Source organism: Hyperoodon ampullatus (assembly GCF_949752795.1).
Source record: "Hyperoodon ampullatus genome assembly, chromosome: 15".
In the NCBI taxonomy this organism is placed as follows: domain Eukaryota; kingdom Metazoa; phylum Chordata; class Mammalia; order Artiodactyla; family Ziphiidae; genus Hyperoodon; species Hyperoodon ampullatus.
This window is the reverse complement of record NC_136928.1, coordinates 20,542,081-20,686,259: the sequence shown is the minus strand read 5'-3', so window position 1 is coordinate 20,686,259 and position 144,179 is coordinate 20,542,081. Positions and strand designations below refer to the sequence as shown.

Genomic DNA, 144,179 nt, shown 5'->3' with positions numbered 1-144,179 from the left:
TTAATCTATTTAGAGGATGCTTGGCAATGTCTAACACATTTAAAACTGTGTTATCTCTGACTTTCTAAGGCTTCACCTACAGCTCTCCTAACACATGCCTGCAAAATGGATTTACAAGGGTGATCTTGGCAACATTGTTTATACAGCAGAAGACAGAGGAAGCAACTTAAATTGTGTTCATCAAGAGAAGCATTGTCAGGCAAAAGATGGGACCTCCAAACAATGAAACAATATACAGCTTTTAAAAACTTTGTAGATATGGAAAGATCTCCGAAGAACCTCTTGTGTTAAAAAAGCAAGTTGTAAAACATCATGTATACTATGGACACATGTGTTAAAGTAAATATGTTAAAGACAAAAGAGTGGATAAAAGAAAGGCGTATATAACATCTATGCTTATATACATACGTGGACATTTTCTTAAAGGATCCACGAGAAACTCTCAGTTGGTTTTGCCTCTGGATAGTGAAATAGGTTTGGAGCAGGAAAGAAAACTTTCATTGTAAATCCTATTTAGTGTTTTTAAAACACATATTGTAATACTTTTCCAATTAAATTTAAAAAATAAAAGGATTTTACATTGCATATGTTTGTAAGCTGAATACCCAACATTTATCTTTTACTGAAGGAAATACCTGCAATAATTGGTAAAAGAAGAATAGTCAAATTCTTTAAGCAAAGCTAGATTATTGCAAAAACCATAATAACCATAAGTACTTCATATTATGTATATAAATTAAGTTTTATAACCTATATAATGTTTACTGACAGGAAACTCCACGTTGGAGATTCCTGTCCAAAACTGGGAATCAGAGAAGTTAAGTGATTGGAACATCAGAACCAGCGAAAGTGGCTCGAGAATTTTCATGAGCTTTGCAGATTCCTAATCAGACTGCTAATCCCCTTTTTGTCCCAAGACAGGACTGATCTGAGTCAGCAACTTCATTTTCTCCCAAAGATTCAATACAAACTAAACTAGGATAAATTGTGTTGCTTCCCTCAATATTGATGAACTGATGTTCACATAGCTTCGTAAAGAAACCTGCCAGTAATCCACCTGAAAGAATTGACCCCTTTATGGACCCGTGCCTCAACAGATTAATAAACGTCAAGAAATTTTATACTCAAAACTCTGTTTTATGAATTCAATAAAATTCTTGATTGTCAAATCAGTGATTAATTTTGAATTCTAAAGTACTGGGAGTACATGTTATTATTACATATACAAAGTTTTAGAAGGCAGATTTTGAAAACTATATTTAAGAATATTTAGTGAGTTGAATGTGAAGAAAGAGAAAATTCAATCCCCCATCTTGATTTTGTGTTTAAGTAGTTACATTAAGAACAAGCAATGCTTGAATTTTTTCAGACTAAAATTAATAGAATAAGTTATCGAATGAATAAAATAGCTACATTTATCCTTCTTGATAACAACAACTAACCATGATAGGGGCAATCCATCTAGAAAAAAAAGGGGGGGGACTCAAATGGCTTTGGTGACAACATATTCTTCCTAAGCCTCTACATGTAGTTTTAAAATGTGGTACTAAATAGTTTAATAATGTTTAGAAATATTTTTGAGCTTTATTTTACATGTAGCCAGTTCTAACGCATTCAAAGTTAAAAATACTTTAAAAACGTGTGCAATGTCATTTTTGTCAAATGCCTTTTTATTAGCAATTCATGCTTTAAAATACACCTGGAACATCTTACTAGGTTCTCGTGCTCCATTATATAGGTTCCCATGCTCCACTAGATTGATCGGAAGCTCTATTTTAAGAAATTAATCTACATTGGTGTCCAATCATTTTATATGGCACCAGAAACAGAAAAAATAAACAAGCAAAAACACTGGTATTCCACAAACTGTAGGCTAGCAGTAATGATCTGCCCATATAGTAGATTTATGTGCATTTTAAAATAAAACCTCTTCTAATTCTCAACTACCCCAAAAAGTGCTTTCCTATCAAGTGTTTTAATTTCTGAATTTGTGTGAATATTTTTCCCCTGGATACTCAAGATCACTAAGCTATAGCACTGACCTTCCTGCTGCCAGTCCCTGCAAGCTGTTTTATATTTTGATCAATACTGTAAACATGCACAGACCTAGGGATTTGCATTTCTATATGAGGCCTTTATCCAGGGTTGCCAGATTTCACAAATAATATACTGGGTGCCAGCTAAATTTGTATCACAGTTAAACAATGAATAATTGTTTTGTGAGAGTATGTCTCGATTGTTTATCTGGAATTCAAGTTAAACTGGGCCCTGAGGAGTAATTTAAGGAAAAGTCCTATGAAACTTTGTATTAATATATTGTTGAGGACATTGTTTATTCTATTGTGTAGCTTCTTTTTCACAGAGACCAAACATAAGGTTTTTGTTTGTTTGTTTGTTTGTGTTTTTTTTTCTCCTGGTCTTAATACCAGGAAGCCTTGGTTGTCTTCTGTGAAACTATTTGTTTTTATTTTAGAAGGTCTGCGCAGGAACCCTTGATCAGTCTACTGTTTTCACCCTGGCTGCTGGAAGTCTTAGAGCCACATTTGTGGCCCATACACGTGTAAGAGAGCACGTGGGTACCATGTTTATGCATATTTTTAGCTTCTTTTCTGGCTCCATTTTCTGGCCCCATCTTGAGTTTCCTTTCTTCTGTTGCTTCTACTTTGTTATTGTTATTTTTTCAGTTTTTGTATCATTTTTAGCACTCTTCAAATGTCTTGGGGACAGGGTGTGTGAAGAAAAATAAATAGACTAAACCTGCAGTCTTATTACAAAAATAGTTTGATAATTTGACATGGAATTCTTTATTTTGAATTGCATCTAAAATGGTTTTGTGACTAAAGATTTACTTAATTGCTATGAGGAGGTTGACAGCCTTGGTCCATTTTGAAGGTGGTCCCACAGCTGAAGCCCCAAAGTTGGCCATGGAGTAAAGATCCAGTGTGTTTCCATTCTCCATTCAGGAAATAAAATGTTTGAATTATTCACCTTGTGTTTTGTAGACTCTTTCCTTCATTACCACCTCTAAAATCATCATTTTGTTCAAATAACATTTGTATTAATATCACTTTTCCAGCCAAATAAATACCCTACCTCCTGTTTCTTTCTTTAACCTCTAAGTTATCAGTGCGCAGATAAACCATTTTATTCCTCCTTGTTCATGGGGAAACAGGACAGCTGTCCATATGGGATGCTTTGTGTGTAGTCCCATCTGAAAGTCGAGTTAATTGGGCAGAAAATTAAGGGATTCAGTCAGTGTAAAAGTTAAAATTGGAGTACTTAGTTTAGAGCCAGAGTTCAAGTTAACTCTTGGCTGACTGATCTCCCACAGCAAAGTGTTTATGATTTGCATTCCCATTTTTACTTCTTTCAGTGGCTTAAAGTGTCTTACATTTAATTTCTTTTAAAATATTTACATATATGGAATGTAAAAAAAAAAAAAGGTGCTGATGAACCTAGTGGCGGGGCAGGAATAAAGACGTAGACACGGAGAATGGACTTGAGGACACGGCGGCAGGGGGAGGGGAAGCTGGGGCGAAGTGAGAGTAGCATCAACATATATACACTACCGAATGTAAAATAGCTAGTGGGAAGCAGCTGCATAGCACAGGGAAATCAGCTCCGTGCTTTGTGACCACCTAGAGGGTTGGGATAGGGCGTGGGAGGGAGATGAAAGAGGGAATGGATATGGAGATATATGTATGCATATGACTGATTCACTTTGTTGTACAACAGAAACTAACACAGTATTGTGAAGCAAATATACTCCAATAAAAATGAATTAAAAATAAATAAATAGGGCTTCCCTGGTGGCACAGTGGTTGAGAGTCCGCCTGCCGATGCAGGGGACATGGGTTCATGCCCCGGTCCGGGAAGATCCCAACATGCCGCGGAGCGGCTGGGCCCGTGAGCCATGGCCGCTGAGCCTGCGCGTCCGGAGCCTGTGCTCTGCAACGGGAGAGGCCACAACAGTGAGAGGCCCGCGCACTGCAAAAAAATAATAATAATAATAAATAATAAATAAATATTTATTATTTATTTATTTATTTTATTGAAGTATAGTTGATTTATAATGTGCTAATTTCTGCTGCACAGCAAAGTGATTCAGTTATACATATATATACATTCTTTTTCATATTCTTTTCCGCTATGGTTTATCACAGGATTATAGATTATAGATCCCTGTGCTATGCAGTAGGATCTTGTGGTTTATCCATTCTATATATAATAGTCTGTATCTGCTAATCCCAAACTCCCAATCCATTCCTCCCTCCCCCCTCCCCCCCTTGGCAACCACAAGTCTGTTCTCTATGTCTGTGAGTCTGTTTCTGTTTCGTAGATAAGTTCATTTGTGTCGTATTTCAGATTCCACATATAAGTGATATCATGTTTGCCCTTCTCTTTCTGACTTACTTCACTTAGTATGATAATCTCTAGGTCCATCTCTGTTGCTGCAAATGGCATTATTTCGTTTCTTTTTATGGCTGAGTAGTATTCCATTGTATATATGTACCACATCGTCTTTATCCATTCATCTGTCGATGGACATTTAGGTCGTTTCCATGTTTTGGTTTGTATTGAATTTCTTAAATGGCTTATAAAAGCTATCACATTGACCATGTCATGGGAGGCTGTCTCTTCCATTTCCGTTTTCTCTTGGTTGACATCAAGTAATAGGAATATGTGGGAAGTTAGGGGGAGTTGGAGATGTGGAATTGGATGCATGGCTCCACGCATCAGTACACAAACAATGAGAACAAATAAAAATTAAAAGAATAGTTTTTTAAAACTACTCTAAAGCACCGTGACTTTAAAAAAATGTGGCATGGAGTTTTTAAACTTCCTTAACTAGAATACCTTGGGTAGCTCATAAAAAACCAACTCACAGTATGAAATATTTAATTCTTTAAATGACAAAAAACTAGCAAAATCATTTGAAAGAGTGAAGTTAAGCTCGTGCCTCTGGAACATGGCCACGGAGAGACAAAATCAGACAAGCTGTTAAGAAAAATGCTGGGCTGGGCTGCAGAGCACAGTGCCAGTCTCCCCTTTTGCCTTAAGCTCGTTCACCTCTGATAGCATTTCCGTCTGAGACTGGAAAGAGCTCACATTTCAACCTCCGTGAGTTTCTCTCACTGCACTTTCTGGTTTCATCAAGAGAGGTCACTGTGGCACTACTACTAATAACAGTCTCTTCAGCTCCCAAAACAATAGAAAAGTGCAGTCAATCAGTCATTCAACAACCATGTATTGGATGGAATCAGGCACTATGGCCAGGCAGTAGGGGTAAAGAGGTGGGTAAAGGATGTGGTCTGGATCGCATGGGAATGTCGGGAAGGAGGAAAAGTGGATACAGTTAAACAGGCTAAACCAATGAATTCGGACCAGATCACTGGCAAAAGCACAAATATCCTCTTTGCCTTTGGTAGGCACTGTGTTTAACAGCTTCATGTAACATCTCAAACAGGAAGATCTACTTTTTAAAAGACTTGATTAAGTCTCATCATTTTAATCCTGTCTATATTCCAAAATACCTTGGAGGCATTTCTTCAAAACAAGCAAGTAAACAGACCAAATAATCCTCATGAATCTCTTCCTTTGAGAAATAAGCTCATATTTTATTATCCATCTTTTATGAATGGAGGCCCCTACATCAGGGAACAGTCAACCCATATCCGTTATCCATGCCCTGGCCCCCCCAGAGTGCTGAGGGGTTCTCAACCTTGGTTGAGGGTCTTTTAGAAATCCCTAGGCCAGTTACATCAGAACCATGAGGGTGAGGTTGGGGGCATTAGTATCTTTTACAGCCCCCGGGAGAGTCCGGTGCACAGCCAGGGTAGACAGCTTCTGCCCAAGGATGGCTTCAGCTGTGGTCATCAAATTGTGTTGTCGTCCAACACTGAAAATGATATTTTATAAATGATTTAAGAAAAAGCCCACTTCACAGAAATGGAGGAAAAGGTGGGGTTGTGATCTAGTACCCTTTCGAAGGCTGCCAACCACTCTCTGGGTCACATGAAATGAGATTTATGTCAGTAGAGTAGAAGCTGTGTTTTCTGTGTGGTTAAGTATTTTCGCCTAGTTAAATAAGCAAACAAACGTGGGGCAGGGAAAAGACGGAAAGGAGCCCATTTTGATTGGCTTTGTGTCACTAGACAAGAGGGTTCCCTTTCCCTTCGTTTGGTCTCAAACAGAAACTGGGCCTCCTGCTCTGTAATTGATTACAAAGAGACCTTTCTACCCAGCATATTCACTGGTTCTCATCCCAACAGTGAAAGGTACACAACTTTATTTTTACTTCTTCCTTAAGTGAAATGACTACTCTTTTCATTAACGTGAGCTCTAAGCTATGTGAACACGAAGTGCATGAAGAGAATCGGTTTTAGTTAAAAAGGTTGTGTGAAAATGTAGTTTATTGATATCTGTAGAGATTATTTTTAATGCATAAAAATTGCAAAACATTTTCCACTACATTATGGACAAAGTATGGGAAAGTAAAGAAAAGAGTGTAAGTCAATTGAAAATTGTTCAACTTCGTTTATAGTAGAAGACCTCAAATGAAAGCAATAATGAAGTTACAGTATGAAATTATTTAAAAAATTATAGTGTGTAGTACTGGTAAAGATGTAAATGGAACTGGTATATCTGTCCATTGCTGGAGACCACATAAAGTGGCAGAAAACATTTGAAAAATAATTTGAACATACTTTTTTAAGAGCTTTAAACATTCATATCCTAAGTAATAATAACCAAGTAATATTAATATAATACATGATATATGTAATATTATGTTTAAACACTATGAAAGAAAACTAAAGTTTTAAAAATTACAGAACCATATGTAAATGCAGAGGAAACCCACAAAAACAGTACCTTTTCTTAAAATTAAAATCAGAAAATAGAACAAGAGTATACATTTATTTAAATACTCACAAATAAAAATATTTGGAAAATAAATCAATATAAATATCTAACAATACATTATGTAAGTAATTATAAATCTACATACAAGATATTATTGATATGCTGAATATGTTAAAGCCATTAGTTTCATAATTTAAAAATTACCTGTGAAGCAACATAAAAAATGGTCATGCCATTCATATATATGATCACGAATGAGTCCACTCCAAGCTCAAGGTACAAAGATGCATTGCTTAAGATCTGGATAAGGATGAGAAAAATCAAGTGGTATGCGCTCTTTGCTATAACAGAGGGGATCATTATTACAGGACTTGAGATGGAGAGACAATCATTTACATTGCGGGATTTAGTAAGGCTTTAGAATGAAGACGGGAGCATCTGAAATAAAACTGAAAAGGACAGTACCAGCAAGCAGATATTTGTGTAAAGTAGGTTAACCACCTATAGAATGCCAATCAAGCAGAGGGAGAAATACACGAATGCAGAAGGCATGGTGGGGAAGTGAAAATAAATCATTTTGTTGAGAAAAAAATTCATACCTTTTTACCCAGTAATTCATTCGTTCATTCAATCAGCCAACATCTATTGAGAAGCTACTTAGACCAGACACTTCCTGGTGTACGTTATAGTGGTGAGGAAGACACCATCCCTGCATTCCGGGGGCACATATTCCAAAGCATGAGACAGAAAAGAAGCGTTAGATTAACAGAAGTGCAACACACTGGTGTTGGGTGGTTATGCTTCCGAATAGTTATTATTAGATTTACTGACAATAATAAACTTATGAATTGGAAATTCTGTGTCAGGCCTCTGTAGTTTGGCAAAAGGGTAACAATGTAGACATCAACACTCAAACTAAAATTGCACTCTTGCAAGTAAATTTCCAACCAGAGTGTAAGGACCAGCAGGAAGAGGGGATTACAACATTTTTTTTTTTTTTTTTTTTTGCGGTACGTGGGCCTCTCACTGTTGTGGCCTCTCCCATTGCGGAGCACAGGCTCCGGACGCGCAGGCACAGCGGCCATGGCTCACGGGCCCAGCCGCTCCGCGGCATGTGGGATCCTCCCGGACCGGGGCATGAACCCGTGTCCCCTGCATCAGCAGGCGGACTCTCAACCACTGCGCCACCAGGGAAGCCCTTACAAGATTTTTGAATGTGCGTGTAAGCCAGTAGCCTTTCACTCATGAGACTTTCTCCCCTTCCCATTTCTGTCCTTTAGGATTCTACCTGGGTTTTGAGATTTAGTATAAAATCCCACCTTCCTTATTTAAGAAAAGCCATTTCGTTTAGTGAAGAAATAGTTGCTTGATACTTATTCTATGTTGGACATCCTCTTAGGCCCTGGGGACACAGTCAAGAAAGTCTTGCTCTCTGTCTCGTGGAGGAGACCAAGGATGGGGTGATCAGTGCAAACAGGAGTGCACTCCAAAATCAGATGGGGGAATCAGGGCCAGATTCCTGAGGGAGGTGTGATTTAAGCAGGGTTTTGAAGGGTTAGTAAGAGTTAGTCAAGTTAAGAGAAAGTGTGGAATGGTAGAAAATATTAAATAAGGAAGGATACTGTGACAATAGAGATCTTATTATTTATTAAGCTCTTATACTGGATGTCATACATTTTATGTGCATTCATCAAATTTTAGAATAACCTTATGAAGTAGGTATTACTACATCAACATCATTTCTATGTTATAGACAAAGATACTGAGGCACAAAGATATGAAGAAGTGTGCCTCTAGATCCTGATTTTTCTCACTAGAGACTAAGTAGATGATTCTACCTCTCACAGTGCTGGGTCCTTCTCCCCAGCTACAATGCATGCTATTGGCTGTGCCATGCCTGGTTATTTTCTGTTCATGAATGTGTTTGATCTCCCATCTATGCTGGATGTTCCAGAGAGCTGCACACCATGCTTCTTGTTATAACATTGACATTTACTTTACAGGAGAGCTGAGGCTTCATTCCACCTGTTCGTTGAAGAAGAAATGTCTGTTTTCAGCAAACCAGTGATTTTTTTTTTTAAGTAAAGAAAAAAGAAATCCTCTTGGGAGAGATGATACAGGTCTCTCTCGAATGTTAGAGAAGAGTCTGAACATACTTAATTTTCCTTAAGTATTTCGTCATGTTTGCAACATGCATAAATGTCTCTAGAATGTTCCTAAAATCTTGTACATGATTTATTTGCTGATAATAAGTTGTCTATATTTAATCCATCATTTGTCAGGTAATACATTTATCTTCCTAAAACTATCTTTCTCAAACTGTGATAGGACATTTTCTTTAGGAGTCAAGGCCAGGTGGTGTTGCTCTTACCCATATGTTTTTTCAGTGATTCTAAACTAAGAGGCTGGCACTCCACCGTCCCCATGGTACCAACCAGTTCTGCCCTTCTGAGTCTGGGGTCTTACTGTGGAATTTTCGACTTTCCAGATGAACAGGTGCTAACCTATTTATTCTGCTTCATATGAAAACTTCTGTACCATTTTAATCTTATAAGGTCCAGGCCCAGGGATTCTATGCATGGAGCACGGAGCTTGGTGGCCGAGGGCAATGGGCAGAGCACGCAAGGGGAGAAGGAAGGGCTGTGGGAGTCCCACACACAGCGAAGGCCAGGAGAAAGGGTGGGCTCCATGGCCCTGCAGGTTAATGACACCCTCTGATTTACCCAAGAGAGGACACTGTGTGTATTTCTCAAAATGCAGATGCCTGGGCCCCAGCACAGACCTAATGGGTCATTTCAGGGGAGATGGGAGTGAGAGTATGCAGATACCTGTGCTTTGGACACATTCCCCAGGTGACTCTCATGCACAATAAAGTTTGAGAATCATTAAGATAAATTGTTGGTATGACAAGCATTATTTTTACATGTAATTACCCTTGTTCTTAAGAAAATATTTCCTGGGTCCAAAGTCCAGAAAATGACCTTTAAACTTTCACCTTGTCCAATTGCCTCTATTGAAAGACCTCCCCCAAAAAAAGGCAGTTTAAAATTGTGTGGCAAAACAATTTCATTTTCTTTTCTTTTCATATTTTCATATCTTTTCAACTAAGCTTAAAGAGACACTCATAAGTGCTTTCTAGTTTTTATTGCAATAAATTGGGTTTAAAGTGGTTACTTCAAGTCAGTTCAGTTCAAATGATCTGATTCAGATCACTGCTTTGGTTTGGGTTTGTATCCAGATCTGAGCATATCACATTTCTTTCTAAGAAGCTGTTTTTAGAGTGAGAAGGAAGTCCCTCTTTCCCTCAAAAACCCCTTTCAACATTTTTTTTTTTTTTAGCCACACCATGCGGCACACAGGATCTTAGTTCCCTGACCAAGGATCAAACCTGTGCCCCTTGAATTGGGAATGTGGAGTCTTAACCACTGGACTACCAGGGATGTCCCTGTTCTCAACCACTTTGATGCCTGAAATTCATTTTTCTCAAGCGAGGCTCAAATGCTAGGGCTCTGAGACATCTAACACACCAAAATGGAAGGTGCACATTCAGAGCCTTCCTGAGAAGGGAATATTTAGATAAAGTGAAGGGGGCAGGGTGAAGCCCAGAAGAGGGAGGGACCTGCACCGCAACAACGGGCTGGACCGCTTTAGACAAAATTGCCCCCTTTATTTTCCCCGGGGGCCAGCCCTGCTGGTTTCCACTTCTTTCTCCCAAAGGGAAGGGACCAGCCATTTGAAGGTGATGTCTGGGAGTACCAGAAGCACAGCTACTGGAGCTAAAGGAACCACTAACTCCAAGTCTGGCCTGGTCTGAAAGGAACAGAGGAAAGATTGTTTCCCTTTACCCAGATAATAGATCAAACTGGGGAGAACTGATTAATCCATGAAAGCCTTTCAGCCAGACTATATTTGCCATACAGAAAAAGAGAGGCATTCTCTTTTAGCTCCTCTGGGCCTCCTCCCCAAGCTGAGCTAATTAAGGGTCACTTCAGGATCTTCTGAGTTTTCTTTGGTGGCTTCAGAGGGGAAAGATAGGAGGTGGCTTTGAACAAACAGGAACCTCACCCATAAAGCCAATCTCAAATTTCAACCTCAGTTCTTTTGCCAGCTAAAGCATCCACATAGAGAAGGGAGTGGGCCATTATGCAGGGAATTCACCCTTAGGGAAAGACAAAACCCCAACAAGCACGGAATAACAAAAGGTAATCTCAGAAACACACTCGAAACCTTAATCCCTTATCATTGAAGATAACAAGACCAAACATTGGGTCCCTCTGGTGGAAGGGTACAGCACGTACTTAGGCATACGAGTTGGTGTTCTCCACATTAAAATCAGAGTTCATCTGAAGTCTCTTGAAAACTTTCCAGTGTTTCCCAAAGCCTCCTCTGGTTCCCTTCAGCTTAGAGCCTGGCAGTGCTGACCCCTGGTAGCTCTTCGTGGTCTTGGGATGTCACCGGGTGATTCTGTCCTCAGCTGCACACAGCCATCCTTAAGCCTGAAGGCGTTTTCTAGGAGGATTTGAAGAACAGCCAAATGGAAAGCCAAACAGGCAGAAAGCATAGCAGGAGATTAGTTCATATTAAATATGTGTGTTTGGTGCCCTGCAGGGCAGCATTGTACATGCAAACGCTATTTGGAGGTTTACTTTGCTTTTCAAAAGTTGATAATAAATTTACTAAAGTTACACATTTCAAATTCAAAGTTATTTCTCTAAACATTTAAGGTTGGCCCTCATCTGATGAATCAGACTTATAATTATTGAGAAACTTCAATCCTCTTTTTTTTTTTAAACCCATTAGATTTTTTTTTTAATTTAATTTATTTTTGGCTGGGTTGGGTCTTCGTTGCTGCGCGCGGGCTTTCTCTAGTTGCGGCGAGCGGGGGCTACTCTTCGTTGCGGTGCCTGGGCTTCTCACTGCGGTGGCTTCTCTTGTTGCAGAGCACGGGCTCTAGGCGTGTGGGCTTCAGTAGTTGCGGCACGTGGGCTCAGTAGTTGTGGCTTGCGGGCTCTAGAGAGCAGTCTCAGTAGTTGTGGTGCACGGGCTTAGTTGCTCTGCGGCATGTGGGATCTTTCCGGACCAGGGCTCGAACCCGTGTCCCCTGCATTGGCAGGAGGATTCTTAACCACTGAGTCACCAGGGAAGTCCGAGAACCTTCAATCCTTTTAAACTTTCCATTGCTATTTGTAGTCTTGCTAAGATGCCTATTTAAAAATCATGGGACCGTTTCAAGTGCTCAAGTATTCATTTTATATTGGAATTTAAGGCCAATCTGTTGTCTCTATCAAATCAAAATCTCAAACCATACAAATATATAGTCGCAAACATGCACAGTTTCCTTAATTCAAACTATCAATATCACAGATTAGATCTCACAAATATTTTCTATATTTACTGTTAAGCTTTCCCACCATTGAAAGATATTTATCCATTAAGGAAAAAATTATGGCATTTCACACAATTTGGGGTCACTTTCTTATACAATTTTAGGGATGCCTTCTCAACTTGGTGAGTTTCTTAATGACCAGAGATTTCATTCAGGACATCACTGATCCTTGTCCCTGATGTTAATGGATTATACCTGACCCTACATGCGGTGGCTGGGTCCATGAATCCAATATTCAAAGGAAGTAATCAGATAGTCCCAGACTTACAATTAATTATATAAGGACTAACCATTTGGGAAAGACCCTCAGAAGTTGCACCATAATGCAAAGTTTTAATTGGATCTTAAGATACATAATATTTTTTCATTTAACTCTGAAGCTCTTTAGACCTGATGGAATCCCCATTTTTTTCAAATACTTCCTCTCTCTTACTGATATCAAATAATACCTGCTTGAATTTTGACACTCCTCTCATGACTCGTTTGAATACTTGATCACAGTTTTCACAGTTGTTCTGTTAACATTGAGATCAAGTTGAGAGCAGCGTTGAGAGCCTGGCTGGAGAGCTATTTCAGGCTCATTCACTGGAACATATGTGGATGACAAACTAGAGGGCTCCTTTGCTAAGAGATGAACAAATTTTCCATGCTATCTTTTTTTTTTTTTGGAAATATAGTTGATTTACAGTGTTGTGTTAGTTTCAGGTGTGCAGCAAAGTGATTTAGTTCTACATAAACAGTAAGTCCCCCACATACGAAACTTCAAATTGTGAACTTTCAAAGATGTGAATGACCTACTACCCAGACATCATTGGATTGTTTTTCCAAGAGGGTAGGTAGACTTGAATCCAGCAAGGAACCAAAACCTGTGCCATCAATGTCAGGCATGAGTGAAATTGCAGCTTGCCCTCCATCTCCTGTTGCTGATGATCGTTCAGCTCTACCATCTCCCACCTCCTCTCCCTCCTCCCGTCAGTAGCTCTTCTTGCCTGTTCACTCTATGCCAGGCCCTGGATGCCAGCTGTTGTACTGTACCACTGTACTTTTCAAGACACTGTACTGTGAGATTAAAAATGTTTTATTTTTTGTGTTTGTTTTTTATGTATTATTTGTGTGAAAAGTATTATAAACCTATTATAGTACAGTACTATATAGCCAATTGTGTTAGTTGGGTACCTAGGCTAACTTTGCTGGACTTACGAACAAATTGGACTTACGGACACGCTCTCGGAATGGAACATGTTAGTATGTAAGGGACTTACTGTATGTGTGTGTGTGTGTATTCTTTTTCAGATTCTTTTCCATTATAGTGTCCAGGTACAGACCCACACATATGTACATAGTGATTTTTGATTTATCTATTCAAGTTCAGGTAGGTCAATGTGGAATCTGTATGGCTGGACTTACAAATTTAAAGCTACAGAGTTTCGGTAGCTGTACCCAAACTGCAATCACTGGAGGTTGGTAGGTGTGCAAATGTTTTAGTGACAAGCAACTCTGTCTTTACATGTGATGGATGGAAGATAGGGAGCCAAGAAAAGCCAAGGTTTTCTGAGTTTGTTCAACAGAGGACTCCTTCCCTAGCTCAGTATACCACAACTTTCACTGGAAGTGGTTCTATAATTCTCCTGGATAAAAGGGGTCAATTGCATTCTAGTTTAGATTAAAGTGTACTTTTAAAAATGACAATGTGCTAGTTTATCAGTATTATTGACAGGCCGAAGGAAGTTTGAAGGAGGTTCATATTTTGTTTGAAAATAATCATAGCAATTAACATGGATTGAGAGTTATTATTGATGAATATCTTGAATGCTTTCCAAGAAGTGTATTAATTTCCCAACTCACATGACCACTATCATCATTTTTGAGATGAGAAAAACAAAGATTACTTGCCCAACATTATAAAACCAATCAATATAAAAGCTTATATAAAAAACCAGGTATTCAGGCTCCAGAGCTACCCTCTTAATTAACCATTGGTATCAACTCCCCCAAAATAAACACTTTGACGCCTCCTTTTCTTGGTATTTTTCCCCACATTTGATCTTTGCAATTCTTGTTTCATTCCCCACTCGGCATACTACTTTAAAATAAGCCTTAGCAGCCATGAGGTATATGTATTTGAGGAAGCTTTCATAAAATTCTACCAAACGTCCTCTCCATTTGTATTCTACAAAGGTTATGTGTAATTGGATTATTTGCAAAATACTGACGCACAAGTGCCCTAAACATCACATTCATATCAAAAACACCAGTCTCGTTTTTTTCCAATCTCCTTTGACAAACATTTCCCCACCCTGTGCTCAACCTGTTTTCCTTGTTACCAGTCTGTGCAGGGATGAATTGCTACATTTTCTGAGTATGATTCCTTACCTCTCTTTCTGAGTCATATTTACCATTTTTATTTCTTGGTTTCCATATTGTCCTTTGTATGAGATGTCTAAGTTTCAGGGAAACTCAGGCTCATTTCCTTATCTTGTATCAAACCAAACACTCTTTCAGAAAACTTACAAAAGTCTTGTATTTAAACAACACTGCTGAAGTAAGAACTTGGTATGTGTGACTCCTTTATCTGAGTTTGTTTAATGTAGAAGTGAAAATCGTTTTGCTAAATGTGTTAGGTACCATACTAGACTTTGAAGAAATAAAGATAAAGAAAACCTGGTAATTGCCCTCAAGCAGCTAATGAATGATTCAGTGGCAGACTGATTCATAGACTCCTGTGTGGGATTAGAGAAAGGCTAGAGAAGAAAACCAAGTCTGACTTCCAGACTGAGACCCTATGACTGCAGAAACCACATCTCCATATATGATCAAATGAATTGGTCATTTGTTAAAAAAAAGCAGTTGAATGCCTACCATGTGGCAGACATCGTTTTAGGATCTTTAGCTGGAATTTGAAAAACTCTTCACAATCTTAGAAAGTAGATATTAACTATTATTACCCCCATTTTATAGATAAAGAGAATGAGCCACAGAAAAGTAGAGTAACTTGCTCAGGGTCACCCTGCTGGAGGAGGTGAAACCATATTTTCAATTAAAAATATTCTGACTACAGAATCTGTATTTTTATCACCAATATCACATGTTTTCACTAACTGGGTAGTCTCAGACAAGTTATTTTCCTAAAAGTAAAATGATAGTATTTGTTCTACTTCAAAAGAATAATTACCATTAATCGAGTACCTGCTATATTTCAAACACTAACTTTAGACTCTAGAAAAAACAGTAGTAAACCTTGAACTCATTGGTGTGCATCATAGCAGGCCATATGTCAAGAAGCCTAACTAGATGGTATTTATTCATTTATTTCTTAAATCATTTAATAACTATTTCCTGAGTATTTATTATGGCTTAGACTCTGTCCTAGCCAGGGCTAGGAGATACGTTCATGAACATGATACTCCTAGGACTCATGAAACTTACACTATAGACAGAAGAAACAAACAATAATTACATAAATAAGCAAATAAATTAAGCCCATTTATTTTGGTGTACCTACGCTGCTTTTTTATAACTATCACCGTCTTGTGACTTACTTGGATGACCTTTGGATTTTTACTGAATGAAGTACCCATGTTCTTACACATATATGTCTTAGCAAGACATTAATACTCCTTGCTATTTCCTGGTCACCTAACCTTATCAGAATGTCATCAATATGGTGGACAAGGATGTCCTCTGGGATGGTAAAATAACCAAAGTTCTTACAGTCTAATTTATGGAATAGAACTGAAGTTATTATAACCTAAAACAAAATGGTGCAAGTATACTATTACACCTTCCAAGTAAAAGAAAGCTGCTGCTGGTGTTCCCTATTTATTGGAATAGAGAAGAAAGGCATTTTTGAATTAAATAACTGCATACTAAATATCAGGGCTTCTGTTAATTTCTTCTGGTAAATCTACCAGATCTGAAACAGCAGCTGCAATTTAAGACACAACACGATTAAGCCTGTAATAATCCACTGTTACTTTCCCAGATCCATTTTCTTATGTCAGGTTCCTCAGGAAACAATCTCTGAGACGGAGCTTTGTGTGCAGAAAATTTTTTGGAGAGCGGTGTCTGGAGAAACAGGTGGAGGCCATTTTGGGCACAGAGAGAAGTTAAATTCAATGTAGTTGCAACAGAGTTTCAGCTGATTTCACAGGGTGTTCAGATGCTGAAAAATTCAGAAAGGTCCTGAATTATGTAGGAGGGATGGCCTTTTTGTCTCCATACAGATGAGTCACTGGATGCAGTCAGCCCCTATGGAGGGGGAGAAAACTTTCACAAGGCAGCTCTCTTCACCTGAGGATAGTTTCTGGGGGAGGACTCAGCCATCAACGAGCAACACCCCTGAAAGCTGGCAGTATGAGTACAAAATTTTGAAGGGGGATCTGGGCAGTTTACTACAGGATCCAATATAGTCCACCCTTAGCACCACTTGAATCCACTTGCCTTGTAAAATAAGTTGCCGCTATCTGGGGACAGCAAATTCAGGATTCCAAGGGAATCTTAAAAGAGGAAGGTTAGTAGGATGAACTGTGGGCCTCAACCCTCTAGCTGGTCTTGGGGCTGTAACTAATACCCTCATCTTCCTCCTGCCTTATTCATTCTGGACTCCCCTCACTGTCATCTATCATTTCTGCTCATCTAGGTGGCTTTTCTGGTGGGATGGCTCATATCACATCCCTGATGGCTTTGAGTTACTACTCACCATGCCCTTCTAAGGCTGTGGCTGCCTCACTTTTCTGTTTACTGTAAACATTGGTAAAGTTATTGACATATTTTTAGACAGGGGAAAGCTGGCTCTTTGTAGTGAGAGGACAGAGACTGCTTCTGTTATTAATGGATGCAGAAGATGCTCTGCAGCTTCAAGTTCTCAGATTCATTTTTGTCTACCCAGATTTTGCCATCTCAGGTCTCAGGTTTCTACACTTGTCCTGTTTTTAGCATAAGTGACCTGATAGGGTTGAGCATTTAACTGGAGTTTCAACTCTGCAACACTACAATCAGGCTGGCCCAGGGCTTCATCATAATAGTTACCCTGGGAGGTGGAGGTAACATATGCTGCATTTGTAAGTGCTTCTCTGATATATTTATCTGATGATTCACAAAACTGCCAAATTTGAGTGAGGCACAGAGAAACAGAAGGCTCTCCAGATAATTAAGGTTATAAAACAAGCAGCTCTTCTTCTTGACCCTTATGCTATCACAGATTCAATGATGCTTAAAATATTATGAAAGATCAGAGCCCTTTAAAGCCTGTGGCAAGTCCTAGTAGAAAAATCATAGGAGAACCCCCTAAGAGTTTGGAGTTAAGCCATGCAAATAACTTTTAAGCAAGTAACTGCATTTCTTTTGAGAGTGCCTGTTTATGGAACACCAGGTGGCCATGCTGTCTGAGTTGCCCATCATAAATGGGGTTTTACCTGAACCACCAAGCCAAACAGCACTCAACCATCAAATAGAACTAGAACATAGAGTGTATCAGTTTTCAACTGCTGCGTAACAAATTACCACAATTATAGCAACTTAAAACAATACAAGTTTATTATCTCACAATTTTTGAGGTCAGAAGTATGATGGTTAATTTTATGTATCATCTTGACTGGACCATAGGATGCCCAGATATCTGGCTAAACATTATTTCTGGGTGTGTTTGTGGTGTTGTTTCTGGAAGACATTTGCATTTGAATTGGTGGACTGAGTAAAACAGATGGCCCTCCCCACCGTGCATGGACATCATCCAAGCCATTGATGGCTTGAACAGAACTGAAAGGCAGAGAAAAGTTGGATTCTCTTTCTCTTTGTCTGACAGCTTGAGCTGAGATATTGATTTTCTTTTGCCCTTGGATTGAGACTTACATCATCAGCATTCTTAGTTCTTAGGCCTTTGGACTCAGACTGGAACTGTACCATTGGCTTTCCTGGGTGTCCAGTTTGTGGATGGCAAATATATATATATATATATATATATATATATATATATATATATATATACACACATGCTAAGTTGAGTTCTCATCTAGAGCATCTGGTGAAAAATTTGCATTCAAGCCCACTATTATCATTTTTTATTATTATTATTTTTCAGAATCCAGATCCTTGCCATTGTAGGATGGAGGTCCATGTTTCCCTGCTAGCTGTCAGCCAGGGGCCACTCTCAGCTTCTGGACCTCAACATTTTCTTCACCCCATGGCCCCTTCATCATCAAGGCAGCAATGGAGAATTTCGCCCTAGTTGAATGCCTCTCTCTTGCATCCTTCCTGTGACCAGCCTGAGAAAACTCTCTGCTTTCAAAGATGATTAGATAAGCCCCACCCAGATAATCTCCTAAAGTCAATTGTGTCATATAACATAACCAAATCCCAGAAGTAAAATCTAACCTATTCACAGTCCCATGGATTATGCAGGGTATTATACTAATAGGAAATGTTAGGGATTGAATTACTTTACTATTGCTGCTGTAACAAAGTATCTCACATGTAGTGACTTAAAACAACAGGAATTTATTCTCTTATAGTATCAATACGTGAGGTGATAAATCTGAAATATGTCTTATGAGGCTAAAGTCAAGGTGTCAGCAGGGCTGGTTCCTTCCGGAGGCTCCAGGGGAGAATCTGTTCCTTGTTTTTTCTGCCTTCTAGAGGCCTCTGGCATTCCTTAGTTCATGACCATATCACTCTAATCTCTACATCCTTCATCACAGCATCTTCTCATCTGCCTTCTGATCCTGCTGCCTCCTTTTATAATGACTCTTGTGATTACATTGGACCCTCCCAGGTAACCCAGGATCACCTCTACATCTCCAGATCCTTAAGCTAATATACCTGCAAAATCCCTTTTGTCCTATAAGGTAACACCTTTACAGGTTCCTAGAATTAGCATATAGACATCTTTTAGGGGTCACAATCCAGCCAGCCTAGCACAGGAGCTACCTTAGAATGCTACCTACCACATTAATATTGGGCTTTACAAGACCTAAAGGTCTTATTTATAATGAAAAGTCTGCCATATTACCATATTTAAGTATTAAATAATTAGGAATTGATTTTTATGTAGGATGAAAGAGGGCAATTCAATTTTTTTTTTTCTGATGGAAGCCAGTTTTCTCATGAACATTTATTGATAATATGTTTACATAGATGGGTGAGTCCATTTCTAGAGTCTTCAGCATTGCTCTATTTGTCAATGTATTTACCCCTTCACCAAGACTGTGCTGTCTTAATTACTGTAGATTTATAAAAAGACTTGAGATCTAATTTAACTAGTCCTCCAAATCTTCTTCCTCTTCCTTTCCCCCTCTTCTCTCTCCCCCCTCCTCTTCCTCCGTCTTCTTCTTCTGTGCCTTGCCTATTCTTGAGACTTTGCACTTTCATTTAAATTTTAATTTCAAAGTCTCCTTTTACTCTTAAAATTTTTAAATATTGACAAATCCTGTATTAAACATGTTCATATTTCTATTTAGATTTCATTAAATATACAGACACATTCGGGGAGAATTACTATATTTATTATGTTGAGTCTTCCAATCCATCCTCTCACTTGAACTGGGTCCTCATTAATATCATCTCAAAAAATTTTATAATTTTCTCCAAAATAGTCTGTACACTATTTTTTTAGAGGAAAAAAATGTTCAGTAATACCAAAGAATGGTATAAATACAAAATAACAAGAACATTTAAAACACCTTTGGTGGTGGTGTAAGTTGGTACACTATTTGGCAACATCTTTAAATTTTACCGTTAACGTACTCTGTCATTTAACAATTGTATTTTTAGGAGCTTTTCCTAGAGAATGTTTGATAGGTTTTATATATAGTGGGCATACCATAGTATATTTTCACAATGGAAAATTATGCATCAGTAACAATGAATGTGGCTGGCTACAATAATTTAGAGGACTCAGAAATCTAATACATAGTTAAGAAATGTCAGTTTCAAAAGAGTATAATATGCTATACCACAACTTTATAGTTTAAAAATGAACAATTACTTTACTATTGCTGCTGCAACAAAGTATCTCACAAGTAGTGACTTCAAGCAACACAAATTTATTCTCTTACAACACTTGAGGTGATAAGCCTGAAATATGTCTTATGAGGCTAAAACCAAGGTGTCAGCATGGCAAACGTCTGGGATAAAACCACAAACAGAAAAATAAATGTAAAATTTAGAAAATTGGTCACCACAGGACAGAGTGGAGAGGCAGGGACTGGGATAAAGAAAGAACATATGTAATGACATCCGGATTGTTCTAACTCTTCAAGTTCTAGCTTGATGCTGAGATGCCGAGTGTGGTTCCCAGGGAAGGAACTTGGTGGTCCTGAGGTGCTCCGGGTGCACCCTGCCTCTGTAATGGGATCGCTGCAAAACCAACGCTGAAAGCTGTTTTCACTTAATGGCTTTTTTCATAAAAGCAAAAATCCTCTTCAGATTTCTTCCAGTTAGTGAGAACAGGCCCTAATAAAACAGGACCTGTTTAAAACAGGACCTAATAAAACAGGTCTTTCATAAAAGCAAAATGGCGTAAACTTTCTAAAAGCAAGGGATAGCTGTAATCTGAATGATGTTTATCCCCTTTGCCAGAGAAACAGGAACTTTCTGGGTTATAGTATTTCCCGTCGGTTTTTAGCAAATGGGAATTTAAATTCACAACATTAGAGTACAAAAAAAGGCCACTTTCTCTTATTTCTAGATTAACTTTAATCAGCTAATATGTGCTGTTGTTTTAGTCTTTCAGCTAATTACAGCCCTATAAATTGTAGAAAACTAATAGCATTGCAAGTATTCTTTGCCCATAGACAGGCAAGTGGATTCCATCAGGGGGAGAGACAATTGATTTCTCTTCCTCTGTGCTAAAAGCTTATTTTGCATCTATCAGTAATTTCTTTTTAGCATTTCTGATTGCCTATAAATGAGGAGTGTTTTGAATTTTCCTTTGATACACCGTATTGGTTCCCTCATTAATTAACAAGTTAAATATAATCTTTAACAAATTATTCTTCTTTTTTCTGAGAGTCATGATCTTACCTTAAAAAAAAAAAAATCTTACCCTTTCACAGGGTCTAGCAGTTTGACTCCATTTGCCCACCCCTAATTGCAAAAATATACTAACACCTTCACTGTAGTAATAGGCAAAGTTTACTGTGCACTAAGTAGATCACAATAGCTCTGCTAACAGCTTGAAAATGTTAAAACAAGTTGTCTAAGTAAAGTTTTACAAAGCCACAAAAAAGGATTCAAATTCAGGTCTGCTTTACTCCTGGGCTCCAGCTGTTAACCGCTGTGTTATATTTATTCCTGAAGTACTTTCATAACCACAGAAATTTTCTGCTTGCTCAAGACTGATGCAGGCTCTATACTTCAGAGTTTGCTAATCTCTTGGCCTCATTCCGAAGTCACAAGCCCTTCAGAGCGTAGGGAGAGTAGATGTCGTCACCCTCAATTTACCTACATGGAGTAACTCGTGAGGTTCAAGGACTCGGTTAACATCTCACAAACTCCAAGTGATGGAGCTACTTCTCCAACCCAGACCTTCTGATTCTGAATTCTTCCATACTGCTCCATTGGAAGAGGAGGTTGTGGGGTCACCCCCAGACAGGCCAGGGAGGAGGAGTTTACCGCCGGGTGCCCACACTCAGTGACATCCTGGACAGAGTTCCGAAGCTCTGCAAGAACTGACCATAGACTGCTAAGCCAGGCTTGGACCAATTCTCTAAGACACTTAGATCTTAGGACTATTTTTTTTTCCTTTTTTTAAATTAAAGTATAATTTTAAAGTATAATTAATTTACAATGTTGTATTAGTTTCAAGTGTACAGCAAAGTGATTCAGATATATATATATATATATATATATATATATATATATATATATATATATATATATATATATTCAGGTTCCTTTCCATTATAGGTTATTATAAGATATTGAGTATAGTTCCCTGTGCTATACATTAGGTCCTTGTTGGTTATCTATTTTATATATAGTAGTGTGTATATGTTAATCCCAAACTCCTAATTTATCTCCCCCCTTATCTCCTTAGGTAACCAGAAGTTTGTTTTCAATGTCTGTGAGTCTATTCCTATTCTGTAAATAAGTTCATTTGTATCATTGTTTAGATTCCACATATAAGTGATATCATATGATATTTGTCTTTCTCTGTCTGACTTACTTCACTTAATATGATAATCTCTAGGTCCATCCATGTTGCTGCAAATTGCATTATTTCAGTCTTTTTTACGATAGAGTAATAGCCCATTGTATGTATATACCACATCTTTATCCATTCTTCTGTTGATGGACATTTAGATTGCTTCCATGTCTTGGCCATGAAAAGATGCTCAATATCACTAATTATCAGAGAAATGCAAATCAAAACTACAATGAGGTACCACCTCACACAGGTCAGAATGGCCATCATTAAAATTCTACAAATAATAAATGCTGGAGAGGGTGTGGAGAAAAAGGAACCTTCGTACACTTTTGGTGGGAATGTAAATTGGTGCAGCCACTATGGAGAACAGTATGGAGGTTCCTTAAAAAACTAAAACTAGAACTACCATATCATCCAACAATCCCACTCCTGGGCATATATATACCGTGAGAAAACCATAATTCAAAAAGAGTCATGTACCACAATGTTCATTGCAGCACTATTTACAATAGTCAGGACATGGAAGCAACCTAAATGTCATCAACAGAGGAATGGATAAAGATTTTAGGACTTATTAGGACATTAATGCAGCAACATTTCCCCAGGGCTTGCTTTATATCCGGCATTCAAAGAGTTTATAACCTAAAAGCAGACAGTGGGCAGCATCCCTGGCCTCGAAGATAATTTATCAAATGTGAAACTCTCTTTCTGGGTATGAAGTTTTCCTGAGCCTACCCTAAGCAGGAGGAAGACTCTAATGAGATGTAATCCCAATTACACATTTTCTCCTCCAACAAATTCATCCTCCTTCCTCAAGTCATTCTGGGATTCCTAACCCCCATCTGTGAGGTCCTCTTCAAAGAGCTTATTTTCTCTCACTCTACCTGGAAGAATTACCTCAATTCACCATAGATATATCTTACTTTGCAAATATTCATTTTCATTCTTGTAATGAATGAGATGTAATGAATATTCTTTCCAGACTTTTTTTCCCAGTGTTTTCAAGTTTGACAAGTTGTTATTCACCAACCTAATCAGTCTTTTTTAAAATTCTTTTTCAAATTCTTTTCCCTTTAGGTTGTTACATAATATTGAGCAGAGTTTCCTGAGCTATATGGTAGGTTCTTGTTGGTTATCCATTTTAAATATAGCAGTGTGTCCATGTCAATCCCAAACTCCCCAATCTTTCTAGATATTTTTAACAGAGAGCTGCCTGAAGCCCCGTGTGTGTGGTGCAGTGAGACTGCAGGAATTCCAGCGGTATTGTCTACATTCAGAACTTGAAATTCAGCTCCGGGGGTGTGGGTGGAGAACAGCAAGCATTGTTTGCTAAACCCCATGCTCTTCAGACTGCTGGCTTGTACTGCCCTGCTCTGTGTGACTTTCCCGTGGGTGGGTCCCTGGCTGAGGACCTGTCCTTTTGTCCTCTTGTTTTAAGAATATCCCCTTTTTGGAGGACAGCATTTTTCCCTCCTTTCTTCTTTCTGATTCGTTGTGTTTTTTTTTAACTTCTGCATTTATAACTCTGGCGACACCCCCCTCCCCATACACACAACCCCTTTGGAAGATAGCATGGTAAGATAACAGGGCTGCTTCCTGAACCAGGTCCAGGACAAGCACAAGCTCAGAACAAGGACAGCCTTCACCCGTGAAACAGTACACCAGCGAAACCCAGAATCCGAGTTTCACTTGCGCTTAGTTACCCAGAAAAATTCCTGTGAGGAAACAAAATAAATGAAACCCTGTGAGGCCTTCCTTCCTTTTAAACTGGTCCAGGGCCATGGTGCTAGGTGACCCCTTATTTTTAAAGTTTCTAACTGGCTCTCTTTCTAGTGTTTCCATTAGTTCAAAGATAATATGCCAATAGGGATAAAAATATTGAAATAAAAAATTTCTTAAAGGATAATTCACGTTTCCACTTCACTGTACTGAATCCAAGATGCAGACTCCCGAATCAATAATTTGGCCACAGCCACTGTCAGCTTCAGTTAGCACTTCAGCATCATGTAAGACAGAAAGGAACATTGGGGAAGTGGCAGTAGCCCATAAACAAGACCAAAACTATTACCTGATTTCGTGAAGTGATCTTAAGAATTCATACGGTGGTGGCAGAAGTCATATTCATCTTTTCAGGTTACTCAGTGTATTCTTTGCAACAGCTAGGAGGCTGTTACTACAGCTTAGTGGATGGAGGGAGGGCTCTGGAGCCAGACAGCTCTCAACTTAGATATACCGCCATTTGTGTGTCTTTGATGAAAACCTGGACCAGCTCTGTGTCTTGGTGAAAGCTATTCTGAGACTCAGTGTCTTCTCTGCAAAGTGGGGATAACAATCATAATAACTACTTCTAAAGATTGTTTTAAGAATTAAATGTTTTAAAATGTGTATGTACTGTTCTTAGGGAAAAGCAGGGCACAAAGTATGCTTTCAATACATGGTACAGTTACCAAGATTATGTTCCTCTTTAAATATTATACAGTCAAAGTCATTCTCCCTGCCCTCTTCCATCCTTTCAGTGGGTTGTCGGATTATATTTCCATCATAAGTAAATAGCATAGTGCAGTGGTTCAGAGCCGCCCAGGGCTGTGGAGATTGTCTGGTTGGGGACCTCATTTGGGAAGCAAAAACAAAGGTCTTTGGAAACAACATACAATGGCTATTCAAGAGACTCAGTTTAAAATCACTCACAAAACATTTTATTTGTCTTCAGAAAATAATCTTAATGACACAAATGATCAATCTTGCTTGTCATCTGATTTTTAGATCATCTATTAAGTTTGTAAAAACAGATTCAAAATCACATCATCTTCCACTGTATTTATTTCCATTCTAAAGCAAAGTTCTTTTCTGGCAGGGTGGAGTTTCTGTTTCTTCCCATTGGATCCTTCCCAAGTGAGAAATATAACGATGTGCGGATTTGAGACACTCATCAATTCTTCTCAGGGAGAAAGTTTACGTCAATGACTATAAGCAAGACAGACCTGGTTTCCAAGGTCTTCCTTGGAAGCAGGGAAACCTTGGACAAATTACTGCATCTCTCTAAACCTGTATCCTTTCATTTAAGATGGGCTGATGCTGGGAATTCCCTGGGGGTCCAGTGGTTAGGATTCCAAGCTTCCACTGCAGGGGGCACGGGTTCGATCCCTAGTCAAGGAACTAAGGTCCTGCCAGCCACGCGGTGCACCCCAAAAACAAACAACAGCAACACAACAAAGACGGGGTGATGCTGCATCTACGTATAAAAAGCATTTTGAATAGTGCCCGACATGTAGTAAGCGCTCTGTAAATGCTGCCTATTATGACTGTTCTAGTCAAGCCTGATTTCTTAGCACACGGAGTATGTACCTTGATTTTAGGACCACCCATTTTGATTCGTGATCTGTATTACTCGGCCTGGAAACAGAGTAGTGACCCTCTTGGTTCATTTTACAACATGGTTCCAGTTACCTTGTTGAGTAAGAAGCCTGGGGGGCGGAAATTGTGGCTTCTCACCTGTCATACTTCTTGAGCATCCCTGGCTTGGAAGCTGGTTAGAGTCTCAGAAAGAAAAAGAATTTATTAAATCAAATACTGTGGCCAGATGAAACAACATATCCCTTGCTAATTAGAGGAGTAGCTAGCACTGAGGCAGGCATCTCTTTTATTCCCCTTGGCTTATGGCCCAATTAACAATTAAGAGTGACTGATGTTCTAACAGGGGAGCTTTCTGTCTGCATGGCTGGGTTTTCTCAGGAAGAGTTAGAAATAAGACACTTGACAGAGTTTAGTCAGGAAAGAACAATTAAAAACTACAAGAAACCACCCGTATTATTCATGGATAAAATATACTTGCAAAAACTTTAGACAACATCAATACGTTCGCTGATTTTATTTATTAAAAACGAACTTTTCCTAATTTTAGAAAGTTATGACTAGAAGCTATTTTTTTCCCCGTGCTTAAAATTCTTAAACATCTATCTCTCTAGTTAATATTTATAAGGTAAGGGAATCACTTTTCTGGAGGACCAATCTCCGTATAGGAAAGATTCTAAGTTGAAGAATGAAAGCCCGTTGATGATTCCCTAAAAATGAGGAGTTTTCCCTTTCTCACTGGGTGCCTATCGTAATACGCAGAGACAGGGCTTCTCAACTCACTGAGTTCTGAGAATCAACCATGATTAGAATTGGACACCAGGGTAACTGTCTCCAAAGCAAGAAAATGCAGTACTTTTGAGGTAATGACACAAACATAAATGAGCTTTGCTTGGAAAACATGAATCCATATCCAGACCTTATTTCTGGTTTTGCTGTTGGTTGATGGATGGCTGGAGACTCGACTGGGTAGAGTTGTGATGATGGTTTTCAATGCTCTCTAATTCTGTCACATCTTCTCCCAGTGCCCCAAAGTATCCTTTGTTATGTCAACCAAACTGCCTCTCAGAAGGGTCTCAGGTGTCTGTTATCACTGTTCATGTGATTAAAGCAATGTATGTCCTCTCTCATGAACACATATATTTTAGCCTAAATAATTATAGCTGTTAATGATCAAGCACGAAGCTAAGCATTATATATATATTATCTTATTTAATCCTCACGATCATTCTGGGAGGTAGATAAAATTATTACCTTATTTTATCAATTGGCAAATTTCAGCTTAGGGAAGATAATTAAGTTGCCCAGGGTCCCACAGCTAAAAGTGGTCTGACTTCAGAGCCAGAGCTCTGAACTAACGATATGGATTTAAAAAGCCAAATCATTTGAGTGGCAGGCACCCGAGTAGGTGAAGAGTATTCTGCAAGCCTCCCTGCAGGCTGAAGACCTGAGCTTTGCCACACACCTGTCACAGCACTTGCCCCCTATGTAGGAAGGGTCATTCTAATCACTGAACTCAGGTGGTCGTTACAGCTCTACCTCCTGTGACCCTGTATCTTCTCCCAAGAAGAGAAGCACAGAAGTGTATGGCTGTTATGAGAGAGAGAAAAGCATGAAGGAAGAACAATAAAGTATCCAGAATCTCATCTGCACTTTGTCATGGCGGACTCCCTTCTACAGCCTATGTTTCTCTTTCACCAGGTTGATTAAAGACAGAAGAGCTCCCATGGCATCACATCAGGTCTGGGGAGGATAAATAAGGGCATTTACCACATCCCAAACACCAGAAAACATTGGAATCCCTTTTAAGGTGGAAAGCCTCTGCATAGGATGAATACAAGGAAATGCCTCTTTACCCAACTTCAGAATTCACTGAAATCCAAGACCATTCAGGCGAGCAATAGAAATAGGTTTGTCCAATTTTTTTTTTGAGCTGTAGGATTTTTTTTTTAACATTTTCCTTTTTTTGAAATTTAATTTAATTTTACGTTAGAGTATATTTGATTTACAATGTTGTGTTAGTTTCAGGTGTACAGCTAAGTGATTCAGTTATTCATATACATGTATCTATTCTTTTTCAGATTCTTTTTCATATAGGTTATTACAGAGTATTGAGTAGAGTCCCCTGTGCTATACTGTAGGTCCTTGCTGGTTATCTATTTTATATATAGTAGTGTGTATATGTTAATCCCAAACTCCTAATTTATCCCTCCCCACCACGCTCCCCTTTGGTAACCATAAGTTTGTTACATGTGTCTGATTTTTTGAGGTTAAAGATAAAATAACAAATTCTGCCCTTGGTGGGTGAGGTGCGCTGCTCAGCAAGCCAGTGGCCAGGCCCAGGAGACCCCCAGGGGTTTCTTCCCCTTCCTGAGCTGAGTAGGGAGCAAGAACCAGATCTTTCTCAACACTCAGGAGGAAATCTTCTCTGCTGCACTGCTTGGTGCCAGTGGGAAAAACTCATCATGCGAAACTGATACCCCAGAGCACTCCCGGGGTACCTACTACACTCTCTACCAATCCCCAGAGTGGGCTGGGGATCCTCTTTGTCTTTCAGACCACGGTCGACCCACATGCACACGTATAAGTGTAATTCCCAGATAAGTCCTGTGACCTATGCAAAGTGGCATGGGCTCTCCTAGGAGGAAGAGGATCACTTGATCGCTTCTGATTAAGGGGATCAAGTCAGGTCTGGGGACTCCTGGGATGCACTAGATGGTTGCCTTTAAATAGGCATAGGATTAAATCAATTGGGGATGGTTATAGATATCAAAAGTGACGATGATAAAAGATACTTTGGCTAACTGATTAGTGCAGATTAGTTAGTTGGCACAATCAATAGCTCTTGTAAACTCTTGTTAACCTATGGGTGGGTGGCCAGAAGAGAGAGAAGAGAAAGAGACTGGAAGGAGGGTGGAAAGGTAAAGTTAGGAAGCAAAGTTGGTGAGCTGGAGTGTGAAGTTCAAGGTCAAGTTTGGGGATGATGAGGATTGAAAATTAAATTGGAAATTAGCTGCAAACCCTAGGGGAAAATGTCACACCCTACAAACGCACATTTAATAAATACCCATTGTTTGTGTCATTGCTATTAAAGCGTGTTTATGGCCGTTTTGTTTCCAATATCCTTATTTTTCAAAGAAGCACTCCAAGTACAAAAATGACTACAAGCCCACAGTTGACAGATTAATTCTATATTCTGTAGCACATCTATTATTGTTACTGATTAAATATAGCAATGTTATGACCAATTTTACCTCTCCACAGACATATAACTTATTGCATAGTGCATATCAAAATCAAAATTGAATGCATTCTCTTGGGAGGGAGGACAATCAGCTTGTGAAGGCAGCAACTCACCACGTGATCTGGGCAAGGTGTGCTTATTTGTGAACACAGGGAGCTGAGCCAGGCCGTTTCCAAAGTCCCTCCTGGTTCTGACCTGACTAGAAGTTGCCCGTGCATAGAGTCAAGGGGAATTATTGACCAATCATGTTTGTATCACAATAAATTACATGAATGACACATTTAGTGAATAACTCCTGGGGTGACTGACGTCTGTCTCTCACAGGGAATTCGTCTACAAAGCACACCTAAACACAGCTAAGAATGTGGAAGAGCCTGCGAGTCTGCTCCCAGTCCTCTGAAAAATCTCCTTGCCTCTTAGAGAGTCACAATAGCTTCCAAAAACCAGAAACAAACACAAAACTCAAGGGACTTCCCTGGCAGTCCAGTGGTTAAGACTTTGCCTTCCAATGCAGGGGGTGCGGGTTTGATCCCTGGTCAGGGAGCTAAGATCCCACATGTGGCCAAAAAACCAAACTATATATAAAAAGTAAAACAATATTTATTGTAACAAATTCAATAAAGACTTTAAAAATGGTCCACATCAAAAAAATAAAAATAAACAAGAACAAAACTCAGTTGTTCTCTTCAGAACTCTGAACATCCTTCTTTCACAATCATCGGAACATGGACTCTGGAAAAACCCAACACAATCCTGTGGACCATGACATTACTTTCTTTGGAGCAAAGGACTATGGGATCTGTGGAGGTCCCTGCCGGGTCTGTGCTCCGCTGACCATCGGGACCGAATGGCTGAGGCCTCTTCCTCACTCTCCTCCTCAGATTCGAACTCCTCATCTACTGCGTGGAAGAGCGGTTTGGGCCTCAAAACCACCCTTCGGCCCCCGCCCAGTTGTTCTTCTTGGGTCCTATTTCTTTGATACCCCAAGTGGGGTGGCTTCCCTCCTCTGTGTAAGCTCTTCATCGGGATTATTTCTTGTGTCCGTCGTCCTTCCTGAAGTGACCCCGTTGGAGAGTGTGTGTTGAACATGATGGAGGGGACTTCTGCGTCACTGCCGTCGTGATCTGGGAAAGGATGATCGAAGGAGGAAAGAAGAGGACTTAAGATCAGAGACTGGAGACTTCATATCCAGGCGAGAGAACTCAGAGGGAAGCAGAGTCCTCCTGCTGTTCCAGCTCCTACACTCACCTTTCTCATCCGCACGGTTTTCCCTTTCCGAGGTTGCTACCCCAAGGTGGGGTGGAGTAGAAGCTATAGACACGGTGTGAGAAATAAACAGAAATGCATGGAAATCTGCGCGTCCGGCTAGTCTCTCCCAGGGAAGTGAGGGAGTGTTTCTCACAAAATCAGATCCATTAGCCATAAAGCACAAAAAGATGCTTTGTGTTGTCAAAGACCAATGCTAAACGGAAGGTTCCAAGGTACTAGGATATGAAAAGGGTGGATTTTATCTAGGTTTGTTTGTGTTTTTTTGGTTTTTTTTTTTTTTTCATTTTTTAACTCTAGGTCTGTTTTTTAATCAGTGGCTACCAGAAATCATTATATCTGAGTTTCATCCTTTTGACCTTGAAATAGCTAATCTTAAAGAAACAGGGATGGGAAAGGATCACAGCAGAGTCATGAGTAGCAAAAGAGCCGTGATGCCTTCCTTTCAGAGGAGGTGAGGAGTGGACAGGGTGCGTCTGGCCCACGACGACAATGAGAAGGATGGGAACGTCCACTTACTGAGAACTTACTCTGAGCTGTCACGGTGCTGATCTCTTTACATCTTATGCCATTTAATCCTCACAAGAGCACTATGAGAGGAGGAAAATTGTCAGCCTCATTTCACAGGTGAGGAGGCTGAGGTTTTTAAGAGGTTAAGTGACTTTCAGTATCACACAGTGAGGATGGGGCTGCAGTTTGAGCAGAGCCTGTCTGAGAAGCTGGCATCTGCTCCTCCCCAGGCTGTCCCTGTCTCCTTTATAAAAGCTGTGTGTGGGTCAGGACAGCTCCATCAAGAATGCAGGGCAGGGGCTTCCCTGGTGGCGCAGTGGTTGAGAGTCCGCCTGCCAATGCAGGGGACACGGGTTCGTGCCCCGGTCTGGGAAGATCCCGCATGCCGCGGAGTGGCTGGGCCTGTGAGCCATGACAGCTGAGCCTGCACGTCCGGAGCCTGTGCCTCGCAACGGGAGAGGCCACAGCAGTGAGAGGCCCGCGTACAGCAAAAAAAAAAAGAACAAAAAACAAAAAAGCAGAATGCAGAGTAGCCATTGGGTACCTATGTCATGTCCCCTCCAAATACCTAAACCATGTCTGGGACATTGGCTTTCCCTCCTTCACTGTGCACATGCCTTCAAGGGATTATTTTTCTAGAAATCTCATTTCTTCTCATTTCTTCAAGTTCTCACCTTATACATTTATTTTCCCTTTAAATATTCTCCTGAAAACTTAGGTATTTTAAGACATCTATATTTAAATTTGAAATAGGGTTCTTTCTCCCACTCTCTACTTCCTTCTAAAAAACAAAACAAAAACTTCACAGCTAGAACTAATATGTACACAGGTTTATACTTGACAAAATGTGTTTGGAATGTGGGACATCAGAAAAACTTAAAATATCCTGTTCAATACTATTTTTCCAAAATGTGACCAAATTATCCTGAGAAGGTTGTCTGGAAGTTCAGGAGGGGGTGGGAGGTGGGAGGAGGGGAATCAGCTGCTTTGAATTAAAAAAAAAGTGAGTTAAAATATTTGCCCATTTTTTCAGGACTTCCCTTTAATTTGTGCTTTACGATCTGGTTTGGAACCAGAGTTCCTCTTGATGCTTTGGCGCTTGGAACACTAACTAAGAAAACAACAGCTGGTCCTTCTGCCCCCGAGGCTGTTCCTTCCTCTCTCTCCCCTCAGCCCCCCTCCTGGTTTCCAACCACCCTTCTGAGCTATGGCCCCCCTCAGAGGACACATTCTAGCTGCATCTCCTGACCACCTTCTGATTACTGAAAAGTGGGGTCCTAGAACAAGGGAGAGGCTTGGGCAGGTGACTTGCAAGCTTCCAATCAACTTAAGTCACTAGATCCGTCCAAAATGGGAGGAAGGAGTTGCTTGGAAAGTGGAAGGCGGAAGGAGGAAGGGTGGGGACTCTCCTATTTGCACAGTCCTCCTCCAGGTTGGCGCCAGGCAGCGCAGTTCCAGGGAGAGATCAATGGAAACCTTTGCAGCAAAATCTGAGTGTCCGTTCCTCTACCTTCCACCTGGCTGAGAGCTTTAACCTCTGGACACGGGCACCGGGGGGTGGGTGAAGGAGAGACAGGGAAAGGGTTTCTGCTCAGGGCAGGGCTGAGCCTAACCCACACCTGATACACAAAGGCTGTTTAGAGACCCAGACCTTGCCCTCCCCATGGTCTTGTTTTTTTTCGTTTTAACTGTGGTAAAATACACTAAACATAACATTTCCCATTTAATGATTTTGAAGTGTACAGTTCTGTGGCATTAGATACATTCACATAGTAGGGCAACCATCACCACACTCCACCCACAGAAGTTGCTCACCTTCCCCAGTGCTCCTGGGTTCTAGGAGGGTTGTCCAGGCAGGACCTCTCTACTTACAACACCAAGGGGGCCCCAAAGGCAAAGGAGCTTGGAAGAGTGTGTGGAGCCTGCAGTCCAGCAGGGAACACCCAAAAGTCTAGAGAAGGGGTGTCCTAACACAGGAGGACGAGGGGAGAGCGAAGAGGCACGGTGCTCTGCACGTCACAGCTTGGTTAGTTGCGGGGGACATCAGGGGGCCGCCTGACGGATGCCACACCTCCCTCTATGTCCTCCCCTAGGGCCCCTCCAGCCATTCCCTGACCGTGTCCTGGTGCGTAAAGGCCTCAGATTTGGAGAGAAGGTGGATGCAAATAATTGTGCCCAGATACCCATGGAGGACTATCTCAGTCTAATCCTGATTATTATTATACTTCTTTAAAACTTAAGAATAACTGATAAAATAAGTCCCACTTCATTACTTTTCCTTCACAGATTTCTAGGTTACCCACTCTTTTTCCTCACCTAATGAAATTTACAACCAGTTGAGCACATCTGAAAGAAAAAAAAATTCATTGGGACTAAGATTCCATTCCACGTCTAGATTAACTCATGTAGAACTGACATTTCTAAAGTACCGTCTTCTTTTCAAGAACACCCCTATCTACCCAAGTCAAGTCTTCTTCGATACCCCTCACTAGTAATAAAATTAATAATGGCTAATATTTCTTGCCCACTTACTTGGTTGCAGGCACTGTTCTAAGAGTCTTACCTGCACCAAATTTGGTGCCCTGACTTTCACTCAGGGCAACTCTTTTGTATGTGGGAGGTACCAACATTCTCCTCTTTACAGAGAGGAAATGAAGCATGGAAAAGGAGAGTTTTATGTTGTCTTCATATAAGTCCTATATATGTTTTCCTAGGGTTTTATGATTTTTATTGAAAGCATGAGTGAGATGTGCTTTAGGGCATCTATTGAAAGGATGCTTTGACCTATTAATCTGGTGAATAATGTAAATGCATTTCCAAATGTTAAACAACCCCACCTCTGGGATAAGTCCTACTTTGTAAGGTGTAGTATTCTTTTACTATTCTGCTGTATTTTATTTATAACGTGTTTGTACATTAGTGTTCAGCGAAGGCTGCTGTGTGGTTATTTTTTGCTACCGTAGCTTGTGATATTGACATTCATCTCAAGAAGTGACTGTGAGGCTTTCGTGTTTTCTATCACTCAAGCAACATAAATAGCACCAGCTGCTTGTACCAGGAAGAGTTTTAAAAGTTAATCTATTATACACCCTATACTTGGTGTTCTTTTGCTTTGTTTGTTTGCTTTTGTTTCTGTTATAGCTCTTTTTAACATAAAATAATATTACTTAGAAGAGTGTGACCTAGGAATAGATGACTAGATCGACGAAACAGAATTAAGTGTCCAAACTCTCTAGTTTAGGGGTAAATGACTAGTACAACAAAATTGGAAAAGGAGGTGCTGGCGCAGGAGCATGGCCATTTGAAAACAATTTGAAATGTGTCTCTGTCTTAACCTACACAAAGATAAATATCTTTATATTTATTATCAAAATAACTATTAGCCATTTGGCTTGAAATTGAAAAAATTAAGCTATGAAAGTTCTAGATTTTAAATTACTAGGTGAATCATTTTTCTAATTTTTCTGTGGAAGATTGAGCAGATTTGATGAATCAGAATACAAAATTTGAAGACAAGTATATCTAAAAACTAAATGATAAATGTGAAACTTTAGGAAAAATTACTGGCAGCAAATATGAAACAATGGGTGATATTCGTATTATACAGTGTTCTTCAAATTCGTTTTAAGAAAAAAAAAGCAGAAAAAATGGGCAACGGCAGAAACAAATACTTCCTTGAAATATGGTTGCCTCTAAAAATATGAAAAGATGTTCAACCTCACTGAAAATCAAAGACTCAGATGAAAATTAACTGTGGCATATAGATTTTATCCTGTCATATAGTAGACTACTCAAACGTTAACTCAAAATAGTCCCGTGATGCTGATGACATTCAGAAATTACCTTTCTCACAACCGTTGACTTGAAGGTAAATTTAAATATACGTAATTTTTGATCTAAAAATTTTGCTTCCAGGAAAATATACTAAGGGAGTCATTGGTTATTTGAGCAAAAATAAATCACAAGTAATCCAAAGAAATTATTAGATATCTTTTCTTATATTCATTAAATATTGGAAGCATCTTAAATATTTGTTAATAAGGATTTTGCTAAATAAGCTAGGGGGCTTTCATATAATTGACTATTATTAAGTCATGAAATGATTACTAGGTTCATATCTATTGATACTAAAATATGTCCACAACATATGGTTGAGTGAACTAGACAATTTATAAATATTGAAAAACAATGACTGTATTATGAGTTTATGTATAATACCTTGCTGTGTGTTTGTGATTTTTTGTTTGTTTGTTTGTCTCAGGTCCAGGTAGGGTAGAGATCAGGATGATATATAGATAGAATTATAGAAGGATGCTTACCAAAATGTTCTATAGTGATTATCGTGGGTGTTGGAGTTTCGAGTGCTTTTAAATTTTTTTTTTATGCTTTTCTCCAATGGCTGACTTTGATTTTATATCAAGCATGTTTTTATATCAGAAAAAACTAAAGTTTCATTGTAAGGAATAATTATATTCCCTCTTCAAAGATTTAATTCTCAAATCCTATGTGTTTAGTTGATTCAAATTTCCAATGTGATTCCAAGTCTTAAAAATTTAGGAATATTAAACTAGAGAACATGGCATATCATATATATTATATGCCACTTTATGCTAATAGAAAATCATTTTATATACACGTTTAAAAAATAATAGCTTTTATGAGCACAATAGCCAGTTTCAATAACTCTAAGAATTCTATTTAAGTAATAGGTATTAAATGGGAAACATCCAATCAGTAAATTTGGTGAAGCTATTTTAGTAAAATTTAGCCAACTTTGGAGAATTCTGCTAATTTATAAAACACAGGAGAATCCCACCACTTCAAAGAAGTGCCCATTTTATGTTTCCCTAAGACAGGGGTCAGCAATTGATGGCCCCCAGGTGTATCTCTCTGATGCATCTTTTGGTATGGCCCCTGAGCTAAGAATGGTTGTTACACTTTTAACTGGTTGAAAAAAAAATTTTTTAAAGAATACTTCCTGTTAAGTAAAAATTATATGAATTTCAAATTTCAGTGTTCATCACTATAGTTCTGAATTCAACTAATAAAATACTTGTGTTCTCTTTTTCTTGTCATATATGTACTTACATAATATTCTTGATTTTGCCTTTTGGCCCACAAGCCTGAACCTGTTTACCATCTGAACTTTTCCAGAAAAGAGAAGCAGCCAGGAATGCAGGTTACCTGTGAATTCAGCCACCCTCACATCTCTGCCTGCTGGCTGAAGATGGCTATAAGGAAAGGAGAGGTAGCGGATGTTTTTGGTACCAGCCTGTGGGTAACAAAGAGAAATAAAAAGCAGAGTTAGCCACGCAACTGACAGCTTCACACTACAAACAAAGGGAGAGATACAGACCCACTCTGGAGCATCGTGTTTGGATCACTGCCTTTCAGTTACTTCAGTTTAAGGAAAACAAAATGTCTCCACCTTCAATATACGTCTTTTCCCTCTCATGATAAAATAGACCATGATAAACCTCTCAAAGTTTCTCCTGCAGCCCCACTGACATTAGGGTAGAGATTAGGGGCTACTCCAGACCCAACCTCCATTCAGAGTCCCAGTAAGATTGCTTGGATATGGCCTCAGATGGAGTAGTTCAGATGCACAGTGGTTGCCATGAAGATAGGGCCCAAGAGACGTGGGGAGAACAAATTCCTCCCTGTATCTCCCTGGGGGAGAAGTAAGCTTCCTAGAGCCAGGGTCCCCATCCACGGAAGGTCCCCTGGAATGTCCAGTCCCTGGCCACCGTGGGAGCTAGTCTAGCCTCACAGCCCAGGGAGTGTGTTCCAGTCACTGACCCATCCTGGAGGGCAGTTTGCTGCCACATACCCCGTGGACCGATGCCTTGGGCTCCAAAGGGCCCAGGCCCAGAGAAGGGGGTGTCTGGTGTCCTGTACCCCCTTAGTTTTGTCTTTTTCTGGCAACGAGGTAGTGGTTTTGTTTGTTTGTTTAAATACTGAGGTAGTCACCAGATAAGGCCCTGCTCCAGACCTGCCCAGCTCAGGTGAGTCAGTGTCCCCGCCTTACCGGCTTTCCCCAGGGCAGGCTGTGACCTTTCCTCGTGCTCTCCCTGAAGGTGTTCTGGCGGCGGATCAGAATTTCTTTCGCCTGCTTCTCACTCGTTTGGGGTCTGAGGTTGTATTTGTTGTAGGACAGGGTCTGTAGAATGAAGGGGATGTCAAACATGTACAGACATCTCAACACAACTTCCAGCCTCAGGAGACCATGGAAAAACCAAGAACAAAGACTAGTAGAGCGAGAAGGTGGTGCTCAGGGCCTCTGAGCATTTGCCTCAATTACACAGGCGCAAGCTGTGGCCCCGGAGGAAAGGTCTGTGCTCGGGGCTAGCCCATCAGGACCAAGCTGCGGTGGGAGCCTTGCCTCTGGCTCCCAGGGTAGTGCCCCCCATCTGTGCTGTCCCCCTGTTACCCTCCCACAGTGATCACCCCCGAGGTACCCGCAGACTTCGGTGCCCCCCCAGCCAACACACACTCTCTTTCCCAGGTCATGTTTGTTATGCTAGGCCAGCGGTTACTGAGTGTTTGGGGATCAGGGGAATTTACAAACGACTTTGGCAATTTCTAGAAGGTTGCTATTTTAAAATGTTGCCAATCAAAGATAACGCGCAAAAAATCAGCCCATTAGTATCACCACCATCAGTTCAAAAAGGAAAAACTCTTTTAACCAAAGTAGAAGGACGGGCATGATCTTAGATACAGAACAGTTTTTCAAATTGAATCAGTTTAGTTTTATGAAAAATGTCTTCCTTATCCTCACCGAGGCCAGTGAAAATTTGTCTTGAACCACAGACCAGCATGGTCCTCAGATGTTTACAAAGTGCTTAACGGGAATCTCTTTCACCCAAGCTAGAGGACTACAGATGTCACCTTTTGTGACAAGCCTCAAAACTCTAGACCTCCCACTAGCAACAAAGCAGACAGACAGTTGTCCTGGATTGCATCTTTGGTTTTTCCTTCAAGAGAGCAAGAGGACCATGGCAGAGGAGAGGAGTCATATGAACTACGTAAAGACAGGATGATAACCAACAAGGACCTACTGTGTAGCACAGGGAACTCTGCTCAATACTCTGTAATAACCTAAGTGGGAAGAGAATTCGAGAAAGAATAGACACACTGTATATGTATAACTGAATCACTTTGCTGTACACCTTTGTCAATCAACAACATTGTTAATCAACTATACTCCAATATAAAACAAAATTTTTTTAAAAATAAGAAAAATAAAGGAGGCTTTAAGGAAAAAAGACGTGGCTAATCCGAATCGTAATGTGCTGTAAGAATAAGCTATACACTGATTTTGAAGACCTTAATTTAAAAGAAAAGAGTATAAAATATCTCATTGGTAATTTTTAAAATTTATGATGTGTTGAAATAATATTTTTGATATAGTGGTTTAAATAAAGTATATTATAAAATTTTTTTTAAAAGGTTAGAATGAGAAAGGAAAGACAGAAAGGGTAGGACTGGTGAGTCTCATTCTCCCAAGTAATAAAAGAGGAAGCAAAAGCCATCTCAGGGGTGGAGTCCTCCTCTGTTTACTATGTATGTTCTCCCCGTGGGACTTTCCATCACCCATTGGCTCTACTTGATCAACAAGGAAAGGGGATCCTGCACAGCTTAGAAGGGAGAAACCTGGAGGTCAGACTGAGTAGGCACTGATAAAAGAAGAAGAAAGGTGATTATTTAGGAACCTGATAGAAAAGAGAGAATGGACAGCTAGCCTCATTTTTGGGTGGCTTGGATTTCCAGAATCTCTCTCTCTATTTCTGGACTTTCCCTAAACTCAACCTCCACCACCATGGGGCAAGTCTGAGTACCAGGCACCCTCTGTACTCCAGCCCTCACTAAGCTGGCCGGCATTCTTCAAACCAGGAAGTTCTTAACTACTTATCTAAGGCAGAATGTGATAGTCTTGCTGAAACAGTTTCACCTGGAACGATTTGAAAGCTGCTGAATGTACTCGAAGTGTGCTATGAGTGCTGCTGTGACCTGTGTTCCTCCAGCAGGTGCAGGGCCTTTTTGCTGACACATTCCCCTTCATCACTGACCTTCTCGAAACAGCAGCCAGAAAACATTCCCTTGCCCTGGATCATGTAATTCTGAAGTCATGGAAAGAGCTGTAGGTGGGTAGTTGGCAGACCTGGGTTCTTAACTCAAATTCGTTTTGAGATCTTAAACAAGTCAGAAAAACAACTCCTCTAACCTCAGCATCTTCTACTTGAGAAGGAGGAACTTTGACTAGATGAGTTTTTGGAGTCCCATGACATGGTCACAAAAACCAAGGCCCTCACTGTTAACTCACTTATAACCCTACTCAACAATTGGGATGTTCCATTGAATCCTCAAGCTTAAATAACTCCTAATTAGAGGACACAAATGAAAATACCATTTGATTAAATCAAAGTTTCAGGAGGACTCACATACTGTCCCTGAAATGTTCTTGCTGTGAACTTTGGGCCAGGTCCCAAGTGCTAGTATAGCCTCCATACCCTTTTCCCAAATTGAAAAATACTATGCCTGACATGTCTCCTTTTTGTGGATATATACATATATATATATATATATATATATATATATATATATATATATATATATTTTATATATATATTTTTTTGGCCTAGTGGCATGTGGGACCTTAGTTCCTGGACCAGGGATCGAACCCATGCCCCCTGCAGTGGAAGCTTGGAATCTTAACCACTGGACCGCGAGGGAAGTCCCTGAAATGTCTCCTTTTTTTACCTTAGGCTTTCAGCACTGTGGTTTCGATATTCTAATCTAAACCATCTCAGTTTTCTAAGCTCTATTACAGTCAACCACGCTGAGACAACTCCACCATCACAGGCATCCTGGGGCCATCTTTCTTCCGTGGTGGATGAGTGTCACCGCTTTTCTGACTCCGGAGGGGGAGGGAGCCCTGCTGGTTCTGGAAAACTCTGGGGCTGCAGGGCTAGGGCAGCCTGACCCCTAGGGCCAGCAACTGGATTTGCATTTCTCTTTATACCACGGGTGCCACTTTTGCTGCAGAAACATAACAATTAACTTTCTGTTCTCCAAACTAAGCAGAGAGAAATTGTTCATCAAGAAGACTGCTTTGGAGAGAATAACATGAACAAGAAATAATTCCTGGAGGACTGGATCTGAGGACAGGCAACAGGGACACGTCTTATACACACCCTTTGTCGAACTTGGTACATGTTGCGTGTCAGAATGTCCCTCATGGACTCCACATCTTCAGGGGAGAGTCTTTTGGTTTCTTGTATCCTCTGGGCCCTGGAAACATCATTGGAGGGAAGCCAAGCATTATTCTTCCATCTTGGCAAGGGGACCACAAAAGCATGAATTTACTTTCAGGAGTTCTAATTGATAAACATAAAGGTTATGTTTTTAACATAACTTTTCATGTTGTTTTAGTAAATTCATATGAAATGTCAGCACGTGTGTCGACTTACATTTTGAACATGTGGCTTCTTTGCCTATAGCTTGTATATGGGAATTTCTCTAACCCATTTTTAAAAAGGAGTTTAAAGTCATGGCAAACCAGTTACTTTTTTCCTCCGTATCTATTATGAACAGACACATTTGTAAAAAAAAATAAAAATCAATGATTAGGAAATACATTTTTGGAAAGGATACCACAAAGGGCAAACCAAATGTTTCACTGTTAGAGTCAACAGAAATAAGATTATTCCTTCAAGGCTCACGGACAACACCATGTAGTAACCATATTTTGAATAGCACTAATCTATGCAGTACTAAATTTTTACGAGTACCTTTATAAGTACATTTATCTTGGAATTGTCCCTTTAGGGACTTTATCTCTGGTTAAAGAATAATGGTAAGAAACTAAAATCATATTTTACGAGGAGAATTAGACCATTGCCACCATGAAAATCAGGCCAGCTCAGAGACACTGGACCCTCTGAGATTCTAGAAGCAGTTGACTTCTTTCTGCCTTCTTCACCATGAGCACCCCTCCCTCCCTCACCAAAAAAGGGCTCAAAAGCCAAGTCATGGCCAGGTTAGCAGTCAATGAACAATTGTCCTCTGAGGATTTCAGTCATGACATCGCTATGTGCAGAATTCTCATGTGACACACATATTTGATTTCAATCACTTCGGTCTAGTGGTGGTAATTTCTAAAAACTTATTGTATGAATAATATACACTCATTGTAGAACATAGGAACGACAAAAAAAAAGGAGAACTAGAGAAAACTAAACCCATCTTTCAGTACTATTACCTCCGTTGACATATTGGTATAAACCCTTACAGAGCTGTGATGTTTTCTCTTTTCTGGCTGCAGCTTTTTGAAATGCACCCGTGTGCTGATGTGCTGTTACCTGCTTGCACAGGTCTTAGGATAATTGACCATAGAGACAAGAAGTTATTGGTTTCAAGACAGGCCACTTTTTAAGTCCCTTTCCCCAAACATTAGTAGCGATATCGCCATAAATAGCAAGGATATTTTTGTAAGTAAGGCACAATGGGTAAAAGATTTTTAAGGGCTTGGATGCTGGATATCACAGGACGCCAGCATTTACTTAGCAATGCGATCTGTCCACTGACTAATGCCCTTCCTACAAAATCACTGAAATCAGTTTCCATATCGCGGAGCTGCCAACGTCAACACTATTGATATTCAGTTACCACCCTCGGTGATTTAAACATTATTATCAGGGCATTTCAACCTAACTGTTTAAATGTCCTTCAAATAAAATTTATTCTGATTTAGATACACCCACGCATTCCCACAATCTGAACACATTCCTTTATTACAGTGGAAGGAATCTATTGCTAAACAGAAACAACAGCTAACCAAATAGTTTCACTTTGTGTGTTCATAATAAAATGACCAAATAGGAAAAAACTATGGGTAAAGGACATGGTAAAGTTAAACCTGAGATAGGAAATCTAACTTGGCCTTCTCCCCAGTTTATAATTAACCACTCTGGGAAGGCCCAGACTTAGTTCGAGCCCATTTAGGCTGCTGGCTGGATGTGCAGTACAGGGTTCCCGGCAGCATTGCCTCGTATTTATTCACACTGAGAAGCTGCAGCTATAGAATCAGAAGGATGAATTATTGATTCGGGCAATTACTGATGCATGGACTTTCCTACCTGCTACTTCGTTAGCAAAATCACTCCTGAAATGATCATATCATGAGCACAAGAAAGATACAACCCTCAGAAAAACAGAATGTTAGTAATCTCTAGGGCAAAAAAGTAAAATTATAAAGTGAAATTCTTGTCACTGGAACAAGATATAAAAGAAGCCTCTATTACCTTAAATAAAAGACCACTGGTAATTTCATGGCCATTGAAATCAAACTGGGAAATCTGAATCTAAATGTATTTGAATAAAAAGCTCACATTTCCCTTAACTTTTTAAAAAAATCAGATGCTATAATGCTGTAAAAAGAGGTTTCAATTCTAAACACAGCAACAGAGATATGAAATCTAGTAGATGTTATCTTCATGCCATAAGATGAAGTCCCCAAAGATCAAATATATCCTGATTTATTTGGAAGAATCCATTCTCTTTTAGTAGCTTTATACATGAAATCCAGGGAAATGTATGTTGACTGAAGGATGTGCCCACTAAGTAAACAATGGTACTAACAGCTCTTCTGTGTATGTGGTTGCCTTGTGTCTTCTTAGAAAGGTCACCAAGGTGACCAACACTGAGAACGAGTGAAGAATGCAGAGCTGTGGGCCCTGCTCTCTACAAGGCAACGTTCCATCATGGAAGTGAACATGGCATCAGAATCTTCATACTAGTGTCTTTGGTGTCAGAATGCATGACGGTGAACTTATACCTGTCAGTATGTGATCAACTGAAAAATTCTTCAACTGCAATAAATTAATTTGTGCTTTTTAATAAATGACATTATAACTATCTGGGAGTGTCTAAAGACAATATGCTGAAGTCACACAGCTGTAGTGTGTTATGCCTATGCATTTACTATAAATATTTTTTATCTTTCATTTTCTTCTTTTTTAACATCTTTATTATAAATATTTTAATATCTCTTCTCTTTAATAGTAACCAAATGGTTTTTAATCAGCTTGAGCCTCTACCCACTGATGTTTCTAAGAACTTCCTACTCATGGGTAAAGCAAGGTGCCTCAGAGTTAGAATAATAATCCAAGTACATAGCCTATTTATTCCATAGGGTTGTTTTGAGAGTCAAATAAAATAATGTACGTAAAAGTAAAGGAATTCCCTAGAATCAGCATTGTCTGCAGTGTGCCATAGACAGCTTCTAGGGGTAGTGTTCTCTTGAAGGTCACAGAGTTTGGAAATCTAAACTTCTTGTAGAACAATTGCTTAAACTTCTAAAGAAAAAAAATATATGTGTGTTTTGTTGTTATCCTCTCATACGGAGTCACAAAAAGCGAGCTGAATACACACTTCTTTTTCCTATTATTGTATGAAGGTTTGTTTTTTAAGAAATTACTGCTTTGATCTTAGGAGAGGAATTCCTTTTTGCTTGACGTCCTACAGATTTCTGATGAGATCAAATGAATGCAATTTAAATACTAAACTTGTAGTAAATATCGGTTTAAAAAATCTCCTCTCCCACCTTGGTTAACTAACCGGTTTGGGCTATAGGGGAAAAAATGTCTCCAACCTAGAAGGCTCTCTTACTAATCTTGAGTCAATGTCTGAAAAATAATTGACTCAACACAAGGGCATCCTCTAAATGAAACTGGCTTAAAAATTGCCTTGAGGTTAGGAACTGGGAAACCTGCTTATGACCAGTGCAACGTAATGTCGTATGACCAGTGCATCGTAATGAATCTCAGTGCAACAGAGATTCAAAATATATTTTAGCACATGAGAGATTGATTCTCATTTGAGATAAGTGCCCCTACATTCCTAGACCAAGCGCTTACATCACTAGTGAGCAGAAGGTCGAGGAAGTTCCTCAGGGTCTAAACTGCCTGTACCCGTCCAGGTCCAGCCCTCCTGCTGAGCGTTGAGTTAATTCTCATCCATCCTTCAGTGAGCAGGTCAAATGCCTGGGGACCAGATGAGGTTCCCTCTCACCCTCTCACAGCTCCCTGGGCTTTATGATCGTAAGTTTGTGTGCCCTATTTTATTACCATCGGGACCCTGCTCCAGGGGTGAGCTCCCTGAGGGCAGGGACCGTCTGCTTCCACAGGCCGTGGCACATAACAGGTGCCCCAGTACTCCCTTTCGCTAAGGGGATGCCCCAAAGTTCAGGAATCAAGTGAAGTAGGATTTGAAGGCAATATTGTAGAAAACAAAAGAATGCAAAAGTATCCATGATGAGTGATATATGAACATTTTAAATAAAGACGAGATCAGTATCCCCGATTATTTTTTCTGCCTCAGGCTCTCATATGGCTCAGCACGGTGTTGCCAATAAATATTTGTTAGCACATTCCCATTTTAGGACCAGAAATTTCCTTAAAGCCACAGTCTCACTGAGAAATAAGGCAGAAAGCTTTCTGTTTATACAAAGATGCCCTCAGGGATGCCCCTTTAGATTTTTCCCTGGCTGGAAATTTTCCCCATGTAAAGAAAGGTGATGGTGGTTCTGGTTCATTAGCAAGTAAGGGATGAGAAATAACACTCAGGTGTTAATGACAATTTCATTGCTATCTATTCTTAGCTCTTCTCTCAACTTGCTTTTCAAAGGTGAGGATGTGGGGAGATAATTGAAACTCATTATCTTCTGAAGAAGTCAGGATGGAGGGGCTGGAGTTCTTTATGCTAAATATACATTGTGACTAACTTCCCCAATTCGTAAACCATTTCTTGGGAGAAAACTGGGCATCTTTGGGGAGGGAGTGAATTAATTCTTATGATATTCAAGGAGTTCTCGTTAAATGTCAGAGACTTAAAGCAGCTTTAAAAAATGTCTAGCCAGCTCTTGGGACAATTGGTTTCCAGATGCTCCAACTGAAGCACCAGGCTTCAAAGGGCATCATCTTGTAATGATGGGGTATGTACCAGTCTTACCCCACCCTCTGTTCCACTGGTAGCCAGTTCCCTCCTTGCTCCTGTTCACAGCTGGTCTCACACAGATGCAGCATTCTCCCAACCGCACACAGGTCTTTGCCTGAGACACAATTACAAAACACGGCCTTCTCTTTAAATATCCCACCAATCACCACACCTCTTGCCCAAATCCAAGTTAGCATCCTAGGATGCTGACCTGGTCTCTCCTCATAGAAGACAAGAAGAGAGATGACTTATGGGAGAAAGACAACGGCAAGATTAGCGGAAGCAAATGAGCACAGGTTAAAGGGTAGACATGTCTAAACAGGAAGACTTGTAACATATGCTAAAAATCTTCTATAAATTCATTTGCCCCGCCCTCCCAAAGAAAGATGTCAAAAAACTCTCATCTTTTTGCTGGAAAGTAATTTTCAGAAACTAGGTGAAACAGATCAAGCATGGACCAAGCTATAAGATGCCAAGACTTAGATCTTATTTCTTCCATTTTTCCTTTGTCATATCTCTGCCTCTTCACTCCAAATGGTACCTTTAAATGGAACAATGAGTTAGTGCCCCTTGTAATTCTGACATTGAAAGTCTAGATCGAGGGCAGATGTCACTTACTGATGGGGCATGGAAAAGGCTGTAGAACTTAGTATCCCGGTCTCTGCCATTTCAATAGCTTGTTTCATTTCCAGCTTCTTGTACAAAGAAACGATGCTCGATTTTGGCAGGTTCTCTCGGATTAGGATTTTCCGTAAATACTTATGATCAAACTTCTTAAACCTAAAAACGGAAACCAACTGTTTGGAAATCTTCAATCTCTGTATGTGTTATGTAAGTATATACTTTTTCTAGAAACAAACTACACTTAACTTTATTCTGAAAAACACCACAACAGTGCCTGAAACACATGTGACTTTGAACACATTTAAAAAAAAATAATCATAGCATTTATACATTTTTTTAAAATAAAGAAAGAATGGCCTAGTGACCTGAATACACTGAAAATCAACCAAACAAAAGGAAGGGACAAGCTGTAATCAGGGCAAAAAGTGGACATTAGTGGGGAGCTGGGGAGGCCAGCTGAGTTCTAGCTGTGGGAGAAGAAACGGGGTCGGGGAGTCTGCTGTACCGTCCTAGTAGCTCGTAACAGTGGCAGCTGCACTTACAGTGATGCTGGCCTGTTCAACCAGAACCCACAAGTTTAAACAGCCTGGTAGTTACAGTAGTTTTGCCCATTACACTGCAGATCATTTTGAATCCTGCCAATTAGGTGGGGTGTGGGGAGAACCCACTTATACCCTGACAGTCTGAGTGATGGAGCATCTGAATAGGCCAGACGCTGATGGATGCTCACTATTGCGCCAAAGCTCTGGCTGACCCATTAGACGGAGCCACATGGAGCATACGGTGCCTTCAGAGTCCACCATCTGTTTGGAGGAGGAATTTTCCACACCTTCAATCATTTTCCATTCAAAGAGTAATTTGCTGCCTGATTTATTCTGGGATGCTGGCTTATCTGGTGGTTGGTTAGTCTCCCGGTCTGTGAGGTGGATGGACTCTGTATCAGCCGAGGCTCCTCTGGGTTGAGCAGTCTGTGATTCCTTGGGCTCTGTGATCTGTGTTTGGTTCATACCAGGCTCACTCTGGCTCCAACTGGGTCACCCCTCAGCCTTCTCGCTTTCTGCCTTTCTTCGTGAGAAGCTATTGTTGCTGTTTATTCCTCAATCTACTGCCATCGGCACTCCACCCATCAGGACTTCTCTGATGCTCCTCACACTGGGTTCGGGTTCACCTTGACCTTGGGCTGGTCAAGGCCAGTGGTTGCCATTGTCCTTGCCCTATTAGCCACTGGTTTCTTCTGATGGGCCACTGGGTCACTTACTCTGAGCCCTGCACATCCTGCTTCCCTTCCAGCCTTGCTCACGACTTCTTCCAAGTCTCCTCTGCCCTTGCTCTTCCTTACCTGCCCCAGAGGCATGGAAGCTTCTCAGAGTCCCGTCCCCAGGAAGCTTCCCCTCTTCACCGGCTGGTAGTCATCTCACCCACACCCATGGCTTTGGTTACCAAATACTCACTGACAACTCACAACCTCTATCACAGCCACGATTTCCTCCTGAGCTTGAGACTAAATTCCAAATGGGGGCTGAGTGAGTTATCTGAAGCGTCTTAAACAGAATCTGTTATTTAACTCCAAACATTCTTCTACAGACTGTAAGCTTAACCACGGCACTGTTACCTCCCTAGGTTCCGTGTCTGAAGATCTGATGGTCACTCTCATTTTCCCTTTCCTCATCTTCCCCTCCCTATGCCATAGCCAGCCTGTCTACCCCAGAAGTATTTCAGTACCCCTTCTGCTGGTCCCTTACCCTCACTGGTCGGAAAGCTCTGCAGCTCACTGAAAACAAAAGACCTGAACCCACATCAAGGTTGCGCTGTACAACAGGTTAATCGACCTCTTGGAGTTGGTTTGCTCATCTTTAAAATGAGACTAGGGACTTCCCTGGTGGTCCAGTGGTAAAGAATCCGCCTTCTAATGCAGGAGACATGGGTCTGATCCCTGGTCAGGGAACTAACTTCCCACGTGCCGCGGGTCAACTAAGCCCACGGGCCACAACTACTGAGCCTGTGTGCCGCAAACTACAGAGCCAAGGCGCTCTGGAACCCACACGCCACAACTAGAGGGAGAAAATCCGCATGCTACAACTAGAGAGAAGCCCGCACACCACAACTAGAGAGAGAAAACCTGCACACTACAACTAGAGAGAAGTCCGTGTGCTGCAGCAAAAGATCCTGCGTGCTGCAACTAAGACCTGATGCAGCCAAAAGTAAATAAATATATAAGTTTTAAATAAATAAATAAAATAAAATGAGACAAATAGTGATAACACAGGAGAGTTAAGGAGATCATGTGACAGATAAATCCTCTCTTTCTAATCCAGCTTCCATATGGCTATTATAGTTTGCCTTCCAAAAGTCAAGTATGGCCATGCTACTCTCCTATTTAATAGCCTTTTGATATGAGTTTTAAAGGTCAAATAGAACTTTATAGTGTTAATGGCTCTAGAGAGCTCCTTAGCTCTATACCATAAAAGTGTGTCCTTGTCTTTCCAGTCATGTCCTCCTTTTTTCTTACCTTGTCACTCTCCCTGACCATATCCAAACCATGACATGCTCTTCCTTGCCTTTGCAGATGGAAATACACTGCCGCTACTGCTGTTGCTTGACAGGCTTTCCATTCTTCTTTGTCTGGATAACTGATTTATTTTCCAAACTCACTCCCATTTCTGTATTACTATAGTTCTGTGCATTTGCCTCTGTTATAACATGCGCCATATTGACCATAATTATTTGTTCAGGCTCTTTCTCTTCTCCCCCACCCCACCCCCAGGACCACATGTACTACATTGTGAAGACCTAGAACACAGTGAGGGTGTCTTACTACTCTTGACATAGTTTAGAAAGTTAGGTATAGATTCGGCTAAATGGAAGAATATTTAATAATGCTTCATTGGAATAACTATGGCATTTGAACTTAAAAATAAATCCATGGCCTAAATTCTAGATCAGTGGATAGTCACAGAATTTAAATTCTATTTTAACACTGTAAGGACTGCTAAAACGATGCTTCTTTCTACCTCATAAAAAAAATCCCACTCAGGAGACTTCCCTGGCAGTCCAGTGGTTAAGACTTCGCCTTCCAATGCAGGGGGTGCAGGTTTGATCCCTGGTTGGGGAGCTAAGATCCCACATGATCTTAGCCAAAAAACCAAAACATAAAACAGAAGCAATATGGTAACAAATTCAACGAAGACTTTAAAAAATGGTCCACATCAAAAAAATCTTAAAAAAAAAAATCCCACTCAAAAGCTCTCAGTTTCTGTGCCACCACCCTGCAAGAGCCAGAATTTTTAAGATCTAGTCTCTCTTGGCATCATCAACATCAATATGTTGGAAATGTCTACCATTTGGTTAATTGAACTACTGCTAACGCCTTCATCCTCCAAACAGCAGTGTGAAACTTCAAAAATCTCGTCTTCCTCCTCATCAGTAAACTCTTCTCAGAGCCATGTCATTAAGAAATATGGCTGTAGACTAAATCCAGAAGAGGATGAGTTCTGAAATGTGAGATGTGGTGGAGAAGAGGGCCCCCTGGAATCTTTACAGAATCGTTATGTGGGAAGGACCTCCCCCATGATGGAGGAATCTCTTCCCCAGGATCCCTGATGACTCACCAACCCTCCTTTGCAGCCTCTTGAAGCCTGTCATTCCCTGGTTGTGCTTCTCGTATCACTGGGAAACTTGTCCTTGTTTTAAACTTAAATCTGGTGTCTCTAATTTCCACCTGTCAGTTGTACTAGTTTCCTCTAAAGCAACCAAGCCCAAGTTCACTGCTTCCTCCACCTGGTAGCTCTCCATTTCCCAGGGCTTCTGCCTGCTTCCTGTATGGCATGGCTCCCAGGTCCTTTATCTTCCTGGCCACCTTCCTCAGGACTCCTTCTAGTTTTATGTTCAGCTTCCAGTGGAACCTTCTGAGGTTCCCCATGTCACATATATCCCTCCTCGGTGGTGAAACCTCTGCCTCCTTACTTGTCTCTCACTTGGTAGTGGCTCCACTGCCCACACACATCTTCAATTCCAGCCTTCAAGTGATCCATCAGCTGCCAAACCAAACACAGAAAAATGATTGTTGATGAAACATTAACACTACAAGACACACAAGGAAGGTTAATACACCTTGGAAAACAAAGGGGGCTTTACTTTCCAGGAGCATACCCTCTTTTCTATCACTCTGCTCATGTAACTGATGCTTATAATGCCTTTCCCAGTAACACCACTTAGTTTCATGATGCAAAGTCTCTGTAGATAATTTCTTTAATAAAGCACATAACTTGCAATGAAAACAAGGTACCTGCTTTGCTTTGAATACTATTTTTCTAGAATGATCTAGGAAATTTCTCATTACTGATATCACATGGATATAAAGCCTAATAATTAACTATTCTTTTAATTTCATTGAGAAAGAAAAGAATATGCCAGTATCCAATTTATACAGCTCCTGAAAATATAATTCAACAGGTATTCTATTATAGTAGCAACATATAACAACAAAATTTATCTATATGCCTCAGTTTTTGTTTTGTTTGTTTTTTCTTTTTTTTTTTTTGGGCCATGCCATGCGGCTTGCGGGATCTTAGTTCCCTGACTAGGGATTGAACCTGCGCCCTCGGCAGTGAAAGCACAGAGTCCTAACCACTGAACCACCAGGGAATTCCCATGCCTCAGTTTTTATCTGATCGTTTTGTCTCAGTATTTACATTTCACCATCCAAGCCAATTACACTACATTTGCTTTATCCAAATTGTTTATAGGAATTTAGGAAAAAACAGTCTCTTCATAATTTATTACTTTACATATAATTTAAATTTGTAATCATTGAAGTTTAACATGGCTTCTAAATTTTTTTTTGCAAAATAGATTAAAATACTAAATTAATTCTGAAATAATTATGTACTCTCTACCAATAATTATACCTTTTTTTGAGAAAAAGAAAAATAAGAAAGGGGTGAAATATCCAAGTTCTATTGTCTTAGGTATATATCTAATTTCTTAAAATAATGAACAGAAGGGATGAAGATAGAGACAAAAGTCTTCAATTGGGTTAAAGCACTACTTAATTTAAAATGCTCACTCCCTATCCCCATCTGTTGAATAGTTTCAAATGGCCTTGAAAATTTTTCATTTGCGTTTCCTGGAATTAAAATTACTTTATTTCCTTAGGTGACTTTGGCCATGAAATTCAGGTCTGACTTTAGAAAGACTTCATCAGTTTTTCCAGCATTAAAGTTATGGACTTTCAGGCATGAAAGAAACCTCCAAATTATGTGGGCCAATCATCCCCTCCAAGCCTGAATCTCTTGTAAAGCAACTATGCCAAGTGTTTCCGGTTATTGCTTGCACACATCCACTTCACCTTTGGGTGAGCCGTACAAGCAACTGTCCAAACACTCTTCATTAACAGAGCTGAAGCCTCTCACCCTATGTTTTCCATACATTAGTTCTCATTTCTATTTCCTGTAGCTACATGAAACGCCATCCCTTCAATACTGTGTTGGACTTAAAACAAACTGGCAGAAATCATGATCAACTTCATTTTCACTTTTATCAGAGTTTTCACCAAAACTGCCACTAGGCCATGTCTGCTGAAGTGGAAGCTGTTACCCCTTCTTTATTATAAGTTCAGGAAGAGCAGAAAATCCCATGTTCCATTAGAATAATGATTTCTTTCTTTCTTTCTTTCTCTTTCTTTCTTTCTTTCTTTCTCTTTCTTTCTTTCTTTCTTTCTTTCTTTCTTTCTTTCTTTCTTTCTTTCTTTCTTTCTTTCTTTCTTTCTTTCTTTCTTTCTTTCTTTCTTTCTTTCCTTCCTTTCTTTCTTTCTTTTTCAGAGTAATGATTTTAGAAGCAAGTCAGGCAACTCTGAACATTATTCATCGTGATAGTTTTCTGAGGTGTCCACTTGGCTAGGCTACTCCCCTGTTATTATTAATGCCCGTCTAGATGTTGCTGTGGAAGTATTTGGTAGATAGGATTAAAGGTCACTGATCAGTTGCCTTTAAGTAAGGGATATTATCCTAAATAATCTGGGTGGGTCTGATTTGATCATTTGAAAGGCCTGAAGAATAAAGCAGAAGAAAATTCCACTTGCTTTTGCCTGAGAGTTCCAGTCCACCCTTCCTGATGGCCTGTCCTACAGATTTTGGACCTGCCTACCCAGCACCCATAGTAGGTGAGCCAATTCCTTACAACAAAGCTCTTAATATATATCTCCTACTAGTTCTGCTCCCCTTGTTGAACCCTGACAGAAACACTGCTAGCTGGGACTCAAAAGGGAGAGAGAGAAGGTGAAATGAAAGAAAGCTACTGGGCCCCAAATTTTACAGGCAAGAAGCAGGCTGATCAAACTAATAAGCCGCTAGAGTTACAGATGTAGAAAACATACTTATGGTTACCAGGGGGCAAGGTGGGGGAGGGATAAATTGGGAGAATGAGATTGACATATACACACGACTATACATAAAATAAATAACTAATAAGGACCTACTGTATAGCACAGGGAACTCTACTCAGTACTCTGTAATGGCCTATATGGGAAAAGAATCTAAAAAAGAGTGGATATATGTATACATATAACTGATTCACTTTGCTGTACACCTGGAACTAACACAACATTGTAAATCAACTATACTCCAATAAAAATTACAAAACAAAACAAAACAAAACTAATAAGTCACAAACACCTGCTACTGTTCATGAAAAAAGAACTATGACTCACAGGGTGGAGGGGAGAACACAGAAGGTGGAGCAAAGAATCATAGAAGATTGTTCCCAGGACTGGAAACCCAGGCAGACTTGGAAATTTGCTTGGGGTGGATGACTCCTTTTTTCCTTCCATATTTCCCCCTTTTGGAAAGGGAATATCTATAGCCGTTATCTGATGACTGGCCTACCAGTGTGTTTTGGGAGAAGATGACTTGTTTCTTGAGTTTCACAGGTTCAGAGTGAAGAGGAACTGTGTCTCAGGACGGATTATACCCAGAGCCTCACCCATCCTTGATTTAGATGGTTGAGATGCTGAGAGTTGGGTCTTTTGAACTCACAAGATGTAGGTGAGATTTTTGGTCTCTGAGTTCATTCTATAGTGGATTGAGGCTTTTGAGATGTTGGGATCGGTTAATGTATTTTGCATGTGGAACAGACATGAGTCTTTGAAGGGCAAAGGACAGATGCAATAAGCAGAATGTATGGTCCCCAAAGATGTCCAGGGTCCTAATCCCCAGGGCCTGCAAACATGCTAGTTTTTATTCAAAGAGGAATGGATAGCAGATGAATTTAGGCTTGCTATTCAGCTGACCTTATGATAGAGAGAATACCCTAAATTACCCACATGGGCCCAGTATAACCATAAAGATCTTTAATGTGGAAGAGGAAGGCAGAAGAGTCAGTATCAGAGTGATGCAGCATGAAAAAGCCCTGCCTGGTCATTGTTGGCTTTGAAGACAGGACAGTTCCACAAGCCGAGGAATGCTAAGAACCTCTAGAAGCTGGAAGAGGCAAGAAAACAGACCCTTTCCTAGAACCCCCAGAAAGAAATGCAGCCCTGCTACATCTTGATTTTATCCCAGTGAAACCCATTGTGAACTTCTGACTTCCAGAACTGTAAGATAATAACTGTAAGATGTAAGCTACTAAGTCTACGATAATTTCCTACAGCAGCACCAGGAAACTAGTATAGTCACTGTTGGTGGAGCTGGAGAGGAAAGAGGCCATGTCTAGTGACATATACACACCTCATCAAAGTTCTAAATCACTCCCATAGGTGACAAAGAGGGAACGACTTATCAACTTATTAATTATGACCAAGAGATAACTTACACGGGTATGAAGCTCTTCGTTGATGGATTCTTTTTTATTGGTCTTTCTAACATCCAGGTACCTGACCAGAGGTCCAATTGTGATTCCCTAGATCATAAACCACAAAATAAAGCATTTTGTTGTAGTGAAGACTGTCAGGATAGAGAGCAAAGCTATTGCAAATTTAGAACTTCCAATTTTAATGTCTTTGTTTTGTACTAGTTTCTCCTGGATAAATGCTCCAGTGTTTACTTTAGTTCTTACTTAATACCTTTACACTCTGCAATAAAAATAGGCCTGATGTCTATAATTTAAAGCAGGGATTTAGTTTCATTCCTTACAATAACCTCCCATTAGTTTGCTGAGAGCTAATATCAGCTATAATAAAAACTATTTAGTACCAATTCTTATCTCATTTTCAGCAATAGACATCAGGCGAGCTATCATTCACCTGTACAAAGGGATATTTTGATTAATACGTTTTATCAATTAAAAGGTCACAAAATGTCGAGGTTACAGGATGACCAAAAACATGACCTAGAAATATTTGGGAATTTAGTTTGGGTATTGGGCACTTGTCTGAAAATCAGATAAAGTGTCCCTTTCCTGGTATTTTACTAATTTAATTCACAATCCTGAGAAGAATCGACTTATTTCAAATATGAAAGAAATCTACCAACCTGAATAAATACAGTAAAATATATAACTACTAGAGTAGCAGTGACAAACATTTTCTTCCTAGGAAAAAGAGACAGAGGAAGCAAAAATGCAAGTGAAAAACTTCCAGCTCCTCGGACACCACTGTAGAAAATTATGCACTGGTCCTTGATGGAGAAGGGGAAAGTCCGAAACTGGTTACTGATATAGAAGAGAGCAAACACGCCTAGAAGGGGGGAAATACGTATTAGAGCAGAGGGTCACGAATGAGGAGACACAGCAGCGTTAGTGAACCCAAGTCGTGTGCATGTGCCCACAAAACAAGGCAACCTAATTCCATCACACCCATGGCAGTCTGTCCCAAACAGAACAGCTTACAAAACGTTTTACTTCTTGGGTAGTTGTGAGACGGCAGTGCTTCAAGTCAGAAGTGTTCTCTGGTAGTTTCCCAGCAAGACTGCCTCTGTGTGCGCGCATGCGTGTGTGTGTGTGTGTGTGTGTATTTAAAGTAATAAATCTTGATACTTTTGATATAAGAAATGGTATATACTTTCTAATCTATTTTATAAATTTGGCTCAGCCTTTCAAAACTAAGAAAAGCAAGGGTATCACTTGGAGGGTAGAAGCATTTTTATCAGCTCATACTCTCACTGGTTCAGCAGAGGAGGTGTGTGATTTTGAAGGTGAGATTAGCCCTCGCAGTGCCTGGGGTCTGTGCAGGTGAGCAGATCTTTTGTGGTTGGTTTGGATCTTCTTGAGGCTCAATGCAAAAAAGAAAGGAAGTTGGCAAGGGGTCCAAGGGGGAGCTTCTTACTGTCAGTAAATGAAAGGTGGAGGGCAGGAGAGCTTGCTGAAAACACAGAGGTGTTTTCTACCACATTGGTTTTTCATCCCCATGTGGCTGAGCTGCCACCCATGCAGTGGTTCCTAGTGAGAAAGGTCCCTTCACTGATGCTCTGACTCATCAAAGCAAAAGTTTCCCTGGAGAACAGTAAACCTCTCGGTATCCTCATGTGGTTTCTAATCGCACAGACATCACAGCAAGCATCACTGACATTAACTCTACTGCCCTGTAGATCCCCACAGTACTAGAACTGAAAGGGACCTAACAAATTTGTCCACACCCACTGTTTTGTGGTTGGGGAAGAAGCTTTTGAGTAGTTAACTGTCTGTCCAAGGTCAAAGAGCTAGTTAGTAACAGTGATAGGACTTGATGTGACATTATAAATTTATACCAGAGTACCCTTAATTCTTTTCTCCCCTGGAGACCCAATAGGCACATATATTCAGAGTTATTTTTATGAATATTTTTAATATTTCTACATTCTTGTTATTCTTTCCTAGCATCCTCTGATAGTAGGGACACTGACAGTGCAGGAGACAGTAAAATTTAATTTTTCTCATTTTGTTTTGTTTGTCCCGGCTCCTCCACGGGCTAGTCCTATGATCTTGGGCAAAAGTCAATCCTTTCATGTACGCAGTCTTCTCACCTGCTTTCTGGAGGTACTGAGTACTTACACCAGAAGGTGGACATAAGGTTTAATAATTTAATATCTATGAATAACATGTTATAAGCCTTCATGAGTGTGAACTATTCTTAGCTACGATGAGTCAGGCAGGAGTGGGAGAGCTGGACTCCGACACCTGACTCTGTCCCTTGCTGTGACGTGGCCAAGTCATTCTCCTGGGAACTGTTACATCATTTCCCTCAGATGGAAAATGAAGGAGCTGGGTGGCTGGTCACCAAGGGTGAAGCACCGTGAGGTCTCCCCAGCATTAATCTCCCAGCTGGTTTCTATGCTTGTTGGCTGGGTGGAAGCTCTGAGGTGGTGCCTCTTGACATTCACCCTACCCTCCTGTAGATCCCTACAGTATTAGAACTGAAAGGGACCTACGAAATTTGTCCAGACCCACCATTTTGTGGTTGGGGAAGAAGATTTTGCGTAGTTAACTATCTGCCCAAGGTCAAATAGCTAGTTAGTAATACTGATAGGACTTGTGAGATTAGACATTTATATCACAGAATCCTTAATTCTTTTCTCCCCTGGAGACCCAATAGGCACATATGTTCAGAGTTATTTATATGAATATTTTTAATATTTCTACATTCTTGTTATTCTTGCCTAAATCCTAAAAACCATTCTAAATTTAGAAGGGATATGTTCAAGATGAGTTCTGAGCCATTTCTCCTAATTTCTCTTTGAGCAATTGGCTTGAAAATACTGGTCAAAGTCATGTAAAAAATGCTTCAAATATTGGTTAAAGTCATTTAAAAATATAATCACTTCTAATCAAAAGGTAAAGCATATCTTGTAGTTCAGTACTGGAGTGTTCTTTCTAGCTCCAGAAACATAAATATACAAGTTAAATTAAAAGCCATTAGTCAAGACACCTCGTGTTTTTAAATTAGGCATAGTTTATAGGGGTGATACCACTTACATTGTAGAGTTGCCTTTACTAAGCACTTTTCAAAAATAGAGATTCACTTCCTTTGTTTTCTATATATCACACTCAACCCTTGACTAAAACCACCTGTAATACTTAGGAGACTGTTTTCTAACAGTACTTGCCTTACAAAGACTACAGTTTGTGAGATCTCACTTTTCCTGTAACAAAAGTATAAAAGAAAGCCCGCAGTTTAGAATCTATATCTGATTTAAGGTGCAAGAACTCATAAGTTGGCAAAGAAGTGAAGAGCAAGGGATGAATGTACCGAGTTATATTTAAATGTGTAGATGTGAAAGTTTTCTCTCAATTAAAAAAAAGTGCTCCTGCTTCAGCCTTGCTTCAGTGCAGAACCTTATTGGCCAGTAATTATTCTGAACTGATTGAGGAAGCAAACGGAGAACATTCCTGGTCACTACAAGGTACCCAAACCCCCCTAACCAGTAAAACCAGTTGGCATCACCTCATTGCTTATGCTTTAGCCTTGCAGGAAGGAATAAGAAAAATAAAAAACGAAGCAGGTGGGACTCTCCGGGCCCTGCTGTGTCTTACTGATGGCTCTCCAGATCTGGCAGAAGGCCAGGGTGAAGCAGATGAAGGCCCAATTCCACTCGTGGTTCTTCCCAATGGTGGACACGCCCATGAAGATGAAGATCAGGGTCTCACTGACGCTGCTCAGCATCTTCATGAAATACTTGATGGTCGTGTAGGATGTCTGGGACACATTTTCTTCGACATACTTTTTCATTGTCACTGCACAGGCTGTGATTCTGTAAAAGGAAAAGAGTCTCAGGGAGAAGCCACAAGACCTTGCCCCTCATTGGAAAGTCCTCCCTATTGGTGATGGCACAGAGACGTTTTTATCCAGAGAGAACATCTTCTCCAGTCCTCTTTCTGGCTGCAGATTTTTCCTGAGATTTTCTTTCTTCCTCTTCTTCCTCCCTAAGGGATCTGCACAAGTTGAGTGTGGTAGGGAAGGTGGGCATGACATGGTTTTCCCGCAACAAAATGGCACACAATTCACGCACGAGCCAGAAGCAGGACTGTTTTTATTTTGCTCCCTCCACCCCCATCATGAGCTTTGTCAGCCCCACCTCATACTCTCTACCTCACCTGCCTTAAACCAAAATAACCCAGTGCAGTTACCTAGAAAGAATACTTCAGTGAGACCCCCTCATGTTGTAATGTTTCCTACAAAATTTTAATGAGAAATTTTTCCTTTAAAATGTTTTGTTCTAGAGCCACTTAGCAAGTCTGGATGGGAAAGAAAGGACTTTGCCTTGTCTTAGTAGTTTGCTCACTTTTAAGGTGGGAAAATGATGAGTGCCTAGACTTTACACTACTGTATTTAATTAAGATAAATATTTCTATACAATAACATTGTGCCCAAGTGGCTGGGTATGAGGATGATGTCATAAAGAAGGCAACACGATCAGATAGAATAAGCCAAGTTGAGAAGCCTCACTCCAAGATCTACACAAGGATAAACATTTCAAAAATATTTTCATTAGGAAAAAAAATCTGAATTTCTAGTCTTATCCCATCTACCTAGTTTCACCCCACACTGACCAGTCCTGGAGCTGTGATGTGATTTGAGGGAAATAGCAGAAGGCAGAGCCCAGGAATGATAGTAGCTCATGGCACGCTTCCCTTTAACTTAAAATAATGCATTTTTCAAGGAAAAAAATAACGACTGAAGTGAGACTTTAACCTTGAACCTCCCCCAGCTCTTCTCTGCACCAGCTTTTCTGAGAGTTATAAATTGACCTTATAATTGCTATGCAGGAAAATCACCAGAACAGGGCAAAAGCAAATGCTGGAGAGAACATTTGTTTGGCAAAGGACCTGAATTGGATTTTACAAAAGTTCAAAAAACCTGAATCCTGAAACGCTTTTGAAGATTTAGCATTAGGAGTCAGGCCTTTCTCAAAGCCTGGTCCACAAGATGCGGTGCTAAACTCTCTTTTATTGGGTGAGAGTTGGTCCTTGGTTTGTACTCACGCCAGGATGCCAGAGAGATAGAGCGTCTCAGCCACTAAGTAGGACAAGTAGCTGAACATGAAGACGATGAGGGGTTCAATCGCTGAGATGTTCTGAGTGAAACGTGTGATAAACGCAGAAATGAATCCAAAAATGACGCCGAAAAATACTCCCCCGCACCCCACGATAATGAATCGGGCACATCCAGCCAAAATGTCCACAGGTTCTATGTCTTCAAATTTATGCATCTTTGTGAAGGCGATTAATATGTTATATAAGACCTAGACAAAAAGAAAATGAAAAAAAAAAGTAAACATGAATTAGAAATGAGAAACAACTTACACACAGATTCTTATCTTTGTGTCTAGTTAAATAATACACCACAAAAATTACATAACAAGGGCTTCCCTGGTGGCGCAGTGGTTGAGAGTCCGCCTGCCCATGCAGGCGACATGGGTTTGTGCCCCAGTCCGTGAGGATCCCACATGCCGCGGAGCGGCTGGGCCCGTGAGCCCTGGCCGCTGAGCCTGCGCGTCCGGAGCCTGTGCTCCACAATGGGAGAGGCCACGGCAGTGAGAGGCCCGCGTACAGTAAAAAAAAAAAAAAAAAAGGATGGGGTGTAGTTGCTGGGCGCAGCGCTCTATGAATACCAGTTAGAAGAAGGTGGTTGATAGTGCTCAGTTCCTCAGTGTGTTGATGCCATTTTGCCTATTTGTTCTATCATTTTCTAAATGAAAAGTATTAAAACTCTTGCTGTGATTGTGGAATTGTCATTTCCTTCCTTTAAATTTGTCCATTTTTACTTCATGGCCCTACTACTGCGTGCACACACATGCATAACTGTTAGGTGTTCTTGATGAATTGACATTTTTCTGTCATTATGAAACATCCCTCTTTATCTTTGTAAAGTTTTCTACCTTTGCGTTTATTTTAATTGACATTAATATAACCACACCAGCATTCTAATGCCTGGTCTACCATATGTCTGGTATAGTTTTGCATCCATTTATTTTCAGCTTATCTGCCTCTTTATAGTTGTGTTTTCTGCAAATAGGATGTACTTGGGTCTTGCTTTATAATCAATTCTGATAATCTCTGACCTTTAATTGGAGTGTTTAGTCTACTAAGATTTAGTATAATTATTGTCATGCTTGGATTTAGATCTACCATTTTATTACCTGTTTTCTCTTTTCCTCCTCTGGTTTTGTTCTTTTCCTGAATTCATTTTGATTATTTGAATACTTTTTAGAATTCTTTTATAATTTTATTATTGGCCATACCTCTTTGCATTATGTTCACTGGCACTCTACAATATAACATTCTTAACTTTTTACAGTACGCTCTGGGTTAACATTATACCACTTCACATAAATAAAGAAAACTTATAACCATGTAGGTTCATTAAACGTACTGACTTTTAACTATCCTTAAGAACTGGAGTGAAAAAGCTCTTCACAATATTAAATCTCCTGGATTTCTTTGACACTGAAAGCTGATAGCTTAATGATAACTGATTGCATACTTTTGGCTACCAATCCCCCTAGACTTGATAACCAAAGTCCCCACCATGCTCATGGCTCCTTGTAAGGGTAACATCTATGACAAAGCATCTGAGGAGGAGGAGCCTTGTGTGGCTACAGTACTTTCAACCAGAGACCTCTCATTCAAGAACAGGAGTCGACAGAGCCTTGAGGAATGTGTTCATAGACTAGGGACCATGAAGTAGCTTGAGGTGAAACCCTCTGTTCAGTTATGAGCTGTAGCAACCATGTCTTCGGAGAAGTATAGAGATAATGGACCAGGTGTGGCTGAACAGAGAAGTCTAATGAGGCAGATTAAGAGATTATGAGAGGCCATAAGGAGGGATGGGTTATGAGCACCAAAAAACTGTGAATAATAAAAACTAAGGAGTAGGGGACAGATGATGGAGGAGATTATGTGGAAGCTACTTGGAGAGGGAAGAGAAATGCAAAGATCTACAAAAATGCAGCAGAGTCTGAGCAAGTGGCCAAGTTGCATCTATGGAGGGGCTCTGGAGTAAGAATATGATAGTTATTAGCACTGTTCACCCAGTATTTCTTTTCCTTCAAGGCATCTGATAGGACTGCATGTCCAGCCTCTACCATGTGACTCTGCCTGGCCAAATTTTGTGTTTAAATGAGTTTTGAGCAGAAGCAATATGTCCTTTACGGGATTGGGCATTTGTTTGCCGAGGTGGGGCTTTCCATGAATCTCCTCTCCTTCCCTCTGGCACAGAGACCGGCAGTGCTCAATACAATGGCTGCTCTATAAGCCCAGATCCTGAAGAATAGAATGGAATGGAATGGAATGGAATAGAATAGAATAGAATAGAATAGAATAGAATAGAATAGAAGATAGAGGGCTCTGTTGGCCAATAGAAGACAAGAAGTGTAAGTAAGAAATATACCTTTGTTGCTGTAGGCCACTGAGGTTTGGAGGGATGTTTATTACCAGAACATAACCTGGTCCATCCTGACTGTAAGATAAGACCTGAAATCACTAAAACCAGCTAGGTTCTAGTTACAGCCTTTGTGAGACCCCTCGTAAAGCACTTCCTATTCCTGGGTTACTGCGGTGTCTTCTATGGGCTGAACTATGTCCCTCAAAATTCATATGTTGAAGTCTTGGGCTTCCCTGGTGGCTCAGTGGTTAAGAATCCACCTGTCAATGCAGGGGACACGGGTTCAAGCCCTGATCATGCAGCGGAGCAACTAAGCCCATGCGCCACAAATACTGAGCCTGCTCACCACAACTACTGAAGCCCGTGCCCCTAGAGCCCGTGCTTCACAACAAGAGAAGCCACTGCAGTGAGAAGCCAGCACACTGCAACGAAGAGTAGCCCCTGATCGCCGCGACTAGAGAAAGCCCACGTGCAGCAACGAAGACCCAACGTCGTCAAAAATAAATAAATAAAATAAATAAATTTTAGAAAATTCATAAAGTCTTAATTGCAGAATGTTACTGGATTTGGAAATAGTGTCTGTAAAGAGGTGATTAAGTTAAAATGAGGTCTTAAGGGTGGGGCCATTAATCCAATAGGACTGGTGTCTTTATAAGGAAAAGGAAGAGACACCAGGAGTGCACACAGAGCAAAGGCCATTGTGAGGACACAGCAAGTGATTGGCCACAAGCCAGGAAGAAAGGCTCCAGCCTCCAGAGCTGTGAGAAAATACATTTCTGTTGTTGAAGACACCCAGCTTGTGGCATCTTGTTATGGCAGCCTTAGTGGACTAATAGAAGATCTATGTCTTCCTGATTGTCTTGTGTATCTTTTTAATTAATCCTTATTGCTTGAGCTTGCCATAAACCCAGTTCCTTAAAAAAAAAGCCTAACTAAGTACTGACTCTACACATGTAAAAAAGCATTGGTGTATGCGTATGGCTGATTCGCTTTGTTCTGCCACAGAAATTAACACAGTATTGTGAAGCAATTACACTCCAATAAAGATCTATTAAAAAAAAACATTGTAAGTTCAGAGTCACAGCACAGTACAGCAGAAATGATCTTCACTGTACATCAGATGCTAGAAAGGTACAGAGAATAACACACACACACACACACACACACACACACACACACATTGTATTCATCAACCTGACACAGGAAATTAAATAATGAATCCCGTTAATTTTCCATTTTGTATGAAAGGGCACTGGCACGTTAAGTTGTCATAGAGCAGTTCCTTGGCAACCACTTTCTTTGACTATTAAAAGAAATTAACTAAGAAATAAGAAACCCAGCAGTTACCTAGCAGTCTCCAGAATGACAGAGCCAGAAAAAGACAAATAGCATATGATATTGCTTATATTTGGAATCTAAAAAAAATGATACAAATGAACTTATTTACCAAACAGAAACAGACCCACAGACATAGAAAACAAAGTTATGGTTACCAAAGGGGGAAGGGGGGGTGGAGAGAAAAATCAGAAGTTTGGGATTAACATATACACACTACTATGTATAACATAGATAACCGACAGGGACTTACTTTATAGCAGGAAGCTATACTCAACATTTTGTATATGGGAAAAGAATCTGGAAAAAAATATATATAACTGAATCACTGCTGTACACCTGAAACTACACAACATTGTTAATCAACTATACTTCAATTAAAAAAAAAGAAAAGCTGGCCTTCCCTGGTGGTGCAGTGGTTGAGAGTCCACCTGCCGATGCAGGGGACACGGGTTCGTGTCCCGGTCCGGGAAGATCCCGCATGCCGCGGAGCGCCTGGGCCCGTGAGCCATGGCCGCTGAGCCTGCGCGTCCGGAGCCTGTGCTCCGCAACGGGAGAGGCCACAGCAGTGAGAGGCCCGCATACCGCAGAAAAAAAAAAAAAAAAGCTAAAAAAAAGAGACAGAAGGGAAGAAGTTTTTATACTTCACTCCTTAAAGGAAGGGAAAAAAGATCTGAAACTCAGGACAGGAGATTAAACATGGGATCTCCCGACTCTCTCAGGACTGACATCCTCGATCATTAGCTGCTTATAATTTCAGAAAGGCCACAACTTACCCTTCCCCCTCCCCATATCCTCAAGTCCATTCTCAAGTAGGTCTGTGTCTTTATTCCCGTTTTACCCCTAGGTTCTTCATGACATTTTTTTGTTTCTTTGACCGCCTGGAGGGGTGGGATGGGGAGGGTGGGAGGGAGGGAGATGTATGAGGGAAGGGATGTGGGAACAGATATATATGTACGACTGATTCACTTTGTTATAAAGCAGAAACTAATAAAAAAATAAAAATAAAAATAAAAAAATAAAAAAAAAAGAAAGGCCAGGAAGATGACCTAAGCGGAGGTCAGAAAATTTAACAAAGAGAAGTAAGCGGTAGCATTTTATTGATTTAGGACGCAGCAAAGATGCTTCTTTAAGGAAATTCTTTTCCATTTAAAAAGTCTGAACATTCTTCTCAGCCTGAAGAACAACAGGGTAGAGGATGGGCCATATTTCATAGCCGCTGTTCCCACCTACCTGCCCATGGCTCCTACATACGTATCTCCCTCCAATCTTTCCCCCAGGCTCCAGACTTCTATCTCTAAAACTACGTAAACTTTCTTTTCAGTGGCCTGCAGGTAAATGACACTTAGCAGTTCAGAGCTAACAGCAATCACACACCCACACCCACCCCTGTTCCTCAGCCATGATCTCTTCAAGGAACCACCCAGCCTGGCCCCCCTGAGGCTGTGCAATCTTCCCCTCCTATCACCTCCATGCCAACGTGAAGCAAACGCCCAGAGGACTGACTTTCACCATCTGGTGCTAGTACACCTGCAGGACAGGAAAAGGCATTTTAAGGCCGTTTAACCTCCAGACCTTTTAAACTATAAAAGCAAACATCAGTTGTGACCAGTAGATGTCAGTTCACTGAAGACCAGCTCAGTGATTTGCTGCTTCTGAGAGGATCAGTCTGGCACAGTGGAAATGTTACCGAGTCCAAGTTTGCTCTGCTGGGTGCACGACAGGCTAATAAACTGGAGACGAGGTGCTGGGCAGACCGAGAAGATGGCAGACTAGTGTCTCAAAATAACCATCTTTTCGGGGTTTGGATGCCAGTTTCTTTTATAGCACAGAGAGGGGGAGGAGATGAGGAGGTAAAGTAAATAAGGCCCTAAGATTTGCAAATATCCCCTGGAATGGCCAGCCTCGGGGAGGGGATGTGTTCATTTCTTCTTTCTTGCAGCCATTCGCAGGTGGACAGGGTCTGGATGCTTCCCTGAACAAACGCACTTTGGTTTAACCTTCAGGCAGAGGGGCAGGGTTCCCCGAGGCAGGCCATTGTGTATAAACAGTATCCTTTTAGGCAACAAAAGCAGCAGAAAGCAAAGATTAAAGTAAAAGAAACAGAGCCAACATGGAGTCAGATGTGGCTCTTCCCTGTTACAGAAAGAGCAGTTTCTGAGAAAAAGTACTGCTCAGTAATTTTTTTTCATGAATGAATGAATGACGAATAAATAAATGAAAGATTCAAACTCAAGGGAACTCTGTCTCAAACAAACAGGACTAAACTTTGAAATAAAGTAGCTGGATTTCGTGAGCTCTCCGTTTTCTCCCGTGCTGCTAGTATAACGCTCACTTACGTGATCCCAGGTGAGCAGGAGGGAACTGGGGCAAACCACAGCCTGGGGACACAACCAATGGGTCTGTCTCTGACCCATCACCTGGGTGTGATGTGACAGGGCCGGGCCCGCAGGACAGGTTCTGCCAGAGACCGTTCAGTTTTACATAATCATTGAGGAAGCCACGGGGGAACAGACTAGCTGCTCACCACCTCTTCCAAACGGCCAGCTCGTGGCACTGCTCACATGACCCTGAGCAGATTTTTTTTTCCACACCAAAGCCCGACACACGTGACACACCCTTGAGAACGCATGCAGGCGTGCTCTTTGGGGCGGAAGAGTCTCTTGAAAACCACTGAACTAGGAAACTCTCTTGGCTGTCTGGAGTCCCCGGCTTAGAGTTTGCTTTTCTCCCGAGAAGTGTTTCTTTTCCAAATCCATGTCCATAGCTGCTCAACCCTACCTCCTGACAAAGGAAGGACGACGTGGTAACCAGCGGGGATCCGTTCTTCTTGCTGCCCTTGTGAACTGGAGTTAGTTCTAACCACCCTCCAGGGGCTCACAGCGCAGGCTGCTGGAAAACCTACTTGTACCCCTCAGACTTCAATTAGTCTGTTTCTTCAACCACAAGACAATGAACCAAACCAGTGTTTCTGAAACAGATTTGAGGACTTCCAATGACCTACGGTTGAAGTGTCCCTCTGCAACCCTGCACTGCCTGAGCGCGTCTCTGAATTATTTATACGGGCCCAAGGAGCAGATCTTTCAGGCTTCTGGTTAACAGGAGCGCACAGCTGGAAACCCCAGGCACGGGGAGGTAAAGGTGTGTCCCAGCTGGGAAAGCTTAGGAGTCAAATTTGGCTTCTCTGTTGGTGAACACCTGACCCCCCGCACGTCCTTGTTTGCTGGGGCCAACCCTGGGCTGCCCTCTGCCCGTCATTTCTTCCAGTCCCTCCCACTGCCCAACCTGGTCCAAGCGCCAACCCAAGCTATTGTGTGTGTTGCATCACACACACACACACACACACACACACACCCCCACCGCGGGCTCCACAGCCAGTACCGTAACTGATGACCCATGGCAGCTGTGATCTGGGGAGAAACTCACCAGGCAGACCTCCAGCGGCTTTGATGAGAGTCGGGCCAGAAGGAAGATGCCTGGGCCCTGGGCCGGGTGGGTGCTTCCCTGTTGCTGCTAGGAGGGTGGTGCGCCTAGTGTCCATCTGGGGTTGAGGCCTGATCCCCATTTCCAGGCCGACAGACACCAACCAGATGGTCCATCTTGCGTGGAACCTCCCCTCGAACCCGGGAAGGGCAACGGGACTCTGATTCCTCACTTACTAGGTGTCGGCGTCTGTGTGTCTGATTTCAGAGTCTCCACAAAAACATCCTCTGGGGGCTTCCCTGGTGGCGCAGTGGTTGGAAGTCCGCCTGCCGATGCAGGGGACACGGGTTCGTGCCCCGGTCTGGGAGATCCCACATGCCGCGGAGCGGCTGGGCCCGTGAGCCATGGCCGCTGAGCCTGCGCGTCCGGAGCCTGTGCCCCGCGGCGGGAGAGGCCACGGCGGTGGGAGGCCCGCGTACCGCAAAAAAAAAACCCGAAACACCCTCTGGGGTCAGACTAAACATTCCCATTTTACACATGAGGAAGCGGAGGCACAAAAGGATGGAATCACTTGCTCAAGATCACACTCGTTGAGTTCACGCCTCCCTTGTATATACCCACATTCTTGGCCAGAGGACACTGTCTACTTGTAAAGGTATCTGCAGCCTCTCTCCTTTCCTAGGAACCTGCAAAAAATGAAGGTAAATAAGGAGATAAAAAGAGGACAAGAAAAACCTTGCCCAACACTCCCCCAGAGAGAGAGTCTGTTCAGGCCTGTGTGCAGCGCTTCTCACAGAAAAGCTGAGACCGCCAAGTCCAGACAGATGGGGCATGGCTTAGGCTGTAAGGAAGGCTCTGTGGCTCTCAGGCACTCATGGAGGTGGACTTCTATAAATAACACACCGACCCTGACACAGGCTCCAACGTGTGTGCTTCTTTCTCACACCATCAAGCAGTTAACTCAATTGGACACCATCTACTTAGAGACGGGGTCGGATCCCACAGGTTGAGGGCTCAGCCCCCCAGGACAGCCTACCCCCCACCCTGCTTCAGATGCCCATCACAGGTCCGGGCTGTCACCTGGGCTTCTAACCCACCAGCCATAGTTGAGAGGTTCCAACAACCCCACCTTGGGTTTGATTAATTTGCTAGAATGGCTCACAGAACTCAGAGAAACATTTTACTCACTAGATGACCGGTTTACTACAAAAGGATCAAATGATACGGCTTATATGTGGAATCTAGAAAAAAGGGTACCAATGAACTTATCTACAAAACAGAAGTAGAGTTACAGAGATGTAGAAAACAAATTTATGGTTACCAGGAGTTAAGGAGCGGAAGGATATATTGGGAGATTGGGATTGACATACACACTCCTGTATATAAGATAGACAACGAATAAGGACCTCCTGTATAGCACAGAGAACTCTACTCAATACTCTGTAATGACCTATCTGTACGTGTATAACTGATTCACTTTGCTGTACACCTGAAACTAACACAACATTGTAAATCAACTGTACTCCAATAAAACATTTTTTTTTTAATTAAGAAAAAAGAAGGAACTGCCAGGTGGGAGAGATGCTTAGGACAAGTTATGGGTCAAGGACAAGTTCTGGGGCAGGGGTGGAGAGCTTCCATGCCCTCTCCAGGAGCTCCACCCTCCCCGAATCTCCACCAACCTGGAAATTCTCCAAACCCAATCCTCTAGAGTTTTTATGGAGGCCTCATTACTTGCACTTGGTTGATTAAATCACTGGCCATGGGTCACTGAATTCAATCTCCAGCTCCTTTCCTGGAGGTGGGGATTTCGGGTGGTTTAGGGAGGGAGACTGAAAGCTCCAACCCCCTAATCACAAAATCCATTCCACTGGCAACCAGCCCCCTTCCTTAGGTTACTTAGGGGCTTTCCAAAATTCGCCTCATTAGCATAACAAAAGGCAGCTCTCTTCACTTAAGAAATTTCAAGGTTTTAATGAGCTCTGTGCCCTGAATGGGGACAAAGACCAAATATATAAATCATAATATTAGAAACACTTTGTACTGAACCCTGTGCCAGGCACTGTTTTAAATGCTTACCTGTATCAACTCACTTTAACCCTCCAACAACCTGATCTCCAGTTTACAGAAAGGAAACTGAGGGCCCAGAGAGGTTAAGTCACTCATCTGAAGTCACACAGTTTACTAGTACAGGAGCCAGGACTAGAACCAAGGCATTTGGCCTCACTGTCCATGTTCTTGGGCACAATTTACTGCCTCTTGAATGGGATGTTCCTGGAGCTAGGACTTCTTTGAGGTAGGAAAATATAAACCAGGGAGAATCCTGGAGGAAAATTCACCCTCAAATGAATGTTTTTAAAAATCTTTCCCGGATTAGACGCAGCTTCCTCTGGCAAGCTGTTCCCTGCCATCTAGCTTGGTTTGAACTCGCCATGGCATCCTCACACCGGCGGGTCCACGACTGTCCCCCACCACTGAGTGATGGGCAGAGGCTCTCAGCTCATCTTCGCACGCACAGTGCCCAGGACAGCACCCAGGACAGCGTCCACGGACGGGGCTCCACGAAGGTGCGGCAAGGAAGGACACTTCTCTCCCTGCGTGTGCCTACCCGTGGTTGCATCCCACCTCTAGGCTTTAGTCTCAGGGAGCAATTCCAAAGTTCCATGATGGGAGCTGGTCAGAGGGAGAGCCCCCTGGTTTGCTCGTAGCTTCCCTGACAAATCCCAATTCAAACGGAGCATCACTCTTGGGAATTAGAGGAGGAGGGCTGTGGTCACCGCACAGCCTTTCCTAGTCTGCATCACTCCTTCCATCATTCAATTATCCTCTCTGTAGGCAGCATCAGCATCTGTGATGCTCAGAGCTACCTGCTGGGTCCTACGATGATGGCGGGAGGCCTTAGGAGAAAAATCATGAGGGTCGACAAGGAACTAGTCAGCAAAGCTGGGCTGATAAAGGGATGCAAAGAGGAGATGAGAAGAGGTCAAAGGAATTCTAGAATAAGCGATCAGGAAATTCAGGCTCTGATGCCAGCAATAAGAATGCATAATAAATAGAGGGGCAAATTGAATGAAAGGTAGAAGGTCAATGCTAAGAAACTGTTGTTACTGATTGTGGGCTGGGAAAAGCAGTGGAGGACAACTTTTCACTCTATCTTTTGGATATTGGGCCGCATAGAATAAATTATATTCAATAAATGACTTCTCTGACAGTCTGTGGGTTTATAATAAAAATAACAATGAAGAAACTTAAGCACCTGGAGATCTGGTAATTCACCTGAGAGGCTCAAAGGACCAAGAACGGCCAGTACAGACAAGTGGGCACAGACACGCCAACTGAAAATTGTTGCTCACCAGTGGGTTCTACAAGGAGGAAACCAACGGCCTCTGAAGTCGCTGACCTCAAACACCCCCTGCAAGGAGTTCAGGGCAGAGATCAGGAATGAGGCTCTCTGTGTCCCAGGTAGATAGTTTCAGGAGAAGATTTTATGAGCCCAATTTCTTGCATCTTCTCATATCTAGAAAAGCACTAAAATCATTAACGGTGACATCTGCTCTTCATGACTAGCGAAGTGACACACTTCTGCCAAAGTGTGTGCTTTGACTCCACGAACCCCCTTCACCAATAGCACATATTTAAGACCTCCCCTCTGACCTCTTTGGAGCAGTTCGTCCAAGCTCTCTGATAGGCTATCTCCCAGGCTATGGTCTACATTTTGCCCCAAACCACTTAACTCAAGACTTTCACGTTGTGCAATTTTTTTCAGTTGACAGACATCTGGGGTCAGGGGGGTCCTCTGCTCTGAAGCACTGTTTTAGATCAAGCGGGCTCCTTCACAAAATGGGGACAGCAATCCCACCACAGTAGGTTGCTATAAAGCTCTAAGAAGAAAGAGTAGATAAAATACCTGCCAGTGTGACTAGTCCAAGGGTCCTGCTCAGAAACTTTATTGCAGCTCTCCCTCTACCACTCTCTCGCCCACCTTATGCCTAGAGAGTGGACTACAGTGGCAGCAGGACGCGAAATGAAGACACCACCAGAGGAAGGAGGAAAAGAAAGCGGTGGGGAGAGAGGGAGGTGGGTGAAGAACCGGCATGAAGTAGGAGTTGGGAGCAGAGATGCTCTGGAACCAGGCTGCCTGGGTTCCAACCTCAGGGGGGCATGCCGGCACCTCCCAGGTGAGGTGGAGGAGGGGACATGGGGCAAGATGATAGAAACCGTGGTGGCATCACCTTGCTGCTTATTCAGCAAATTGATGCAGGAAAACCAGGGAGGAATACAAATATAAGAACAATCTGCCTATGATACATGAAGCAGTGTTGTGTTTAAAACCAAATGCTTGGGCTTCCCTGGTGGCGCAGTGGTTGAGAGTCCGCCTGCCGATGCAAGGGACACGGGTTCGTGCCCCGGTCCGGGAGGATCCCACATGCCGCCGAGCGGCTGGGCCTGTGAGCCATGGCCGCTGAGCCTGTGCGTCCGGAGCCTGTGCTCCGCAACGGGAGAGGCCACAGCAGTGAGAGGCCCGTGTACCGCAAAAAATAATAATAATAAAAATAAATAATAGCCAGCATGCCTGGAGTTCTCACTGTATGATGAACGCTCACTATACTAATAGCTTAATGGGAATTTTCCAGTGACCCTACGAGCTAAGTAATACCATCACCCCAATTTTACAGAAATAGACACGGAGATGACCAGAATCTTTCCCGGAGCCACATACTGGACTTGGCCAAACAAGCCAGTTCTGTTTTGGAGAAAGAGCACTGGATTTCCTACCAACTGGACATGAGCCCAATCTCCTCACAGGTAACTTGTTGGTTCTCTCCTGTTCCTCGCAGCTCCATGAGTTGAAAATTCAAAAGGTAAGAATAAAAGAAAAGAGATTGGGAAGAGACAGACCTGGGCACCCATGTCCGCTCTGTCATGGCCAGGCAGGATGCCCTTGTGCAATTTATTGTACTCCCTTGGCCTTATTTTCTTCATCTGTGAAATGGGACTATTAATTCAGCCTCACAGTACAATCTAAGGATTTAATAAAATAATAAATGTACAAGTGACCCCATACAGGGCCTGGGTATAGTGGCTGCATCTGTCTTACTGCTATGATGCTGGCCATGAGATTTCAACTGGGGATACTAGTTATTCTTTGAAAGCTACTGGGGTTTTGTCTCTTCTCCCTTTGCCCATCATTAAGGAAGTTCTCATGATTGGAGTCATAACCTAAAATATTCAGCGAGAGGGAGAAATAAGTGGACAAGAGACCTGGAGGGTCAGGTTCATTGTTCTTTCGATGGTTGCATCTCCTCTGGAGCATCTCCTGTTTAGTGAGAGGCAGCTCTTTTCGTGGGATAAGGATCTGCAAAGTTGTCACATGTAACCCACTAATCACAGGTCTCTCTCTGGATGACTCAGACTTTCTGCTGAAAGAGCCCGCCTGTGATGGCTGCCCTCGGGAAGGCTCCCTCCTCAATGAAAGGGTGAGTCCAAGGCCCTTGGCTCAAAAGACAACTGCACTGCATTAAATACCAGTTACTCTCAAACTGCTTTCTAAATCCGGCCCCGAGCTTCTCCAGTTTCACGCAGGGATGCAGAAGTGCCCCAGCACACACTTAATATCACTGTGCTGTGGGTGACCCCAGAGTGACCCCAGGGTGACCCCGAGTGACGTGTGGGCACCTCCATCCCCACCCCGGAGCCAGCACCGCAGCAGCTTCACCACGTGGAGGTCACAGCAGTGCCCTCAAGCAGATACTCTGGTCAGCTGAAAATTACAATTTTATTTGGAAACAGTCATTTCCAAAAAAAAGTCCAAGTGGAAACAATTAAACTTTGGGAAAGTCAAACAAACGCAGTTAGCAAAGAAACCCCAGGCCGTGATTGGCTCTAGATGTAAAGTCTAGGGAAAACTCAGGCTGAAGTGAGTCTCAAGTTCAGAAGCAGCACCACAGGGGGAACAGAGCCACATGTTTTCGTGGGTCGTTAACAAAGACTATGTCTAGGCAGCAACGTTTGTAGGTTGTATCAAGAAAGAGCTTGGTCTGTGAAAATTAAGTGAGGTGATATTGTCATTGCTAAATTTCTCTAACGATTTAGGAAGGGAAAGTTGGATAATTATCTCAGAATGGGCTGCCAGGAGGTGGCCTTGATGTTGACCCAGATGAGCACCCTCAAGGGCATTGCTTTCGTGGGGTTACAGTCAGCAAGGGACCCCAAAGAACTTGGATATGAGTAAAATGAGATGCTCTCTGGATAAACTGTGAAACGGAGGCATCGTGGCTCAGAGGGGTGCCTTAGGAGGTGGAACTGGTTCCCAGCCAAGGGGACTTATTCCACTGTAACAAAACCCAAAGTAAGAAAGCACCTGAAGGGAGAATGGGTGGAGGCACATCTAGCCCAGACCTTTCCCAGACATAGCATCGTTTTAGATCAAGATATATCAGCTCTTTCCACCTAAAGGCCATGAACAAGTAGTTCCCAAACATCAGCCATCTTCTGAGGTGCTGGTTAAAAATACAGATTCCCAGGCTCTGTTCCCAGAGAGTGGGGGTCAGTGGTCCTGGGTTGAGGTTTGACCATCTGAGTGCTCACCAAGCCCACCTGGGGGATTCTGAGGCACGTGGCTTGAGGGCCACACACTGAGAAATGAGATACGTAAATGGGATGGCAGGCTGGAGTCCAGGCTCCCCTGGCAACCGGCAGACACCTTGGCTTTCTGAGATGCTTGCCCAGCAGGGAAGAACAGGCAGGTCTGATGAGTCTAGTATCTCGCTCAATAGTTAGAGATTCTCATTATGAATAAATAACCTGGCTTCTGTCTTCAAGTGTGGGTCTCCTCCACTTGGTGAATCCACCCCGGATATCTTGGATTATTTTCAAATGCTTTTTCCCCCAGTACTATCCATTTTGGCATAAAGTCCTCATGATAAAATATTGTGTGCCACGATGAACAGCAAGGTCCTACTATTGATATATAGCACAAGGAATGATACTCAACATCCTGGGATAAACCATAATGGAAAAGAATTTTAAAAACAATGTATATATGTGTATTACTAGGTCACTTTGCTGTACAGCAGAAATGAACACAACGTAAGTCAACTGTACTTCAATAAAATAAATAAATTAAAATTTAAAAAAGAAAAAATAAAGAAAATTATGAATAACATCACTAAAAAATTGTGTGCCAGGTGAATTAAATAATTAATTGTAAAAGGGAAAAAAATTAAAAAACAAAACAAAACGTGTGTGCATGTTCTTTGGTTAGGCACAGTCTCGGAAAGCAAAATGTGAAACCCAGGGCAATAAAAGAATATGTTAGTAGGTTTGACTACATACATATTTTAAACTTTTACAGATAGAAGATACATGACTTAAAAAAATTTAAGTGACAGAATGGGAGAAAATATTTGCTTTTTATGTAACATTCAAGTTTATATAATTTAAAGTTTATCTAAAGCTTAAAGTTTAGATAATTTAATGAGTTTCTACAAATCAATTAAAAAAGAAAAAAAACAGCAACTGGTCTCAAAGAAGCATTGACAAGAAGTGATATTTGCATACAATAATTGGGACATACTGATAAAAAATTTCTCATTGTTTATAGGAAATTCAAATTTAACTGGTAACGTGTATTTTTTTTTAAGTCTGGCAACCATGAAAGGACATGAACTTCCAATTCATAGCGTAAGAAACGCTAATGATCCACCATCTTTGAAAAGATGCTTAATATCATCATGCAGATTATAGCAAACATGTGTCATCCTTTTTTGCTCATTAGATGGGAAAACATTAAGAAAGCAATGCCCCTTGTTGACAATGATACAAGGAAATATGCACTTAATACACCGTGTATGGAAATGCAAGCCCATAAAGATTTCTGGAAAATCTTGGCAGCTGTATACATAAAAACTAAAATTAAGGTTTAATATATTTGCTAAAATGAGAAGGGTCCTGAATGGCTCTACTGCAAGCTCCCCCTGCAATCTGACCCCACGGTAAGGTCCCGTAGCCCAATAACCCTCCTTATCAAGGGACCAGGCACAGTACTTGTATATCCATGTGTACTGGGGATCACTTCCCTGACAGCCCGTGGAATTACTCAGAAGACTTTGATGGGCTTCCCTGGTGGCGCAGTGGTTAAGAATCTGCCTGCCAATGCAGGGGACACGCGTTTGAGCCCTGGTCTGGGAAGATTCCACATGCCGCTGAGCAACTAAGCACGTGTGCCACAACTACTGAGCCTGCGCTCTAGAGCCCACAGGCTACAACTACTGAGCCTGCGTGCCACAACTACTGAGGCCCATGTGCCTAGAGCCCGTGCTCCGCAACAAGAGAAGCCACCACAGTGAGAAGCCCACGCACCGCAACGAAGAGTAACCCCGGCTCACCGCAACTAGAGAAAGCCTGCGTGCAGCAACAAAGACCCAACGCAGCCAAAAATAAATAAATAAAAAATTTAAAAAGGGATTAAAAAAAAGACTTTGAAAAATAATAGATACATATATATACATAACTGAATCACTTTGCTGTACCTCTGAAACTAATACAACATTGTTAATCAACTATGCTCCAATATAAAATAAACATTTACAAAAAATGAGAGCAGGGGACCTCATCTCATTCATTATCATTGCCACCCAAGCAGTTAGCACTGTGCCCAGAACACAATAGGTACCAAATGAAAGTTTGTTAAATAAAAAAATAATAAGTCAATCACATCATCCCCTAGGAACCAGGAGGTACCCCATCCTTCTACTAGTTCCTCCCACAGTCCCTGAGGGCTCACTCTGTTCCCCAGGGCAGCACCCATGTGGCCCGGCATGGTGCGCGGTGGCCCCCTACTCTGGGCTGTGAGTATAGGTGACGCACACACTTGTCATTAGTCTCATCTGTTTAGCGTTGGTGTCACTCCATAACCTTCTGGTGGGAATCCCTCCTTCATCATTTGAATGAAGAGGAGGCGATTATAGCAGCATCTCTCAAATTTTTAAGTATACCTACTTTTTAACCCAGAAATTTCACTTCCAAGAATATATCCTATAAAAAGACTCACAGGGCCCGTGAGCCATGGCCGCTGAGCCTGCGCATCCGGAGCCTGTGCTCCGCAGCGGGAGAGGCCACATCAGTGAGAGGCCCACGTATAGCAAAAAAAAAAAAAAAAACTCACAAGTGCGAAAAGAGATGCATGCAGAAACAAGAATACTTATCGCAACACTGTTTTTTAAAGTGAAAAATTGACAACCACCTGAATATTCACCCATCAAGAACTGGTTAAATAAATCTTTATAAACATAATCTATGAAATACTCTGCAACAGTGGAAAAGAGCTAGAAAGAAGTCCAAGATTTGGTACGTCTAAGCAGTACATATGATTTAATGCCACCCACTTTATGTAGAATGATGTATCAATACATCTATATCTGCGTACGTATATGCATGTGTCCATGATAAAAATGGGGAGGGAAACGCAAACTGCATCCAAGGGGGAGGGAAGAGGGTCAGGCGGAGGCTTTTGTGTTTTATGCTGTATGATTTTGTACTATTTAAGTCTTTTACACTGAAAATGCATTCTAGTATTACTTATGTGGTGTGATATAAATGTAAGAATAAGAAAAGTACATAAAAATTTATATAAAATCACATAGACTAACTCCTGGTGAAGGTTTGCAGTAACGTAAGGAACTGGGCAATGCAGCAGCCAATCTGGAATATTTCAGCACCTCTAGCCAAAGTCATCCCTGGGCCTTAATGCTCTGCGCTGATGTGGCCTGTAAACCCTTCTCGGCCTCTCTCTGGAAGGACTCCTAAGCAAAGCTGCTCCGTCACGTTCTCCAGGGGAGTCACGCAACTGAGACTGATATACACGCCAATGCATTTGTGCAAATCCTCTGTCATCTCTCTCCCTACCCCTACCTTTTATTTAACTTCATCATCTAAAACAGAGCTTAAAAAAAAGCATCTAAAGGGAAGGAGGGTGAGGTCCCGTGACTGAGAGAAAATAAAAGCACAAGTACTGCTTGTCCTAATGAGAAAACCCAGAAGAGCCTTAAACCCAGAAGAGCCTTTAGCCACGGTTTCTGCTTGCTCAGTGAAACACCGAATTCACTAAAGAATCATACTTCCTCTCTCCTGCTTCTCCTTTAAAGAAGCCAGTGGATGACAAGCAGCGTAGTGAGCGAGCGCGGGCACCGTGCAGATCCCAAGGGCAGTGGCCAGACCTGGGGCCACACTGCCCTGGCCCACCTCTGTCCTGCTGAGGCCCAGGCCTGCCTGGCCTTCTCCACCCCCCAGGACCCTCATCTCCCTGGGGACGGTGGGGGGGCGCATCTCACCACGCTGATGCCGTCGTTGAGGAGGGCCTCCCCGAAGATCATCATATACAGCTGCTCATTCACCCGCGCCTCTTCGAACACGGCCAGCACGGCCACGGGGTCCACGGCCGAGATCAGGCTCCCGAACAGCAGGTTCTGAAGCAGGTTGACGTCACTCAGGCCAAAGGCCTGGACCTGGCAGATGAGGTAGAGCGAGAGGCCAATGCCAAAGGCATTGAGCAGGGCCCCCAGCCCTGCCCACCACAGGATGGATCCGATGTTCTCAAAGAAGGGCCGGGTGGGCATGAAGTAGCCGCCCTCCAGGACGATGGGCGGGAGGAGGTACAGGAAGTAGATGCTCGAATCCATGACCGGAGGCGATTTGTGGTCAGTTCCGAAGATGATGGCGCCCACCAGGGCCCCGACGAGGATGAGCAGGCAGCTCTCAGGCATGAGGCCCGGCAGCCGGTGGTAGACGTGGAAGCCTGCGGAGAGCAGAGAACCACGTTTAGACGTTGGCAAGTAACCCGGCTCTGGCCCCCAGGACACCAGGGGAGGGGTGTGCAGGAGGTCTTTCAAAGCCACGCAGATGGCAGCATCTCCGGGCCCAGCCTCAGCACCCATCTGTAGCAGGAGCTGCAAGTGTGGCTGCGGCTTGATGTGAGGAAGTGCTTCCCATGCTCAGTGCAGGTTCCAGCATCTTCTCAGCCAGCCGTGCCCTCCTGTTTTCCCCATCCTGAGGGATCTGAGTGGTGGAACTCTTCTGCTCTCATGCAAAACCCACCTTTGAAGCTCCTGCAAGAGTCTGTCACAGTGACCTAAACCCCAGTTCCTTCCAAATTTACCTCATCTCACTTCCTTCTCCACCACAAACAAATGAATAAAAATGAAAAGTCTTTATTTTGTTTCCTTTACTTAACCAATGACATTGCTACCCAGTCAGCCATCTGAGAGGAAATCAAGTCGCATTCTTATGGGGACCCCGTCACCTTTGCCCCTTCGTGCAATTGGCAACCTATTTCATCAGTTACGTCTCCCACTGGCTGCCCCGGAAGTCCGTCTCCTCCTGTACACTCCTGCAGCCACTACCTTCACTGAGGACCGCCCCACTTCTCATCCTACTTACTGCGGTGTCTTCCTGATCTCCTCCCTCTCCCTCCCCCTCCTGGTCTATTCCACATCCTGCTGCCACATGACTATTCTACACCATGTTATCTGATTGTTCAATTCCCCACCTAAGACTCTGAAGGCACACAAAGCGTCTCATGGAATTTAAACTGAGAGTATTTGTTAAGCATCCCTGTGACAAGAACAACCCACTGTAAGTCCTGTGAGGTGGAGGACCAAACATGTTTTCTACAATTCCAACTACTGATGAAATTTTAGAAACATTCTTAACAAATAAGAAGATAAAGCCAATATAATGTATAAGTATACAGAGAAGGGTATATTGAATATATCAACAAATATGACAAGAGATCCAGGCACAGCAGGCCACCTGGGGCTCTCCCCGAGTCCGTATCCCACACACCCTGCACTGTCTTCATGCAACCTACATTATAGCCAAGCTCACGCCTTTTCATCCTGGAGGCCTCCTTTCTTGTCTTTACATATTATTATTGTTGCCTGCATTGTGCTTCTCTCCACCCTATTTTGGTCCTGCTCAATCCTTGAGGTTAAGCTTTTCCCAATCTCTTCCCAAGGAAATAATATGTCCTCCTTTGAATTATTGTAACATTTTATCTGTACCTGTTCAACAACGATCCTTTTCTACCATTTTTGGTCCATGACTTTTCTCCCCTACTAATCTCTAAACTCCTCAAACTCAGGCAGGATGGCACACATCTTTATATCTCCCCAAAGCGCTTAGCAAGATGTCTTGTCCATAACAGCATGTCTAATTGCTAAAAGAATCTTTCTTAAGTGTATAAATGAATGAATGAACAGGTCAGCTGTTCATCAGAGAAGCTCTTGCATGGGAAGGAGAAGTTGAACAGGTTTTGGAGAATGAGTGGGACTTACATAGTTGGACAACAGAGGGAAGGCATTTTAGGAGGGGAGAACTCCAGGAGAAAGAGGGGAGAGACAGGGATGGCCCAGCCAGATATTTTTGACATTCACTGAGGAGATTCATCTGGCCAGAGCAAATTTTAATTGGGAAGAGTACTGATTTTTTTAAAAAAATTTTATTGGAGTATAGTTGCTTTACAATGTTGTGTTAGTTTCTGCTGTACATCAAAGTGAATCCGCTATATGTATACATATATCCCCTCTTTTTTGGATTTCCTTCCCATGTAGGTCACCACAGAGCACTGAGTAGAGCTCCCTGTGCTATACAGTAGGTTCTCATTAGTTATCTATTTTATACATAATAACAATAGTGTATATATGTCAATCCCAATCTCCCAATTCCTCCCACCCACCTTTCCCCTTTGGTATCCGTAGGTTTTTTCTCTATGTCTGTGTCTCTATTTCTGTTTGGTAAATAAGCCCGTCTATACCATTTTTTTTCAGATTCCACATATATGCATTAATATATGATATTTGTTTTTCTCTTTCTGACTTACTTCACTCTGTATGACAGACTCTAGGTCCATCCGTGTCTCTACAAATGACCCGATTTCATTCCTTTTTATGGCTGTGTAATATTCCATTGCATATATGTACCACATCTTCTTTATCCATTCCTCTGTTGATGGACATTTAGGTTGTTTCCATGTCCTGGCTATTGGAAGTGTACTGATTTTGAGCCAAGCAATGGAGGGCCTGAAGTTCAAGGCTAAGGAGGTAGGCTCCCTCCCATAGGCCTTGGGGCCATGGAATGTCTCCTTAGGAAGTTTTAGGTTCAGCCATCCAAAGAACTCGTGGGTTTCCCTGACCACAGCTTTGAACTTCTCCATCCACCATCAGCAGGCAGGTTAATACAATGGAGTGTCAAGAGACATTATTCCAAACCACACAGCCCACTGGCTTCAAGACCAGCTTAAGGCCTCCTTCTAAAGTCCTGCTCTGTCCATTTCCTAATAACAGCTTCCTTCTTCTCCTCTCTCCTCCTCCTTCTTCAGTTAGTGCTTATTTAACCACACTTAGCTTTTTAAATATGTAAAGTAGGCGGAAGAGCCCATAGTGTGATTTTCTCAGGCCCCGTGTCTCCCCAGTCTGGTCCTGCTTCCAGGGATCTAGTTTCCTGAAATGGATCCAATGTCACCTTCCTGAAGCCGAGTTGCATCTACACAGTGATAGCAGGAAGAGGGTTTAACCTGTAAGCAGGGCCCTGTAAGCAGGCTACGTGAGTTTCACATTTCAAAATTCTTCTCCCCTTCCATAATGGACAATAGAGTCAGTCACTTTGAGGTTTTAGTTCCCTGGCCTGAAACTTAAAAGGCCACGAATAACAAAGTCCAGCCTGAAAGTCAAAGATGGCCCTATCAGAACACCTATTAGGCAGTACTAGATTCACCCATCTTCCCCCTTGAGGCTGGGGACCACAATCATTCCTACACCTTGCCTGGGTGCTCAATAAATGTGTCTTGATAGAATGATGGAATAAAAGAATACTAGCGATTATTAATTATATTTTGATTCAAGATTTATAATATAGAATCTAAAAAAGCGATATGGTTTCCTTAATTGTTAAAGTTTTATGTCATTATTATTATTTTTTTGCCCCAGGTAAACAAGCTACCATATATAAAGCTACAAGACTAGTACTTGGATCACAGTATATATTCAGTAAATTTGACGTTCTTTTCATGTACAATATAAAAATAATCTGAATTCTTAAAGTCCAGTAAATATGAAATTGTGCTCGAATAAGCATGATTCAACTGATAACCTACTTCAGTTATTTTCTTTTTCTAAAGTATGTTGAGTGGCATCCTCATGAAAATCAAGAACATTTAAACAGCAATTCTATGAACAATAGCATCCTTACAGGACTCTGAACTTGTAGTCTGGGCACACACAACACCTCTAAAGGACAATCTGTGTCTTATGCTAATATAAAACATATACTTTGCACCTTGAGATGTTCACTGATATAGAATAGAAGCCTCTTTCCATTAGAAAATTCTTATTTTTACCAAAAAGAGATCTCAGAAATAATTTCACAGATGAACGAACTGAGATGAAGAAAGACAGAGCTAGTCAGTGGAATCAGCTAGTTTCCTGATTCCAGACCAACTTCACCCATTACTGTGAAAAGGAAGGGAGTGGGTGGGGTCAGAATCTCTGGCATTTTGACAAAGGAAAACTCAAGATCACATAAGACCAACTTGAACGTTCTCAGTATCCACGTGGTTGCATGAAAGGTGTTAGACCCCTAGCTCTGAACTGAGAATATCATCCCTTTGGAAACCCATTTTTACTTGAGCCCTTCTCAGAAATAATGTGCAACCCTCTGTGTCATTTAGCCATTTGATAAACTGCACAAGAGTTCTTCAAACTAAGAATTTCATTCTATCTTCACATCTTATGAGCTCAAAATGAACAGCAGTTATGACGGGCACCTAATGAATATGCCAGCGCCCCCCCAACATCCATGGGCAGGGAGTTAGATGAAAAGACAGAGCCCAGCATCCTGATGCCAAGGAGTTAACTGCCTGATTTCATGGCTCACCCCATATTTCATAGCTGTTCCAGAGGAATCATATAAACAAGCACTAACATGATTCATAGGGTCTATTTCAATGAGGCAATCTTATCTACTCAAATAACAAAGTTCATAACTAAAGCAAAGGAGACATTATGCTTGACAATTAAGATATTTGTATTAGTTTCCCACTCTGGAATAAGCTGTTTCTAAGGAGACAAGGGGGTGAACTTGGAGATTAAATGGTCACAGAGTGGAAACCATCACTTTGCTCTGGGCACAAAGAACCCTAGTTAGAATTTCATCTATTAACTTGAATCCACTTTATGTCACAGAGGAAACCAGGGGTGCTCCACTGGTTCCATTCGGCTCAGGTGTAAACAAAGATTTTACTGACAGATACCATCTCTATTCCACCGTATCCCATCACTGAGTGATATGAGTTGCTTCTGGTTGCCTTGTTTCTTGCTTTCTGTCCATTTGCAAGGAGCACATGCCACTTTTAAAGAATAAACAATGTGCGTCGTTGATGAAGCCCCTGGTTCCATGGCCAAGAATGAAAGAAGCACATTTTACAGAAGAATCATTATATGGTTCCTGAAATTTCCAGTGGGCATCATTCCAAGCTCAACATACTTTACTCTGTATTTCTTAAAGCATAGAACTCGAGATTTTTATATGCCAAATAGTGTCACATGGCTGCCACCCTGAAAGGAGAGGAAATCCAAACAACAGAGAGCCCAAAAGTAGGCTCTTAAATTTCAAAACACAACCTGAAGTATTAAATGGCTTGACAAAAATCAGTTATGACTTTCCCTTGACTCAGGAATAGAATTTTTTATGTAATAGCAGCAAGAGTTAAAATCCACTTAATTCACCATCTACAAGGCATTTTATCTCATGTGGAAAACAACTCCTCAAACCAGGTAGATGTTTGGGGCCTTACCTATTTTTGCAAGGGATGCTAGGAGGATCCAGAGGGTGACCTCGTAAGGAATTTGCACATAGTCATAATCCAGTGCGAAAACAGATACCGTCTCAGCTGGCTCAGAGCTGGCAGCAGCAAACCGAACATTAAGGTCATGCTGGGCAGAGGAATTTGTGGATTCATTCAAATCAGAAGATGCTCCACCACACTTGAGGGCCACTAGCAAGAACAACCAATTCCAAGGACCGAAAGGCACAAGCATCTGAAAACCCATGCTGTGGGCTTCTCTTACTGTGTGTGCCTTTAGGTGCTGCACTTCTGAAGTGAGGAGGGTTTCCAGAGAGCGGCAGCATCTACCTGGGCAACAGGTGAAATACGCACAGTCCGTGGGTCATTCCAGGAAGAGTCCAAGCACGTCACTGAGTTCTGAGTATAGATATTTTCAAATCACCTTTAAAGTATTTGTGTTCAGGCAACTCAGCCTCTGGCCCAAATGCATCTAGTCATTCAATAGACTTGAGAAAGCCCAGGGAACTACCTGTGCGACCTTCATCCGATCGTGATTTGAAGAGCAATTTATGAAGCAAAAATACTTCTTCATTCCAAGCTGTTTCCTCACCTCACTGCACACTGGTTTCACTTTGTGAGTGAAAATTAAAAAGGGTGCCACGGTGCTCATTCCAGATGTCACTAGAGCCCTTCTAACCAGGAAGAGAATCCCTCCCTCTTCTCCAGATCCTAGGAAAGAAGCTACCTGTTCTGCACCCGGTCCTTCTCTCCTCCCCCTGCTAGCTCACTTGTTTTGAATGGCCGAGGCTGCAGGTAGCTCTTGAACTACACTTAATTATTTGCTCAGATTTGACTTTTGTAATGAAATGCTTTCCCTGAGTTCCCTGGGGGTTACACTGCTGACACCTAGTGGGCAGCCACAATACTACACCTTGACCGGTTCAAGGATGAGTGACCGTGTAATTCTCATCTAAACCAGGGCACTTCTGAAAGTACAGGAGACCTATTAATAATCATACCAGACCACAGCTGGAAACCAGAACAGTGCTGGAAAACTGTGTCATGTGGTCACTGTAAAAGAGGGAGGAGGAGGCGGCAGCATAGAATATGTCTAGATAGTAATTCAAAACACGAAGCTCTAGAGCTCCATAAACTTTACATAGTATTAAAAAAAAGAACAAGCAGAGGAACAAGCTCCATGAAATACCTCTAAAAACCAGTTTTGAGAAATTCTGTGGCACCTCCAAACTTTTCATTTGAAAGAATCGTGTTATTACGGCCTATTTGTTCAAAAGAAGCAGTATAACAGACTGTTTATGGAAGAATTTTGAGATGGATGCCATGAATCTATTCCTATTTCCTCTACATCTGGCCAGATGACTGTAGCCAAGTCACTTACCTTTCAAAGCATTCTTGTCTAAAAAGAGGGAACGGAATGATATCTATCTCATCGAGTGGCTAGGATCATTAAATGAGATAAAGCAAGTAAAGTATCTGGCATATAACTGATGCTTAATAAATGTTAGTTTTTATTATTAATTACATCTATTATTCTATCTGAGGATAAGAACTCTGTTGCAATGATGAGCAATGCTCAATAGAGAATGAGAATTATTATTCATAATCCATAGACTATCTCAACACCTATTCCATATCAAACTGCAGGGTGATTTGCATCTTTTCTCTTCATTCATATTAGCACATGTAGATGGTTCCCACTTCAGCCCCACACTCAGTGAAGATCACTGGAAAATTGAGGTGGAACATTTTGAGGAAAGCTAGCTTCTAGACATAACTTCTTAGTAAGGCAATAGAATTAAAAGCTCACATTTGGATTTTTTTCTTCTCTTTCCTTCACAGTTTGCCTCTAAAATTGACCAGATCCAGTCACTAAAACGAGACTCTCAGGTGAACCACAGATGGTGGCTATATTGGGTCAATTTTTTTTTTCAGAAAAGGCTACATGAAAAGCCTTGTGATGGACGTCTTTTTTTTTTTTTTTTTTGCGGTACACAGGCCTCTCACTGCTGTGGCCTCTCCCATTGCGGAGCACAGGCTCCGGACGTGCAGGCTCAGCGGCCATGGCTCACGGGCCCAGCCTTTCTGCGGCATGTGGGATCTTCTTGGACCGGGGCATGAACCCGCGTCCCCTGCATCGGCAGGCGGACTCTCAGCCACTGCGCCGCCAGGGAAGCCCTGGACAACTTCTTTATAATAGATATTTTATCTTTTTATTTGAATTTTATTTTATGTTTCTTCTAAAAAGAAATGAGAGAGAGAGAGCGTTTCCCATGGTGCTCTGTGGAAAGACCAAAACTAAGCACCAGGAAGCCTCTGTCCTCAGACATTAATTATCTGACTGACTTTGAGAAAGTCACTTTACCTGTTTAAGCCTCAATTTTTTCATCTCTACAATGAAGATGCTATGCCAGGTATCCTTTTCCTGCTCTAAATTTCTGAATCTTTGTGAATACATGACAACATGTTTTAATCAATTGATAGCTGATGGTGTCAGAGAAGTGATGCCAATATAGGGAGGGTAATAGAAGAAAAACTAGAATTCTGTGGCATCCTGCTATCTCCTTCCAGGATGAGGTTTTCTCGTCAACCTGGTCAACTCTTGATATCACTTCCACCCATGCAGTAGTACTTTCACACAGCTGCCTGAATGTTCTTTCTAGAGTGCCTTCTTAATCCAGGTTCCCTACAAAACAGTGTAAGACAAAGATTACATGAATTCTGTAAACCAAAGGCAGCAAGAGTAAGAGAAAAAGGGAAGCAAGGGAAAAGCACTTTCAGAATGACAGCATGAGAGCCCTAGATGCTCTCCCTAGTGGGAAAACCATCACTGGTGAGAATTGTTAAAAATTAAAAAAACCAAAAAACCAAAACAAACATTCAGTCTCTGGAAATGGTACTGAGAGCATACAGCAATTGAAGACAATCTTCTAAATATTGGTAAAACCTGCAAGAGTCTGTGTCCTGGACTGTTACCTTCTCCTACTTCCCAGCTCAGTGTGAGGAAAACTCTACTCTGGGTGGGCACAGCCAAGAGGATGGGGCTCCCTTGTAACCCCAGCTCCCTGTCCAGGGCTACAGTTTCTACCCAGAAAATCAGGCTGTCAGTATGTGACATCAACCCCCCTTCCCCGCCCCAAGCAGTGTGTTGCACAAGCTCTACTGCAGGCAAATATGACTGAGAGATCTCCTCTTCTAGAACCCCTACTCACAGGCTTGCAATTCTACCCCAGGCATGGAAGGCCAAGAATAAAGGGCCCCAAACCCTCTCACCCTGGCTTCCTCATAGGGCTGAGTTTCTGTGCAAAAGGAGACAAGCCAAGAAGAATAAGAGCTACTGCCCTGTTCAGCACCCCATTCATAAAGCAGGGGTCTCTCTCTAAAAGAAGCAGGTGGTTGTTCCTGTATCCCTTTTCAGAGCAGTGGAATGGAGGTTCTGTTAAAGTGGGAGGCAGCCCATAGAACAGAGAACTCCATAAGTACCACTAAGGGAACTTGCTTTATTTGAAACAGAGTGTAGGGAAGTTCAAGCCTAAGGGCACTGTCAAAAACAATGGACATTTAGGTAGTGAGCAAGTAGAAAGGGCTGGTTGCTCCATGATATCTATACACAAAAGGGTAGAACAGTTAGAAGTTTAAAAAAAAAACTATGGAAATAAATGGCTGTGAAGAGCCATTGTGGGGTCAGAGAAGTGTCAAAGACTGGCCTCAAGGTTTACTCCTGTGAAAATTACCCTGCACTTTAACTGAATCAGACTGTGGAGCAATTTCTGACCCAAGGCATGTAGAAAACAGTAGATCATTCAGCTAGCAATTACTGGGTGTGGAGTGATATCAACAGAGACAGCAGACCAGACTGAAGTTTAACTGGGAGATCAGTGAGAGTAAAAGAGAACCCTGGTTTCACTGTCATCCTGGGTGAAAGAGGAAGAGGTCAAGGGGATTATGAGAATGCCCAAGGCTCTACTGGCTGAGGGCAACATTAGTGTCTGCATAGAGAAATAGACTTTACTGAAATAGTTCATCCAAGTTGCTAAACAAGTAAATAAGCAGATAATCAAACAACAACAAAACCTGGAGGTAGGGGAGGGGAGAATCAGTATCAAGAATTACTACCAAGTTATTTAAAATGTCCAGTTTTTAACAACAATAATAAAAATGATACTCTATGCTGTCTACAGAAGATACAGTTTTAGATTCAAAGATACAAGTAGATTGAATGTAAAAGGGTTAAAAATGGTACACCATACAAGCAATATGGTAAGAGAGCCAGAGAGGCTATACAAATAACAGAGAAAATAAACGTGAAGATTGAAAAAAAATGTTACTAGAGATAAAGAGGGACATTTTATAAAAATAAAAAGGTCAATTCATCAAGAGGATATAGCAATTATAAACTTAACCTATATCAAGTGGGATTAATCCCAGGAATGCAAGTTGTTTTAACATACAAATGTCATTTATTATAATACATCATATCAATAAAGGACAAAACCACATGGCCATCTCAATAGACTAGGCAAAGGCATTTGACAAAATCTAACACTGATTTTAAGAATACTCAACAAAGTATGAATAAAAGGGAACTTCCTCAATATGATAAAGGGCATCTATAAAAAATCTGCAGCCAACATCATTCTTAATAATGAAGACTAAATGAATTCCTCATAAGATCAGAAACCAGATAAGGATATCCAATCTTGTCACTTCTGTTCAACATTCTAGTAGAGGTACTAACCGGAGCAACGGACAAATGAAGGATGTCAAAATGGGAAGGGGAAAAGTAAAACTATCTTTATTTACATATGACATGACCTCTTACATGGAAAATCCTAAATAATTGACTAAAATACTGTTAGATCTAGTATATAAGTTTAGCAAATTTGCAAGATATGACACATACAAAAGTAAATTGTATTTTACAGTAAAATGAACACAATGAAATAAAATTGAAAAGGCAATGCCATTTACAATAACATCAAAAACTAAAATTATTAAGAATACTCTCAATAAAAGAGATGTAAAACTTGTATTCTGGAAAACAAAGTGTTGGAAGCAGTCAAAGAAGATTTAAATGTAGAAGTTTTCCTTATCTGTGGAAGATACATTCCAAGACCCTCACTGGATGCCTGAAACAGCCGATGGTACCTAACCCTATATATACTGCGTTTTTATCCTTACATACCTACTTATGATAAAGTTAAATTATAAATTAGGCACAGTAAGAGATTAACAACAATAACTAATAATAAAATAGAACAATTATAACAATATAATGTAATAAAAGTTATGTGAATGTGGTCTCTCTCAAAATATCTTATTGTACAAATTTAATGCCTTTTTCCCTCTTAACTAAGCACTTTTACAGTTTGATGTGTGACAGCAAAAGTAGGACAAATTTCTTTTTCCTTCTTCACAATTTCACAGATAGAAGATTCATATTTACTGTAGGTCTTAGTCACCTCACTACATGATTTTTTTTCTCCTTTCTTATTAAGTTGAGAACTTTCACCTATTCACTTAAAGGAAGAACTTTATGGCTTCTCTTTAGCATATCTGAATTGCCAGCATCACTATTCTTGCGCTTTGGAGTCATTGTTAAGTAAAATAAGGGTTACCTGAGCACAATCACTGTATGCAATACCAGGACGATCAATCCGATAACCTAGACAAGGCTACTTAGTGACCAACAGCAACATATATATACTGGAAAAAAGGATGATTCACTTCCTGAGCTGGATAGCGCAGGACAACTCAAGATTTCCTTACGCTACTTACAACAGTGATCAATTTAAAACTTATGAATTGTTTATTTCTGGAATTTTTCACTTAATATTTTTGGACCAAAGTTGACCAAGGGTAACAAAAACCACAGAAAGGAAAACCACAGATAAAGAGGGAAAGACATCCTTGTTCATGGGTCAAAAGACAATATTGTTAACATGGCAAAACTCGCCAAAATGATCTATAGATTCAACACAATCTCTATCAAAATCCTAGGTGTCTTTTTTCTATTTTAGAAATTGACAAACTGGTCCTGAAATTCATATGGAATGTGCCTATAAGAGCCAAAAAAATATTGAAACAAGAAAACAAAGTTGGAAGATTCATACTTCCCAATTTCAAAAACTTGCTACAAACAAAGCTACAGTAATTAGAATAATGTGGCACATTCATCAGAAAGTACATATAGATAAATAGAACAGAATTTAGAAAGCAGAAATAAACCCTCATATTTATGGTCAATTGATTTCTGACAAGTGTTCTAAGACAATTAATTTGATAGGTTAAAAAAAATGACTTTTTCAACAAATGGTGCTGGAAAACTTGAATATGCACATATAAAAGAATAAAGATGTACTCTTTTTTAATACCATACACAAAAATTAATTTAAAATGGATAATGGGGGCTTCCCTGGTGGCACAGTGGTTGAGAGTCCGCCTGCCGATGCAGGGGACACGGGTTCGTGCCCCGGTCCGGGAGGATCCCACATGCCGCGGAGCGGCTAGGCCCGCTGAGCCTGCGCGTCTGGAGCCTGTGCTCCGCAATGGGAGAGGCCACAGCGGTGAGAGGCCCGCGTACGGCAAAAAAAAAAAAAATTTGATAATGGACTAAATGTAAGAGCTATACCCTAAAATTCATAGGAAAAAACCAGGAGTAAATTTTGATGATCTTGGATTTGACAAAACTTTCTTATATACACACCAAAACCCATAACCAACAAAAGAAAAAAGTAGATAAATTGGACTTCATCAAAATTTAAAAAAACAGAAAAACAAAAAACACTATACTACTAAAGGAGTGAAAAAAGACAACTCACAGAATGGGAAAAAAATACTTTCAAATCACATATTTGATAAGAGACTTGTATTCTGAATCTATTAATAACTCTTACAATTCAATAATAAAAAGATAAATAATCCAATTTAAAAATGGACAAAGGATCTGAAAAGACATCTCTCAGAAAAGGATATACAAATGACCAATAAGCACATGAAAAAAAGCTCAACGTCATTAGTCATAAGGGAGATACATACAGAAATACACACAAATCAAAATCGCAATGAGATATCATTCACATTCACTAGCATACTGGGCAAAAAAAGCCAACCAACCAAACAAGCAAACAGAAAACAAGTAATAACCAATGTTGTCAGTGCTGGAAAGGATCAAGGATGTGGCGGAAAAAAGTGCTATTGGAAATCTAAAATGGTGCCGTTTGGCTGTTTCTCAAATGTTAAACACAGAGTTACTATATGACCCAACAATTCCACTCATAAATATATACCCAAGAAAAATGAAAAAATATATCCAGTCAAAAACTTGTACATGAATATTTTTAGCAGCATCATTCACAACAGCCAAATAGTGGAAACAACCCAAATGCCTATCAAACGTTGAATGGATAAGTAAAATGTGGAATATCTATACAATGGAATGAAGTGCTGATATAGGCTACAATGTGGATGATTTTGAAAAAATTATGGTGAATGAAAGAAACCAGTCACAAAAGACCATAAGACTCTTTTAATATGACAAGTCCAAGACAGGCAAATCTGCAGAGACAGAAAGTAGATTAGTTGTTGCCTAGGGATGAGGTGAGGGAAGTGGAGGTGGGGGATGGAGAGCGACTGTTCATGGCTGTGAAGTTTTCTTTGGGTTGATAAAATATTCTAAACTTGTGATGATGCTTCCACGGCTCTGCAAGTATACTGAAAACTATTTGAATTGTATACCTGAAATGGGTGCATGGTATAGATTGTGAACTGTATCTCAATAAATCTCCTTTAAAAAACTAGGAAGTGGGACAGAGAAGGGGGTTCATTTGTTATTACTCAGCAGCCATAGCTTCACAAGGAAATGCAATTGGTGCCTTGGTCACATGGGGCATCTTCCAGAAAGCCCTGTGAAATCACCATGCTTCAGAAAGTTCTACAGGAGATGCATAAGAAGAGAAAGGATTTATCCGGAGGGTCCTTTCTATCTCCCATCTCTTAGTGGTCCACCTTTGTCCCACAAGGCATTAACTCCATATATTCCGGATGTGTTTATGGAGTACCTGTGGAAGCCTGATGGTACACCTTGCAATGGGGGGTTTCACATTGGCCTGGAAGCAGGAAGAGGAGCCATAGCCTCCTTGGGTGCAGCCAGGCTAAGACCACGCAGGGCTTGATCCTACAGGAGCCATTGATACGACCCACCCCACATATACATACAATACTGCAGCCCAAGGGGTCAGAACTGGAGGCTGAGCTGCAGGTTCTTGCATGAAACAACATGATGCTGCTCATCACTGGTCATGAAAGATGACCTCAAAGCACATGGAGAGGGCTTCCCTGGTGGCGCAGTGGTTGAGAGTCTGCTTGACGATGCAGCGGACACGGGTTTGTGCCCTGGTCCGGGAAGATCCCACATGCCACGGAGCGGCTGGGTCCGTGAGCCATGGCCGCTGAGCCTGCGCGTTCGGAGCCTGTGCTCCACAACGGGAGAGGCCACAACAGTGAGAGGCCCGTGTACCGCAAAAAAAAAAAAAAGCACATGGAGAAATCCTGGGCATTCTAGCTCCCTAAGACTACCGCCCATCTATTGGGTGAGAAGAGAGTGTTCCAACAATAGCTACTGGTGCACTGGCTCTAAGGCATCTGCCCAAGAAGGACAGTCTGAGGTGGGAGGACCAGGCGAGCAAGCAAGCTTATAGCAGCCAGAGCAGGTGGTCAAGGCCCACGCAGGTGGAGCCAAGCAAATCCCAGGGGCAGGAGGAGGTGATAGCACATAAACCGGGTCTGGTAAAAAAAAAAAAAAAAAAAAAAAAGCACCTCTCTGATCAATTCATCCCTTAGCATGATCTAAGTGTTTCTAATCCTTGATTACATCTCATGCTCCACTTACCCAAAACTACTTAAATTTCCTGGGAGAAGCCTTACCTCTCTTTTCAAACCTACATAATTGTAAATGTAGCTCCCTTAGACAGGAATAACCCAATTCTATCCCCCATCACTGCCCTTAATCTGAATGTTTCTGCTCTTTAGGACCCAGGGCAGAAGCATCTCACTTCCTTCCACTCTGGGAGGGGGTTTCTCTTGGAAGTCCTTCCAGAAGATGGTGAACTCATCAAAGCAGGGTTGCCACGCATTCGAGTTTGCAGTGCCTGGCCCAAAGGGCTGCACCTGATTGATAGATGCTGAAATCCATGTTGAAATGAAAAGATTTTCACACCAGACTCAGTTGTTCCACAATCTGGAAAAATTAAACTCTTCCTTCAAAGTTTCAGAGCAAACTCATTTCCATCCAAGGGTCAAAATTAAGGTAGACTGCTAGCAAGTCTTGCTGGAAAATCTGTATCTTGAGAAAGCTTCTTTGTGAAGCAATGCCATGGGGTGGTTAAGGACACAGGTGCTAGAGCCAGATGATCTGGGCTCAAACCCCAGCTCTTCTATTTACTTGGCTGTGTGACGTTGGAAAAGTTACCCAGCCTTTCTGTGCCTTGGTTCCATCATTTGTAACGTAAGGAAAAGAATAAACATAAAAGTGTTCTGTGTATTCAATGACTTAATATTCATAAAGTGCTTAGAACAGTGCCTGGCACATAAAACACGCTAAGTATGCATGTAAAATAAAGGGGGAGAGGATGGAATGAAGGTGAGGAGGGCTTTCTTCACTGAACAGACATGAAAAATTGTTGTCAGATGTTCTGAGGATAAGAGGAAAGAAAAGGTATTCTCTCAGGAGAGAACGTGATGTTTCAAGAACACATTTTACATGGTGCAGGATTCCCTGATTAGAACCAAGAGGATGCAGACATTTGGGGGGAGTGGTCAGGGCAACTGATAAGAAGCTGCCTTTTAAATTCAATCCTCATAGTTTAATTGAAACAAGTACTTCCTGATGTGTCTACATGGTAATAAGATCCAAATGATAATTATTGGTTAACTTAATTCCTTGGGAAAGATCAATTCATGAGGCATCAGAGCACCACAGAACTGCTGACACATCCCTGACTATAATTGTATATAGAAAAAGAGATTTGAGATATGAAGGAGGAAAAATCTCAGTTCTTACTTGCAAAGCAGAACATTAAAGGAATTATTCTGGAATTTCAGGTCAGCAGCAAGCTACTGAATTATCTGAAGCTTTTGGTCTAAATATCCAGATAACTGTATTAGCAGTAGAAACCTTGCTTGCTCAGACCATCTTTGGTGCCAGGTCCCAAGAACCCTTGTGACCCTTGTCATCTGCTCTTCTAAACCTGTCTACTCAGAGTCCAGTGGTGGGGAGGGAATGACATCCTCTCCCCAGTGGTTCCCTTATAATTTAAGCAACCAAATCCGGTCTACGCTCATGAGACTAATTAAGGAGTGAAGCACCCAGCAGGGAATCACCTATCACCCAGGGCTTCAGCTGTGCACAGCTGGAAGCAGAGTTTTAGGGGGTTGATTTTCTTTCCTTTTTACCCTCAGTTTCCCAAAGCAACTTTTGTCTTAGAAAATTTCCAAAACAAACAAGAGCAAAACTGACTATTCTGTGCCTTCCCATGGTGAAGGAGAAGATCATCTCCCTCCAAGAACAGTTTTAAACACAATGATCAGCACATCTTTTCTTCCTTCAACAGTATGCAGTATAATTGACCTTACTGGAAGGTATCTGCACAGCACTTCTGGAACTGAAGTATTTGTTGCTTGCCTCTGAGCTCTTGTTACTTTTGGGGGCCTCGAATTTTATTCTTTTTTTAGGAAGAAATAAGAAGAAAGCAGTGATAGAGAATTGGTCAGTGCTGTCCAGAAACATGACTTGCTTTCCAAGCCCACAGCTAGCAATTAAGCTGGATGACCTTAGATCAAGGTCTGGCACATCATACCCCTAAATTGAAAGCCTGCATCCTGAGCTGGAGTGAAGTCAAGAGCTTTGACCCTGTTTTCAGGACAGAAAAGCCGAGCTCTGTCTCTGCTTCCCAAAGTCAAACTTCTACTACTAAGAGGGTGCTGCAGAAGGGTGTAATCAACTCTGGGAGATTCCGCATTGTGAGGAGGAGGGGAGAGGCACCATGGTGGTGCAGGTGGATGGGACTGGGCATGAATGTGGGCTTTGAAATGGAACAGGTCTTCACTCCAGAGTATGGCTAGTGTCATGGTCTTACAATTCTAATGTGATTGCTTCCCTAAGGGAATAGGGATTTTGTAGAGGAGAGAAGCTTGAAGTTGTGTGATCCTGGTTGTGTCCTAAACACCTCCAAGCTTCAGCTGCCTTATTGATGATAATGTTGATGGTGGTGGTAATGATGGTGATGGTGGTGGTGATGATAGATGGTGGTGATGGTGATGGTGATGGTGATGGTGGTGGTGATGGTGGTGATGATGACGGTGGTGGTGGTGGTGGTGGTGATGGTGGTGGTGGTGGTGATGGTGGTGGTGATGGTGGTGGTGATGGTTGTGGTGATGATGGTGGTGGTGATGATGGTGGTGGTGGTGGTGATGGTGGTGGTGGTGATGGTGGTGGTGATGATGGTGGTGGTGATGATGGTGGTGGTGGTGGTGGTGATGGTGGTGGTGGTGATGGTGGTGATGATGATGGTGGTGGTGATGGTGATGGTGATAATGGTGATGACGGTGGTGATGATGGTGGTGGTAGTGATGGTGATGTTGTTGTTGTTGGTGGTGATCATGATAATGGTGGTGGTGGTGATGGGATGATGATGACTATCTTAAAAATGGTGTGACGATCAAGTGACATAACATATGACAAAGAGGGAAATGCTTAGTACATATTAGATACCAGATGAATTTTAGATTCATTTTATTTCAAAGAGATTATGAACTCTATATAGGCAGAAGCCTTCTATCCCTTTGTATTCACCATAGTTTCTAAGCAATTTCTTTTCCACAACACCCCCTAAATGAATGAACCGGATGACTGAAATAAGACAGCAGGTGATTAAAAATGAAATGCTTCATCTTACTCTACCTACACACATTATCGCCAGTCACAGCTGCTCAGAAGACGAGTCATAACGTTAGTTGAACCCAGACTAATGTGGTGAGCTAGCATCTGTACTTTCCCCCCTCTTTCTTCTCTGTTTCAGGAGCATCACCTCCCTCCCCAATCTACTGCCACCATCACTGGTACTAAGAATGCCTAGTAGGTCGATTCTCCCTCTCTTCTTTCTGAAATTACACCTCCTTTTCTTTCTTTCCTCAATTCCCTTAGGGTGACGTTGACACTGGATGTCAAGGAGCACTGATTCTCTCGATGGTGGGTGGCACCTTGTGTTGCCACTGGGTAGAGGCTGACTTTGTTAGCCCAGGAGAATTGCTGGTGGGTATTCAGGCATTTTGGTTAAGTGGAAGTGACAGATACAGGCTAGTGAGATGTGGCGATATCACGGGCCAGAGGAGGTTTCCAACCTTCTCCTCTAATTGGGCTTCAAGGACACAGATGGATGTGGAAAAATCATAGCTGTGACCTTTTTTCACAATTCAACCTCAAGGAACCCACTTGCATGCCAGTAAACCACGGACGAATCCCATTTTCTAAGACTCAATGCAAGTGAGAGAGCTCCAAGAGAAGAACTCATAGAGATGGGGCTTGTCTGCTGGCTGGGAAGACTGAAGGTTCCCACAGCTGAAGATGTGTCATCCCAACAGCGTCTATGGGACTGGGATGTAGAGGAGTAAAAAAAGATTCTTTTTTTTAAATTAACTTTTATTGGAGTTTAGGGGCTTCCCTGGTGGTGCAGTGATTAAGAATCACCTGCCAATGCAGGGGACACCGGTTCGAGCCCTGGTCTGGGAAGATCCCACATGCTGTGGAGCAATTAAGCCCTCGAGCCACAACTACGGAGCCCGCGAACCACAGCTACTGAAGCCCGTGCGCCTAGAGCCCGTGCTCCTCAACAAGAGAAGCCACCGCAATGAGAAGCCCACGCACTTCAATGAAGAGTAGCCACTGCTCGCTGCAACTAGAGAAAGCCCACGCACAGCAATGAAGACCCAATGCAGCCAAAAATTTTAAAAATTTAATTTAATTTAAAAAATTTAAAAAAAATTTATTCAAGTATAGTTGCTTTACAATGTTGTGTTAGTTTCTGCTGTACAGCAAAGTGAATCAGCTATACGTATCCATAATAACCCCTCTTTTTTGGATTCCCTTCCATTTAGGTCACCACAGAGCATTGAGTAGAGTTCCTTGCGCTCTACAGCAGGTTCTCATTAGTTATCTATTTTATACATAGTAGTGTATGTACATCAATCCTCATCTCCCAATTCATCCCACGTCCCCCCCAAAATTCTTGAGAATTCATTTTTCCTTTGGAATTCAAAGATCAGACTGGTGCCTGACCCTCAGCAGGATATCATTGAAAGTAGGAGACCAGCTGGAGGAGAGGAGAAACAGTAGGTGCAGCAGCAGGAAAGTGGGCATCTGATTCCCCATGAGGTGGGTGAATCACAGTGGAAAAACTGACCATGAGGGGCTTCACTGCATGGGGCAGGAGATGAGGGGTATCCAGAGAAGGCATGACCTGAGTCAGGTGCACCAGGATCAGTGGAGGTCCTGGTGGGATCTGGGGGTTGGGGGAGGGTGTCCAAAGAACCCACAACAATGCCTCAAACAGAAGGAGCCAGACGTTTGGCATCACGTAGAAGAAAGGGCATGCCACCAGGAAGAGAGAATTTCAAAGGGCATCATCTGAGTTAAAGAAACTCTTTCCTCCTTCTCCTTTCTCCTCCCTCTAAACACAGTGACGAAAAAGGCAGAAGCGGACAGGAGGAAGCAGAACAGGAGGGAAAAATAGACCATGCTCTCTGTCCCATTGCCAGTTGGACCTAAGCTGGGGTAAAAGGAGAATTTTGAACTGGACTGGAAATTAAAGTTTTGATATTAGATTAAACGAGTCTTTTAAATTTTTTATTTTAAAATTAACATATAACAAAATCAGCCTTTTTGGTGCACAGCTGTATGAATTTTAACACATGCAGATTCACATCATCACCAAGGGAGGCAGGTTACTTTCTTGCACTCTCCTTTTGCGTGTCCCCTTTTCACACCTTCCTCCACCCCTAACCCCTGGAAACCACAGATCTCTTCTCTGCCACGGTTTTGGCTTCCTGCAAATGTCATATAAATGGAAAAATGTAACCGTTTGAAATTAGATTTTTTTCACTCAGCCTTATGCTTTGAGATTCAGCCAAGCTGTTGTGTGTCTCAGTAGTACATTCTATTTTATTTCTATGAAGTGTTTAATTTTTGCATGTACAACTATTGATTGATTGATGCACCCTATGCCAGGTATCACTTGATTACCTCTGAGCCCCAAATTCACCATTCAGTATCTGCTCCATGGAATAGACTGGATCTTTGAAGCATTTATCCCTTCCAGTGAGTCCAACGTTGAGCTCCATCAGTGGAGTGAGTTGGAGGGGCCTTGCAGGAGGGCCTTCCTGGTTCCAGCTGCTGTGTTTTGTGTTATTCTTCCTGTTGCTGCACCATCAGTCAGCAGCATGGGTGTGTGACATCTGTTGGTGCCCTGCCCAAGCTGTGCACATGGAGGAAATTACCTCTTAGGCACCTTGCAGTCCTGGCCTCTCATGGACACCATGTAGTCCAAGCCTCCGGCCCACTTGGCCCTCCTCATCACCCCCTGCACCCCTGCCGTGGCTTTGGCTCATGTGACACCAAAACTTTGGTCCCTGAAGCTCCCACAATGCGGACCCGGGTGCTCCAGACCTCATGCCCACAGCCGTGCCCCCACTCATGCCATGAGTCCATCCACCAGCCATGGTTTGCTCTGTCCTAGGAGTCTGCTGGCTGCTTTCCAGCAACTGTGGACTAGCTCTGGCCCAGGCAACTAAGAGAACTTTGCCGTTCAGTGGGCAATATCTCACCTTCTCTAACAATGTCTGAACCCCAGACTTGGGGTGGGGACTCCTTCCAAGTTTGTCTCCCTACTCTCCTTCAGCCCCAAGACACTCCGGAGTTCTACTGACATCTCTATACTCATTCTCTTAGAGCCAAATAATTGTTTATATTAAAGATTCCCTTTAAAAATTACTGTGCGGTTTCTGTCTCCTGATTGGACCGAAACTGATAACACTAGTTGAAGGTCGTTGAGTTGTTTCCAGATAGTGATGATTTTGACCAGAGCTGCTATAAACATTCATGTACAGAGTATGTGTATGTATGTGAACATAATTTTCATTTCTCTGGGACTGATATCTAGGAATGGGATTTCTGGAATATATAGTAAGTGGATGTTTCACTTTGTAAGGAGTTGTTAAGCTGTTTTGTAGAATGGCTGGACCATTTGCTCTCCATGAGGAGTATATGAGAGCTCCAGGTATCCATGTCATCATCTGCATCAGGTATTGTCAGTTTTTTTTTTCTTTTTGGGGGGTCTATTTTAATTTACGTTTTCCTAATAGATAATGATGTTGCACATCTTTTTATGGGCTTATTTGCCATCTATGTATCCTTTTTAGTGAATTGTCTATTCAAATTTTTTGCTCCTTTTTAAAAATTGGGTAGTTTGCTTTTTATTATTGAATTTAGAGAGATCTTTACATATTCTAGTTACAAATCCTTCATTGGATATGTGATTTTCAAATATTTTCTACATGTTTAAGGTTTGTTTTTTTCATTATTTTGACAGTATTTTTCTCATAACAAATGTTTTTAATTTTTTGAAATACAATTTACTAATCTTTTTTCTTATAGGTCATGCTTTTGGTGACATATCTAAGAACTCTGCCTAATCTCAGGTCATATTTTCTTCTAAAATTTTTATAGGTTTAGTTTTACATCTAGATCTATGGTCCATTTTGAGTTAATGTTTGTGTAAGATTTCAAGTTCATCTTATTGCATATGATGACCAATCTTATTGCATATGATGGTCAATTATTTAACACCCTTTGTTTAAAACTCTGTCCTTTCTTCATTGAATTACCTTTCACACTTTATCAAGACTCAACAGGCCATATCTGTATGGGTGTATTTTTGCACTCTTGATTTTGTTTTATTGATCTATTACTTAGCCAATATAGCATTGTCTTGATTGCTGTAACTTTACATTGATTTATAAAGTTGAGTAGTGTAATTCCTCCAACTTTATTTTCTTTTGCAAATTGCTTTGATAATTTTTTTTATATTTATTTATTTGTTTATATTTTTGGCTGCATTGGGTCTTTGTTGCTGCATGTGGGCCTTCTCTAATTGTGGCGAGTGGGGGTTACTCTTTGTTGCAGTGCACAGGCTTCTCACTGCGGTTGCTTCTCTTGTTGTGGAGCACGAGCTCTAGGTGTGTGGGCTTCAGTAGTTGTGGCATGAGGGCTTCAGTTGTTGTGGCACACGGGCTCAGTAGTTGTGGCTTGCAGGCTCCAGAATGCAGGCTCAGTAGTTGTGGCGCACAGGCTTACTTGCTCCGCGGCATGTGGGATCTTCCCAGACCAGGGCTCGAACCCATATCTTCTGCACTAGCAGGCAAATTCTTAACCACTGCACCACCAGGGAAGTCCCTGCTTTGATTATTTTAGGTTATTTACTTTTCCATTAAAATTTTAGAATCAGTTTGCCTGAATCTACAAAAAATTCTTCTTGGATACTGAAGGAAATTATGTTAAACTTCTAAATCAATTTGGGGAGAATTTATTTGAGAATCTGTTGTGGATTTGTCTATTTCTTCATTTAGTTCTGTCAGTTTTTGTTGCATGTATTTTGAAACTCTGATGTTAGGTGCATACACATTGAAGACTGTTATGTCTTCTTGGCAAATTCATCTTTTTATCATCTTTATCCCTGGTAATTTCCTTTTCTCTGAAGTCTCCTTAAGTTGATGTTAATATAAGCACTCCAACATTCCTTTAATTATTGTTTATAATATGTTTATATCTAACCTTTTATTTTCAACCTGCTTATATCATTATATTTGAAATGTGTTTATTGCAGAGGGATGTAGTTTAAATACAGTCATTTAAAAAAGTGTGTTCTAATAATCTTGGTCTTTTACTTACTATGTTTATACATTTGACATTTGATATAATTATTAATATATTTGGATTTATGTCTACCATTTTATTGTTTGATTTCTGTTTATTTCCTCAGTTATTTGTTCCTCTATTTTCCTTTTCCTTTCTTCTTTTGGGTTATTTAAACACTTTTATTAGTCCATTTAAATTCATCTATTATGTTTTAACAATATTTATTTTTCATTTGTTTGTTGGTTTTAGTGGTTGCTCAAGGGATTAAAGTATGTTTTCACTTTCTTCTTAGAATCAATATTTTACCATTTCAAGTAGGATGTAGTTACCTAACCACCACACAAGTTCCCCTACTCTGTCCCTTTTATGTTGTACTTGACTTATATATTACACCTACCTACATAAAAAATTCCATCAGAAAAAGTTATAACATTTTGCTTTCAATGGATTGTATCCCGAATATTTAAAATATTATGTCATGCAACTCTGGATCTTGAGGAAATCCTATGTAGAATGCTATTTTCGTTTAAGCAGGCAACTGACCTAGTTGGATTGAAGCCCAAAATTCTAAGCAGCCTTGTGGTTTCAATGTCAGTTCTATTTCACTGTCCTTCAGTTCTATTTAGACTCGTCCCTGGAACTCAGGAAGCAGTCTATTCTATAGTTTAATTCTCAGAGTTTATGGTATTCTATTGAGGGTCAGACTCATGCATATGCAGCTTGGGGATGAGCCTTGGAGTTTGTAAGCAGCTTTATGGGTTTGCTTTCCTGAGCTCCTCTCTGTCAGCACTCTGCACAGTACTTTCAGGTTCTATAGGTCTCTTGTCCTCCTCTCTGTAGTTCTCTGGCAAGAGTGCTGGTGCTTTAAGTACTCCACCCTGCAGTGCATTTCCCCCCACTGCTTCCACCTCCCCAGCCAAGTGGTAAGAGAGACAAAAAAAAAAATCAATAGAGATTTGCCACACCTTGACACCACAGCTCCTTGTATCAAAATGGACAATTCTCCCTCCTACGGAGATATAGGCTCTTGAGGACCCCTCTTGTCTCTGCTTTTGTTGGTGTCAGTGATGCCAACACAGGATTGCACAGGGACTAGGAAGTAAGAGAACATAGAAAGGAAATTATACGGGAGCGTTAGGAAACATCTTTCCCAGTATTCAAGGCAGAACTAGAGGGCTTCTTCTGGAACTAGTGTTAACACTAAGGCCCACTTCTGGGTTTTGGACTGTGCTGAGTCTAAACCAAGAGATATTGGAGGAAAATAAAATCGTGGAACTTTGAATTCTTGTCTTCTCCAATCTTCCTGCTGTGATGTACTTTTCAAAATCCTCAAACTGATTTTTATATGCACTTTATTCAGGTTTCATAGCTACAATGAGTGGGAAAGGTAGGGGGCTGTGTGCTTACTCCATCTTACCTGGAGCTTCAATCTGGAAATGATATAGATAGTAAATGTGGGTACTAAAACCCAAAAGAGACCAGCAAAGCTGTGAGATCACCTGAGACATCATCCAGGGTCAGTAAGGACTATTCTACAATGTGCACTAGAGGTAAGATAACCACCCTCCAAAGTAGGATACATTTTCAGAGTAAGAAATTATACTTGGTCTATGAAAATTATACCTGGACAACAAGTGTAAAACCGGAACCAGAATATGTGGACACCTTATTTAGAAGGTGTGGTGGGAATCCATTATTCCTTCTCATTGTATTTTACTGAGATCAATTGTTTAATTACCATCAGTCTTCTGTATATAGAAAACTTGCTCTGGTTGTCCACTTTTTTTTTTTTTTTTGAGGTACGCGGGCCTCTCACTGTTGTGGCCTCTCCCGTTGTGGACCACAGGCTCCAGACGTGCAGGCTCAGCGGCCATGGCTCACGGGGCCAGCCGCTCCATGGCAAGTGGGATCTTCCCGGACCGGGGCACGAACCCGTGTCCCCTGCATCGGCAGGCGGACTCTCAACCCCTGTGCCATCAGGGAAGGCCTGTCCACTTTGTTTTGACTGATTTACATGTAAGAAATGTAAATAAACCCTTATCCTAAATGTTCATTTGTCATCCTTAGCATACCCACTCACCTGGAAGAGTATATTCTGTAAATGATAGACCCAGATGGTTTCTTTTTTGTGTGTATGCATAAATCTGGGGATCATTTTGAGTTTTGGTTAAGTTAAGAACAACACTCTGGACCTCTGGATATATCAGTTACAGCCATCCTTATTTTAGAATAAAATAAATCTGGACAAACTGGCCAAAAGGGTTTTCTGAGTCTTAGATCTCTGAGAGTGACTGGCAGGAAAACCAGGGATTCTAGTCATCACCAGAACACAATGGCACAATGACAGTGTGGGTCCTTCCCTTCTGAGACCCTACAATGAGCTTTCCCACAAGAAAATTCCTCCAGGAATAATTTATACCCTTTAACTCATCTTAACTTTATCACTGAAATTCCCAACAAGGATGTTGCTTGGTGCCAAAACCACAGTGGTTTTTGTGATGTGGGTGTCTCTGTGCAAAAAGACCTCAAAAGCCTTTCACATAGGCAGCCAGCAGTGGCCAGATGGCAATGACTCTGAGTCCCTCCAAACCTGGATCACTTTTGTACAAGCAGATGGGACACATTAAATGTGAATGAGTCCATCATCAAAAAATCTAGAAACAATAAATGCTGGAGAGGGTGTGGAGAAAAGGGAACCCTCTTACACTGCTGGTGGGAATGTGAATTGTTACAGCCACTATGGAGAAGAGTATGGAGGTTCCTTAAAAAACTAAAAATAGAGCTACAATATGACCCAGCCATTCCACTACTGGGCATATACCCTGAGCAAACCATAATTCAGAAAGAGTCATGTACCAAAATGTTCATTGCAGCTCTATTTACAATAGCCAGGACATGGAAGCAACCTAAGTGTCCATCATCGGATGAATGGATAAAGATGTGGCACATATATACAATGGAATATTATTCAGCCATAAAAAGAAACGAAATTGAGCTATTTGTAATGAGGTGGATGGACCTAGAGTCTGTAATACAGAGTGAAGTAAGTCAGAAAGAGAAAGACAAATACCATATGCTAACACATATATATGGAATCTAAGAAAAAAATGTCATGAAGAACATAGGGGTAAGACGGGAATAAAGACACAGATCTACTAGAGAATGGACTTGAGGATATGGGGAGGGGGAAGGGTAAGCTGTGACAAAGCGAGAGAGTGGCATTGACATATATACACTACCAAATGTAAAATAGATAACTAGTGGGAAGCAGCCCCATAGCAAAAGGAGATCAGCTCGGTGCTTTGTGACCACCTAGAGGGGTGGGATAGGGAGGGTGGGAGGGAGATGCAAGAGGGAGGAGATATGGGGATATATGTGTATGTATAACTGATTCACTTTGTTATAAAGCAGAAACTAACACACCATTGTAAAGCAATTATACTCCAATAAAGATTAAAAAAAAAGATGTCAGTTAGGAAAAAAAAAAAAGTGAATGAGTCCAGAAATTGCTTTTCTTTATTGCTCAAATAAATCGAGCCCTTCTATCGGGGAAGATGAAGCATGAGTGTTGTACCTTCATGTGAGACTAGAACACCATTTTAACTGCACATTGAACTCTCATCAGGAAAACACACTGGTAAGAATGAAAGGAGCCTTGTCTACGTGGAACAGCTACTTGGTCCCCTAGCCTAGGGCCCATCACTTAGGAGGAACTCAACGAGACCAGAGAGTCAGGAAGCACATGGGGACCACCAGCCTCGAGAGACAAAGGCTCAGACTTAAGTGCTGTTCAAGCCCCAGTCTTGCTGTCTTTTAACCAGTGTAGACATTTATTTCCCAGACTCTTGCCCTGGCTTCTGACTCCTGTCACTGCCTTTCTACTTTGCACATAACTGCTGGTCTGTTCCTTGTCTCCTCCAAATCATTTTGGCCTAATTGGTTCCTACTTCCTATGGCCCAGAGTAAGGTTGTATACTTCATGCCCTGCGCAAAGGCCAAGGCAACATGGATGAGCTTAAGTTAGCCCCATTCTTCTCCCCAAGCCCTGTGTCCTGGCTCAGGGCTACACGGGTCCTGAGGAAGGGGCTCTTCCTTCTAGTTCTCACAAGGACACAGTAGAGAGGAACCGCGGCCCTGTCTGCTCCTTGGCCCCTGGTCTCTGCCTTTCCTACTTGCTTTCTGTGCTCCAGTGAATGGGTGAACACGGAATAAGAATTGTCTTTTTCACAGAGATGGTTTAGGCACAGTTTAAATCACTTGTTTCTAATAAAATAATATTTGACTGCAAAGATATATAAAGTGATGTGAACAATACATAGAAGACATGACAGTCCATAGCCACAAAGCCAAGTGGCTGTATCTGCTGATTCCGCTGAGACCACTAGGAAAATCTTAGGGGCTGTGTGGGCTGAATTCGCTCTCCCTCTGTCCAGCCCAGGAAATCAGAGGCTCCTACCATAGTTTTCGTGTCATTCCAGTGCCTGCCACGCTTGCTCAGGGCTGGCAGAACGCTTCCCATTTTGTATCAGCCTGATCCACGCTGTGTGTTCTGTCCATCAGGGTCTCTCTCTCACCAGGGACAGGACGGGAGGGGTGTAGGAGGAGGCAGCTCAGGGCCCATTTCACTGTCCTTTAGGCTGGGAGCGCCTCCCAGCGGTTTCTGTTTTACTGAGTCTTTTCTAGAGAAAAAATCCTTGGGATAATTCTGAGATGATTCCACGTGAATCCTTTAGAGCTTTTCACAGGCATGTGGTAGCGTATTTGGGTCCAGAATCTGGAATTAGGAGGAACTGATTTGAAGCCTCTCCAAGTGACAGTGGGCAAAACCCTGAGAGCTTTTTTCACTAGATGAGGTAGAGACTCCGGCTCTTGGAAGGAAGAGAACTTAATTAAAATCAATTTCAGTGTTTGATCCTCCAAGGCAATGTTCACCGCTGCTTGTAGTTCAAAGACACTGGGTCCGTTGACGTAGCTGGGGCTCAAGATAAATATTCCTCTTCTACTTTTCTTAATAATGCTCACAATGTCTTCCACATACACTGGAAATAAAAGATTTAATTATTCGACGTTGTTATTGGTTTTTTTTTAATGACCACTGTTAAAGATTTTATAAAAGTTCATAATAATGCAATTGACAAGGAAATTTAGTTATTTCTGAGATATACATTTTAAAGTAACAACTAGAATTATTACATTATACCAGAACATATAAGATTTTTAGAAATTTCATGTAATGTCTGAAACATTTATATTAGCATATTTCCATACAAATAGCCCAAAGAAAGTTTAGTATTAGTTGTTTTAGCTTGTTTGTTTGTTTGTTTTATACAGCAGGTTCTTATTAGTCATCAATTTTATACACATCAGTGTATACATGACATTGTTATTGTTAAACCTTGAGTCACAATAACCCTGAATCTCCCAGATCCACCCAGCGGGTTCCTTGCAATGGGCATTCTGAGGCAGAGGAAAGGAAGCCTGGTTTTCTTTATCACTTCTACAAAATCAACTCTGTGGACAGTTGAAGATATGCTCCAGTGTCTAGTGACTGTCAGTTTCACATTCCTCCCTGTGTTCTGTCTCCTCAAATCGCCAATTCCTCTAGGAGCAAAGCTCCTTGGAACGAGGTTGGCTGGGGTAAGAGAGGGGCATGGAATGTCCAAGGCTCCTGGGTGGGGCATCTCAGGCAGAGGAGGTCAACGGGACAGGATGAGGTCTGCACATCTGATTGTGCCCAGGACTGGGCCCGGGCCTGGGGAGTCTGCTGGACCCAGTCCTGAGTTTGTGGCAGGCACAGTCCCAGAAAGCAGGGGGACCACCCGTTTGGGAGGACAAGTGATAACTTCCTGCTGAGGAGCCAGAAAAGAGATCTTCATTCTGGAAGGCTCCCTGCACTCCAATAATTTTTTTTCCTGAAGATGGATTATTTTCCCCCTGTGGCAATTTTTTTTTATTTTTAAATTTTTAAATTTGAATTTTATATTGGGGTATAGTTGATTTACAGTGTTGTGTTAGTTTCAGGTGTATAGCAAAGTGGTTCAGTTAGACATATACGTATATCCATTGAAGATGGATTTTTTTGATGATGGAGCATGTCTCTGCAACACACATCTTTCTGTGTTGTTGCCCCAGAAGTTCTAAGCTCATGAAACCTTCCGGAAGATAAATAGCCCAACAGAAAGAATGACAAGACAACGTAGAGAGTGCTTGCATGTAACTCTCCATCTTGTGCTACGTTTTCTGTTGGCGTGCAGGACTTACCTCCTCCTGGGGCAACGTCTCTTTCAAGCAAACACAAGGTGTATCCATATTTGTTTTCCAAAACTTCAGGGAATAGACTCAGAGCCAAGTTTTCCTCACTCAGAGATGAAGTGGCCTCACTCTCAAGAGAGCTCCATTTCCCATAGGATATGAAAGCATCGAACTCCTTTTTATCTGAGGAAGAAGCACAATAAAGAATGCAATCCATTGACATAGCTTTTACTCTCATGGCATACCTACATACACTCGAACCATATGGTAAATGGATAAGAATTAAGATTTGGGATCCTTACTGCACTGATTTATTAAATGAAAAGCAGCACCTGTGTTCATTTCAGAATCACACTGCTGAGGGGTATTGATTATCCACCCAGAATCAGATTCTAATCGATGAGGCACTCCTGCACCTTCACTGACGTCAGATCAAACAGCTGGGGCCTTCTCTGATTAAATCACATGTTCTCAGGAGTTCCTCTGAGCTTTTTTTGCATCTGCAGCACTGCTGTCTCATTAGTCACACATCAAAGTGGAGTCTGCTTCATCAAAGCATGATAATACCCAGTGAGCAAAGCACTGCAGAGACCCAGTGCATTAGCGAGCTGACAGCACATGTATCTGTGTTTGAATCCCCATATGTAAAATGAGATAATAATAACTCCCCATCTTGCTTCTGTCAGGGTTGCCTGGGATAATGTATATGAAGGATTTGGTGACTGATTTATAGCAGGCACAAGATAATATTCATTCCTTTCCCTTTTAGATGGAAAACTATATTTTGGAACTTGTTTTAGGGTATTTTTAAGGTCTCATATGCCTCTGTTGACTCAACTATTATAAATGCACATAGACTCTGGGATGTGCTAAAGAACCAACTGGAAGCCATAGCAAAGCTCAAAAGTTAACCCACGGGCTCTGGAGGTGGACACAGCTGGCTCTCTTCCAGCACTTTGCACAATGCCTGACAAATAGTATTATTACCAAGTAGTAAACAGCAGTGCTGTTACTGATGCAGTTTGGCAGTTTGTTCAACGTGGACCTAAGAGGCTTTAGCTGACAGAAGTGTCAGCAACAGAAAAGGAAGAGGGGAACAGAGGTGGTCTGGCGTCAAGAGAGGAGGATGCCAAACAGCGAGGTCCTGGAGGTGCATCTAAGATGCTTCTCATTGCCCAGGTGGGGAGGCGGCGGCTCAGGGGGCGTGGCCAGCAGGTACATGCTGTGCAGTTCCTGTGTGACACACCGTAGTCAGCCTGATTTTTTTCACATCCCTGTGACACTCCAGCAAACTAGGATTTTTCTATAACCTGAAAACGTTAAATTTCTTCTGTAATAATATTAAGGAGTGGGGGAATTAGACGATCCCCACAATTCTGACATCCTATGTCTCTCTAAATTTTGGGATAGTCACAGGAAACAGTCTTTTTGCTGAAAAACATTAGATTGGCCACAGAGTGTAATGAATCACTGCGCTTGAAAACAGGGTTCTGCCTCCCTGTCAGATTACTAAAACGTTGCCTGTGCAAACAAGAGAGGACACATTTAAAGTACTTCACAGTTTGGGATTAACATATACACACCGCTATATATAAAACAGACAACCAACAAGGGCCTACTGTATAGCACAGGGACCTCTACTCAATAGTCTGTAATAACTTATAATGGAAAAGAATCCATATATATAGATAGATAGATAGATATAGATATATATATATATAGATATATAACTGAATCACTTTGCTGTGCACCTGAAACTAACACAACATTGTAAATCAACTATACTTCAATTAAAAAATAAATTAAGGTAAAAAACATCCCTCCAAAAAATAAGATATTTCACAGTAGATTGAGTCTTCTGTACAAGCTCTAGAATCTTAAGAAAAATAGCATTTTAGTAAAAGAAGTATGAAGTTGTCTAGGAGAACAATTAAGACAGTGATTAGATAATTTGTTCAATTCTAAAAAGCTATTTAAAAAATAACCGCAAAATACTCTTGGCGTAAGGACTTCTAGTGTGTATTCTCAATCATTGGTCTAAAGAAAAGTGTGACTGATGCATTTCTTTGCTGCCCCTTTTCCCAGTGATCTGACAGCTCTTCACTGAGTTCCTAGTGTGGGGAAACCACTGGTGTGCGTGTAAAGGGGCATCCCCATCAGGTAAGTATTTAATTGTCCCTGGAATCCAGCAGAAGGGATTCTGCTCTTTCCAAGCAATAGAATCATTCACTAAAACTGCCAACGTTCTAACCTTTGAGCCTTCCGGGACTAGAAAAACACACCAGCAGCTCTTCTAGTCTAAAGAAGCAAATGTTAATAAACGCTATTAACCTGTCTCATGGGAAAACTGACAGATACTTCATGGATAGTGCTAGTGCTAGTATTTTGCAGAACGTCACTCTTTTAGGGACATTTCCACATCTCCAAACCCCTCACTTTACAGAAGAAGTTAACTGAGGCAATAGCTAATGGGGGTTCTAAACCAAAATGCCTGGATTCCATCCCAACCTCTAACATTCCCTAGCAGTTCCACTGGGGGCACAGACTTCACGCCTCTGCCTGACTTGTAGGATTTCAGTGACGATTACAGAAGCTGATACATAAGCCTGGCGTGCACTCAGTCCTCAAGAGGTAATGAAAGCTGGAGCTGGCATCACTGAGTGCTTACTATGTACTACATGCTGTTCTAAATGCTCAATATGTCTTAACTCAAAGAGTCCACATTGCATTCACTGTGATTGTGATTACAACCCTACTTTACAGAAGAGAGAACTAAGGCATGGAGATGGTAAGTCACCCGCCATCTTGCTTCAGGTTGGTGAGTGGAGAGTGATTTTCAAGTCCAACGTGCCCTACAATAACATCGTTGGCAAGATTCCTAGTAACTGGGATGAAGAGAACTTGTTTCTCCCCTGGGCTCCCAGCCCTTCCCAGGTGTGAAGCCACCAGACCTGCAGGAGGGTCTCAGAGCCTGAGGGTCATGACTTCCTCCATCGTGGGACATCCATTTCTCAAGCCCCTCCCTCTAAGTCCGTTCTGAGGCGAGTTGGGTCATCTTACCCCCGAGGGTCTCATCCTTGTTTTGGTAGGTTCGGTACAGCAGCACTATTTCAATCCAGTACATGTAGAAGAGCGCACCTGCGGTCAGCACACCTGCCAGGGCCATGACGGTGCCGAGGAGGATGTAGAGAAACACCACTGCGGAGACGCGGCGGCCGTGAGCAGGTACAGGGGCTGCGTCCCCTCCAGCACCCGCCTCCCCTGTAAGGCCACATTCAGGCCAGCCCAGCACCTTTTCCAGCCCTATTATTTCTTATCAAAATCTATTGGAAACATTTCTCTTGAATCTGGACACATCTTAACTCACATCTTGAGGGAATTACCATAAAATGAACTCAAGAAAACCCAGGGTAATGGGTCGTTTCTGATTGGGGTGGCTGGGAAACTGACAAAAGCTACCTAAAAATTTTTTTTTCTCCTATAAGCTTCCACACAACCCATTTGTGTCCCTCTTATTGCATACTGTAAATTATTTTAATGTGTTATCGACCCTACTAAAGTCTAAACTCCCTGAAGCCCGGAGCCACATCTGACTGACTTTCTCACCTCCACTGTACCTAACACGTGGCACCTTTGACCCACCTCTATGGAGCATCCACCAGGAGCACCAAATGTGTCTTATTTAAGCCTCAGAAGCATTCAAAACCTGCTTGTTCTCTCATCTCTATTAATTGAATGAATGAATGATATCACCTCCATCTCTGAGCATCTTCTTAAAGAAATTTAAAAGCTATTCCTTACCAGGAATTTCCTCTCTAGCTTTAAAAGGCTATGATGTGTGATATATACATATCACTCCTAAACTGGACAAGAACACTCTTTCTCCCCTCTTTTTCTCCTTTACCCTCTGACAGCAGACCATCACATTCTCTGGATTTGGAAGCCAGGGGAGGAAAATAGGTAAAGGGAGCTAGGTCCTAGTACGATACCTGCCACATAGGGCATGCTCTGTAGGTCTCTGTAAAATGAATGAATGAGTAAGTGAATGAACTAAGGAGTGAATGAATGAATGATAGGCTTTTCCAACACAGCTCCCGTATGCAGAATTTTAGTAAGAGGACCAGCTCTGGAGGCTTCCCTGGTGGCGCAGTGGTTGAGAGTCCGCCTGCCAATGCAGGGGACACGGGTTCGTGCCCCGGTCTGGGAAGATCCCACATGCCACGGAGCGGCTGGGCCCGTGAGCCATGGCCACTGAGCCTGCGCATCCAGAGCCTGTGCTCTGCAACAGGAGAGGCCACAACAGTGAGAGGCCTGCGTACCGCAAAAAAAAAAAAAGAATGTTGTCTGGCATCTAGAGCATTTTGGTGGCTATCATCACTGTGGCTATTTCCTTAGGAAAGTTCCTCTCCTCCCAGGTGAAAGCAGGTGCATGCATTCTGCAGCCACCTTCAGGCTCACCTCCTTTCTTTTCTTTCAGTTGGACGGACTGGGTACTGTTCCCAATGGAGTTCTGGGCAAAGCAAATGAACTTCCTGTGAAGATCACTCTGAGTAACTTCTTTCAGGAAGACAACGCGCTCGATGACTTCATCCTTTAAGGTGGATTTAACACTAGGAAAGGAGGGAAAACACCACACCCCTTTAGTAACACAGATTGACACCCATTTGCAGTTTTTGGAACACGTGTAAGTAGATAACCGTTTGGCTTTCAGAAGAGCTGTGGGATCAGATAGTACAAGGAGATGCCGGAAAGACAGAGGATGCTCAGAGGTGGCTCGTTTTTTATTAAATGATTGAATCAGCTAAGCATCATTCTAAGCATTTACACTAGACTATAATTACTTGCGAGGCTCATCTGATCTTCCTTACTCTAAGAATTCCCCTTGAGAACAGATACAACAATTTAAGAATAACGTTAGAAGTGACTAGCTTCTACTGAGGGTTGTGTGTATCAGACGGTCCTCTGGTCCCCAGAGCACTAAATGTGGAGGAGGATCAAATCTCCTCCATGGCTCACCTCACAGGAGCCCCACCAGGTAATGGTGTGGTCATCCTGACCTGAGCAGCTCAGAACAGGCAAGAAGGTGGCTGACAATCCAAGGTCACACCGCTGGGAAGTGGCAGCGTGATTCCTGGGCCTGTGTCATTCTGCCCTGTCCAGGAAGTGTGCATCTCGGCACTGGTTCACAGTTTGGATTCTCTAAAGTTGCCCATCTGCAATCTGTCTTCACGTTAAAGAATATTGTCTCTGTGGATGAGGTTTTAGGCTGTTTTGTTTGGAGCCTACAATACCCACTCTTATTCACTGGATGCTTCCTGCCTGCCAGAAACTGTGATAAGCATATCACCTCTACCATATTTGCTCCTTACAGGGACCTTGCAAAGTGAAGTTTGGTATCCATAGATGATAGATGGAATGGTGGAGGCTCACAGAGGGTATAAAGAGCGTATAAAGTCCGTGCATACTCCCTTTACCATGCTTGACTACCTTCAAGTTTAATGCAGGATCAGCTCAATATGGGACCCAATGAGTTCCCTTGTCTTAGAAGTTCTTTCTAAATTTGATTACTGTTACCAAAACCCATCCTTTACTTTTTAAATGATGCATACTCTTCAAAGTGATATTACATTAGTCTGTTGAAATGTTTTAAAAACCAGGAGGAAGTGCTTAATACAGAGGCTATGACTTTGGAACAGATGTTGGAAAAATGAGGGACTCTAATTCCAAATGTCTAGAGTTTTACTTTCCATTGAGCCAAACTGTCTTCCCAGTAAATTCTTCCCACTAATCTGGGTTGCAAACTAAGTCTAGTTTCTCATAAAACTTAACAGCTTCCAAGAACTTCAAGACAGAGATTCCACATTACAACAGTAATCGGACCTACAGGAGAGAAGGAGGGTGATTGTAATTGGCAAATGTCTGGGTAAATATAAGACTATTTTTTCTTTCTTTAATTTCTTTAAAAGTTATAGTTTAACATATGCAGACAACAATAAAATGATACCTCAGTTATCGATATCCTGCCATTTTTGTATCATGTAAGCCTTCATTAATTCCCTACATTTACTCCATTGTCATTATATGGTTCTTTTTGGTAATATTTACCTATCTTGAAGTGCACAATGTCTAGGTGTATACTTTTCTTTTTCCCTCATGCATGGCATGAGGGATCTTAGTTCCCCGACCAGGAATAGAACCTGTGCCCCTGCAGTGGAAGGCAGAGTCTTAACCACTGGGCCACCAGGGAAGTCCCTAGCTGTATACTTTTGACAAATGGTTATTAGGGTATAGAACATTTCCAACTTCCCAGAAAGTTCTCTTGTATCCCTTTCCAGCCAATGCCTAGTCTACCAGAAGGAATAACAGTTCAGATTTTTTTCACCTTAAGATTCGTTTTTCCTTCTCTAGTTAGTTTGTTCTTTTTATTGCTGAATAATAATCCATTGTATGAATGAATGTAGCCGTGTTTTAATTTTTGACTATTGTAAATAAAGCTGCTGTAGGTATGCCTAAAAAAAAGAAAAAAGAAAGAAAAAAAAGGACAGCTATCTCACCTCTGGGTCTCCTTTCCCAGGTTGGATTGCATCAACTATTCCTCATTTCTCATATTTTCGGTCAGATCGCTTATTATTGTGCCATTTTCTCTGCATACGCTCCGGGCTGTTAAGGACCCCAACACTGGGGCCCTGACTCGGCCCACTCTGGATGGACGGCACAGGGGGGAATGGAGAATGGCTGACTAGGGTGCAGAATCCTTTCCCGTTTGTTCCATGTGCCAAGTCTAGTCAAGCAGCATGGGTTGTTATGCCTGCTTGTTAGTTTGGTGGGCAAAGCAGCCACATCAAATTGAACTTTAAAACAACTGATAAAAAAGTAAAAAATAAAATAAAAAGATTATTTTAGAAAAAGGTGGGGGGAATTTCCCAGTGGTCCAGTGGTTAAGACTCGGCACTTTCACTACCTAGGACCTGGGTTCAATCCCTGTTCGGGGAAGTACGATCCCACAAGCTGTGTGGCCAAAAATAAAAAATAAAATAAAAAATAACAATAAAAAATAACAATAAAAAAACCCACAACGGAAATACTTCATTCTATGGCCCTCTCTGAAACTGCATTTGGTCCCCAAGTTTAAAATTAACTCACACTTTGTATTTCTATACTTTTATTTGCACCACTAGTTGGCGCTAGTGGCCACACCAACTCCATCTATTTGTTCAGCTCTGTGTGTACATTTCAGGGGGTTCTAAAGATGAAAGCTTTTAGTGCGAGTTGCAGAGAATAAGTTCGCTAATTTCCTTCTTACCTTCTCCCCTCAGGTGTTGGGACTTCCCACTCCTGGTCAGAATCTTTGACGTACCATCTTATCACAGGCTTAAAGTTTATTTCGAAGCCAAATCGGGCTGTGCAGTTAAGAGTTAAAGGCTTTCCTGAAAAAAGGGGCCACAGAACACAGGAAGGAAGCCCGTGAGAACACTTTGTCCTGTGCAGGAGGAAGACACCATCTGGAAACTGTTCCCTGAGGCAGTCAGGTTTGCAGGTAAAACAGGTGTGCCAGACAAAGCCAAATGTCTACCTGTCTCTCATTCGGAGACAGGTAAAACCAGGGATGTTTGTCTCTACTGGGCAACTCTTAGATCTCAAACCTGTGACTACATTCTGCAAATGAAGATTGGCATGGTCACAGCACTACGGGTTCTGATGTGGTTTAAGGATAAACACCAGGAAAATGAGCAGTTTCAGGGACCAGCTCTGTCTTCCGACGCTGCTGTTGAAGCAGTACAAGGGTGCCAGTAAAGAAATACTAACTAGTATTTGCATATTAAATGAAAATCCTGAGGTTTTGGCGGCATGTAGTTTAAAGAAGAAAGTATTTAGATATTCAGCTGAATATTTTGAACGATACAGTGTGGACGGACATGCATGTTACTACGCTACCCTCTTCCTGCCCATTTTCTCTGTAAGGGGTATCCAGATACGCTCTGCCTCAAACTCATTATTCTAACTATGAAATGTTTAGGGACTCCATTTGAAAACTCACCTTTGCACCTTAATAATGCTTTCCCCACAGTAATACTTTAAAATTCACTGGTACCTTGTGTAACTTGGCTATTTTTGAATTAATTAATGTTTTCCCTGCTTCTTTCCTCCTTCCTTTCATTCTTGTGATTTTGCCCGTACTGTTATTTCTATTTCATAATCAGGATACACCGCTACCGCCACCTAGTGGTGATTTACCATAATATCTATTTTTACATTTCTTTCTATAATGATAAACATCTTTTTAGCATTTAAAAGAAACCGCCACCCAGTGGTCTTTTACCATAATATCTACTTTTACCTTTCTTTCCACAACGATAAATATCTTGTTAGCAATTAAAAGAACACTTATTTTATTGAAACAACCAGCACTTGGTTTTGAAGAGATGAGTTCTTATTTGGCTATGTGGGACGATGTAGATGTTATTGAAGCTGACAAAATCAAAGGGGACCACAGGAAGTCACTTTGCCTCTCTACCCCAAAGAAGACACTAATTTGGAATACAACTTATTTGAGCAAGGGTTGTAGTAGTCTCCTACAATTTATCTTAAAGGCTAGACCAAACACTGTATTTGTAAAGGTTAATGCTACCTAAGTTGGTTAACTGATTAAATTTATAGATTTAATCAATGAACCTAACCAATCTGTGTAACCCACTGTTCCTGGGTGGAGTAAGGAAGAATCTTAAAAAAAAAAAAAAATCTATGGATCATGCCTAACATACAAGTCACCTAATATATCAATACATCATCCCATATTTCTCAATGCAACCTTGTGAGGTCAGTTTTATTTTGTCTAGTTACAGATTTATAACCTGAGGCTTCAAAAGATTAAATAGCTGTATAAGATCACACACCTAGTCAGTGGCCGAGTCTAGATTCACCCCCAGTTCTGTTTAATTTGAAATCCCAATGCTCTTCCTTGTAACACACTTAGACCTGCTCCCAGAAGCAAAATATCATTCAAGGGTGATGACACCACCCACCTTACCAAGTTCTACTTCCAGGGTGTCCTTGATGGGATCCAGAATATCTGGCTTGAGATTAGTGTTTTTCACTAAAAGATGAAAATAAAAATTATTATTTGCACTGGGAAATCTGAAGGCCTGCTTCCTGAAGATTTGAACGCATGGTCACACTTTGATCTAAATGTTTTGGAACTTCCTTTTCAAATTTCATCCATAATATACAAGGCTAGAGACTCAAGTTTCCATGTGAAAATCACACCTCCAGAAATGACTGTGACATCAAGTTGCAGGTGCTAGCGAAACGTGAGTCCTTGATAAATCCATACCCGCCCGGGGGGAACCTTCTACCAGGCCAGCCCCGCGGGCCCATTGCACACGTGAAACCCCACCCCATCTTCTCCTCCAAGACTGTTTTCTGGTGCATCCGGCTGAGTAATCCAACAGGAAGGAGGACGCACCTGAGAGAATGCACAGGTTCGCCAGATTGGAGCCCACCCCTCCCTCCATCCTCAAATTCATGGTTTGTTTCAAAATAAAGGTGAGCTCAGCGCTTCATGAATTATTTTATCCCTCAACTTCCTGCCACAGACTTTCACATATGCCTCCACTGTCAAACTCCCTCCTGAAGAGGTCCCATCTCCTAAGAAAGGAAACTTCATCCCCTCTCTTCTGGAATGGTCCTCTCTTAATTCTCAGGGACCTCCTTCCCTCAATTACATTATCTTCCTCCTGTATCTTGGACTCTCTCTCTCTCTCTCTCTCTCTCTCTCTCCTTCCCATCAGCATTTATCCACTCTCAGTCTCTCCATCTTAAAAAAAAGAGAAAAACCCTTCACCTTATACCCCTGCCCCATTCATGCTCCTTCGTTCCCAGCCAAGTTGTTCAAAGAGCGCTGTGTGCTCGTTTCCTCCCTCCCTGTCCCTCCCATGAAGTCTGATTTCTGCCCCCATCACTCCACTGGCACCGCTTTGGCCAAAGTCACCAGTGACCTCCTTGCACCTAAATCCACTGGGCACGGCTGAGTTTTTTTTTTTTTTTTTTTTTTTGCGGTACGCGGGCCTCTCACTGTTGTGGCCTCTCCCGTTGAGGAGCACAGGCTCCGGACGCGCAGGCTCAGCGGCCATGGCTCACGGGACCAGCGCATGTGGGATCTTCCCGGATCGGGGTACGAACCCGTGTCCCCTGCATTGGCAGGCGGACTCTCAACCACTGCGCCACCAGGGAAGCCCACGGCTGAGTTTTTAATCTGCTTTCCCTCTCAGTAGCATTGGATGCTGCTGGGCATGCTCTCCCCTCCTCTTCCGGGTGCACGTTTCTGTGCTCTGAGGCTCGCCTCCCCGCTCTCTGCTCGCTCCCCTGAGCGTTATGGGCTTCTCCTCCTCTGCACCTCTTGTGAGTATCACTCCTCCCTGGTCTCTCCTTGTGGGGCAGCTCACGCTCCAGGCCTCTTCCCTATGAAAGTTCTTGACCCTCAAAATGCTCTCTCACCTACGTCATCAATTTCACTTCCTTTACTGCTCCCTCCCCACCCTTCCACTGATACCCACTTGCTGATGTAAATAATGACCTCCCTCTTCCCAAATCCAAGGATCGGTTTCCAGGCTTCCCCATATGAGGCCGTGCATCACTCCCTCTTTCTTGGGACACTTTATCGCTGAGCCGTGGGATAGTTACTCTCTGTTCTCACACCGCTTCTCCATCTCTTGTGGGGATGCTTCTCTGCCCCCGTGCCTCCCACTGCTGGATGTTCTAGGCTCTCTCCTCTCTATACTCCACCCCACGTGACCCCATTCTCCCTCGGCTTTAGATATCGCGCCGGCGGCCACCCTCACATTCACATCTCCCGAGGTAGTAGCCTGTATCCCAGACTGGTTTATCCAAATACCCACTTGTCTTGGTGACTTGATGAATCAAAGTCCTTTCAAGCTTAACCCTGAATTTCTTCCTCAGACCTGCTTCTCTTTCAGTATTTTTTCTGTCTCATTACATGGTGCCACTGTTTACCAACTCATCATGCCAGAAAAGTAATCCGTCATTGATTTCCCTCTTTCATCTTGCACATAAACTCCATCAACATGTTCTGCTGACACACACATAAAGCCATTTCTAATCTCCTCTGCTAAGTCTACTCGAAGGGTGACCAGAGACATCTTTTTAGAACATGATTCAAACCTGCTGCTCCCCAACCTGTGCCTTACACCAGCCCTTATGTATCCCATCCTACCCCTTCCACTTCCATCCCATACCATCCTATTCCACCCCTTCCCATCCCATCACATCCAATCCAACCCCATCCCATCACATCCCATCGCATCCCATCCAACTCTATCCCATCCCATCTCATCCCATCCAACTCCATCCCATCCCTTCCCATCCCATCCAACTCCATCCCATCCCATCCCATCCAACTCCATCTAACCCCATCCCATCCATTCCCATCCCATCCCATCCCATCTTCTCTCAATATGTTATAGAAAGTCCACCTCGTTGCCCAGCATAAAACCTGGCTCTCATACTGGACCCCTCCTTTTCCCTCTTTTCACTCCCAATTCCCAAAGCCTTTCACGTGTAACTTCCTAAGTATTTCTGGAGTTTGCTCTCTTCTCTCCATCCCTACTGCCCCTCCTAGTTCAGGCCACCATCAGCAGTTGCCTGCTTGACTCACAGCAGCCTCCTAATTCTTCTCTCTGTCTCCCTTGTTGCCCACCCCCCCCCAAACCCATGTTCTATATAATAAGCAGAGCGATCTATCTCAAATCCAGATCTATTCATGACACTCTCCCACATAGAACCCTCAGTGGCTCCCCATTTTTCCTTGGATAAAGTCCAAACTTACTAGAACAGTGTGATGTCTCTTCTGCTTCCAGATACCCTCAACTGACCTTCTCTTTCTCCCTGGAAAGCACCATGCTGTCTCTCATCTCCTGGACGTTAACTATGCTGCTCCCTCTGCCTGGGACGGCATCTTTGCCACCTTCACTGGGCTAGTTTGTCCTCACCCCTCAGTTCCCACCCAGCCTCGGGGTACCCAGGTCTGGGTCTGTGTGTCCCCCACATGCCCCGCTGCTTCCCTTTCTCTCCACTCATCACACCGAACTGTAGTAGCCTGTTTCCTCTCTGTCTGCCCCATGAGATGGTAAGTTCTGGGAGGCCAGAGAAAGTGTCTAGGCGCGCATTCTTACAACCTTAGCACCAAGCCCAGTGCCTGACACATATCATATGTTCCACAAATACTGGTGTAAGAATGAATAAATGAAAGAATGAATGAGTAAATGAAGAAGACAGGAATGATGACAAAGAAGACTTAAAAAGATGTTACAGAGGTTGCAAAGCATCCTCTGGGAGAGAGATAAGCAGATTCTGCCACTGAAAATTTGATGGGCGAGTTATCATGCCCGAGGGAAAGAGCAACCACGCTTGGAGGGGCAAGTGGTCCAAGTTGGGTATTTGCCTTCTAACCCCTCATCCAAGCAACAATCTCATATAAACTTAAGTCAGTGAGGTCTAAAGTATTGCAGAGTGCAAGGGCCAGGAAGTAAGCAGGGGAGTTTGACTTGGTCTCAGGATACTCCATGTGGTTTGTATCTTGCAATGAAAGAAGAGGAAGTAAAATTGATTACTATATTTACTAAGAGCAAAGTCAACCATTCTGTATGGTTATGTTTTGATATAGGCCATGATTAAATTGATTACATCGTACAGTTTACCCATGTTTTACACCTGTAAATCTAATAAGAATGACCCCAGGGAAAACCTGGGCCAAAAACAGACAAGTCACAGAAGACTAAGCTCAATGGGCCAATAAACAAACGGCAAGATATTCAACTTCATTAGTAGTCAGGGAAACATAAATTGGTATGAAAAAAAGAGAGTCCACTTGACACCAAAGTCTGAAACCACCAAATATTACTTGGGAATAATGGGAATCTGTTCATTGCTGATGCGGGTATAAATTAGTCAAACAATGTCTACGAACAATACCATGTGTTTATAATACAAAACACATTTTATAACATAAAAAAAATCTGTTTTATTAGTGGATACATACATATGTAGAAAAAGCATAAAACATAAATGGAAAGGATTATAAGCTAAGAGTGGGCTACATCTGCAAAGACAGGAAGTGGGAAGGCCTCAAGTTTTATCTGTATTGTTTTGTTTCGACAAAGAAACCGTGAGATGGAAAAACCATTATTAAAGCTTGTGATAGGTACATGAGTGTCACTTATTTCTGGGTGTGAAATATTTAACATTGTTTTTTAATTTATTATCTCTTATGTGTGAAATCTTGTTTATTTCTTTACATGAACCTTTAATTTTGTTTTTTTAATTTATCACAAAAGAAACCAGAATCAATGCGTAGAAAACCCAACTTGTGACAACTTGACTATGACCCAGAACTAGGCCTTCCTTGGAGGATGGAATCTAAGTTAATGGAAAATTGATGTTCACCAACATTCCAGGCTTTACATGACTGTAGGCTATGACTGTCTCCTTCCTCACCACAAAAAAAGGAAAAATATCACTAAGCCAAATAAGATAACTTTAACTGGGTAATTGGGGTTGAAATCTCAAATACTGAAACCAAAACCTCACTTACCAATGGTTTTCACTTGAACAACAGCTCTGACTGTCCATAAACTTGAATTATCTGACTGAGTGTAATCACACACGTATGTGCCTTGGTGATAGTCATAAACTTCATCCACTTCAATTGGGTTGCTCCTTTTTTCAGAGAGTAGTTTTCCATTCTAATCCAAGAGACAAGAAAATTAAATAATTTAACCAGAGAATTACTATTAATATTAAGCTCACCTATAGCGAAACTTCACAAATTTGAACCAAGAAAGGGGAAGGTCAGTCTGATATAAGGACATTGCAGAACATAATACCCCCAAGCTATAAAAGATTCTGCTCAAAACTATATTTGTAAGATTCTTACTTGAAATGAGAAGCATTTTCAAAGACAATTACATGTGGAGATCAAGACAGCCCAGCAAGAGCTGTTTAACGTGGTAAAGCCCAAAGCGTGATTCAGGCCCCTAGACTCTAGAAAACTCATAGTGGTCTAAGTGGTCGATACCTAAATGAATTTTTTAAAAACACGTATATTTATATTTCTGGAAATTGATATAGATTTTCTGTGTATTGGGCTTACATAAAGTTTCTTCTTTAAATAAATTTCACTCGAATAAAAGAAAAAATGTTAAACTGAAAACATTAAGTAAATAACTAAACAGATGTATCTAAATTTGACAAAGAAGGACTGGGATTCAGGAACAATTATTTAACTCCTAGTGGACTCAAAGTTGAGTGAGAACTAAAATTCAATTATGAACATTTCTCTCTCCTACTTAGAATCTCTCATTGACACTCCTTTGCCTTGAGGGTAACCTCTAAACTTCTTCACAGCCTGATCTTGCCCTGCCTTCCCCGACTCATTTCCTGCTTCGGCCCCTCTACCCACCTGTCATTCCCTACATAACCACGTTCTTTCTCTATCAACGTATCTCCCACCACCTTTCCCCACTGGGAAGGCTGTTGCTCAGTTTTCAAATCCAACTCAAGGGGTGGCTCTCACTGAGAGAAGTCATCAAGTCTCCCCGAGCAGGATCAGTGACCTCTGCTCCATCATCACGATAGCCCTTTTATTTTATTTCTTCGGTACGCAGGCCTCTCACTGTTGTGGCCTCTCCCATTGCGGAGCACAGGCTCCAGACCCGCAGGCTTAATGGCCATGGCTCACAGGCCCAGCCGCTCCGCGGCATGTGGGATCTTCCCGGACCGGGGCACGAACCCATGTCCCCTGCATCGGCAGGTGGACTCTCAACCACTGCGCCACCAGGGAAGCCCACGATAGCCCTTTTATAGTAATGATGCATTTGGGTGTCTCCTCCTGTGAGTTGTCGAGGGCAGCCTTTGTGCCAAGACATTTAGCTGGTCCTGGACACACTGGGGGGAAGAAACACAGATCCCTTCTCTGAGCGAGCTCTCAGCCTAAGGATGCACGTCTGAGCAGTAAGCCAGAGTATGGCATACTCAGGTGGTTCTGCCTCATAGGAAAAGTAGGGACTCTTCCCCCAGTCTAATCCGAGACTTGAAGGATATGCAGGAATCAGTCAATGCCAACAAGGACCTACTGCATAGCACAGGGACCTCTGCTGAATATTATGTGGCAACCTAAATGGGAAAAGAATTTGAAAAAGAAAAAATAAAGAAGAAAGTAATTGACATTTTAGGAACACTTGAAGCAAAGCCTGAAAGTAGGAAACAAGGCCAAGGTGAAAGGGCTGATGCAAGTAGATGTGTTTGATCTTTGTATCTCCAGGATACAGCAAGCAGGCCAGCAAGAATAAGGTCTTTGTAAATAAGGGGTGAATAAATGCAAGTCAGTTGGAAGAAAGGTTTGGAAGCATAAGAGTCACATGATCAGACATTTTTAGAAAAATGGCCGCTCTTTTTTGACTGTGGAAACTCTTGTAAATTTAAGCAAAGACTATCATAATCACCCTTGTATCTTTAGGGGCTAGGAAGTGGTAGGGGCACAGTAGTATTTATTGAATGATGGGGTATCAGTGTATCATTAATCTTATAATCATTAATCCTCTAACCTCTGTATAGCACCTGGCTTTCCAATTTCCTACTAAGAGTACTAGCAATATATCTTTCACCACTGCAGTCAAAAGAAAAGAGATAAACAACAAAAATAACAAAATATCAATAGTAAGAACTCATTACCTATGTAGACTACAAAGTTATTTCTCATGTGTATCTCGTATGAACATTCAAAGGATTCTCTGGGGGGCTTCCCTGGTGGCGCAGTGGTTGAGAATCTGCCTGCTAATGCAGGGGACGCGGGTTCAAGTCCTGGTCTGGGAGGATCCCACATGCCGCGGAGCAACTGGGCCCGTGATCCATAACTACTGAGCCTGTGCGTCTGGAGCCTGTGCTCCGCAATAAGAGAGGCCGCAATAGTGTGAGGCCCGCGCCCCGCGATGAAGAGTGGCCCCCTCTCGCCGTAACTGGAGAAAGCCCTCGCACAGAAACGAAGACCCAACACAGCAAAAATAAAAGTAAATAAATAAATAAATAAATGAGGCAGAAGGAAATAACTGCCCTTTAAAACAGATTAAAAAAGGATTCTCTGACTTGGTTTGCACAGGTTCTATGTCTTCCATTTTATAGATGAGAAAACCGAGGTTCAGAAATTTGTGTTTTGTTCTATACCATATAGCTCGTGAGAGGCCTGAGAATCTATCTACGTTTTTCTGATTCTGAGTTTCATGTTCTGATTGAGGAATTTCCCTTCCCCTTTGCCTGATGACTCGTAGAAGCAGAAATTCCCCTCCCCCAAGTCTCTGGTGTGGTTCCTGTGGCCCAAGAAAGAATTTCCAGTAGGTTGGCAAGGAGCTGAGAAGAGGGTCAGAACTGGTCAGAGCTGGGCAGCTGCAGGTAGGAAGTAAAACAAGGCCAAGAGGTGGGACTGACAAGGTTAAACATCTATCAAGAACATTTTAAAAGGAAGCTTCAGGGCACGGGGTAAAATTCAGAGATGAAACTTCTAGAGAACATGGTCATAACATACAAAGAACAGAAATTGGAGTGGAGGTGTGTCATAAATCACATGAGAAATTAACACAGAGGAGGGGATGCAGAGTTGGAACCAGACTGCAGCTGGGCCATAGGGAGGATGAGTCATTACAAAGTGGGCCTGACTTTTTTTAAAAAAAGATAAGTATGGCTTAGTGTGTATCATCAAGATTTTATGGGATGGAACTCAAACAAAACATCAAAGAGATAAGGGGCAAGAAATTGGTGTCAAGCATGATGGGAAGCTGATCTAATAACATAATCACAAATGATCCTAGTAGGAAAGAGAAGTGCCAATGAGGCCACATAGGAAATTCTTTGTTTTGCTCAGATGTGACACAGTCAAGAGCAAAATACAGAAGCAGGAGCATCAATCAGTGTGATCCTGTATAAACAGCATCAATAAGTCCCAGAGAGAACTGACACATGTGACAACCTGCGGATTGTAGCATTGTACACACCATAGGAAGTTGCCCGGTATTCTGAAATTTCACAGTGAGAACAATCGAATGGGCCAATGTATGGACCTTGGAAACAGCTTCCAAAAATCTAATCTAAATGACCTTTACCTCTTCCCTACCAGGAATTGCATCAACCTTTGGTCTGGCAAGTCTCACCATACGTATCAGCTCTCCATGTCCCTGGGCTCGCAGGATGCCACCAGGTGCCAGGGACAAGGAGAGCAAGGCCAAAGGAAATGAGAAGAAGTGGAAGGTCTATGTGTGAAAATTCCATGGAACTCAAGGTTCAGAGATGACCCAGCAGCCACGTCAGCACTGTGGCGTGTGAATGAGGTTGACTTAAACCACCAATGGAAAAGTCACTCAGGCACAGTCTCACTGCCAGGACGTCACAGCCATGTCACAGGCACCCATGTCTCGGTGCCCCAGACCCTTGCAGAAGAGCCTCTCCCACTGCCCTGTGTTATAATTCTGTCTGGTGTCAAAGATTCGTTTAGCTAAAGAACCAAAAACGCCCTCCCATTAGTGTAATATCATCTAACATGAAGTCTGCTTATGACAAAGCTATTTTTCATTATATTTTTATTTTTATTTATTTATTTATTTATTTATTTTCGGCTGTGCTGCGGGATCTTAGTTCCCCGACCAGGGATCGAACCCGTGCCCCCTGCAGTGGAAGCGCAGAGTCCTAACCACCGGACCGCCAGGGAATTCCCATTATATTTTTAGGAATTAGGAAAATATTATTAGAGTGAAGAACAGATAATTCCCTTTATTCTGACTTCTTCATCGTTCAATATTTCAGTTAAGAATCTCCAAGTCTAAATTTTTTGAGGTGTCTATCAAAAATATTTTGGAGCCCCCCAGAGGCTACAGCACATGGATTTATTTCACTTGGTTGTTCTATACAACCGGCAGGTTCATCCCTGGTCAGCAGTTTCATGTGAATTCAGTACCACCGTGTTTTCATCCTCTCAGCCAGTGTTAGTGTTGTCGGTTTTGAGATAATCTTTAAGCGTGAGCCACCCTCCACCTGAGTACCTGTGGTTTAGTGTGAAGAAGAGGAACATTGGGTATTATTTCCTGCCTAATGTCACCACTTTTAGTGATATGCTACTTCCATGAGGTCTGTGACTTTCCAGGATACTGTGTGTGTGTGTGCATGTGCGTGTGTAAGCACATGTACACACACATGCAATTCATGAATTTCATGCAGTTCATGAAACATAACCTAAATAATGACCTGTCCAAATCTCCGTCAGAAGATACAATTTTAACAACAGCTATTGTTTGCCTACTTTTAAGACAGATGCCTAGTCACCATTAAACACATCCTGACATTTGCAGTCAAGGCCCCAGAGAAGAGAAATAAAGCTTCCTTTTGTGAATGTCATAGAACATTAGGGTTTAGTTCATAAGAGCAGTATATGCAGAAAGCTGGCAACTACCATGTGCCTTGTGCTTACCAGAAAGTGAAAATAGCTTTCATTTCAGGGATACAATCATTGAAAATTCAAATGCATTTTCATTTTAAATAACGGGGCAAGCCTGGTTTGGGAACAGCCTACCTTGACGTAGTAAGGCATCTGTCATCTCAGATTACAAATACTTTTGAACCATGGGAAGTTTTGTTCTTAAAAGTGAACTGAAAATAATGAACAGAACCATCGGCTATTCTTACCAACCTCATTTTAGAGGTTATGAAATTAACGTGTTTCTTTTTTTTTAATTGAAGTATGTTGACTTACTATGTTGTGTTAGTTTCTACTATACAGCACAATGATTCACTTTACATATATATATGTACTTTTTCATATTCTTTTCCATCATAGTTTATTACAGGATATTGAATATAGTTCCCTATGCTATACAGTAGGATCTTGTCATTTTTCTATTTTATATATAGTAGTTTGTATCTGCTAATCCCAAACTCCTAATTTATCCCTCCCCTCTTTTCCCCTTTGGTAGTCATAAGTTTGTTTTCTATGTCTGCGAGTCTGTTTCTTTTTTGTAAATAAGTTCATTTTTGTCATATTTTAGCTTCCACATATAAGTGATATCATATGGTATTTGTCTTTGTCTGACTTACTTCACTTAGTATGATAATCTCTAGGTCCATCCATGTTGCTGCAAATGGCAACATTTCATTCTTTTTATGGCTCGGTAATATTCCATTGTGTATATATATGCCACACCTTCTTTATCCATTCATCTGTTGATGGATGTTTAGGTTGCTCCCATATCTTGGCTATTGTAAATAGTGCTGCAGTGAACATTGGGGTGCTTGTGTCTTTTCAAATTAGAGGTTTTTCCGACTTTCCCAAGAGTGGGATTGATGGATCATATGGCAACTCTATTTTTAGTTTTTTAAGGAACCTCCATACTGTTCTCCATAGTGGCAGCACCAATTTACATTCCCATCCACAGGGTGGAGGCTTCCCTTTTCTCCACACCCTCTCCAGCACTTGTTATTTGTAGACGTTTAGATGATGGCCATTCTGACCAGTGTGAGGTGGTACCTCATTGTAGTTTTGATTGCACTTCTCTAATAATTAGTAAGGTGCTTCTTAAATTAAGATTTTATTGAGGGCAGCACATTTTCTGTGTCATTTTAAAATATAAAATTGAGACCTTAAGCACACACTCACCCTCCCTGTACACTTCTTTCTACAATAATAGAAATATTATTTCTATAATAACACCAGTTGTCACTGAATCTCAAGAGAATCAAGTGAGGAAATATTGTCTCACCCATTGGTAATTTTACCTCCAGGAGACTCTGATTGCTAAGTTTTGGGGTACAAAAAGCTGACAAATAAACATGGGCCACTTTCTGGACTTTGATCAGGGGCAATTTAAAATGATATTTTTATATTAACAAACAGATATCTTTGGAAGTCCAATTTAAAGTTTTGCATGATTTCTTAAAGCAAAGTATTGAACTTCAAACAATTATCATAGGGACTTCCCTGGTGGCGCAGTGGTTAAGACTCCATGCTCCCAGTACAGGGGGCCTGGGTTCGATCCCTGGTCCAGGAACTAGATCCCACATGCATGTCGCAACTAAGAGTTCACATGCCACAACTAAGGAGTGGGTAAGCCACAACTGAGGAGCCCGTGAGCCTGCCTAAGGAGCCCACCTGCCACAACTAAGACCCAACACTACCAAATAAATAAATAAATATTTTAAAAGCCAATTATTACAAATGTAGGAGGTGATTTAAGTTCTATTCCCAGATTCCACCACCCTGGGTCAACTGACATTCCCAGACTTTGGAAGAGATGCTTACGCGGCATTTATATATCTGTTAGGACTTAGAAAAACTATAAAATACAATGGAAATGTGAAATATTTTTGTTATGAAGTTTACTCACATGTGGTTCATAACCTAGAATCATTCTGAAACTTGTCTTTTCCTGATTCCTGTTCCCTTTTTCTCTTAGCACTGCCCTCCCTCCCCACTGACTCACCTGTGCAAGACACGTGTCACCCGGGCCACCAGGTGCTTGCCTTAACTGTCTTCCCAGAGGTGTCCTCTTTGGAAAGTATTCCAGTCTCCTACTTCTTTCAGAAACCCTTCAAGACATGCTTGTTGGGTGTTCCTTTCACCCTAGCAATGCCCTTTGCTTTCCAAAGGCAGTAAAATTGAACAAATCTGGTCTTCTGAATGAGTGGGTGTTCATAAGTTTATATCTTAACCTCACATGTAATGTACTTGAATTTTAGAAATTTTTCTGGCACTGATCAAAAGGATGGTTCTAATAACTGGAACATTGGACTCTGTGGCTACCTAGGGGAAAACTGCTTTAGAAAGTCAGGTATTCTCTGTAGGCATGAGGCCAGCCTTTGGGAAGCTCTAGAGCTCAGATTCAGACTCACATTTCTATAAATTATATAAGGAGATGCTACCATAAAAACTAAACTCTGGCATCAGTTTCAGTGAAGTCATTCTTACCTGGTACCAGGTCACCTCTGGACTTTGTGTATCACTTTGGTGGCTGAGACCGGGGCAATAAATGGAGCCCATGCTACCAAGAAGAAGGAGTTGTTTATGTGATATGGAGCTCCCACAGGACATATTTGTCTTGGGTTTAACTTCTAAGATCATCTTGACACAACAGGCCTCATCCTGGGGGCTCCTAGGAAAGTTAACAAGGTCCTGTGAACACAGATGTTATATCCAGATAGTAAAGGATTTGGTAATGTTTTCAGATAGAAATGTGCTTGGGACTTACCTAATCCTAGGTCTACAAATATATGACCCAGCATTATTCATCTTTGTGGTCAAAAAATGAAGGGTGCTCTTGTCCTGGATGACGTGAGGATAGTTTTGAGTAATTTCTACTAGTGGATCTCTGTTTTGAGGTTGTAGGTACCATTGGACATCAGATAGGTTCTTACTACCACTGCAGGGCAGGTGTTCAGAGCTTTGGGTTGGTGAGAGTTGACTTCTGTGGTAGAAATGGGATTTCTGTGGCTCTGGAAAATCACAAAATAAGACAAACTCCTCCCCACACCTTGCAGAGTATGTCCTAAGAAGCTTTCCAGTGGAGCAATCTGAAAGCCACAATAAACAAAGGAACACAGAAACACATTAGAGGAATTCTAACATATTTACAAAGAGTACTTGGTTTCACAAGGGATTAAGCTCCCTTGGGTGTCTTTCTCCTTCACGGTTCCCATTTTGTGGGGAAAAGAAGTTCATGTTCTAATTCCCTCCCACTGGTCTTCAGCATCACCAGTAGCAACGGAGGTTTCCTGTTAAACATCCTAACCCACCTTTAATTCCTCTTCAGCTGCTTCCACTGAACACCCAGATATAGTAACTGGGCTCCATACTGATGCTTGGTATCAACTGAAAGCTGTTCACCCCAATAATTTCTCCTCCTACCCCCATCTTAAAAGTAGAAAGGAAATGTTCTATATTATTATGACATGCTGCCAATGTATCCCAGAATACCTGTCACTTTAAACTTGGACCATAAAACTCATAAGGTTAGCATGAAAAGTGAAAAACCCCTACCTGAAGTATTAAATCCTTTAATTTTCCCTCCTGCGATAAGCCAAAGAAATACCCAGCTCAAATAAAGCATTGTTCTCTCTGGGTCTTGTCATTGCTTCAGGACATTTGTTCTGTTGCCAGAGTGGAGGACATTGTAATTCAGGGCTCCACCCTGAGAATCATCTTCATTTCTGTAAATCAAGAAATGGGAAATGAAGAAATCGGAACCTGTGATCAAAACGCAAGTCACACAGGAAGCTTTGAAAGGGCAGGTCCTACCCAACAAGCTTCACATGCCCACACTTGAGTGGTATTTTCAACAGCGTGTGGCAGGTACTGCATATGTCACTTCTTACACAACTAAAGGAGGAAGGACATCTCAGACTCAGGGTACTGTTTGCACCTACACTCCGTACGGTGTGGTCTTTTGATGCCATTTCTTTATGGAATCCTTTTTCTTTTCCTAAGTTTCTGACCTAGTATGTATATTTTCATGGGTAATTTGGAAAGAGTTAAGTGAAAGTTTTCCTGAAAAGATCATCCAAGTTGAATGAAAATGTCAGGTTCTCCCCAATTAGGGAAACTAGTGCGGTAGCTCATGTGTAAACTTGAGAATGTCTGCACATTGCTAATTTGTAGTAACTGTTAGAGAATAGAGGATGCTTTACTATTTGTGCCCCAAATAAGACAGGAAAAGTTGTCACTGGATGGTGTTCCACCAATTCTCTGAAGTATAAAAGGGAGGGAAGGTCACCCTGGGCTGTGTTCATGGTGGTTCTGTCCCTCTTGTAGACAGGGTGGCTGTTGAAATTTTCAAACCATTTATAAGAGAGGAGAGATAAGGTTGCTGGGTGGGTGTCCTAGTCCATTCAGGTTGCCATAGCAGAAAACCAAAGACTGGATGGTTTATATCCAACAGAAATGTATTTCTTAAAGTTCTGGGGTCTAAGAAGCCCAAGATAAAGGCACCAGCATGGTAGCCTTCTGGTGAGGGCTCTTTTCCTGGTTCATAACTGGTACCTTCTCACTGTGTCCTCACCTGGGAGAATGGGCTACCCATCTCACTGGGGTCTGTTTTATAAGGCCCTAAATCCCATTCATGAGAGCTCTTCCCTCAAGACCTAAGTAGCCCCTAAATGTCCCACCTCTCAATACCATTCCCTTTGGGGTTAGATTCTCAGCATATAAATTTGCGGAGAGAGTCCTTTGGTAAAATATGACATCACCAGACTGACTTACACTTTGTCGTGCAATTTGACATGCATGACAGTTTAACTTTTTACTCAATGCCATATGGAAAAACATGATCATTAGTGAGCTAGAGAAAAAAAAAGTCTAGAGCTGGGTGTGGGCTCTACAAAGCATATTGGTTTTTACCAGAAGCTTTAAACACAGCTAGACTATTCTGACTGTGTTTAAAAATTTTAAACTATAACTTCTAAAATCAGAATCTTGAATTGCAAAGATAGGAAGGCTATTTCTGCAGTTTACCAGTGTCTTGGAATATTTTCTTTTGTTAATGAAAAGACAACTTATAAACATGTTTTAAAATACAAATTTATTGCTGTTGGTTAGAGTACTACAGCAATTTAATATAATCTGAGGTCTGTAATTACCATGATTTCTTGTTAACATAGGTAAGTTTTGTCACAAACTGTGAATGTCCAAAATATTTTATTTTGCTCAAATGCCGTTGTAAATAGCTGGAGGGGAAGCAGCTGTGGGGTATAGTTTAGAAATCTGAACTATTTCAAATGGAATTAAATAAAATTTCTGAATGGTAAAAAAAAAAATCTGGGGAAAACACAAACATTCAAGCCATAGCAGTGGGTGATATTTAATTATTATATAATTTTGTTTTGAGCACAAAATACAAATAATTTCACTATAGAACAGCCTTATCTGTGCCTCTTAGAGTTCTGAACTATTATCACTGTCATAAAAATAGCCTGGGTATTATTCTTGGGATTGTAGAAATAAAGTAATTTAACTCCTGAACTTTAAAAAATTTCTCCTAAGACACCCCCATACTGTCTTAAGCCCTTTAAGTGGGATGGGTGGGCAGGGGACAAAATAAATGATATAGTCTCTGTCCTCAAGGGCCTGACACAGTGTGGAGAGCAATGTTAAAGAAAAAACTATTCTAACATCTGTTAAAACAGTAAGAAATATTTTGTTCAAGACTATTGCAACAGGGGAGAAAGATCAAGCTCAACTCAGAATACAGCAAGGACAGGTGAGGATTTAAAGCTAAGGAGGAGGGTGAGGAATCAGGGGGTGGAAATTTACTAAGAGAAGTCATCAAGGGGAGGGGAATTCTTACCAAAATGACCAACAAGATTCTTGCTAAAGGTGGATTAAGAGCTTAGATATCAAACCTGGGAGATGAGGAACTTAATCAAATATCAAGGATGGGAGGATTCCAGAATTCTTTGCTAAGACTGAGCTGGGCAAGCTGATGACAGGATGGGGATCAAGGTTGAGGTCCATGTGACAGGAGGTCTCAAGGAGCCTGAGTAAAATTTGATGAAGTAAGAGTCTTTGCCAACAGAAACATGCAAATAAACAGCGACAGGAAAATATGACAAAGAAACAAATGCAGTGATAACAGAAAAGAAAAAAATTAAAGAGGGAAAGTAAGGAAAAAAGAGAAAGAGAGGGAGGGAGAGAGGGAGAAGGAAAGGAAGAGGAAGAAAGAGAAAGAAAGAAAGAAAGAAAGAGAACAATTTTACTAAGTATCATATGGTCCCTCTGAACGTTCTCCTTAAAAGTCTTCTTCCCAGCACATCTCTGTTTCTTGGGCATCTGACAAAAATCAATCTCTCTCTATCTCTCCCTCTTTCTCTCTCAACCCCTGTCTCTGTCCCTCTGTCTCTGTCTCTGTCTGCCTGTCTCTCTCTCAACGCCCACACACACACACATCTAACCATCATGCACATTCCTCTCTTCACTGCCCCCTGTGCTCACTGGCCATTCCTGCAACCACTCCTTCCACCCAGACTTTCCCAGGACCATTCTCTTCAGGAACCTCCATCTTTTACCATAAATAAATACTTTACTTTCCTCAACTTATAAAATTCTTCATTTCCAAACATTTTTACACACACACACACACACACAGCACCCCATGTCTCCAACATCTTCAGATGCAGAAAGGAGTAATTTTAATATTTATAAATGATCAACAAGTATGTTTCTCTAACAGAAACATTGAGCTTGAGGTGCCTTTGGGGATCCACAGGGGAGAGTTCCAGCGAGAGAAGTCAGGAGGCTGCAAGGAGAGAGCAGATAGACTTCCCGGGGGAACACCAGCCTGGAAGGGTGAGTCAGGGCCAAGGGAAAATTTAAAAGGATAAACCCAAAAGGAAGAGAAGAAACAGAACAGAGAGACCACCCTGACACTAAGCAGAGAAGTCAGGCACAAGAAGGACTTAGTTTCCATCAGGTCTGGCCACTGATAGACCAGATCAGCACGTGCAGAGGACTTAAGGTGATGGAGACAAGGGATTCAGGGAGGAAGGTGGGGAGTGTGGACAAGCCATGCCCTCCCCAGGCTACACTGCACACGGAAGACAAGACGGGGAGGTGTTTCCTCCTGTGCTGACTTGATTCCACAAGGGAATCAAGGGGAATGAGCTGGCAGGGTAGTAGGCCAAATGCAAGTGAGAGTGAGAAGAGCGTGTGTGGACCAACTTCTCTGAGGCAGGAAAAGACAAACCCTGAAAACCACAGAGACATTGTCTTGGATGGAGGCGGACAGAGTCATACACTCTGCGAGGTCTCTCCAGACCGGTGTACCCAGGTGGGGCCAGAAGTACAGGATGTTTCCACTTGGCTGCTGACCCTCTGAGAGGAGGGTGTGCTCAGCCAAGAAAGGGCTTCATGAGATGGTGGAGGACCTAGAGTACCACGGACAGGGACCAGAGTCACTGCATCACTTATCCCCATTGGTGGCAATGGGTAGCTCTTCTTTCCAAGACTGTGGTCTAGGAACAAGGACCTAGGATAAGCAACTGCCTTTCAGATGTGGTCTACCTCCCCCCACCCCCTGCTTACCCCTTCTTTGCCCACAAAGCCCCTGAAGGGACAATCTCCCCATCTCCAGCCACTGGAAGCATCTTCCTAAAAATCAAGCCTGAGGATATCATTTCTGTGCTGATAACCTCACCAGCCACACTGCCCACTAGATAAAGAGTCCATTCCAAAGCATCAGATACAAAACCCCGTATGACTCAATATGGCTCTCTCATGATTTATCTTGTGTTTCATCCCCAGAGAGACCACCACTGACCATGTGCATAATGACATTCCTCCTCTCTATTCACCACTGCACCAGCCAGCAACTAACTCTCTTATTACTCATGTTATATTACTTTGTCTTAGCACACACTACTGTCTGGAAAATATCTTGTTTTATAAACTTCTCCCCTAACTAGAACCAAAGCTCCATGCCAGCAGAACTGAGCCTGTCTTGCAGCCTGCCACTCTCTCAAGGAATAGGGCGTGACTCACACAGGAGTTCAGTAAGTCCTTGTTCAGAATTTATCCACACTGTAGTGAAATTGTTATTTCATATACCATGTCCTCTCACTAGGTTGGGAGCTCCTTAAGAGCAGGGATCCTGTTTCAGAAATCTTATCTCCAAATCCTAGGAAAAGCTTCATGCATAAATTGTAATCAATTCTGTTGTCCAAATAAATGCAAAAGAGTTCAGGAGAAGTCAAAATAAATGCATATCAACCTAAGTTTAACCATTAACTTGCTGTGTGACTCTAGTTAGCCTCTCTCTGCACTTCAGTTTTTTCATTTGCAAAATAAATTATTTGGACTGTATCAGTTGTTCCTCCACCTGAGGGTTAGGGGGTCCTAACTTCTGGGGATTAAACTGGAAAGTCTGCATTTTTTTTAAAGCTCCTTGACTTGAGAATCATGGGACTTTATTATTTCTAAGATCATCTCAGCTCTAACATTCTGTGATTCCATGTTTGAATTACCAAGCCTAGAGAAAATTTTTTACCATGATACCCAGAAGTCTCCAGCCCTCAGGAATTCCTGTCCCAACCTTGAGTGGTCAGATGTTCTGTCCATGATACCCTCACCTACTGGCATAGGACCTCAGGCTGCCTGGGGCTGTTTCTAGGCTACAGCTTTGTCTCTGGAATTATATTTCTCAAATTATCTCCATTACAAGAATCACCCGGAATGCTTTTTATAAATTCAGATATCTGGGCTCTCCAAATCATATTAAATCAGATTCTCAAGGAGAAGAACATTGGATTCTATATTATAAACAAGTGTCATGGAAATCACTGTGATTCAGGGATCATCCCTGGGAAGCCCTGCTCAGGGACAAGAATAGACCTTGGGGAGCTGGGTCTGTGCTAAGTTACAGCAGTTATTACCAACACTGCTGGCAACTGAGCAACACAAGAGCAAGCCCACTCTGGAAACCCCACTGATGTGGGATAACACAACTGATATTGTTTGTCAATATCTACCTTTTTAAGATCTTTTGATGTCTGTGTGATGCCTTTCATTCCACCATCACCAAAACACTTCCAAGAATCATAAGGAATCACACAAGGTGCATTTATCGAGCATTTTTCAAGCATTAGGCAACTTAACCAAACCAGGCTGCAGGTCTGTTCTTGGCAGTAAATCAATGGACAGGTGGCACTGAATATAATGGTGTCCTGTTCTCTTACATACTTTCTGTCACACTCGGGAAGATGGTTGTTGTCCTTCTTGTTTCACTGATGGACCACCAAGGCTCACGTTGCTTGAAGAGTGGTCCCCACTATTAATGATAATTGCACATCTTATAAGTATTAGAAGAGGAATTCATGTCCATATGAAGAGGGTCTCAGAGACTCTGATTTTCCTATCAGCATATGCCGTCACCTCACAAAAAGAGATAAGAGCTCAAAAGGGTGACTTCAAGTATCTGAAGGGTCTCTTCTCCAAAACAGCATCCATACCTGATTTTTTTTTTTCGGTACGTGGGCCTCTCACTGCTGTGGCCTCTCCCATTGCGGAGCACAGGCTCCGGACCCGCAGGCTCAGCGGCCATGGCTCACGGGCCCAGCCGCTCCACGGCATGTGGGATCTTCCCAGACCGGGGCACGAACCCATGTCCCCTGAATCGGCAGGCGGACTCTCAACCACTGTGCCACCAGGGAAGCCCCATACCTGCTTTTTGAGAGCCATATTTTTTTTGTTAGAGGTTGAAGATTCCCCCAATCAGTTGGTCAAGACTACACCTTCAACTATCTTTGGTTGATGATGAACTAAAATTTTTTCTGACCAAAGCTTTTGGTGGGAGGGGAAAAAGAGGAAAGGCAGGTGGAGAAGGCAGGTGTCAACAGGGAATCTGAGGCTCAGGTAGGAGAATCCCACAGTTAAAGACAATTTCCCATGGGATCAGCAATGACTATACCCAGGGAACACATGTACATGTAGACATTTGGTCTAGTGTAACAGTAACTATTTAATTCAACTAATATTATTATGGTTCTTACATGATCCATGGTAGCTATATATCTCATTGTCTAGGAATTACAGAAAATCAAGAGTGTAGCTCCTGCTCTCAAAGATTTTACAGTCAAGACAAGCATTTAAGTTCGGCAAAAACCTTTTTTTTTTTGGTGAAGTAAATTGTCTAAAGTCATGCCTTTAAAAAATGATGACGCTGGAATACAGATACGAATAGCTTAACAAAATCCAGTCTAAACTAAACTGCCAATCTTGGTCATACACATTTGTAGAGCAACTATTTGCTGAATTCTTTTTATGTGGCAAACTCTATGCTAGATATTATAGGTACTATCTATGGCCTTTTTTGTTTGCTTTTTTGTTTTTTTTAATTTTTATTGGAGCATAGTTTCTTTACAATATTGTGTTAGTGTCTACTGTACAGCAAAGTGAATCAGCTATATGTATACATATATCCCCTCTTTTTTGGATTTCCTTCCCATTTAGGTCTCCACAGAGCACTGAGTAGAGTTCCCTGTGCTATACAGCAGGTTCTCATTAGTTATTTATTTTATACATAGTATCAATAGTGTATATATGTCAATCCCAATCTCCCAATTCACCCCACCACCCCACCTTTTCCCCTTGGTATCCATATGTTTGTTCTCTATGTCTGTGTCTCTATTTCTGCTTTGTAAATAAGATCGTCTATACCAATTTTTTTTCATATTCCACATATATGCATTAATATACAATATTTGTTCTTCTCTTTTGACTTACTTCACTCTGTATTACAGCCTCTATGTCAATCCATATCTCTACAAATGACCCAATTTTGTTTCTTTTTATGGCTGAGTCGGCAAACGTTTCGAACCCCTCTGCTCTCCACCTTTCCCACAAAATGCTCAAAGCATTGTAGATAGGTTTATTTCATAACCAACAGGTTTTTTTAATAAAGTCTCCATATATGTGGAAATGTAAAATTTGCTAATTAGGTAGCAAATTTATTAGTACAAAATAGTTTATGAAAAAGAATTGTGTTAGCAATCCATTTTGAAAATGATTTAAGTTCTTTTCTCAACTTATATTTGCTGGTTAGGAAATCTAGTGGAAAAAAAATATACAATTGTCTTACCTGTATTTCCTGTTCTTAAGACACTGAAAAAGAGAAAGGAACTTGAAGTCTTTCTTTCAGTGACTGCCGGCTTTTCTATCTGAAGATGCGCACGTGAGAATATCCATTTTCAGAGGTCTACAATATCTCTTCCTAGCCAGAGAGATAAAGTACATGTAACTCACACAAGTTTGCAAACAATGAACTAAACCTGGAGAAAAAAAAAAAGGAAAACCTTTAGTATTTTGTAAATGACCATTGAGATTGTCAAATTCATGGTCATACAGAGGAAAATCAAATTAACGACCTCTATAAGTAGAAGGAAATGACCTGAAGATGAAGCATCTAAAACTCTCCCCAGACCAACCTCCTTGACTAGATAAGGTTTGTGGTTAGGTTTAGTTGAAAGAGTGAGTAATCCAACTTCCTTTACAGGAATTTCCTGTAAAGATTATTAGCACTCAACAGTTTCTCAACAGTGGGTTTTGGGTTTTTGTTTTTTTTTTCATTTTGTAAAACTAACTCCCAAAAATGTAACCTTTATGACATAACCTAAAGCTTTTGTTGTGATGAACTTTTTTTTAATTCTGAAAAAGAGAAAAACATCTCTCTAACACCATTTATTTGAAACAATAATTTATTGATACAGACAGGGAAATAAATTTAAACTCTGAAATCACCAAGATTTTTTGGTACCTCTTTATTAAAACAAAGATTCAAAATAAAACATATAATTGAGAACCCCACTGTTCCTTTGATAGAACAAATAAAATCACTTAATAAGAACCCTAGGAAACTCTGAGACCACACTGGTCAAAAAGAGCTTTATCTAGAAAGCAACTTGGTTAAGCTTAGATATCACCCATCCTCAAGAGGCTGATATTCTAACAAAGATACGGCTGATTCCTCTGAGCATATGAATGCTCCAGGGCTGCTTCTACACATAACTAGAGGATAACATAAAATACAAAAGAAGACTACATTTGCTTTGGGATGAAGGCAAAATGGGTGTTTCCCTGAGGTGGAAGAGAGAAGAGGGAATTAGCATTTATAACTAGGAATGAACCAAAAAAATATATCTGCTCCGGGTCACGAATCTGCCTAGGATTCCAAGAGGATATGAAGCTTTTTACAGGCCTGTTTCAACACAGGTCATAGGGAGCAGCTGAACAATATTCCAGGCACATGAAGCTCCAGGCTTACAGAGTCATGTGAGAGCAACACAGTGATAAGAATAAAGGCAGGATAAAGTCATACTAAGTTCACAGACACCCCAAAACATACCACCGGCTGTGTCCTGCCCACCAGAAGGATAAGATCCAGCTCCACCCCCCAGAACACAGGCATGAGCCCCCTCCACCAGGAAGCCTACAAAAACTACTGAACCAACCTCACCCACTGGGTGTCTGTGACAGGGGCAGACTGGGAAAAGGGGACCCCAAACACAGTAAATTAAACAAAATGAGAAGACAGAGAAACATGCAGCAGATGAAGGAACAAGGTGAAAACCCACCAGACCTAACAAATGAAGAGGAAATAGGTAGTCTACCTGAAAAAGAATTCAGAGTAATGACAGTAAAGATGATCCAAAATCTCAGAAATAGAATAGAGAAAATACAAGAAACATTTAAAAAGGACCGAGAAGAACTAAAGAGCAAACAATGGTGAAGAACGCAATAAATGAAATGAAAAATTCTCTAGAAGGAATCAATAGCAGAATAATTGAGGCAGAAGAACAGATAAGTGACCTGGAAAATAAAATAGTGGAAATAACTGCCACAGACCAGAATAAAGAAAAAAGAATGAAAAGAATTGAGGACAGTCTCAGAGACCTCAGGGACAACATTAAACACACCAACATTTGAATTATAGGGGTCCCAGAAGAAGAGAAAAAGGAAGGGTCTGAGAAAATATTTGAAAAGATTATAGTAAAAAATTTCCCTAACATGGGAAAGGAAATAGTCAATCAAGTATAGGAAGTGCAGAGAGTCCCATACAGGATAAATCCAAGGAGAAACACAGCAAAACACATATTAATCAAACTATCAAAAATTAAATACAAAGAAAAAATACTAAAAGCGCAAGGGAAAAGCAACAAATAAAATACAAGAGAATCCCCATAAAGTTAACAGCTGATCTTTCAGTAGAAACTCTGCAAGCGAGAAGGGAATGGCAGGCTATATTTAAAGTGATGAAAGGGAAAAACCTACAACAAAGATTACTCTACCAGCAAGGATCTCATTCAGATTCAATGGAGAAATTAAAAGCTTTACAGACAAGCAAAAGTTAAGAGAATTCAGCACCACCAAACCAGCTTTACAACAAATGCTAAAGAAACTTCTCTAGGCAGGAAACACAAGAGAAGGAAAAGACCTAGAAAAACAAACCCAAACAATTAAGAAAATGGTAATAGGAACATACATACTGATACTTACCTTAAATGTAAATGGATTAAATGCTCCAACTAAAAGACACAGACTGGTGAATGGATACAAAAACAAGACCTGTATATATGCTGTCTACAAGAGACCCACTTCAGACCTAGGGGCACATACAGACTGAAAGTGAGGGAATGGAAAAAGATATTCCATGCAAATGGAAATCAAAAGAAAAATGAAGTAGCAATACTCATATCAGACAAAATAGACTTCAAAATAAAGACTATTACAAGAGACAAAGAAGGCCACTACATAATGATCAAGGGATCAATCCAAGAAGAAGATATAACAATTGTAAATATTTATACACCGAACATAGGAGCACCTCAATACATAAGGCAAATGCTAACAGCCATAAAAGGGGAAATCAACAGTAACACAATCATAGTCGGGGACTTTAACACCCCACTTTCACCAATGGCCAAATCATCCAAAATGAAAATAAATAAGGAAACACAGCTTTAAATGACACATTAGACCAGATGGGCTTAATTGGTATTTATAGGATATTTCATCCTAAAACAACAGAATACACTTTCTTCTCAAGTATTCATGGAACATTCTCCAAGATAGATCATGTCTTGGGTCACAAATCAAGCTGTGGTAAATTTAAGAAAATTGAAATTGTATCAAGTATCTTTTCTGACCACAACGCTATGAGACTAGATATCAATTAAAGGAAAAAAAATGTAAAAAATACAAACACATGGAGGCTAAACAATATGCTACTAAATAACCGAGAGATCACTGAAGAAATCAAGGAGGAAATAAAAAAAAAAACCTAGAAACAAATGACAATGAAAACACGACGACCCAAAGCCTATGGGATGCAGCAAAAGCAGTTCTAAGAGGGAAGTTTAGAGCAATACAATCTTACCTCACAAAACAAGAAAAATCTCAAATAAACAATCAAACCTTACACCTAAAGCAACTAGAGAAAGAAGAGCAAAAAATACCCAAGGTTAGCAGAAGGAAAGAAATCATAAAGACCAGGTCAGAAATAAATGAACAAGAAATGAAGGAAACGATAGCAAAGATCAATAAAACTAAAAGCTTGTTCTTTGAGAAGATAAAGTTGAGAAATCATTAGCCAGACTCCTCAAGAAAGAAAGGGAGAAGACTCAAATCAGTAGAATTGGAAATGAAAAAGAAGTAACAACTGACACTGCAGAAATACAAAGGATCATGAGAGATTACTACAAGCAACTATATGCCAATAAAATGGACAACCTGGAAGAAATGGACAAATTCTTAGAAAAGCACAAGCTACTGAGACTGAACCAGAAAGAAACAGAAAATATAAACAGACCAATCACAAGCACTGTGATTAAAAATCTTCCAACAAACAAAAGCCCAAGACCAGATGGCTTCACAGGTGAATTCTATCAAATATTTAGAGAACAGCTAACACCTATCCTTCTCAAACTCTTCCAAAATATAGCAGAGGGAGGAACACCCCCAAACTCATTCTATGAGGCCACCATCACAATGATACCAAAACCAGACAAAGATGTCACAGAAAGGAATACTACAGGCCAATATCACTGATGAACATAGATGCAAAAATCCTCAACAAAATACTAGCAAACAGAATCCAACAGCACATTAAAAGGATCATACACCATGATCAAGTGAGGTTTATCCCAGTAATGCAAGGATTCTTCAATATATGTAAATCAATCAATGTGATACACCATGTTAACAAACTGAAGGATAAAAATCATATGATAATCTCAATAGATGCAGAAAAAGCATCCAACAAAATTCATCATCCATTTATGATAAAAACTTTCCAGTAAGTGGGCATAGAGGGAACCTACCTCAACATATTAAAGGCCATATATGAGAAACCCACAGCCAACATCGTTCTCAATGGGGAAAAACTGAAAATATTTCCTGTATGATCAGGAAAAAGACAAGGGTGCCCACTCTCACCACTATTATTCAACATAGTTTTGGCCATGGCAATCAGAGAAGAAAAAGAACTAAAAGGAATCCAAATCAGAAAAGAAGAAGTAAAACTGTCACTGTTTGCAGATAACATGATACTATACGTAGAGAATCCTAAAGATGCTACCAGAAAACTACTAGAGCTAATCAATGAATTTGGTAAAGTAGCAGGGTACAAAATTAATGCACAGAAATCTCTTGCATTCCTATACATGAACGATGAAAAATCTTAAAGAGAAATTAAGGAAACACTCTCATTTACCATTGCAACAAAAAGAATAAAATACCTAGGAATAAACCTACCTAAGGAGGCAAAAGATCTATATGAAGAAAACTGTAAGACACTGATGAAAGAAAAGACAATACAAACAGATGGAGAGATATACCATGTTCTTGGATTGGAAGAATCAATATTGTGAAAATGACTATACTACCCAAAGCAATCTACAGATTCAGTGCAATCCCTATCAAACTACCAATGGCATTTTTCACAGAACTAGAACAAAAAATTTCACAATTTGTATGGAAACACAAAAGACCCCGAATAGCCAAAGCAATCTTGGGAAAGAAAAACGGAGCTGGAGAAATCAGGCTCCCTGACTTCAGACTATACTACAAAACTACAGTAATCAAGACAGTATGGTACTGGTGCAAAAACAGAAACATAGATCAATGGAACAGGTTAGAAAGCCCAGAGATAAACCCATGCACACATGGTCACCTTATCTTTGATAAAGGAGGCAAGAATATACAATGGAGAAAAGCTAGCCTCTTCAATAAGTGGTGCTGGGAAAACTGGACAGCTACATGTAAAAGAATGAAATTAGAACACTCCCTAACACCATACACAAAAATAAACTAAAAATGGATTAAAGACTTAAATGTAAGACCAGACATTATCAAACTCTTAGAGGAAAACATAGGCAGAACACTCCAGGACATAAATTACAACAAGATCCCTTTTGACCCACCTCCTAGAGCAATGGAAATAAAAACAAAAGTAAACAAATGGGACCTAATAAAACTTAAAAGCTTTTGGACAGCAAAGGAAAACATAAACAAAACAAAAAGACAAACCTCAGAATGGGAGAAAATATTTGCAAATGAAGCAACCCACAAAGGATTAATCTCCAAAATTTATAAGCAGCACATGCAGCTCAATATTCAAAAAACAAACAACCCAATCCAAAAATGGGCAGAAGACCTAAAAAGACATTTCTCCAAAGAAGATATACAGATTGCCAACAAACACATGAAAGGATGCTCAACATCACTAATCATTAGAGAAATGAAAATCAAAACTTCAATGAGATATCATCTCACACCGGTCAGAATGGCCCTCATCAAAAAATGTACAAACAATAATTCTGGTGAAGGTGTGGAGAAAAGGGAAGCCTCTTGCACTGTTGGTGGGAATGTAAATTGATACAGCTACTATGGAGAACAGTATGGAGATTCCTTAAAAAACTAAAAATAAAACTACCATATGACGCAACAATCCCATTACTGGGCATATACCCTGAGAAAACCATAATTTAAAAAGAGTCATGTACCGCAATGTTCACTGAAGCTCTATTTACAATAGCCAGGACATGGAAGCAACCTAAGTGTCCATCGACAGATGAATGGATAAAGAAGATGTGACACATATATACAATGGAATATTACTCAGCTATAAAAAGAAACAAAATTAAGTTATTTGTAGTGAGGTGGGTGGACCTAGAGTCTGTCATACAGAGTGAAGTAAGTCAGAAAGAGAAAAACAAATACCGTATGCTAACACATATATATGGAATCTAAAAAAAAAAAAAGGTTCTGAGGAACCATGGGGCAGAACAGGAATAAAGACGCAGATGTAGAGAATAGATTTGAGGACATGGGGAGGGGGAAGGGTAAGCTGGGACAAAGTGAGGGAGTAGCACTGACATATATACACTGCCAAATGTAAAATAGCTAGTGGGAAGCAGCTGCACAGCACAGGTAGATCAGCTCTGTGCTTTTTTACCACCTAGAATGGTGGGATATGGAGGGTGGGAGGGAGACACAAGACAAGGAGATATGAGGATATATGTATATGTATAGCTGATTCACTTTGTTATAAAGCAGAAATTAACACACCATTGTAAAGCAACTATACTCCATAAAGATGTTTAAAAAATAAATAAGTAAAACCCATGGAAGATGAATGATAAAAAAAAGAATAAAGGCAAGAGACCTGGGAAAAGATGTGGCTAAGATGGAAGGAAAAGGCTAAACGTAAGGGGTTGTCTATGACCGGTATTCAATACCTATTGAATTGAACTGGATTCAAGTGAGTTGGGGTGTGGGAGCTATCCTTCTGAAGCTTCAGAGATCCTGATGCAGACCTTGAAGTTGAGTCTAAACTTGTTTAGAGAGGTGATTCCTAAAGTCAGTTTGATCACTTTAATTGAGTTTGCAGGAGACAGAATACCCTTCTACAGGCATTGTGTGGATAGTCTCCAGAAATGGCTGCCATCAGTTCCTCTGGTCCTCCACGTGCATTCTTGTGCATGTCGAGAGGTGGAGTCTATTGTTCTTGTTCTTGAATCTAGGTTGAATTTGTGACTTGGTTTGACCAACAAAATACAGTGGAAGTGCCCATCTGGATGTAGTTTTTTAAAGGTCTTCAGCTTTCTCTTGGAGGCCAGATACAATATTTCTTGTCCAAATGTTCTGAGATCACCTTGCTGTAAGGAAGCTCAAGTAGCTGTAAAAGCTAGTTGTAAAAACATGAGGAGAGAGAGAGAGAGTGAGCTGTCTGGTCATACTCCAGTTGCTCCAACCATCTTAGTCTACACATGTGAGTGAAGAATATATTAGATGTTCCAGCCCCAGCAGACACCACATGGAGCAGAAAAATGGTCCAGTGGAGTCCAACCTAGATTGCAGAATTGTGAGAAATAACAAACTGTCAATGTTTAAGCAACTAAGTTTTGGGGTGATTTGTTAGATAGCAATAAATAACTGAAACATATAATATTACCGTTGGATAAATGAATTCTATTTCACTTGGAGTAAATTGCTGGGAGAAATAAAAATGAATCTATTCTGTGCATTCATGGTTCCAAGCATTTTATGCGTGTCTGTTATTGTATCAGAAACATGATACAAGGATAAATAAAATACACACGCTCTACCCTCAAAGAGCTCATATTTGGGGTGAAAGGTAAATAATTACAGTGCACGGTAATAAGTTTAATCTAACAAACATTTGCTAACCATCTACTATAGGCAAGATATTTTGCTGGTAACTGTGAACAGTTAGGTTGGTCAAAGAGGGACTGGACCTCTGAAGATCATTTCTTAGATGGTAAATGCTAAATAGAGGTATGCACAGTGGACTATAGGAGACGGGCTCTTATAACCACAGACTTGGGGATGTCTCCCAGAGGGATTTCTCTGAATTTTAATTAATTTTTTTCTAACCTCATTTGTAGATGGTTAACTTGATCATTTGTCATATCTTCAAACTCTTCCCTGGACTTTCTTACCCCTTTCTCACCATTGCTATTTCACTCTCTCCCAAGGACATTGTTTCCCTAACAGCCCACTTAAATTGTGGTTGTTTTCTCTCCCAGACCACTTGAGCCATTGATTTCCAGCCATTATACTCCCTCCTCCCTAAAAATCCCCAGCTTTGAATAGCATGTCCTCACCCTATAATACCACCCATTACTCACCTTGTTGAGGTTGTCCCCAAACCCCTGGTCACACTGCTGCATTTGTTACTAAACAGAACTTGGGTCTCCACGCAGCAAAGCCAGTCTACTTATACCAGGTTGTGGTGAAGGAAGGAACAGCATTCATTGCAGGGTACCAAGCAAGGAGAACAGGCAGCTTGTGCTACAAAGACCTGAATTCCCTGGTGGCTATCAGGGAAGGGTTTTTAAGGACAAAGTGAAGGGAGCCTCAGGGTATGAGATCAGCTTGTGTACAGTTCTCTGATTAGCTGACGGTGAGGTAACAGGGTCATGTTTTGGAAATCTCAATCGTCAACCTTCTGGTTCCAAAGTGCCTGAGGTCCACATGCTGGTGGTCAGCTTGCAGTTAACTTTCTCCACTTGGTGGGGACTTTAGTATCTGCAAAATAACTAGCCCTTGAGGAAGAACTAAAAGTCCTTGACCTAATTTTATGGCTAAACTATTATTATTTTGTCTTGCTTGACTGCTTTCCTTTGTTTTTGAATTTTCTTGCTTCTCTGATTAAATTTGCTCTTTGGAACTCAGGGAAAGCCTAGGAAGCTAAAGCTCTATCAACAAGAGGTGGAGGACACAGGAGTCTGTTCCTGGGAAAGCCCCACAGGGTTCCTCTCAGTTTCACATTCTCTGAAGAGTTTAGCCCCCCACTTATTCTTATGCTCACCAGAACCCTCCCTGTTTTGATTCTTGGTAATTTTAGTATTCACATAGATGATCCATGGAACACCCTGGTCTCTCGATTCTTTAACTTCCTCTCTTCCAAATGTCTTGACTTCCATGCCTACCTCAGGCATTTATTCATACACCTGCCATCACTAGTATTTGACATGCCTCAATAATTTCCGTTTCAAGCATCCTATCATCTTACTCCCTGAAACACTCTGATATCAATTCATTTGTGACAATCATGTGGTCACAGAAGAAACTTATATTGCTCTAACCAAATCTTCAACGACACCCTCTATACACGCATTTTCCAACTTAAGTTTTATTGTCGTGCATTATCATCAGTCGCTTACCTATACCTTTAGTTCACTTGACACTCTCTTATTTTATCGCATTAGCTTAAAAATTACTAACTCTCTTCCTTAGTTGAACATACACAACTGAACATAGCTGGAGGAAACACGCAGGCATGCTGACTGGTCTCCATAACCTGAGGGAGACTTTAATACTTGTTAGCAGCCATGCTATATTTCTCTACTTCACTCACTATCTTATTTTCCTAGAAAACAACTTCATATTTCTTCCTTTCTTCTAAAGTTGCCTCCCTCATCCTCATTCTCAGCTGATGACTGAGAAACTTGCAGTAAACAGAACAGCAAACAGAAAAGAACCTCTTTAAGCTCTGTCAAAAGCATCTACTCACTTATTTTTGCAGGCGTTAGTAAGGGACATAGGTAAGGCAGCTGCTAAGGAGCTATTATAGAGAACACAGGTCCAGGGTAGAACTTCCTGACTGAATATGAAACATGGGAGAAAGAGAATTAATATAGGTGACACTCAGCTTCCTGCTTGGAAGAAAATGGTTCTACCATTTTCATCAGGTAGAAAATGGGTTCGTAAAACCAAAACAGAGGTATAGGCTTTGGGAAACTAGAATCAATGCAGTATAAATAGTTGAGTTTTAGATGTTATGTATGTTTCTAGATAAAGTTACCCAAGGCAGAGCTGAATGTGTGATTCTAGAGCTCAGAAAACAGACCACAGATGGAAGAGGGATTTTTTCCTCTTTAGGTTTGCTAAAGCAATGGGCAAGGATAACATTCAGCATGAGAAGGAAAGAAGATTCCAAAAGGGACCCTGGAAAATTTTAAGGGAGGGGTGGCATGGAACAGAGAAACCACCAAACAGTATGAAAAGGGAATATGAAAATGGGGCTATGAAAACCAGGAGGGAATCTTTTCACAAATCCAAGGAG

At 41.4% G+C, this 144,179-nt stretch overlaps 2 protein-coding genes across 2 annotated transcripts; both read right to left on the bottom strand.

The window, feature by feature from the left end:
• Positions 1–29,757: 29,757 nt before the first annotated feature.
• SLC9A4 (solute carrier family 9 member A4) lies at positions 29,758–81,534 on the bottom strand (the record flags this gene model as incomplete). Its single annotated transcript, XM_079720952.1, has 12 exons — positions 29,758–30,113; positions 35,950–36,037; positions 36,794–36,925; positions 39,960–40,056; positions 45,379–45,540; positions 49,348–49,418; positions 53,191–53,277; positions 53,850–54,052; positions 56,824–57,041; positions 58,273–58,532; positions 75,763–76,226; positions 81,279–81,534. 12 exons carry the CDS (start codon positions 81,532–81,534, stop codon positions 29,758–29,760), a joined length of 2,394 nt encoding a protein of 797 aa, XP_079577078.1.
• A 21,384-nt stretch (positions 81,535–102,918) lies between these two features.
• On the bottom strand, positions 102,919–126,656 carry IL18RAP (interleukin 18 receptor accessory protein; the record flags this gene model as incomplete). The annotated part of the gene is made up of 10 exons (XM_079720908.1): positions 102,919–103,292; positions 104,515–104,688; positions 107,566–107,703; positions 108,964–109,115; positions 111,809–111,932; positions 113,534–113,599; positions 118,112–118,262; positions 125,519–125,702; positions 125,799–126,120; positions 126,587–126,656. The coding sequence occupies 10 exons, from the start codon at positions 126,654–126,656 to the stop codon at positions 102,919–102,921; spliced, it is 1,755 nt and encodes a 584-aa protein (XP_079577034.1).
• Positions 126,657–144,179: the final 17,523 nt, after the last annotated feature.